This window comes from Leguminivora glycinivorella, chromosome 12, assembly GCF_023078275.1.
Source record: "Leguminivora glycinivorella isolate SPB_JAAS2020 chromosome 12, LegGlyc_1.1, whole genome shotgun sequence".
In the NCBI taxonomy this organism is placed as follows: domain Eukaryota; kingdom Metazoa; phylum Arthropoda; class Insecta; order Lepidoptera; family Tortricidae; genus Leguminivora; species Leguminivora glycinivorella.
Window position 1 is genome coordinate 12,694,099 of NC_062982.1, and position 144,179 is coordinate 12,838,277.

The following is a 144,179-nucleotide window of genomic DNA, read 5'->3' on the forward strand; positions in this document are numbered from 1 at the left end:
AATACTTCATTATGTTTTTAATTTAAGAGACAAAGCAAAGCCTCAAAAGTATTCCCCGCCGTAAAAATAAGTGTGTGTGAACAAAAGAACCATAATTAAAAAAACGAAACGTTAGTTAATAAATGAATTATTTACTTGTAATTGTAACAATAAAATAATACCTATAGATAACCTTTGATCCTGGCGATTGTAGTAGAGATTTGTGTCGCCGTGTTTTGTCCTATTACGTATTGGTAAGTAATAATATGCCTTGTGTGAAATGTACATACTTATGTAGGTGCATTTACAATAAATACCTACTAAGAATATACATAAATATTTAAATCCATGTCACCATAATACATAACACCTGTCATTCAATATATGTATAATATCAAGGAAGAATAAAGCAGGATGTAACAGAAATAGTGGGGATCCGTTTAGGGCGAGGACAACATTTTCAGGGTCAATAAACGTATCTTTCCTCATAATTGAATGCGATATCCGGTTCGAAGGACCACAATCCATGTATCAGAAATAAGACATGGAATTAACTTTTGATGAGTTATTTTATAGAAAAGACATATTTATTTTGCAAGTCGCGTCATGTGATGGCTATAAACGAACAACGAAGGAAAAAAGAGATGGATTTGACCATGTCGCTTTGTACCGAGACTTACCGAGTAAAGTGGCGTCCTCTTGTGTTGGAGGCTAAGACTCATTTTGGGTCATCGCGCCAACAAAGTAAGTAAATAAAATTTGAGCATTAGAGATATGATGCGTTTTAACGGATGTCGCTTCTTTTTGTTACACCTGTATAATCTCCAAGATCGTTGTGTAATTTCTTGCAAACTTTTACAAATAACATGAATAAAGTAATCGCGTAATACTTTGTAAATTTAAACCAACCAACCGTATGTTATATTAATCAATGTATACGCAAACATGTACATAAATGTAAATATGTACCTTTAATACTTTCTAAACATATCCTGTTTTTTCAAACATCACCAACACTATCAGCAAATATGTCAATATCGTCTGTCTCCAACATGATGCGGTTAAGAGCAGCTCGGGCTCGAGCGGTGCGCCGGCCGCCGCGAACAATAATTTGTAGTTTTAATGTTTCTCTCAGTGACCAGAAATTGTTTAACCCTGGTGCCTTGAAACCTTTGTAATATTTTTGGAACTTCACTTATCCGGATATCAATATTAGCACCAGGAGTTTCACACCTTGGCGCCTTGTAAAAAACAGACTATCCTATCTACTATTAGGAATATTTGTGTTTACGCTCATACATACGAATTAAACGGGATACCCCCATTTGCCAGAATTTCATTTGCCATAATTTTATTTGCCATCCTATTCAACAATCATAATATTGTTTCTCATAACAACTTATGCCATAATCATTGTTTACTATATTAATCTAGTGCCAGAAACTTTGTTTCCCATAAAGTCAGTTTCCATAATGTCATTTGTCAGAATCATCGAAATCCGTAATTACCACATTCCATACCATCATTTGTCATACAAATTAGCGTCCAGAAAAGTCAATTTCCATAATGTGCTTTGGCAGAATCGAAAACTACTATAATAGGTACTAGAAGGACTAGAGAATGAAACTGCTATCAGAAAGTAGGTTAGGTTAGGTTAGAACTGTGACCCCCTGGAAAATGAAACTGCTATCAGAAAGTAGGTTAGGTTAGGTTAGAACTGTGAACCTCTGGAAAAGGAAACTGCTTGAAAAGTAGGTTAGGTTAGGTTAGAACTGTGACCCCCTGGAAAATGAAACTGCTATCAGAAAGTAGGTTAGGTTAGGTTAGAACTGTGACCCCCTGGAGAATGAAACTGTTGGAAAAGTAGGTTAGGTTAGGTTAGAACTATGACCCCTGGAAAATGAAACTGCTATCAGAAAGTAGGTTAGGTTAGGTAATAATATGGGCAACAATTAATATGGCAATAATTGCTTATGGCGTTTGAATATTCTATGAAACCATATTATTGCACTTAATAATATGGCTAACAAATAGTATGGCATTGTATGATCATGGAAGGTAATATTCGGATAAACAACGAGCATGTCATATGATTTTTATGGTAAACAAATCATTCGGGCAAATGAAATTCAGGCAAGTTAGATTCGGGCAAATGAATATTATGTTAAATGACTGTCGGGCAAACAATAGACAACCCGAATTAAACATACCCAATAAGTATTTTTTCCAAGTATGAACTTCCCAGATTAAATAAGAAAGCGATAACCATAGCATGTAAGAACACTTTAAACGCAGCAAATAATACCATATTTATTTGCTAAATGCCCATTAGGCCGGCAACAGACAGTCTTAAAATTCATAATCTGAAAAATCAGATCGAGTGCACGGATTTCCATACAATTTCGCAACTGTCCACACACACTCTTTTTTAAGATTATGAATTGACCTGACAGATCGTATGTTACAACTCTTTCTTTTTCAGATTAGAAATTTTAAGGAAGGCAACAGACAGTCTTAAAATTCATAATCTTAAAAAAAGACTTGTATGCAATCTATCAGATCAATCTGAAAATTCATAATATCGTATGGAACTCTGTACACTCGATCAGATTTTTCAGATTATGAATTTTAAGACTGTCTGTTGCCGGCCTTAATCCTATATCTGAATCAAGAGTAGACGAAAGTGAACGCCCGTTTCTAAAGCGCCTCCCTTTTATTCTTTGAATATTAAAAAATCACATTGAATATTTTTTCACAATTTATATAATACCAACCACAATAGCTCTGTCAGGTTTTTTTTTAATTTTAATTATTATGAAAGTCGAGGTAGTCCAAATTCTACTATTAATTTAAAAAAATCAATCAAATAGTTATAGTACCTACCTAACCTATAAATACCACTGCAACTTCGTTCAAGAAAATCAGTTCAGTAAGTTGACGCTACGTAAACAGGATACCAAAGAAAAACCCCATACCCCCCATAACCCCAGTATAGGAATACTATAGAACTAAAACTAGTCTACCCTTCCTGGCTTTGCCGTAATAGGGTTAAAAAATATGATGTGTACATACCTACATAATATTTTAATAAGTAAGTGATATACTACGACGTGTCACTTTAGTTTAATGACCTTATTTTGTGATCATGAATAAAATAAATTGTTTAGAATTAAAGCTGTTCACATTCCGACTGCAACGTACTTGTGTTATTTCTATTTCCCTTTACTCAAGAATTGAAGGTGGCTCCCGGTTAAGGGACAAAGGATGAGGATAAAATAAAACTGCTCATATATTTATCATCAAAATTTAATTGCAATATTTTACAAATGACTAGCATCATCAATTCATCACACAGCAAATAAATTAATAGTTGCACTTTTACGACATTTTCACCGACAAGACCATACAGTGAAAGGTCATTTACGTACTTGAGGTTAAACACCCGTAGAGATCCATCCAAGATCTGACGCAATAACATCTATCTCTTGCGCCGACGTGTCCGAGATCGGGTCGAAGATCTGGAACTCCACTCCTGGCTGAGATCGCTGTAGGAGGGCGGGGTTTCAGGAAACTGTGCATCCGATGTCCACCGACAAGAGGAACAAGCGGCTTTGGGGACTTCTAGTGTCTTCACGGGTGCTCCGCTGCCGCTCCCGTATGACTCCAGGATATGCTTGTAAGCGCACTCTAATGGTCCCGGACTCCGACCGCGCGCCGTGCACAACCGTATACGCACGCACGCGCTGCAGTACCCGCAGGTCTCACCGTTTAGAACACTTTTAACCATCGTAGCACGTTATTATCTTGTGACAAACTTGGAAGACTGATGCGGTCGGTGTCCACTCGAAGTATTTATTGTCGATGCCGTGACGTCGCGCACGCGCCGTGCTGATAACCTCGCGAGTAGGTCCGGCGCCAGTTGCCGCGCCGACGACAATCTCGGCTTAAATGTGCGAGATATCTCATGATCACAATTTCGCGAGCGATATTGTCCGGGTCGTTACTATGACTGCGACAAGAGCATGTACTTCGCTCGTGTTTGTAAAAACCAACCCCATTTAAGATCGCGTAAAAAGGTACGAGTCATGCTTGCTTGCGAATCCTTATTATCACTTATGGATGAATTATAAAGTTCTCCTTTTTCTTTCCTTTTCGGGTAATTTTTTAAACACATTTTATATTTATAAAAATATATTAAAGAAGCCTTTTAGGGGACTCTCTTAACATTTGATATCATTCACATATTTGGAAATATTAGATAGGTACCCGTCATTCATACCATACGGAATAAGTAGAACCAGGACACTCGAATATTAGTGCCTCCCATCAGATAGCCAGCTTTAGGTACTTACACATATTATGTAGGACCAATAGTAGGACCGTAGGACTACGTTTTCTATTACCTATAGTCGGAGAGCCAGCACTATACAAATTACGTCACCGACCTAAGTCACTTAGGAACTGAAAACTTGACTTGATTAAATGTTAGCTTCAACAAAGACTATAAGTAAAAAAAATTGTGCCCCGCAGTCGATGTTGACAGTGGGCAGTTAAACATTTATTGTTTTAAAACAGGAGTAATCTCATATTGCGTGGAGCCGTTCAGCGCCATCTACATTAGCTGTCACACTGGAAGCGAGAATTCGTCTTCATCTAAGTTTCGAAATCGAACCAGTCACTACGCTTAGGTATGACTCCATTTTGGAATCTCACTTCCTCGGGTATCTCAGTTATAGGTGCCTATAATACAAGCACGAGAGGTAAACAACAACTTTGATCTCCAGAATATCAACAACTTTACCAATATCAATAACAAATACCTACCCAGTCCGAAGTCTAGTAATGTCGTGGCATAACCGGTAAAAACCCGTTGTTATCCTTGTTGTCACTCATTATTATTGTCCTTTTCCGATACATCGAGTTCTAGATCTTTACCAGAATAGACCAGCTTATCAGACCTCATTAATGATTGCATGCACTTGTTGCTCCTAATTCGACACCCAATTGCGACGTTTCCCAACTAACAAAAATAAAATTAGTCTTATAGTGGCTTATAATGCCAAAAATAGTACTCTTATAATAACCTTGTAAACCCTTTACAAGAGGGCATTTGGGCACACCTTATAAGGCCAAAAACCTTATATCCCCCTTGTAGTTGCTATATTATTAGCTTTCTTATCTTGTACGTGCTTTATTATGGCATGCAATAAGAAAGTTAACCTTATAATGGCAAGAAAAGTGCTTTTAAAAGGCTAATGTACTAATAAGAATCATATTTAAAGCTTTAATAAAGGCAATTATACTTGTAAGAATCATATTCAAAGCTTTTATAAGGGCAATAGCTCTTGTACACGTTTTGTGATCATCAGATATAAGGGAGTAAAACTCATAACGGCGAAACAGGATGCTGTTTTAAAAGTTTATTGTGCTTTTCGTAGTGATTTATGTGTACATCATCATAAAGTCATCCATTTTGCAAGTTAGTAAACGGTAAGTTAACTTTTACATATTACAATTATTTGCTTATTTATTATGAAAACTGTGTGGGAATCCAATTTCATGGTGAAATGTGATATAAAATGTGTTGTATTATTAATGCGCCCTTGTATTTCAACGGTTTTGTACTAAAAATGCGGTTAATTAATTTTGACATTTCTTAAGCAAGGCTGTTATAAGAGTAAAAGCAGTAAGCACATCATTTACAAATACTCTATAAGAGTAAACACTTTATAATAGCCACCGGTGTTACTTAAGATTCGCCATTTTATATATCTTTAGGGTTCCTTCTCACAATTAGTGAAATCCCGAACCTTACCATCTAGTTAAATATTTGTAACGGATACCAGTTAAAAATTCATAACGTTATCGTTAGAGAGCAGATTTCAGGTAGCGATTTAAATATTAATATGAATATGACTCGCATACAATATTTATTATTTTTTCTACACACGAAAAAATGTATGGGAACATAAAAGTAAAACCCTTTTTGGATGCTTTTGTGAATATTGGGCAAAAATTATAATGATAATAAATAAAAATAAAAAAAATATTTATTTATACTTATTTCTTTAATATTTCTTCTGCGCATTGCACAGTAAAAACTTCTATTATGGCTCACAGAAAATAAAAATGAAAATAATTCGCTTCTTATATATATTTAAATTGAAAGTCCATTATTTAGAATAAAATACTTTTTTTTAAATGTAGTTTGTTGAAAAAATAACATTAATTTAATCTAATTATTCAGTGAAATTTGTGGTGTGCGATGTAGGTAATAATAATAGATTATAAACCACATGACATGTATTTAAAAAATTGCACTAGTCATATCCATATTAATATTTAAATCGCTACCTGAAATCCGCTGTCTAGTTATCATGTATTTGGCGCAAAACTTTGAAATTGCATTTTTGTTCGAAAGACCGTTCTTTTTAAACCGGTATTTTGGGGAACGCTTTGATAAAGGTTTGGTTTGATTAACCGGCATAGAACAAAATAAAACCGTGTAGTCCGCAGCATGTCAGGTAATACTGATATTTTCAATATTTCATTAGGAAGTTATACCTAGAATTTTCAATTTAAAACAAACTTGTGCTTCGGAATATTTAATCTTCTGGTGCCTTATTTTATTACTTCCTATTGATTTATTGTAAATGCTGAGTCAAATACTCTATTTGATATTTATTATTATGGTTATTGTTACAGAATCTGTGGATGAGATACATAGTCAGCCGTTTTTAGTGACGTGAAGATGACAACTCTTCTCCTCCTCTTAATAAGTAAGTGCTACTGAAAACCACAGACGATTTCAGTACCGCCATCACAATGGAATTTGTGTCGATAACTATAAACAGCCTAGCCTAAGACTTCAAATATTTTTTATATTACAGATGAACTACAAAACGGCACATATTCTGATGGAGAAAATCAGTCACAATCATTACTTACACCCAAAAATAAGCCCGGAGTGGTGGATCAAAAAACATGCAAAATGGAAGAGGACGCAGGAAATAGTTTAGGTTGTAAGAAAATCACACCAAGCAAAGATGGCGCTGATAATTCAAAACAAGAAAACGAAAATCAATATATCTTTTGTGAATTTGATGAAGACCTCGATAAAGGAAACTACTTATTATTTTAGAAATATACTGATAGGTTAATGACAATTTCTACCACCGTGTAGGCGCTCTGAAGAATATATTAATATTTTGAAGTATGTAGACTCATTGAAACAGCAACATCGTGAGCAATAGAACTGAAAATATTAATCTTATAAAGTTACTTGTATCGGTTTGGTTTCGTTGCACATAAATAAATATCTTAAAAACAGTGAGTTTGTCTTTATTTGTCCTCAATTTTAATCTGTCTTAGTCCCAAAAGGACTACATATAAAATCGGTTTCTTTTTAAAATAGCCGAACATTGTATTCACTTATTCAGATCGTCCAACATTCACAATGATAATCCGCAATAAAAGATTTTTTTTATTTCAGACCAAAGTCCATAAAGTAAGGAATACACTTTTGGAACTTATTCTAATAAAGTTAATCTTAAAAATTAATATTAGTAGGTACTGATGGATAAAAAAACTGAGTGCCTTGGTAATAGTCTCTTATACGCTCAGTTATGTATAATTGGCCACCTCCGAGTGCATGCTAGTCTGATATAACCGGTGGACACTCTATTTAATAATGTAAACATTGTAAAACATGGAAACAATGGACCAGTTACATTTGCCCTCCAGTCGAGATCTGCCCCTACCTTATACCTTAACATTTTTCACCGCAGAGCTACAGACACCTTAAATAAGAACAAAAAAATATAATTATTAAGCTAAATCCAAACTCAATTCATCATTTAACGATATACCTGTATTACTGTCACTGCTGCTTGCCTGCATATTCTTATAATTATTCCATAATGGCATCCTCTACGGAACCACTAATCGATAAGTTGGGATCAGATTGTTCACATTCGCTGGATTTTCAAAATGACGAATCAAGTTTTATAAAAACTTTTAATACGACACTTTCAAGAATAATGCCTTTATAATTATTGTATATGAGAAAATGTATTGCTTTAATTCTTTTAAACACTTTATAAAATGCTATAATTTGTTTGCTGGATAGTCGTTTTATAATATGCTCCTATGAGGCATAAAGCATCATAGTTATCTTATGCATTACTTTTATAAGAATAATTGACCATAACAAAAGCTTTTATAGTGCTTTGAATATTATACAGCGAAAAGGCATTTTAAATGGCTTCTATAAGAATACATATTTTTAAACCCTTATTGCAGTCATATAAATTGGACTTATTAACGTGTACATGGCCAAGTTATAAGAGTAAATGTACTATTGGCCAAATCCTCTTATAATGAGCTACTATAAGAGTAAATATTTTTAAACCCTTATTGCAGTCATATAAATTGGACTTATTAACGTGTACATGGCCAAGTTATAAGAGTAAATGTACTATTGGCCAAATCCTCTTATAATGAGCTACTATAAGAGTAAATATTTTTAAACCCTTATTGCAGTCATATAAATTTGACTTATTAACATGTACATGGCCAAATTATAAGAGTAAATGTACTATTAGACCAAATTCTCTTATAATGAGCCGCTATAAGGAACTCTGGCATAATAAATGCTATTTTAAAACTACTATGAGTGTTTAGCCCTTATAGATTGATTTTATAAGGATATTTTGTTTGTTGGGTTGTAGAAGAAACTAGATGTACATTGTACGTTTATTTTGTCAGAGAACTTGATAATTCACCTACATTTTTCACTATAAAACTCCCGTGAGACTCATACATATTTAAAAATATTTTTTCCCCTCACTAGCTCGGAAACACGTGTTTTGTCCTTTAATACCAGCGGGTAAAAACGCATTTTATCCACTAGTGGGTAAAGTAATTTGACCTTGAATAAAGTCAAATTAACTGCTTTAAAATTGATAAAAGTAGGTGAATCTAGTAATAAAGATAATTTACCACCTGTGGAACTACTGGAAGCAGTGATAAACGCATTTTTGCGTTGTAGTTTCCTCGCTATAGTGAGGGGAAAAGTTTTGTGTTACACTCGGGTGCAAATGTATTTTACTTCTCATGTGTTAAAAAACTCGCAAGTTCAGGATTCTATTCTTGAACCACTCGCTTCGCTCGTGGTTCAACTATAGGATCCTTTCACTTGCTCGTTTTTCAATTCCACACTCGGCGTTAAAATACAACTTTGCCCTCTTGTATAACAAATAACTATAAGCGGGTTACTCACGTATTAAGTCGATATAGCGTTCGACATGTTTCGGTTCAATTTCGAGAACCTTTCTCTTTCTTTCTTTCTTTTTCTTTTTTTTTTCTTTTTTTCTTTTTTAAATTCACCTACATATTACAATAATTCTGTTAACCGAGTAGGTAGTACTACTATAGGTACTAGGTAGGTATAAGTCATTAGGTAGATACACTTAATTGAGCGCATCAGCGGGTGAAAGGATCTGCAGGTGAGATTATTTGTGCAAAATATAAATTAACTTATTTTGTTTAGATTAGGAATTTGAGAGTTCGGAACCCGAACATTGTTTTTAAAGATTAAGCCTCAAGTCATAATCATAAAACAAATATAGCTGCATAGCTATGCAGCTCAGTCACCTGACTGGTAGAGCCTTGCACCATTAAGTCCGCCTTTAGTACAATTTTATTTTATTTATGCAATAAAAAAATGTACTATTATTAAGATTTGCAATTATTATGAAAGTTAATTTTATTTTACGTATGGGGAGTAAATAGTTATTTGTTATACAAGGGGGCAAAGTTGTATTTTAACGCCGAGTGTGGAATTGAAAAACGAGCAAGTGAAAGGAGTCTATAGTTGAACCACGAGCGAAGCGAGTGGTTCGAGAATAGAATCCTGAACTTGCGAGTTTTTGAACACACGAGAAGTAAAATACATTTGCACCCGAGTGTAACACAAAACTTTTCCCCTCACTATAGCGAGGAAACTACAACGCAAAAAATGCGTTTGTCACTGCTTTGAGTAGTTCCACAGGCGGTAAATCATCTTTATTACTAGATTCACCTACTTTTATCAATTTTAAACCAATTAATTTGACTTTATTCAAGGTCAAATTACTTTACCCACTAGTGGATTAAATGCGTTTTTACCCGCTGGTATTAAAGGACAAAACACGTGTTTCCGAGCTAGTGAGGGGAAAAAGATTTGAATTTACCTCTGTTAAGTATTGGACAGGGGACACAGTCAAACGCAAGGCAGCCATTTATGAACTAATATATTTCTCAAAATGACGGTGGACGCAGCCACCGTTTGCATACACTTATAACTACCCACATAGTTATATACGTAACATCCCTCCCTTATAAAATCGAAACACATTGTGAATAAACATTAAAAGAAAACCTTATAATTAATTTTAGGACGATCCCTTTTTTGTTTGCCATTAGCATCGGGTCCCTGTACGTTTGATGGGTTAATCGAAGCCGCCGGTGGCGATGACGTCCCGGCTGCGGCGCTCTCGGCGGCCGCGAGCGCGGGGGGCGCGGGCGGCGCGGGCGGCGCCGCTGACTCTGCGGGCGCGGGCCAGTTTTTCCGTAAAGATTTCCGCGTAATCAGACATAATTTTTCGCGCGCACCGCACGCTTTCTGCCAACTCGATGGCATTCGCTAACGTGAGTTCACTGACGTCCTTGGAGAATAACTTCTCTCGCTCGCGACCTGGCGTCATACCCATGACGAACTTATCCAGAAGTGTGTCTTGAATGTGTTTGAAATCACAATGCGCTGCGAGCCCCCTAAGTCGCGCAGCCCATTGCGCGTGGGTCTCGCCTGTTTGCTGCGACGCCGAATAAAAGTGGAACCGCTCAGCAAACACGCACCGCTTTGGCGTAAAATGGCCATCCAGGGCCTTGACCACGTCATCGAAACTCTTTTCCTCTAACACACCCGGTAACACGAGATGAGTCGCTAACTGATACGTATTCTCACTCAATGCGCTTAACAATATTGCTCGTCGCTTGATTCCCGCTTTGTCCGATTCTACACTGATATTGTTCGCGATAAACCACTGGTTCAGTCTGTTTTTGTAAACTGTCCAATCTTGCTGTTGGTGATCAAAAATCGCGAACAATCCTACAGTATTGTTATTAGACAACATATTTCCTTCGAAAACACGCGTAGGTCACACGAATCGCCGCCACTGTTAAGTATTGGACAGGGGACACAGTCAAACGCAAGGCAGCCATTTATGAACTAATATATTTCTCAAAATGACGGTGGACGCAGCCACCGTTTGCATACACTTATAACTACCCACATAGTTATATACGTAACAACCTCTAACATATTTTTACTTTGATCTTGTTTCATAATGCGTCCTGCATGCATCCTCATACCATTCAGTGTGAAATTACCGGGTCAGAAATTTAATTTTGTTTTCCAGATTTAGAAATATGCTTAAGGTACCTATTATACTTAAGTTAATCCAAGTTTAACAACTCCTCGTCCCCAAACGGAAATCAGTATACGAACTCGAAGAATGTACATTTTTTTCATGTACATTGTCTCCATTATTTCTAGAAATTGCCCATAAATTCTGGAGTCGGCAAACCGCGCGTACCCTTATCGACGAGCGGAGTAAACAACCCAGTGCTATTTATAAAGTACTCGGCGATCATTCATCAACTCTTTCCCAAGCCTTCTAGTGCGTGCGTAAAGCATAATCTAATTGTATGTGTACGTTACTAGTACTTAGGTACCTACCTATTTATAGCGCGTAATCACTTCTGTAAGGTATTTATGTAAGGTTAACGTTAGAACTTAAACCCAGAGAATAAAAAATATGTCCTAGTATTTATTACATCTTGGCTTTGACCACAGCTCATTTGAAGTCCACTCGGCAATTTAGACCGTATTTAAGCTAATAGGTAAGGTTTTAGAATCATTTATCAATCTCTTAGAATCTAATATGGATAAGCAAAGGTCAGCCTTTGATAGAAGTCATTTGGGAAGTCATGGGGTCCAATTGGCAACTTAAACCCAATTTAAATTAAAGATATATGTAGATTATGGGTAAGGTGTAGGTACCTTGATTTGGAATGATTAACTTAATTTAACCAACTTCCTAGAATCCAATATTGTTTAAGCAAAGGTCAGCGTCATATCAAAGCACGTGCTGTGTACATTACATATGTCTACAGGTCAAAGATAAAATAGTAAATCAATAAAGTATTAGTTGAGAGTCGAGAAAAGTAAGCACGAGTATCTGCTGCAAATAGGATACGGATTACACGATGGTCAACTCATTTGAACCTAAAGTCGTGTCCACACGCCACAGTAAAGATGAATTGCCTAAGTTACTTTACTAGTAAGTAAACAAGCAAGTATGTACTGACTCTGATGTGCACAAATCAAAAAGTGTAAGGTTTAGGTCATATTGGGCGTGCAGCAGGGCGGGGCTTGCGGCGTGCATGTCAAACTATTGAAGCTCAAACAAGTGTTGATTCGACGTTGCGTAGGGTGGACACACACTCGCCCGGCCCGCTATACGCCCCGCCGAACTCTCCGCTCCGAGGCCTGGGCGTCCACTCAGTCCTTACACTTAATATGTATATTCATATTCATATTTATTTATTGCATCCATGGTGTTACAAGATGTTACAAAGTAGGTATACGTGCTCATGGACCCTATTAGGGCGTGGCAACATACGTACCTACTTACTTACTTTCAAGAGATCAGCTAATACGTTAATTAGCTACAATCAACATCAAAGATTTATTCCCTGTACTTAAATAAGATATTTGAAGCTCATTGGAGTTACAAGTCAAGAGTCAAGACTCGAACTTATGAACGTTAAAGCCAGTCGTCGATTATTCTCGATCTAGTTACTATAGATAAATAAGTTCTCAACAGAATAAACAAGCTGTGGTAGCAACTACCTATAAATTTATACTATTTAATTGCTGTTTTATTTATAATCAGTATAATCACAGTTGATACGAAAACATGTTTTGTTATGACGTAAATTTAGTTAAGTTCAATTAAACTGTTGCAGAGCGCTAAAAAACTATTAATATAATTTTTTATCTTAACCACCTCTGCACTAGTTATTTTTGTATCTCTGGGCAATAAAATACACGAATATTTAAAACAACTTGATTAGTGAACAATAACAATTTATACAATAGCTTACCAGAGTCTAAACAGGAAATATTCTGTACCACACCACCCTTACGTGATTGATAAAAAAACAGAAAAATGATATGATGGTGATTGTAGAATTAATTAATACGGATCTAACAAAACTTATTACATTTTCCGCGTTCTTCTATCACATTGTTTGGTTTCTAAACTTCGTTCTTTATCGTCATCATAATGAGACAGCAAGCTGACATTTTATCACACTAGGTGCCGCCTCATTATATTGCATTGTAGGCTTCCAAAAGTTGGTATACCATTTTGAATCCATGCAAACGTTAGAAATATTTAACGCGCGGACGCGGAAGGAGGTATCAAATCCAACACAAAACGAAATATCACGCGAGAGTCATAAAAATCCATTTGTGTGTAACATTTTGCGTGAAAGTTATCTCGAGATCCGTTTTGTGGTTCGAGACCTTATTTTTTTTAGCACATCAATTAGTTCAAGTCATTACCCTTTGCTGATAAGCCAAACTCAATAGCAATTTCTTATACCACTATTTCTTTTGTTTTTCAGTCACGGAGCATTTCGAAAGCACCAATTGTCCACGTTGTTGATAAAGAAAAACTCTTATTACGTGAACATAAAATCTACCAATGATCACTTAAAAGGGAAAGAAGAAGGGTAGGTACCTATTAGAAAAAAATCTCTTAAGAAATTGGAAAATAGACTAAAATAATAAAAGTCACGTTACATTATACACCTAGTTTAAGATATTTTCAGTACAAATCAGACAATCGATTTACTTATTTAAATACATATATTAATAATTTACTACCAAGAATAGCTTATTGTCAACATCAAAACATCAACATCATGCCGCACTTTGACATAACTGATAACATTTAATTGAGCTTCATGCTTACAAAAACTTTCTTAATTAAAACATCATCTCTAGGTATTATCTTCTTATTGAATTTGAGGTCAAAACTAATTAGGACTAATTACGCACGTCTTTACTACGCGCGTTCATGAATAACCGAAGTTCCTATTAATAACCTAAGTCCGTATTAATTCACCCGCATGCGGTAGTGCCTTTTAAGGAGCGCTATTGGTTTTTCGACATTAAGGACCAGTTGCATAAACCACAGTTAACAGACACATCAACGTCATGCAGCAGAAGTCTATGGGAATTGCCATACAATTTTTGCCAACGTTAATTTCGGGTCAGAGTTAATTGGGTTCAGAGTTATTACAATTAAAAAATAAATAAACAAAACAAAATACTTTTTTGATGCTCCCGATAACGACATTATGGGAATGGGATATCATTTATATATCCTTATTGATAGACGTCCAAAAGTGTCACACAACACACTGCAAAAAGTATGTTTCAATAAAAAAACAATATCAAAGTTCATTTTAGATGCTGCGTTTACGGATAACATTTACTTTTAAAGGGAAAATTTCATCTAAAAAAAAATTGGCATAATTTACTAAAACTCATGTAACATTTTTTCTTTCACACTGAGTATAGTGGTCGAGAATTGTTAGACGTTTTTGTGTAAAAATGGTTTTGACAATAGAGCTATGTGAGTCTGACTACAAACGCTACTGTCCCAACATGTCAAATAAGATTTATTACATTGCGCGATATCTTCGGTTTGTTAATAAGATGTAAATAATATTTATTACTGCCATAAAATTGGAATGACGATGATGAATGGAGATAAAGGTAATAAAATCAAAACGCAAGAATAGTATAAGTAGCGCGAAAATTTGATTGAAGATAGAAGTGACAAGGTTTAGAAAAGTAATGACTAAATAAAAAGAAACCAAAGAAAATTAAACAAAGTAAAATTAACCAGGTAAACATACAATGCTATGAATAAAAATCATGAATCAAATCAATCTTTCCTCAATTTATCTACAAAAAACATAAAAAAGTGACTATAAAGATAATTGTAACTAATAAAGTAATAACTGAAATAATATAATACACTACCCGTATCTACATACATACATGAAGCTAATAAAATTGGCATATAATTAACCGGGCAACTAAAATATTAAACGGGAAGTTAAGTCGGGCATACAATAATATAATTTGGCTGTGTTTTAATATTGTGGCGACAAAAAAAAATATTTGAGCCTCAAATATTAAGCATCATTATTATTGAAAAAACGGCAGCAAATTTCAAGCGACAAAAATATTGCCTAGGAACATTAAACAATACTTTGGCGACTAAAATAATAATTGGCACCTAGTATTGTAAAGCGTAAGATTTTTAATATTTGTAGTCATATAGATGTTAGCACCTAAATAATTATACTTAGCTCATCGTTTAAAGTAGTATTTAAATTGCGGAGGCAACTAAAAAAATTACTGGGAAGTAGGTTTTTTTAAAAAAAACATATAAAATCGTTTCTTTATGGAAACGATGGTCCCATCGGAAAATCAGCGCTGGAAGTCACCAGCAACACGCTGAGATGAGGCCATTTCGTGGCACTTCATTCCTTTCCGTCTTGTTGTTATTATGTGTATTTTGTCTTGCCTGTGTTCACAAATAAATGTTGATTCTATTCTATTCTATTCCATTCAAACATGGTATTTGCGACCCGTAAACCACGAGTAGTATTTAAATGAGTGTATAAGCTTCTAATGGGTCGGTAACGCGCATATGATACCCCTTGAGTAGCAGGCGTCCATAGGTTACGGTGACCACTTTCCATCAGGCCGATCGTATGCTTGTTTACCACCGACATGGCATTTAAAAAAAATTACCGTGATAATCGTATAGTATAATATTAGAGGTATAGGAGCAGAATTATTTTCTGCTAGCAGAATTATTTTCTGCTAGCAGAAAAGTGGGTTAGTGTTAGGTTATTTTTTTAGTAGAATATAAGTCCTACCAAATTCGCTATGGCATAATTCTTAGGTACTTTGTATGAACAAAACAACGATAGCAAAAAGGAAATGAAATACAGTCCCAGAGGCACCGTTAGGTACGACGACGAGCGAAGCGAGGAGGAGTGTTAGGTATCTTGCATCCCCAACACACAAGACTCGCTATCAAAACAGAAATAGGAAGAAGATGGACAACTTTTTACTGTCTAAATATTATGCAAACAAAAATCTACGGAAGTACTCTTAATTTAGAAGATTATTTTGCTCATTAACATTATGCCAGCATAAGATTGGATATTATAAAATCTGCGGAACGATTTATGCTAAGGCATATTCTGAGTAAGGTTTTCCTGCCAAAAAAATGAATCTTTCAGAGTGACGTTAAGACTACGTAAGACCGGCCTTAGATTCGATAGAGTAAACGTCATGAAAAGTTAAATTCATTGTATAGTGACGAAGTTGCCAGCACTCCCAAACACCTAATTTCTTACCCATAAGTACAATATTTTGTCGACCGTTATATTTTATAAGAATCCTTTTTTTTATTAAAATGACAGCTCACGTGATGAGTGCCGATGTATAAATTTTAAATGTACTTTTTATGTTAATTTGCTATATAAATATTTTAAAAGAACTGTATATATTATATTAATAGATAGCCGTTTTCCTATTAAACTGTCTCTCTTAAATTGTTTCCAATATAATAATTCAGTTGCCAAATAAATAGTTGGTACTCGCGTCTGAATAAACCGTAGCCGTAATGACATTAAAATGCTACCTCATATTGAAATAATTTGAGGCCCCATTTTAGTCGCCAAACTATTATATTTGATACCCATTTCTATGGTTATTTAGTCGCCCGGTTAAATACGTGCCAATAAAATTTATGTACCTACTATGACCACTTTCGAGTTATTACAGTACCTTTTAGTTTGTAAAGTACTCCTCATGGAAATAAATATATCTGTGCCCATAGCGGCGCACCACTGAGTGCATTGTTTACAATGCTGGATCCCCCTTTGACACTATGAAACAGGACCTACCAAAACCACGTTGTACGTCCAACGTCCGTACGACTTAAGAGTAAATACGTCAAACGTGGTTTGTGGTAGATCAGGCTTCACTTGCAGAAGCCCATTTCTCAAAACTCAAAGTTACAAGTTACAAGCGGAAGTCTCTTTCCAACTTGTCATATTAGACATTGACAACCGCATGTAAATGGTAACTTGTAGCTTCGAGAAATGGTCGTCAAATGATCAAATCTCAACATGTACCTTCGCCATATCGGAGATGTGGAGGTGCTCAAAAAAAATATGCTGAACACACTAAGAGATGTGCTACGCTACGTTGCTATGGATGCGTCTGATATCCACCAATCAGCTTAGTCGAACCCGTTCCCATTTGTGGAACAATGGGCATGATTGGTGGATAAAACACATCCACGCCACGCAGCGCATCTCTGGTGGAAAGGCACCCTTGACACTAGAGGCGTGTTCAGACATATATGATATTCTTGGCCACTCCGACGTATCTGATGGCTACTGTAGTCAGAAGAGGTAGTATGCTAAGCCAATAGATGAATACAAATGTGTATGAAGCTGAGAACCTAATCGTTTTACATAATACATCTATTTAAAAATACGCTTCAAAGATACTGTTCCTACCAGTCTACTTCGAATCATCTTCTTTCACATCTAAGCTTTCGCCGAGTTTATCGAACACGTCATTCTTGCACATAATTTTAAGAGATCTGAGGTAGTGACAAAACCGATTGTTTCTTTTAGAGTGAGTATCAGTTTTCTCTTTTTCAAACCTGCATATGGCCCGGCAGGACGGCCAGTAGTCTAATGCGAGGGCTCTCCTGTCCAATGTTGCACCTGGGCTGAGATGAGTTGATATACTGTCGTGCCGCTTAACTATTCTGTCTCTATCCCTGTAACAAAGAACATTTTTTTTTTACTTTTAAATATAGGACTGTTCACATTGTGCATAAGCGCTGATGGCCTAGCGGTAAATGCGTGCGACTTTCGATCCGGAGGTCGCGAGTTTGAACCCTGGCTCATACCAATGAGTTTTTCGGAACTTATAGGCGAAATCTCATTTGATGTTTGCCAGTTGCTTTTCGGTGAAGGAAAACATCGTGAGGAAACCGGACTAATTCCAGTAAGGCCTAGTTACCCTTCGGGTTGGAAGGTCAGTTGGCAGTCGCTTTCGTAAAACTAGTGCCTGCGCCAAACCTTGAGATTAGTTGTCAAAGCGGACCCTAGGCTCCCATGAGCCGTGGCAAAAGCCGGGATAACGCAAGGAGGATAGTGATAGGGATGTTCACATTGTGTTTCATGTATTCTAAATGCAATATGCTCAATGTAGGTTGCAGTAGTGTTTAGTGTTAACATTGTTATGATAATAAAATACAAGCTATTAAATATGAATAACGATAACCTCCTTACAAAGTTGCAATCGATTCAAATAAATTAAGAATTACTAGATGACGTCTCGAATAAGCGATAGGACAGAACTCTGCCCTGCGCTAACTAGCCCTGGAACGTGTGTCCTAACGCTTACTCGAGACGTCAACTAGTACAGTGCAAGTGCTACTGAAATTGTACAGCTCAGATTTACACTTAAAATAGCAGAACACGCTTTTATGCTCATAATATTTATTAGTGTGTAGTTGTAAATGAACACGACTGTACTCCCACGAATCCACGTAAAAGTAACGTGAGTCACGACTTCATTGAGTGTTTATTTGAACTACAGCTGCAAATTAAAGGACATATGCATACATCGGAAAAGTAACAATTATTTAGAGATAGATTATCACCTGAACTTGCATCGTGAATAAATGGAACATGCCATCAAATCGTGACTCGTGTTACTCTTGCCGCGGAATGACTCTATAAACGGTGAAATCAGAGTTAGTTGGCTAACCCTGGAACGCGCAAGAGACCCTTAGTGATAGCAACAGCAACATTGTTCAACAATCTCGTAACATCTTTAGTAATATTAAAAATACCAACCTTTGCACTGCCATACTAGTTGGTCTCACATACAACTCCTCATTGTATTGCAAGCACTTCTGGGTGTTGCAAATCGATCTGACTACAAGCGTTTTCGATATGTCATCAGCAACATCATAGCTTTTATTGTAATAGTTGAAATTTTCAAATTCTGAAGAACTATCACATTCAGACGAGTACCACGGTTGTGAACAAATATTCGTCTTTGCGTCTGGCCTTAGACGTCCAAAATAATCTGCTGCAGATATGTTGTCAATAATACTTGCTACTTCTTCTAGTTTACGGGTTTGTTCATGTTTATTATTTTCATCTGTTTCTTTTTGAGTAGTCATGAAAAAGCTTGGTATATTCCACCATACATGCCACAAGTCTGAAGGAAACCGGATGTGAAGCAATTGCGACTGTCTTTCCATAAAATATTTCCACAGTGTGTCTCCCAACTGTACACTTTCGCATGTCAAGTTACGTTCTTCTTGGTTTTCTGAGCCAGCCCAAGACATACTAGATGTTTCATCACATAAGGCTTCTATATTTTGCGAATTTTCTTCCATTTGGCTAGTCCCTTGTGTGTGGGTAGTGGCATAGAACTGAAGGCAATTTATAGTTTTCCTAATATCTCCTTTATACAAGTCTAATAAGACTGACCCTAGGCCTGGCCAACAAGTTCCACTATCTGCTAAGCACAGTATGTCCAACCATGTGCCAAGCATTCTAGGTAAGAGTGGCTTCATAGTCATAATTTTTGCAATCTGCAAAAATCTTTGTAGATGCGGACAAACTAAGGAACTTGTAACCAATATAACTGGTCGTTTTGAATATTGTACTAATTGACTAATAGCAGAGCAAAAGCCGTCGTCTTGATCGAACACAATGTCGGCATCATCAATCAAAATCAGTGACATCCCAGTTCTTGTATTCTCTTGGCTATTAGTTGATTGACTGCCTGGATCACTTTTTTGTTTAGCTAATACAACTTCTTTAGCTTTAGCTTTTGTAGGCCTTCCTCGTTTCTTTTTTATAGTCAAATCAACTTCAACTATCTCCTGCGATTTTTGAGAATTTTCGGCGCTAGTACTTTTTCCTCTGTTGACTTTGTGGGACTGGGTAGCCTCTTGCAAATCCTGTAACATTATTTTGCCGTTTCTCTTACTACTGGCATTCACTTCAATAACTTTGATGGCTAGATCTGCAGCAACCGCATAGACACAGGATGTTTTACCACAACCAGTTGGGCCATTCAAAATAAGAAGGTTATCAATGGGCTTTACACTATCTCTGCTGTCTGTATCCGAATGGTAGAAATCAGACGAGTCAGAGTCAGCACCATTCATTTTTCGTTTGTCGTCATTTGAAGACCAAGACTCAAGCCATTTTTTTAGCTCTTTTGTGGTTTCAAAGTTCCCAATTATTTGACTAGTTACCATTGGCTTATATTTGTCTGTCCAATTCAATTTATCCGCTTGAACTTTATTATTTTCAATAGTGTTATTCATTATTTCTACACTATTATCAAATTCGGGAAAGCTATTGCATTCCACAAACTCTCCTTTACTTTTTTCTTTCAAATATTGATATGTACGGTAAACTGGAAATTTGGGATATGATAGTTTTATATTCTGCAAAACTTTCCGCACATTATTGTCTGGTTGGGCAATTTGTGAATTTTTTGATTTTTTTTCAGGGCTCAATATTGCCTGAAATATTTTATCACAACATTTCACTGGGCTCACATCAGGTGACTCACATCTGAATGAATCAATAATTAGTTTGCTTGATACATCGTTCTCAGAGTCATCTATTTGCTGTACATGGACAACTGTGGGAAAACAATTACTGTCTGTCTCTACTTGTTTGAGTTGCTTAGCGATTTTCTTTAATTTTTCTGGCACCCCACTCTGAAGAAACTTCTGTTTTGCTTCTAAAGCAGCTGGATCTAACTGTGGTTTAGGTGCGAATATAGGAGCCAACTTAACATTGGTATTCTTATTAGCATCAATATTTTTAGCAGGTTTTTTATTGTCTTTATTGTTTGGCTTCATTTTTGTTACTTCATCATTAGTTTTCGATTTAGACTCTTTTATCGATTTCGGAGTATCAGATTTTTTATCACTATGCTTTTTCTTTTTTGGAGTAAATATATTATATTCTTCATCTGAGCTAGAAAGTATAAAATCATCTTTGTATTGTATGGGTTTTTTAACATTTCGCTTCGGCCTTCCATTTTTAGTTTCATTTTCTTCTAAAGATTGATTCAAACATTCAGTGTTTTTAACTATCTGACTATTTTCTTCTTTAGAAAGTTGCTCGCGCTTTCGTTTTCTAGACTCATTTTTACTTTCTTTAGGAGTATTAGTTACTACTGACTCGGTTTTATGTTCTTCAGGCATATCAGTTACAACTTCTCCATTTGTAGCTTTGGTGGGTGTACTACATTGCTCTACATCTGTGACTACAGTGATAGTATTCTTCTCTTCTATTTCAAGTGTTTTATCATTTAAACTTAACTTCTTCTTTTTTAGTTTTTTCTTGTTTCTGGCCCCAAACTTGACTTTTATTATAGGACTCATTTCATTGTTGTCAGTGACTTGTGGTGAAGAATCAGAGTCTTTTTCAATCTTTTTAAAATAACAAAGCATGTTTTCCTTCTTTTTAATTGATGGTGATAGCTTCTTGAAAAATTCCAAATCTTCTTTGGGTACAAGTTTTTCTTTTAAACCATTTGCAATATTTGACTCACTTGTTGGCTCGTCGAAAATATTAATTAAATGAAGTGCGCCATTTCCCTTCTTGGTTATTTCTTGTTTTTCAGTTATCACTTTTGTATTATCAACTTTAGGCAATTTAGTGTCTGTCACCTTTGTTACTAACTGTGAATGTACTTTTTTGGGTTTCGCCTTCTTACTGCCATTATTAACTATCATATTAGTCAATCTTTCTGCTCTCTTATCCATTTTTCTTTTGATAGCTTCTTCCAGCAGTTCTTCTTTTTCCTTTTTCTTGAGTGATCCTTTTTTTTCAGCCATTCTTTGTAATACTAAAAGTCTCTTAGCTTTAGTGCTTTTCTCTTCTATTTTTAATTGTTCTTCAGCTTCATCTATTGGTTTTTCTTTGCCAGGTGAATTACCTCCAATACTTTTATTTCTAGATTCCATCATCAGCTTGAAAGCATTGGTATGTTTTTTATCTTGACTGTTAGGAGACTGTTTTTCCTTTTCAGTAACGTCTGCAGATACATCTGGGATGACAATAGGTATATTTTTCTCTGGTAGCTCTTTAAATAGTGTTTTAATGGACTTGACATTGTCAACCTCTTTCTTTCGTCTCACCATTTTGAACAGGTAATTCTTTGGTCTCTCTAAATCATAGATATTTAGTTCTTCATTATTATTGATAGTAGGTGATTTTAGTTTTAAAGTAGTCTGAAATATGTGTGACACATTTATGACATCTGGATCTTCTTTGCCATCTCTTCTCAACTTATACTTTTTTAACTTATTTTTAAGTGCTTTATTGCACTTGTGTTTAAAAATATTTTCTTTATATCTTATTCCATGTCCTGTTTTATGCTTTATAGTTATATTTTCATTTATCTTGATACTTGCTGTTTCTTGCAGTTCCCAATCTCCGGCAATTGGCTTAAGCGCAGTGGACATTACTTAACCTGCAAATAGAAAGATATGAACATTTGTCAATAAATCAATAAGATACAGTAATAAATTCAACATTCCTAATCATATTTTAAACACCAAACTTTTACTGTCACACTTTTTGTTTCTGATCAAGTTATTTTCACATCTATGTTAATTGGAATTAGCAATTTATATGTATATTAGGCAATAGCAGGGGCGGCTCACTCCGCGATTTTTTCGCCGAGCTACAAGTACATGCCGGCGGCCGCGAATTCGCGGCCCATTCAGTGGTGATAACCTTAGCGCCGCGCATTAGAATTCAATGTCGGCTGCTCGCGTGCGGTCCGTTTGTTAATGTAGGTAAGAATTTAGAATGGCGGCATTTTGTGAACATCAAAGGAGTGAGCCTTCTGTACTTGTACTATTATATATTCTGTGGCAATAGATTGTATAAATGTGAGTGTGCATGGGAAAACATCCCACTTTGTTGATTGCTATAAAGATGCTTTGTCAGTTTATTCATATAGAGATACAAGTAAATCTGGCCTTAATGGTAACCAACAAAGTGGGATGTTTTACTTAACACACTCACAAATTATTTTCTAATTTAATAAATTATGTTCTTGATATGCAATAAAGAAAAAGCTTTCAATTTTCTTTGGTCTTGTTTATACTCAACTTTATCAGTGATTAACCACAATTTAACCGATGGAGTGTCCCATAGACCCACTGTGTCTATAAATTGTATTTGATTTAGGGGGGCGAGCGCTCCAAGGGTTAAGATTTAAATTGGAAAATAGTGGTTGATTGTGAATTATGACTTTAGATACCATACCAAAGCAGTTGCAGGGAGCAACTCAATGGTGGTCTATGTGTAGGTTGATATGCTGCTAAGAGTTAAAATTTCTCAAATCATGACTAAATAAAAACACAGTAAATAATGTACATATAAAAACTCTGCTTGACACAAATCCTGTCTGGATATAATCCCAGTAGCCACATTAAGGACAGCTATAGTTTTACTTTTCAGTACACATTACTATATGATACATTTAGTACTTGAAAATAAGTTGCAGTGTAGTCCTTAGACTAATGAAATAATCACTTGTTTGTCTTGCTGATTATTTTATTTGAAATTTGGTTTATATTTAATATGCAGTTTTATTTGCCTATATGTGACTCAATTTCAAAACAAAACAGTTTAAACGAAAGAAATAAATAAGGACTGAAATAGCAAAGAGAGGCTGAGATCTTGATTTCAACACAAAATTTATAACATATATAAAAGCTACACAAATATTATAAAATAGCGCATTGTCAGGGATGGTCTAGTTTTTTATTAAATGCCAAATTCTGCAAATATGCCTATATATTTACATGAAAGGAACTACCTAATATTTTTTTACTATTGCTTGAAAGTGGGAGAAGCATTAATTACAAATCCAAGCACTGAAAACACACAGAAATCTTGTCACATGAAAATAATTTGTTAAACTGCTTTTGCATAAGTAAGACAAATATTTTTGTGTAGCCACTTAGTGCCCTGTAACAATTTCTTTCAAGTTTCATACTGTACCTGACGTCTCATAGCTTTGAAATCTAATAAGATAAGAACAGGGTTGAAGTTGTTGCAAGATACAACAGTTAGAGGTTACACACAAAGATTAAAATGAGAACACTGATATTTTACATCTAACCACAAAAAAATAAAATAGGAGACAGTAGAATACGCTTCGTACTAATCTGTGAAGTTACACAGGTGCAGCAAATATCATCACACATTTAAAACCATTGCAATATCAAATAAGCCACGCATACTAAACAAATGAAAACGGTTTCAGCTTAGCTTAGACCAGTGTCAATGTGTTACCTAGTTACAACAGAATATACGAGTACAATCAATTATTTAACACGTACACAATTATCGGTGTCGTTTTCTTTCCGTCATCACATAAAATAAATTAATATTTCTCCTAAAACAACAACAACTAAAACAGCAAAATTGGCGGTAAGCAAAACTGTCAACTGGGTTGGAAATGTCAGTGACCGCGAAAACCCGATCACATGGTTTGTCAGATTTACTATTTAAGCTACTTTTAAACACGCTCAGTTGCATGTCCAAAACTATTCGATTTACACAAAGGCAAATCCCATTTTTCGATAATTTGGATGTTCTAGATATAATTTGATATAATATAGCACTTATAGTATTATTATGAATAAAGAAAAAATAGATTGATATTATAGATTTTATTATCCAGTTATAGGCAAGCCAAAATCATGCCAAAATCTCCGCATCCAAAGAACCCATCTTACACGAACTGTCAAAAAATTAAAAAAGTCGTATTTTTCGATCGATTTGGTAGTCGTGCCACTGCCAGTGTGAGTGCCCTAAAACCTTTAAATTTTGGCAAAATGGCATCAAACGCACTGAAAAACTCTATAATTCGTCACCCTGGGGTAAATATAATCATACGATTATAGCTTTAGATATAACTTGTAGCCTAATAATATTCACCTTAGTACCTAGCTGTCAAATGCCTGTTATGTAAAAGATTTACCTTTGATTACTTTAGTTAGACGGACACCAGCAAAAGTAATAGAAAAATGTGTTTCAGGTTAGGGGTTACGCTCAGGCCGCTCAGGCTGCTGTGAAACAGCAGGCTGCTTCTCTACAGTTTGGTACGACCCAGAACAACACCTTCATCGCTGCTTTGGACAACGGATCTCCAATCACAAGAGTGACTGTAGCCTTCAAGTACGGAATTTTCTTGGACTATGTTTTTCGGTGCTCGTTAAAAGAAAACTAATTTCTAGGTGGTCATGATAAACTTGTCTTATCTAATGTTAGGAAGTTTCAAGGTTAAGCATGTTAAACCTTAGTGAAATTCATAAACAGACAGTATACGGATGAACAAAGTATTGTTAAATTAAATTTATATCGTTTTATACAATGTAAACTTAATCTTAGCCAAATTCCACACTAAACATTAAACTCTAGCTAGGCTTTTTTTCCATTAGAAACACTAAGACTCAGTTTGGTGTAACTAACCTTACCATTAAGTAAGGAAAAATACCTTGGCTTAGCTCTAAATGCTCTAATGAAAAAGCAGTATCATCATATCCTTTCAAAATCATCATACCTTTTTGATGGCTAGTTAGAAAGTTATGAAACAATTGTATCAGCATGATTATTTAACATATTATTAATTTTATAGGGCTGGTGCTCGTTTTGAGGCTCCCACTGAGCTTGGTCTGACCCACGTCCTGCGCACAGCGGCCGGACAGAGCACCGGTTGCGCCAGCGGCTTCATCCTTGCTCGTAAACTGGCTCAGCATGGAGCCTCTGTCACTTGTTCTGGTGACCGCGAGTTCATCTATTACACACTTGAGGTGAGAGATTTTGAAATTAGTAATACAGTAAAAATATGCTTATAATTACATTAAGAGGAAATGACAAATGCACATTTTGAGCTTGAGATTTTGTGAGGTGATGGATAAGAGGGAGTCTGGTGTTTCAAACGGTGGTGAGTCAAAACTTACAACACTAGTTTTATTTTTAGTTTTGCATACATATAGTATGCCCTTGTATTCTTTTAGTGTAATATCTGGGCAACCGAGCTTCGCTCGGTTCTGTTTTGTATCCTTGACATGTGTCGCCATCTAGTTAAAAAATGAATAGTACCTACATCGAGCGAAAGAATTCTCAGCCTTAACAACACAACTACTCCACACGAGATGGCGCGCATTTCGCCACAAAAACTCAAATAGTGTATTTTCTATTCGTTTTAGCCTTGACCTGTGTCGCCATCTAGTGTTTGCAATAAATAGTACTTACATCGACCGAAAGAATTCTGTCTTAACAGTACAACTACTGCACACGAGATGGCGCGCGAAGAAAAACGCATGAAAACTCGAAAATTCGCGTTTTCCGGGACCTAAGGATAAGTTAGACCGATTTTTCACCCCCAAAAACCCCCACATAACAAACCGAGATCGTCAGTGTAAATAAATATATATATAAATAAATAAATAAATATACAAGAATTGCTCGTTTAAAAGTATAAGATTAGTTTTGAAAGTGTGATACTGTGTAAATATTAAATAAATGAAAAAAAAAGAAAAAGTTTTTTTCTTCACAGGCTGAATTTACAGCATATTGTTATTTTTTGGGGAAATTAATACTTCTACTCTTTAATGTACCAGTAGATAACAGGTATGTAGAACAATAATTTAATGCACAATTAGTGTGTTTTCACACTATCCTATCCGATATCGGATGTCGGAAGGATTTTAAAGGCAAAAATCAAAGATGGCGGCTTCAATGTATGGGAAAATGGTCCGACATCCGATATCGGATCGGATAATGTGAAAACGCACTTAGGGTGCAGATTGTTAAGGTCAGCTACACGCCTATAGCTCTTGAGTTTGCCACTGACATAGTATAAATAACATTTTAGTGTTAGTTCTGCTTACCTGTGAATGCACATTACTTAGGTCGTAACAATGTGTAAAATTTCAAGTCTAACAATGTTGATTTTTTCCCTAGGCTACAAAGGAAAACTTGAGCCCTGCCCTAGAGTGCCTGAACAACCTGATCTCCAATCAGGAGTTCAGGCCGTGGGAGCTCAGCGACAATGTGCCCCGCCTGAAGTACGACATTGCTGCCCTCGCTCCTCAGGTAAATCTTCACAGAGAGACATAACTAAGCAGCAAGCTTAGGGTAATTTAATATCTGCCTAAAAAATATTGTGTAGATCAATTAAATTAAAATGTCTGTGGAGGTAAATTATCATTCCATTAGGGCCGGTTGCATCAACCACATTTGACAGACACATCATCGTCACGGAGCAGACTATGGAACTTCCGATACAATAAAATTTTACGAACACTTTAACGGTGACAGACAGTTTGATGCAACTGGCCCTTAATGTTCTAAATAGGGCCTATCATATTGCACATTTTTAACGCGCTTTCGCAACAATAGTAAACAGCGCAGGACATTTTCCAGGAAAAGTTGAAAACAAAGTACCTATTTAACTTATTTTACAGCATAAATAGTTTTTTTTTTTTCGGAATACTTTTCAAAGTAATACATTAGTTACTTGCGATTTGAAAACTGCAAAAATAATGTTTAAAACATTGTACGATATACGTGGGAAAAGGGAATCCGTAACTCGTGCCGATTTAAAACCGATTCGATCGTGTTTTAATTTATCGCCACTCATTTCGAATTTACTTCTTTACCGCACTTGTATGGTAATTTACTAATACTATGTATTACCTGGAGGCGCTCGGTGGAAAAGGACGCCGCCTCAGTGGGCCTCGGCTGGGTGCGCCTGGAGGAGGCCGCGTCGGACCGGGAACAGTGGAAATCCTTCCTAAGAGCCCTTTGCCCCTGATGAGGGACAACAGGATATAATCATCATCATCATGTATTATATTACAGGTGCGAGCGGTAGACCTGCTCCATAAGGCAGCGTTCCGCAGAGGCCTGGGCAATTCCCTCTTCATCTCGCCCAAGAAGATCGGCAAGGTGTCTTCAGAGTCCCTGCAGCACTATGCCGCCTCAACCCTCACTCCTGCGCGTTGCGCTGTTGCTGTCATTGGCGAGTCCAAGGTGAGCAAATTAAGTATATAGGCACATAAAATATAATACAGAAACAAAATATAGTACAGAAGGTTCACTGCTTTGATGTTCACAAAATGCCGTCTTTCATAATGACACCACTGACTGAGCCGCGAATGGGCGGCCGCCGGCATGTACTTGTAGCTCGGTGAAAGAAACGCGGAGTGAGCCGTCCCTGATGTAGGTTACATCACTGTACGAAAGATTATGGGTTGGTTGCATCAAACCGTCTGTCACCGTTAAAGCTGAGTTTGTGTTTCCGCATCAGTACAATTCAGCACGGGAAGCATGGTCGCGCGATAGACGATAAAATAGCAGCGCTAATAAGATAGCGCGCATATTGTCGCTAACAACATTCTGGCTCCCGCTCAAAATGGGTGCAGGGTTGGGTCCCGTGGTACTAAAGAGCTCCTCCTCATAGACATGACCATTTGCCAACAAGTTCGGCGGAACAAGGGGGCCATCTCGGCCGCTTGGATTGACTATAAGAAGGCCTATGATTCGGTGCCTCACTCATGGCTGAGAAGGGTATTGGAGCTGTATAAACTTGATGCAGCTTTAATATCCTTCCTGGCTGCATATATGAGGCAGTGGACCACAGTCCTTCGTCAACCAGGAGGCAGAGATGACCCCACTGGCCCGCAGGAGTTCATAAGGATTGAGCGAGGAATATTCCAAGGTGACAGTCTGAGTCCATTATGGTTCTGCCTAGCTCTGAATCCCCTCAGCACCCTGCTGAAGGATTCTGGGCTATTTTATCGTCTATCGCGCGACCATGCTTCCCGTGCAAGTCTCTTTAAAGCAAGAGTAAATAGATATCTCATAGGTAAGCGTACGCCACCGTAGACCGCATCATCACTTACCATCAGGTTTGATCGTGGTCAAAGGTCTACCTATTCGTACAAAAAAAAAGCGTTCGTTAAATTTTATTGTATGAGAAGTTCCAAAGATGTCTGCTGCGTGACGATGATGTGTCTGTCAAATGTGGTTGATGCAACTAGCCCTATTGACGAGAAAAATAAAACTGGCCCAAATTTTACCTACGAGAATACTCGCTGACTCGTGAGGCCGTGAGCAAAATGCCGCCAGCAAGACACAGCTGCAGCAAAACTTTCTTCGTGCACCAGTTATTTGTCAAATTTCGAAAATGAAGAGGTGAAAAAATGTGGATCAAGCTACTAGGACGCATAGTCTTGAAAATAAAATTGTAAGGTATTTTAAGTAGTCACAGTTTTTGCACCGAGGGCGGCAAGTTGTTCATAGCAGGAGGACTGTATGGTTTATAAAGTATAATTAGCCAAAAAAAATTTTAAAGCATTGCCTACAGCATGTAGTCATCAATTACATCTGTGCTGGTGCCGTAGCTGAATGGCATTTCTGCGACGCTAAACGAAAACGAAACGCCGCGAAAGGTAGTCTGGCTCTGTCGCGCCAATACGCAAGAGCGATAGAGATAGATATCTACGAGCGTTTCGTTTCGTGAGTGGTGGTGCCATTTGGGTACGTACCCTGGTCTCTTTATCACCATTGACTTTATCACAAGTTCTCATGGAGTTCCAAGCTTTTATTAGAATTCGTAAAATAATATTTGACTAATACAAATATCTTGTTCTAGGAAACGGCCACCATGATCGCTCAAGCTCTGACACTGAACTCCGGTTCAGAAGCTAAAGGCGACGGTGGCAAGTACTTTGGCGGAGAACTAAGGTAACTCTTCTTGCTTATTAATCGAGTCATAGAACACAGAACTATTCTGAATAAATCAAAATAAACACATTCAACTACACTGTTGCTATATCTACAACTTGGGGTCACTCGGACCTACCAACCTACCATAACTTAACACTCAGCACCATATCCATACTAATATTATAAATGGGAAAGTGTGTGTGTCTGTTTGTTTGTCCGTCTTTCACGGCAAAACGGAGCGACGAATTGACGTGATTTTTTAAGTGGAGATAGTTGAAGGGATGGAGAGTGACATAGGCTATTACTTTTTGTCTCTTTCTAACGCGAGCGAAGCCGCGGGCAAAAGCTAGTAAATTATAAAATGTTTCATCCCCCGTGTGCTGATGGGATAAGAATTTCACCACCCCCTTTTCTCCTGTGGGTGTCCTAGAAATCGACTGTGTGTGGGAGCAACCTGTCATTGCAATATCACAATCTCAGTTTCTTAGTCACTAAGAGCATAAATTAAATATACCATACAAGATCATACCATCCCATACATTAAAATGCGACCGCCTAAGACCGCGCTTACACTCCACCACACATAGATGGCGCCACAAAACAAATGTCTTGTAGCTTTCGATTATACTTGTAGATGGCGTTAAGTGTCACTTTTGACATAGATTTACGGCTCGGAATTGACACTTAATGCCAATCTACAAATAATCGGTGGCAACAAGGCATTTTTTTTGGCGCCATCTATGTGTGGTGGAGTGTAAGCGCGTTCGTAGGCGGTCGCATTTTAATGTATGGGATGGTATGATCTTGTTATATTTAATTTATGCTACGAGTGAGACCGAAACCTCTTGGGAATACATGCATGAATTTATCTGTTTCAATAAAGCTAACGTAACATTGATACCTATATTTTTTGGTGCAACCAGTGCATACAGTCACCGGCATAAATAAGTGATCATTTCTGTACCTTGTCGCTTTAAATCGTTTGACAATTTCGCATGACATTTCAAACAAGACGTTAATGTGACAAGGTATAGAAAACATCACATATTTATGCCGGTGACTGTACCAACTATTTTATGAAATCCAATTCTGTTAATTTCAGGAAGGAGACCGGCGGAGAACTCGTGCACGTGGCCCTCGGGCTGCAGGGCGCCAAGGCCGGCACCCCGCAGTCTGTCGCTCTTGCCGTCGCTGCCAAAGGTAAATCAGTTTACAACACGTTGTCGACGTTAAGTCTAAGGAGAAACTTCGCCTCCTTATGTGTGTTTATCGCCTGTACAATGGGTTCTGTTCTGAGGAACTGTTCGACATGATGCCAACGTCCACTTTTGATCATCGCACCGCTCGCCATCGACTGGGCGCTCATCCACACACCTTGCAACCTAAATGGTCGCGTACCGTGCGGTTTCAGAGGAATTTCCTCCCGCGGACGCTCCGGCTGTGGAATGAGCTCCCTGCCGAGGTATTCTCGATGAACTACAGTATGGGGTTCTTCAAAAAAGGAGTGTACAAGTTTCTAATGGGTCGGCAACGCGCATGTGACACCCCTTGAGTTGCAGGCGTCCATAGATTACGGTGACCGCTTTCCATCAGGCGGACCGTATACCTGTTTGCCACCGACGTGGTATTAAAAATAAAAACAGTCAGCTTTCGGGAAACTTAGACACTCTCGTGACGTGGTTGGCAATGGCACATCCGTTTTTATTGCTTTAACTGAAATGATTTCGATACAAGCGCGGAAATGAGGGAATTCGAAACAAGCTACTGTAAATTTTAACCCCGACCGAAGGAAGTTTTTTAAAACTCGTTACGGATTCCCGCATTCCACGTGCATCATACGACGTTTTACAGAAGTTTCGACGACATAGGCACATAAGTATGTACCTACTGTAAGGCTCCCCCCACATCTAGCGTCTCGCGAGCGTCGCGTCGCGGCAACTGTATGGAAAAAGACGCCGCGTCGACGCGACGTCGACGCGGCGTCAGGCTTTGCCCATACAGTTGGCCCGACGCGACGCTCGCGAGACGCTAGATGTGGGGGGACCCTAAATTGGTATTTTTATATATGTGTTAAACATCAGACAATAGAAAAAGACAAGTATACTTCGACGTATTATAGTAGTTATTTTGATCAGCAGAGGGATCAATCGCTGTACATGTTTTTTTTTTGTTAGCCTATTTGAGTGTCCCACTGCTGGGCAAAGGCCTCTCCCCTGGCTCTCCATGACTCCCGATTCTCCGTTTCCTCCGGCCAGTTCCTCAGAAAGGCGTCAAGATCCCTGTACATTACGCACCATAATTTGTAGCCAGGTTTAGGCTTTTGATAAAGCTTGTAAATTTAATAAAATCTTGTTTTTAGCTCTTGGCAACGGTCCGGTCACCAAATGGGGAGCCGACAACTCCATTCTCGCGAAGGCCATCGGCAACATCGGGCCCTTCGCTGCGGCCGGCTTTAACGTGGCTTACTCTGACAACGGGCTGTATGGCGCCGTGCTGTCCGTGCCCAAGGATGAGGCTGCTCAGGTAACTAACCACCAGCAGCGGCTGGTCCATACGAGCCGATTCCCACCGGCTTGCCTAAAATTGATTACTAGTAAAGTACCTAATGTTAAAGAAGAAGCGCTGGTAGCCTAGCGGTAAGTGCGTGCGACTTTCGTTCCGGAGGTCGCGGATTCGAACCCCGGCTCGCACCAATGAGTTTTTCGGAACTTATGTGCGAAATGACATTTGATATTTGCCAATCGCTTTCGGTGAAGGAAAACATCGTCAGGAAACCGGACTAATTCCAATAAGGTCTAGTTTACCCTTCGGGTTGGAAGGTCAGATGGCAGTCGCTTTCGTAAAACTATTGCCTACGCCAAATCTTGGGATTAGTTGTCAAAGCGGACCCCAGGCTCCCATGAGCCGTGGCAAATGCCGGGATAACGCAAGGAGAATGATGACCTAAAGTTAAAGTAGGTTTCTTTTTGCTTAGGTGTTGCCTAGCAGAATTTTTTACCAGCCGCCATCTGCTAACCACAAAACAGGATAAGACATGAATAGGCTACTTGACCCTTTTTTAAAGTATGTCTTACATGATTAAGTATTGTCCAATTAACCGAAATAAAATATTACGATATTTTATTACGACCTAAAACAATCAAAAAATATTTATGAGTATACTTTTACGTAATCAGGCGAAAACAACACAGACATAGATTTTCTGTGCATCAGATCATTCTACTCGTAAACAACATTTTCTGACTTTTCAAGTATGAAGGCATAAAGTTCAATATGTCAGTGATTGTTTTGACATGCAGTAAGTTTCGAATTTGATGACGTCACTACATCGCTGACAGCGTTTTTGGTGGCCAAAATAAATGAAAAATTATACACATTTTAAATCGAAAATACGTGGTCATCATACACTTTTAATACCCAAAATCTAAAAATGTTGTTTTTTTTATGTCAAATACTACAGAAGACAATCATTTATTGTGCGAAATTCGATATGAGTCTAGTAGCCTATTTTACCTGTTACCACAGACAGATAGCTAGGGAAGGCCATTGGCAACATCGGCCCCCTTCGCGTTAGTTGTTGTTGTTAGACTATAACGGTTACCTTTACAACTACTAAAGTCGGCGACTGGTTTCGTACAATTCATTAATGTTCTTCAATAGCAACAGGTCACGAACTGGTGATTACGTACGCGGCCGAAGGTTCTGTGCCTAAGGATGAAATCCCACCTCGTCACTTACCATAGGACGAGATTTACTTGTATTTTTGTATGTAATTTTAAACTGACACATTTTGAGTTTTAGACTAAAACACAACAGTTTTATTCCAGGCCATCAAAGCAGTAGCCACCGCCCTCCGCTCGCCAGTATCCGCAGACGCCGTCGCGGCCGCCAAGGCCCAGCTGAAGGTGCAGCTGCTGAGCGAGGCTGATGAGGGCACCAACCTGGCCGAGACCATCGCCGCGCAGGGGCTGCAGACCGGCGCGGCCAGGAACCCCGCCGAGCTGGCCGGCGTTGTTGACAAAGTTACGGCTGCCGATGTGACACAGGTAATGCATTAGCTTGCTATCACGCAGTCACACCTCGGACACTGACGATCAAATATATGAAAGGGGCGCGTTCCTAGCACACAGTCTAAGCTCGTGTCAGGCGAACACGTACTATGCTTGTATGAGTGAAATATGACTGTTCGCGATTTTGACAGGCGGTAACTGTGAGATAATCAAGAGCGGGTTCAGCGGGGAGCGGGAGTGGCCATACTGTACGATAGTGCTCTTTATTATACTGTGACGCTGACGCAGTTGACAGAAATATTTGATCTCGAGTGTGATGCATCCTCAATGCTATTTTAATCAATCTCAGTACAAGTGGCGGCACGTAACTTTAGCGCTGAATGAAATGTGGAGGGGGGATAATTAGCTGCGCCTGGGGATGAATACCATACTCTTCGCCCCTGAGAGGGTATTTACTTCTGCGCAATGACGGTCAGCACTTGCATTACAAGTTTTTTCGTTTCCGTATAAATACGAAGGAAAAACATTTCGCACTACATTTGTATGTGCTTGGAAACATATATCAATCTACATACCGCATTTTTGGCATTTAGTCTTGATCAGTTTTGTATTGTTTCAGGCTGTTGCGGCTGCCGCCAAGAGCCCGCTCACGATGGCCTCCGTTGGTAACCTGGCCTGCACTCCATACGTTGACGAGCTATAAGATAGCGCTATACTACCATAGTAAATGTATGTTTTGAGATGATAATTTAATGAGAACATCTTAGTAATCATGGTGTTATTTATTGTTTACCTAAATAAATAAATGATTTGTTATAGGTATACTATTTTATTTCTGTATACCATGACCCAAATAATATGTTGTTGTTGTTGATCGTCCTAGGACACCCCATAGGTGCATAGGGCCTCCACAAGATCCTTCCACGCCTTTCTATCTTGAGCCACCACCTTGGCCTCGTTCCAACTCAGTCCGAACTCCCGCAACTCGTTCTCTACGCTCCGCCTCCATGTGTGTACGGGGCGTTTGCGGGCTCGCTTTCCTCCTTGAGGCCGCCACTCAAACGCGATACTGGCGCTGTTGGTAGCTCCTCTTCGAAGGGTATGACCGATCCATCTCCATTTCCGCTGAGTCACTTCCTGGGCGATCGGAGGTTGTCGGCAAACACTCCACAAATCCTCAATCAAATCCCTCAAATAATATACTCAAGTAGGTAATAGTAATATTAAAAAACAAGAATCAAAAAGATTACAAATCCTACATACAGCCACCCAATTCTACAAAGAACTATATAGCGACAGCCAAGTAACAATAGAAAATCATCATAACAGTAGTAAGAATGATAAAGTTCCAAACTTCTTAATGAGAGAAGTAGAGCATGCAGTAATTACACAAAAAAATTACAAATCCCCGGGAGAAGATAACATTAGCAATGAAATTTTAAAAGCAGCCCTCAGCAACATATTAAAACCATTAACCGATTTTTTCAACGAAATCTTGAAAAAAGAAACCATACCAGAACAATGGAGAAAAACTACAATCACTCTCCTTCATAAAAAAGGAGATAAAGGTGAAATAAACAATTATAGACCAATTAGCTTAATGAGTAATCTTTACAAGATATTTTCAAAACTAATTTTGGGACGAATGACGAAAACCTTGGAAGAAAACCAACCAAGAGAGCAAGCGGGATTCCGTAAAAATTTCTCAACAATTGATCATATACTAGTAATTAAACAAATAACAGAAAAATGTCAGGAATACCGATTGAAATACTACATAGCATTTGTCGACTATAATAAGGCATTCGACTCTTTAAAACATACGGAAATATGGAAAACACTCAAAGAACAAGGAATTTCACAAAAATATATTAGAATAATACAAGAAATGTACTCTAACAATACAGCAAAAATTAAACTGGAACGTTTAGGTGAAGAATTTCCATTAAGAAAGGGTGTCCGCCAAGGTGACCCGTTATCCCCAAAAATATTTATTGCCGTTCTTGAGAGTATTTTTAGAAGAATGAACTGGGATAACTACAGACTCAATATTCTAGGAAGAAAACTAAATCACTTAAGGTTCGCGGACGATCTTATATTAGTATCAGATAACCCAACAGACCTGAAATGTATGCTAGAAGAATTAGACAGACAGAGCAAAATAGTTGGCCTATCTATGAACATGACAAAAACAAAACTAATGACGAACAGTAATAAGGAACAAATAGATGTTAACGGAAGGGTAATAGAATATGTCAGTGAATACGTATACCTAGGACAAATAATATCACCGGAAGACCAGATGGACAAAGAGCTTCAGAGGAGAACCACAAATGCCTGGAAAAAGTTTTGGTCATTGAAAGACGTCCTGAAAGCAAAAGAAATACCTACAGAACAAAGATTTAAAGTTTACAAAAGCTGTATTATACCAGTATTATCATATGCCTGTCAAACATGGGGACTTACCAAACAACAGGGACAAAAACTAAATGTTTGCCAGAACAACATGGAAAGATCAATTTTAGACATAAAGCTAAGAGATAGGGTGAAAATAAGTACCATAAGAGCAAAAGCCAAGACCAAGGCCCTAACAGAAGTGATTAAGCAACAGAAATGGAGATGGGCTGGCCACATAATGAGAGAGGGCAGAGACAAGTGGACTCGAGAGCTTGTAGAGTGGTGCCCTAGGTACAGCACAAGAAAAAGCGGGCCTCAAAAATGTAGATGGTCCGGGGACCTGAGAGGGACGGGTGGAAGGGCTTGGATGACTGTGGCAAGAGACAGGAACCAGTGGAGGACTTTGGAGGAGGCCTTCGTCAAAGGACGAGTTGGAGTTGCCGATGTAAATGAGTAAAAAAAAAAAATGTAGTTAAATGAAACTTCAATAATAAAGGCTATTTTTATTTTTATTTTATTTATAGGTAATAGTAATAGCCGGGTCCACTGTGGCCACTTCTGGTAGTGACTATAACATAGATTTGTATGTTACTAATTTAGTCGTTTCAATCATCATCATTTACACGTTTATCCTTGATATAAAGTTCTGAGACGTACGTTGAAAGGTTCATTGCTTATTTACTCTTACAACAATCCGTGAGAGCCAGGTATGACACCATCGTTCGGACCAAGAGCCACCCTCGGTGGTAGGTTTCTCTTTCAAGTGATCCGACCAACTGTCATCCCAGTTTCTCTACTCTCACCTTATTCTGTGTGGGACCCGCAGGTCCCTGGAGGTCCTGCCACCTTCCCCAATAGACCTTCCCGTTCCACCATATTTAATCTTACTCTTACTTAACCTCTCAACGTATTTCTCTCGTTATAATTAAGCATAAGCACTCACCAGGGAAATCTTCTAGTTAAACGGGAGCACTCTGCTGTCTCGGCCTCTTTCGCCACCAGTCCCCTTCTTAATCGTCTCGTAAAAACCTCTCGCCACGCGTTCCTTTCTCACTGTTAACAGAAGGTACCCTCTTTTTCTCTCTCCCGCCAAAAACTATCTCATAAATGTTACCAACATCAAAAAGACGTAAATAAAGTTCTCACTAACCTTTTATCAGGAATCGCGTAAATTCGCGACATTCCCAACGACGAGGACGGTTTATAAAATAGCGAAGAGTTGACGAGTCCACTCTGCGATTCGTTCTCTTGCTCTTATCGCAGCGGCTCGTCTCACTACTTCCTCTCGTGGCTGAGCCTCATCTTGCTCTACTATCTCGGCCTCATTGATTCCCTCGTCTACAAGCCGCGTCTCGTCAGTTTCTGGGTGTACTGATCGTGGTGGTGTTGTGCGTACTCTCTCATCAGGAATGTCATCATTAGACTCTCTTCCTTCTGTACATTGGGTAAAAGGGTTTTCCTGTAATGTCTCTTGGTTTTCCTTAACAATCTCGACGTGATCATTCAACTTTGGTATTTCAATTGTTTGACTTGTCTCAAAATCATTTAATATAGGATTTTGAGCTCTTTCTTGAGATTCGCTCGTATCAGTGGGTTTAACGTCTCCTTGAACTGAAGGTGGACACTCCATTTCTAAAGGATACAGGTGTCCGATAGACCGAATGAAGATATTGTCTCCTACCTTAACATGTGCTACTCTACAGAATCCATCCGCACTTCTTATAAGTTGGACAATCTTGCCAACCCGCCAGTTGTTTCTGTTGTTGTTTTCACCTTTTATCTGGACTAAATCACCAACGCTTGGCTCCTGATGGGATTTCACTCTTGGCTGCTTGTGACTGTGTTGATACCTTTCTCTTAGGCTCATCAAATATTGGTGTATAAACATGTTCTTGAAGTGGTTCAGCATGTTCTGACCTCTTTTCCAACTTTCGAACAAGTTCTTTTTCACTTGAGTGTCATCTTGGTCCGGTCTATAATCCTCCGACATCTCCAAGTTTAAACAGCGTCCTAGTGATAGAAAGTCACATGGTCTAAGCACCGCTTCCATATCAGGGCCAACTCGTGTTAAAGGCCGACTGTTAATCACAGTCTCAATCTCCTTAATAATAGTATGGAGTTGAGTATCATTCAATAATCGTTTTTCCAAAGTCCTCTTCATACAGTGCTTCACTAAACCCACTAGTCTTTCATAGAATGCACCGTGCCAAGGCGCCAATTGGGGAATAAATTTCCACTTGATGTTATTCTTTACGCAGTGTTCACTTTTCAGGATCTCAGAGCTCAGTTTAAAGTATAGTGCGTTGTCTGAAACTATGGCTAATGGTATACCTCTTGTAGATATAAACCTCCTCAACGCCATAATACACTCATCTGCAGTCAAGTTCTTAATGACTTCTAGGTGTATAGCTCTCACTGCTAAGCACGTCATTAGACACACCCATCTCTTTTGTTGTCCATTTTCGGTATCTATGAAAACAGGTCCAAAATAATCAATTCCAGTGTAGGTGAACGGTGTGCTGTAATTTGCACGCTCTGCAGGTAACGCTGGTGTTGGTGGCAGTGGGTACGGGCCTCCACCGTACTTTACACATTGAGTACACTTTCTTAGTACTCTCTCCACCACTGGTCTTCCTTTTGGAATCCAGAACTGCTTACGAACCAGATCGAGAGTATGGGGTGCTCCTACATGATAGTTCTTCTCATGTATTTCTTTAACAACTTTCCTTGTGAATTCGCAGTCTCTGGGCAGAAGAATTGGATATTTCATGTCGTATGACCAATTAGCGTGCATCATTCGTCCTTTACATCGCAACAATCCATCTACATCTGTAAATAGACCAAGACTTCTACTGAGGTCTGTCAGTTTGCCTTTTGTTTCATCGGGAAAGAATCTTCTTTGCAGGTTTTTTACCTCTTGTACCTGAGATTTTACTTCACTCTGGTCAGGTTGTGGTTCGTCATCCTCGATAACTTCCATAGGTATCTGATTATCAGATAGTTCTACAGGCATGTTTATATCTGAAGGTTCTACAGTCATGTCATTGTCTAAATTCTGTTCCTTCAGACCCTCCACTACAGCTGAGAAAGATGCCAGGTTCTGGTGGCTAGTAAGGTGGATGTCTTTCGGCCAATCCTCTTTACTTCTGGCTAAAAAGGATGGTCCTTCCAACCATACCTGTTTTTTCTGTGACCACAATTCAGGCCGGGTCGCAATGTCAGCTGCATTTTCTCTTGTGTTCACGTAGTATGTTTCTAGGCCAACATTTCGCTTTATTTCCTCTATCCTGTTGCTTATGAAAGGTGGCAGAAGTTTATTGGAATGAATCCAATTAAGAACCACTAAACTGTCTGTCCATAAGTATTGTCTATCAATGGGTAATTCTATGGTTTCTTTCAGATATGTCAATAATCGGTTTCCGATCACACAGCCTAGTAATTCTAGTTGTGGAATAGTCAGTTTTCTTTCATTTTTCTTCCCTTTCTTGTTTTTCTTTTCTAAAGGTGCAACTCTACTCTTTGATAATAAAAATAATGTCTTTATTTCAGAGCCATTACATGATCTGAAATATACCACAGCTGCGTAGGAGTCTTTGGCAGCATCCGCAAAGCAATGTAATTCATTTACGGATCCTTTGTTGACATTGGTTCCCAAATAACGTGGTATCTCAACCTCGTGTATTTCTCTTAAGTTACTCTCTATCTTCTTCCATCTTCTGTATTGATCTTGCGATAGTGGAGCATCCCACTTATAGTCAAGTCTCCACAATTCTTGAAGAAACAGCTTGATGGGCATGAGTAACGGGGATACAATGCCGCAGGGATCATATACTGATGCCAATACTCTTAGGACTTCCCTTTTAGTAACTTCTGAGAATCCTTCCATGATAACTTCTTTATTTAGGTTTAGTTTAAGCATGTCTTGTCTCTTGTCCCATAACAGCCCTAAAACTTTTATTTCATTTGTCTCCTTTGCTCTATATGTCTCTGGTATTTCTTGGTTAAAGGCCTCATCATTTGATGTCCAGTCTCTTAGGTTCATGGAGAGTTCTTCAAATGTTTCCCTGGTCTCATCATATAATCGAACAGCCTCGTCTACAGCATTTGTGCCAGTCACTATATTATCAACATAACACTTGTTCGCTACCCTTTTTAGCAGATCACTATTCTTTTGAGATATGTGGTAGCGTATAGTAGCTGTCAGCAAGAAAGGACTGGAAATAATTCCAAAAGGCATTCTGCAGAATCTTAGGTGTAGTATGTTTTCATCGGACAATGGTTTATTGATATCCTTTAACCATATGAACCTTGTCACATCTCTATCTTCTTCTTGTAAGCCAATTTGCAAGAAAGCCTTTTCGACGTCAGCTACAATACCTATTTGATACACTCTAAAGTTCAAGAGCAGCGCTGTCAGATCTTGGAGCATGCAAGGTCCTCTATACAAGCACTCGTTAAGACTTTGCTCATTTTTCAGTCTTGCTGACCCATCATATACAATACGACCACGTTTGGCACTCTGTTTGATTATATGATGCGGAAGGTAGTGAATCGGAGGCACAGACTGACATTGGAGATTTGATCCTGCTTGAACAACTTCTATTATCTCATTCTTCAGTTGTTCCATAAGTATCTCATTATATTCTTGTAGTGTAGACTTATCCATCCTTTGTAATAATCCCTTGAGTCTGCCATACGCTAGACCATAGTTGGTTGGTACATCGGGCGGATATGTTGTCCATGGCCATTTCACATAATAACGGCCACCTTGATATACCACGGTATCATTAAAGTGTTGGACAGCATTCTCTTCCCTAGTAGCCTTTACTGAATCAGTTATTCCAATATTTTCCAGACTCCAAAGGAATTTCAGATCAGATTGCCTCAACGGTAGATCCGGTTCTGAGAAGCATTTACAACCTCTATTACTTTGATGGTAAGTGACAACTGTTAAAATATTGTCTTCTTCTTGATTTTCTAAGCGGAGACGACCAGATATAACCCATCCAAAATCTGTATCTATTAAGAATAGATTGTCGTCCAGTTGTATCATATTTTTCCTAATAAAGGAAAAATAGTAGTCATTACCAATGAGCATATTGATTTCTTTACTTCCTTGTGAGCCACTGTCTGCCATCATATCTACTCCACTTGGTTTTGAGATATGTTGTGTGGGAATCTTATTAGTAATGCGAGGGACAACGTTGACGTGGATACTCTTGTCTACTCCTCGTTTCGTTTTGATTACTACATCAGTGCAAGGGCTCAAAGTTTCAGTAGGTTTCTCTGCTCCAAAGGTAAAAATTAATAATGAATCCATGTTGTTCAAAGTCAAATCCAGGGTTTTGGCAAGTCCAGTGGTAATGTAACTTCTTTGACTTCCGCAGTCAAGAAGTAATCTACATTCTAGTTTTTTATTTTTGTGAATCACCTGCGCTGTTGCAGTCTGCAGGTTCTCGCTTTGGGCACAGAGCACGATTGTGCTGCCCTTTACAATGGTAACACGGTTTTCGCCTCTTACATTCATTCACACGATGGCCTAATTTCAAACAAATAAAGCAGCGGTCGCTTAACCTTTTCTTTCTACCCTCTATGGTCTTAATAGATGTGCACTCATCATTAAAGTGTGATCCCGAGCAGAAAATACAGCTTAATTTTGGTCGCTTAATTCCCTTTTCCTTGGTGAACGTAGCGTTTCGCTTCCTATTATTTCCTGACGGCATCTCCGATGATGGTTTAGTAAAAGGTGTGAAGCCTGAAATTCGTTTGCCCCTTTTGTATTTCGGTCTAGGTTTATTATCAATGGCAATTAATGCATCAGTAGTGGCGGTGCCAGGCGTCTCCCTTTGAATAGGTTCCTTCACCTTGGACTTCTCTAATGCCACTATGATAGCATCTAAAGTACTTCTAATACTGGTTATAGTCTGATTGTTAGGTAATAAGAGATTTAATTCATATATGACCCTTTCAGGAAACTTGTTCATGATGAGACTCCGCAAGAAGTTGCTTTCCACATTTTCATTTAAAGACGACAGTACCCTTAGATGAGTGTCTATTTTATTTAAATTCTTCCTGCATTCTTCTGCAGAGTATGCACAACAACTTATTTTCGTTAGCGCCTCATAATGAGAATCTATGACCTTTTGTTGGTTTCCGTACCTAGCATTTAGTGCTTCTATTGCTAGCTTGTAATTGGAATTTGTTATCGAGAGGCCTTGTACAGCGTCCTTCGCCTCGTCCTCCAAAAGACTCAACAGATATGCTAATTTCTCAGAGTCTGTCAAACTCTGTGAATGCACATTAGCCAGGAATCTGTCCCAAAACTCTGTCCATTTCAGTATATCTCCTTTAAACTTCATCAATTCAAGTTTAGGAAGTTTTACATGTTTTGTAATATTTTTCTGTTGGGAGTTTCCGCTGAGTAGCAGATTAAGCTCGACTAAAATAGCCTCTGCTTCCAGTTGTCTTTTAAAAGCTGAATGGAGTATACTTGTATCTTCAGATGCGGTTTGTATGTAGCTGTCTATGTCCTTTTGAAGGATTTCTAAACATTGTTTCAAACTAATCTGTATTTTTAATACATCATTATCTATAATGGCGGTCCCTTCTTTATAAAGATCCAGTATCGCTCTACCCCCTTGTATATCCTCTCCGAGCTTTTCTTGCCTCAAAGTAATTCGTTCTTTTAAAAACTGTTCCATCTTGGGACATCCGTAGGATTATCCTCAACTAACCCTATTTAACCTGTAAATAACGCAAGCATACAATATGGCGGTATTATTGTACAACTATTTTATAGGTACACTTAAAATCTCTTTAAAAGTTTGTGTTTTTCAAAGTAACTTGTAACAAATTTAAATATCTATCTACTAGTACAGAAAGCTCACACAGAAGGAGTGAACATAATTTCTTTCAAGTTAAAAATTAAAATATATCTAATACCCTAACAACTTTTTTCATCACGTACCTTCTAAAGGTTTCTTAGAAATCGGTATATGTACCGATGATATCTTCTTGATATCGTCCTTGGCAAAATCGACGATATTGACCTTCGTAAAATGTAGGATTCCACTTTTGTTTGCTCGCCGATTCTTCCTACACACTTTAAACACAACTTTCACACGAAAATGTATCTAAATTCACTTTAGCGTCGCCGGTAAAAACTTATTTTCTAGCCAAACAGCAAACTTGCAAACTATGCCAAAACATGAACGAAAACATCAAGTTGGTTTGCAATTAAATCCACGTACAACCATGTAACATCCAATAAGAAAATTCTCTGTTGTTCTCAACAATCATTTGTCCAATGGGAGAAGAGATACCAGTTTGACGTCTTCAAAAAGGTGTCCATAGACAACTAACCTATCAGTGTTGCCACTCCATAGTTCACGATCGATTCGTGAATCGATTATGGTCCGGCGCGTTATTTTTTCACTCATACTAAATCGATTATCGTCTGACAAATTATCGATAAGTACACAAAATAACTTAATTAATAATAAAGTTTACTCAAAACTTAACCATTAACATATATATATCTTTTATTTTTATGTTTCTACACTTTAACCACCACACAACTCCAGAAATAAATACGCAATACAATCCACGGTGGAAAATCCGTCTGAAAACGTACGAGGGAGAGAGAGAGAGACAGGTACAGCTCTAAATCTGTCATTTTACTTGAAATTATCAATACTACCTAATAATACAAGGTTCTTTCTCACTCATGATGCCTTCTAGATGACATCTATTCTTTGAGGACTCATGAATGCTGATCCTTCAGCCGTACCTAATACAAGGTTCTTTAAATAGTATGACCTCTACTCTTTGAGGACTCATAATTGCTGACACTTCAGCGGTACCTATTACAAGGTTCTTTAACTAGTATGACCTCTACTCTTTGAGGACATCATTGCTGACACTTCAGCGGTACCTATTACAAGGTTCTTTAACTAGTATGACCTCTACTCTTTGAGGACATCATTGCTGACACTTCAGCGGTACCTATTACAAGGTTCTTTAACTAGTATGACCTCTACTCTTTGAGGACATCATTGCTGACACTTCAGCGGTACCTATTACAAGGTTCTTTAACTAGTATGACCTCTACTCTTTGAGGACATCATTGCTGACACTTCAGCGGTACCTATTACAAGGTTCTTATTACTCAAGGGCTCTTCATGAGGGCATCTGGTTATCTGGTAGTAGCTGAAAGTCTGAGTTTTCATTGACAACACAGAATTCTAGCTTTGTAAAACAAATCCCAGCATCTCCACCATTTTGTGGCCACTTCTGGTAGTGACTATAACATAGATTTGTATGTTACTAATTTAGTCGTTTCAATCATCATCATTTACACGTTTATCCTTGATATAAAGTTCTGAGACGTACGTTGAAAGGTTCATTGCTTATTTACTCTTACAACAATCCGTGAGAGCCAGGTATGACACCATCGTTCGGACCAAGAGCCACCCTCGGTGGTAGGTTTCTCTTTCAAGTGATCCGACCAACTGTCATCCCAGTTTCTCTACTCTCACCTTATTCTGTGTGGGACCCGCAGGTCCCTGGAGGTCCTGCCACCTTCCCCAATAGACCTTCCCGTTCCACCATATTTAATCTTACTCTTACTTAACCTCTCAACGTATTTCTCTCGTTATAATTAAGCATAAGCACTCACCAGGGAAATCTTCTAGTTAAACGGGAGCACTCTGCTGTCTCGGCCTCTTTCGCCACCAGTCCCCTTCTTAATCGTCTCGTAAAAACCTCTCGCCACGCGTTCCTTTCTCACTGTTAACAGAAGGTACCCTCTTTTTCTCTCTCCCGCCAAAAACTATCTCATAAATGTTACCAACATCAAAAAGACGTAAATAAAGTTCTCACTAACCTTTTATCAGGAATCGCGTAAATTCGCGACAATTGTGTTGGTAGCAGTAACACACAGACCAACCCCTATAGACATCCATTACAAGACGACTCGCGGTCGCCAGCCTTCCTAGTATTTGCACTGATATAAGCGCGGGCGCTTGCCGTGCCCGATCAGTATCGACCAAGTAACAGACCCGAAAGCAGCGCGTGTTTTTCGCACAAAAAAATTGGAAAAGGGTATTTTGATGCCTTAAAGATCCACCTGTAGTGTGAAATGGTGTGGAAAGGTAACAAGAAGCTCAAATTTAAAAACAGACGGCATTACATTCCACAAATAAGTCATATTTATAATTTATTCAGAGCCGGCATAGGTCAACTTACATTGGCCACTTACGCGTCAGTAGAGGGACAGTCATACTTCTGTCCCACAGAGAACCTCCTATAGAGTGGCAGTCTTGTATATTTGGTTCGCGATACGAGTCACCAGTGTTTGGGGTGCGAGGAGCGGGCGGGGAATGTGTTAAGCGCGCTGTGATTGGCCGTTTCAAGGACGGCGGGCAGTCGCGCCAGATGAAAAGGGACAGAAGTATGACTGTCCCTCTACTGACGCGTAAGTGGCCAATGTAAGTTGACCTATGCCGGCTCTGAATAAATTATAAATATGACTTATTTGTGGAATGTAATGCCGTCTGTTTTTAAATTTGAGCTTCTTGTTACCTTTCCACACCATTTCACACTACAGGTGGACATCTTTAAGGCATCAAAATACCCTTTTCCAATTTTTTTGTGCGAAAAACACGCGCTGCTTTCGGGTCTGTTACTTGGTCGATACTGATCGGGCACGGCGAGCGCCCGCGCTTATATCAGTGCAAATACTAGGAAGGCTGGCGACCGCGAGTCGTCTTGTAATAGATGTCTATAGGGGTTGGTCTGTGTTCTGTCCCTTTTCATCTGGCGCGACTGCCCGCCGTCCTTGAAACGGCCAATCACAGCGTGCTTAACACATTCCCCGCCCGCTCCTCGCACCCCAAACACTGGTGACTCGTATCGCGAACAAAATATACAAGATTGCCACTCTATAGGAGGTTCTCTGTGCAGTAACATGACATCCCAAATGCTTGCATGAGTCAGTTTGGGGCTTGTTTGAGTGTGCCGACACTTTAAAACATAGTGATTCAATACTCTTTGGATAGATGATTAAGTCCTGATTTAAAAATCACTATATTCATTATTACAGGCCATTCATACAATGTTTGACTGAGTCCCATGATAAGCTCAAGAAGGCTTATGGTGTGAGTCAACAATATGGCCTTACCGGGATTCAAGGGACAGTTGTAAAATCTATTCATTCCACTTCAACAAAGGTGGGATAAAGAAACACACTGTAATATTAATATAATTTATTGTACTTCAGCTTCTGTCAACAGCATATTAGGGATACCTTTTGTGATTGGGAATTGTCTGCCTGATTCTGGACAAGTAAGGTGACCTTCTTCCACTTCAACCTCTAGTAAGACTCGATGAGCTTTCTTTAAAAATTCTTGGTCTCCTTCTGTATTTTCTAGTGTTTTTGGTAATCCTTCACTGTGCCCTATACTATCAGCTGCGTTCCATAACACTTGCCAATCCAATTTTGGTAATACACGCGACACGAACTCTGGATTAAAATCAACTTCTGTAATCTTAATATCTGTAGCGCTTATAGCGAGTGGATAGCCGGTTGTAACACCTTTCAAGCACTTCGACGTTAACATGTTGTGGGTTATAAGTTTCATTTTCTACTTCGCTGTTCTGATTAGTGATATTTTCATTTAGAAGAATACGGTAATTACGATGACAACTTCAACGGCATAAGTATTCTGATTATAACAAAATAATACAAGAAATCTGAATTAAAATCCACCTGTTCTTTTTGCCTCTGCCTCGCCAATTTAACCAATTTTGAGTTTTGTTTGACGTCCAACTGACATTGACAATCGTTATTGAATTTTATTTAGAGTACATTTAGAATTTAAAATAATGTTAACACTCATTTTGATTTCAAACTCTCTTTTTTGTATATTAACTTTAAACAAATAAACAATAGTCAATAATTTTAAATAGTCAAATAATATAACATCATATCTTTATGACTTTCGTAGTAAGAAAATAGAATTTACGCTAAACATTCCCCTATACTACATGGTTTCAGAACGATAAACGAGGTGATATTAGGGTCGTGCTGGACATACTACTCTTTGTGCTGGACCTTCATTATGGTGTAAAAAACTGTGTTTATTTGAAAAATGCATTTATGAGCCACTTACCAAATTAGGTATTTTATTTTCGTAGGACTCCATGTATTCATAGATTTATATAGTTTCTACTCTGTGCACGTTCTTCCTTATCTGTCATTTCATTTGTGTCAATGAGTTCAATGACATGACAGTTCAGTCTGAAAGGTAGCGACCAGAAATACCTACTACCTACGTGTCGTGCAGTTTTTTTGGTAATATTGTCCCAAAATTAACAGTTTCCTTTTTATTTGTGAATAAGCAGTACTGAACCTAACATCGTCATGGCAAGTAGTGATCATTCAGCAGGTCTCCAGCCAGAAATTAATACTCCTCGAGCATCTTCATCGTGTGGTACTGCATCTTCTGCCACTCAGCAACTTGGCGCAGGAGTTACTCAAAGTGAAAACATTCAAGAGCTCTGCAATCTCACAAAAGACTTAGCATTGCAACAATCAACCGTTAAGCCGATTCAGGGGGAAAATGCACCTACTACTTCTTCCGAGCCATTGTTTACAAATGCAGGCCAAAATAACGAAGAAGTTCTGAAAATATTAAGTCAAGTTGCTGATAAGGTAACAGAAAACACTACGCCAAAAACTACAAAGAAAAAGAATGCGAGAAAAAAGAAAGAAAGGCTGAAAAAGCTGCAAATTGCACAACAAAATGTTACACCACAGCAATCGCAGACAGCGCCACCAAGTAATGCTTCGGTCCAAGAACTGTTTTCTAGACACATCGCCCCTATGTATCAAGCCAGCCCATCACACTACCTGGAGAATTTAAGTTATCACCCTCACTTTCAGTACATGTACCAACAACAACCTCATAACGCTGCAAGCGTTCCTGGCTCTCCTCTGGCTCAGCTACCTACTCTCAATGCTCACCAACCTGACATGAGGCAGATAGATCCTAGTACTCCCAGATACTTGCAAAATGTCATGCAACACCCTTTGCTCAATAAATCATATTCAGTTGATAGTTACCAACAATACCAACAGCAGCAGCTACAAAGACAAAGCATTGGAAATGTCACTCCAAACTCCAATTCCAGACACACACCAAAGTCAGATAACAAACGCAGGAGTAGAACAAAAAGCAAAGAAAACAACCAAAACAATGATAAAAGGTTTGGACTGTACATGCCTCTTAGTGAAGTGGAACTAGGCCTTAAGAACAAACAATTGATCGAAGGAGTTGTGAGGATCAATCCCAAACAGTTCACACATGCCTATGTATCTAGTAAGGATAGAGATGAGCAAGATATTCTTATAGAGGGGATCAAAGATAGAAACAGGGCTTTGGAAGGTGATGTTGTGGTTGTAGAAATTATCACAGAGAGCAGCAGTGATGATACAGACACAGACAACAAAAAAAATGATGTTATTAATACAATTAATGAATCTGGAGATGTACCTGTGGATGACATCAGCAAAAATGCTGAAAAAGATGGCAATGATACTCAGACAAGTTTTGAGGATGTAAATGATGATGATGAGGATGCCAAAAATAATACTGAAGCACCCAAACCAGACAAAAAACAGAAGAGAGGAAGAGTAGTGTATTTAAAAGAAAAAGTGCACAACCGGACATGTATTGGAGTATTAAAACTGATGCCTGATAAAAATAGACAAAAAGCCTTATTTGTGCCTCGTGATCACAGAATACCACGACTGAATATTCCGTTCACATGTTGGCCAGATAATTTTTATAAAGATGCTAAGGCCTATGAGAATACTTTGTTCTTAGCTAAGATAATGGACTGGTTTGATTCAAGATTTGCTAATGGGAAGATTTTAAAAAACATAGGCCAATCCGGGGACATGGTGACCGAAACTACAGCTATCTTAGCACAAAATGACTTGGATGTGACTCCATTTGGGCAGAAATATAGCCACTTGTATCCAAGACTAGATTATGTTATACCAGAAGATGAAATCAAGTTGAGAGAGGACTGCCGAAAACTCTGCATTTTCAGCATAGATCCATCAAATTGCTGTGACATTGATGATGCTGTGTCTTGTAGAAAACTTAACAATGGGAATTATGAAATTGGTGTACACATATCTGATGTGTCTCACTTTTTGACTGAAGGTACAGAGCTGGATGAGAAAGTAGGAGAAAAAGCTACAACTATTTATTTAGTAGAAAAAGCTTATCACATGCTTCCAGATGAGCTATGCATGCTTTGCTCCCTGTTTCCAGGTGTTGACAAACTAGCTTTTTCAGTCTTCTGGGAAATAACTGACAATGCTGAAGTTCTGAGTCATAGATTTGCTAAAACTGTAATTCATTCCTGTAGTCAATTAGCTTATGAACATGCTCAAGCTATACTTGAAGGTAATGAGGATGAATCTGATTTTCCTGAGATATATAATGGCTTCCAGTATAAAGATATAAGAGATACAATTAAAATATTAGGAAAAATTGGTGCCAAATTTAGGCGTGGGCGTTTCGAGAATGGTGCTCTACGTATTGATCAACCCAAGGTTGCTTTTCATTTACACCCATTTAATGGGTTGCCAAAATCGTATTGGATTTATGAATCCAAAGAGAGTCATCAGCTAATTGAAGAGTTCATGTTACTTGCAAACATGACAGTTGCGGAGAGAATATACAAGGATCATCCACAGCTAGCATTTTTAAGGTGTCATCCTCCCCCAAGTGGATTCATGATGAAACAGTTAGCTAAAGCGTTGAAGCCGATGGGAATCGATTTGCAAATTGAGTCAGCAGGGAGTCTACAGCAATCTATCTTGCCGTATGTAGGTCTGGATAATGAAGACAGAGGCAGAGCTATGGTGCTGAGCATGCTTTGCGCCAAGCCTATGGCGAGAGCAAAGTACTTTTGCGCTGATGGGGTTGATGATGATGATTTTCACCACTATGCTCTAAATGTACCTTTGTATACACACTTTACTAGCCCTATTCGGCGATATGCGGACATCATGGTGCATAGGTAATTAAATTAAAAATATCTATATTATAATTATGTTTTTAGTCCCTCAATACAATACCATAATGTTTGGTAGTGACCCTGCCTGCTAAGCCACGGTGCCGGGTTCGAATCCCAGTAAGGGCATTTATTTGTATGATGAACAGAGATATTTGTTCCTGAGTCATGGATGTTTTCTATGTATATATGTATTTATCTACATTAAGTATGTAATGTATATTGTCGCCTAGCACCCATAGAGCTTTGCTTAGTTTGGGGCTAGGTTGATCTGTGTAAGGTGTCCCACAATATTTATTTATTATTCATTTCGATAAATGCCGATTCCTGATTGGCAGTATATGATTATACTTATCATTTTATTGACCGTTAGAAATTAATCAGCAAAGATTGTTTTATCAGTGTATTATTTATACACATGTATAAATTGTTTATGTTTGTCTGCAGAGATTATTGTGGACAATTTAGGCGTAAATAATTAACTAAAAGTCAAATTAGCTTAATGAGTGTAATAAATCTAATGATTACAAACAATTAAGCAATCACAATTGCCATTTACTAAGTATTGTTAAATAAACGTGTTCTTCAAACTTGACCTCAAAATTTTCCATTTCAGACTATTAACAGCCAGTCTCAAAAACAGTGGCTCTCCAGAATGGGAGGTAGACAAAGTCCGCATGATAGCAGCGCAGTGCAACAAACAGAAGTACAATGCCAAGAAGGCGGGAGAGATGTCCACTGAACTGTACACGCTCAAATACATTGAGATGCACTCGCCCATGGTTACAGAGGGGGTTGTTGTGGAGGTCCGGGAGAAGTACATTGATATCATCATTGTTGCTATGGGGCTTAATAGGAGAGTCTATTTCAATCCTGTAAGTATAACTAATAATAAAACTCAGTAAAATAATGTTTAATTATGTCTCAATATCATAACTATTTTTAAAAACCGGGACTTAATCGCGTATAACTACATAATTATTAAACTGACCTCCAACGTTTCAAGGACGGCGTTGTCCCCGTGGTCTCGGAGAAGACCACGTTGAGTCTTCTCCGAGACCACTGGGACAACGCCGTCCTTGAAACGTTGGAGGTCAGTTTAATATGTAGTTATACGCGATTAAGTCCCGGTTTTTAATAGTATTTTATGCAACAGGCGTTTAAAGGAGGTCAAAAAAGACGAGTGGCGTGGGTAACAATTTGAGGCGAAGCCGAAAATTGTTATTAAGACGCCTCGAGTATTTTTTGACTCAGTTAAACACCGTTGCATGCAATACTTTTTCTACGACCATGCACTTAGTTTTTAATAGTTTTCTTGAACAACTTTCGTGAAATTCACACTGTTTCCTGTATTTTGCCTTGTCGGCCTTCCCTCTGTTCCTGCCTCACCCTGTCGCTCGCACTCCCCCGCGCCGCCGCCCGCCCCCGGCCGGCGCCCCGCGGCCCGCTATATCCCTTAACGGCTACCTAACAATGCTTTAAGAGCTATATCGTATGCGTGGGTGCGCGGGGCGCCGGGCGGGGGCGGGCATCTTTTATGTAGGGTTTTAACGATCTATGCACGACACGGTAAATGACGAATAACAACACAGGAGTAGAAAAAATAGTTATGTGTAATAAATAATCGTGAAAGTTTAAATCAGTGTTATGTCTCAATATCGTCAGTACTTTTGAAAAAACTTGTATCTTCGTCTGTCAATGAAAATAAAATTGTAGTAAGTATGTATGGAATGCATATAGACTTACTGCGTTTTAACTTTGAGGGACAGCGTGAGATACGAGATTTTTTAAAAGTAGTGACGATATGTTACAAAAAGAGTTAAACATAACACCATGTTATAAGGTGCATTAGGGTGATTCCGAATCACAGAAATGCTCGGGTAATTTCGAAAGGGGAATCTTGATATCATGGAAATAATGGTGGTTTTTATACGACTTTCGAAATTACCCTAATGCACCTTATCTTATTAAAATAATTTTGAATAGAAATCATTCTAATAAGAATCATACAGGATGTTGAGATTACAGAAATTTGCCTAAATTATATATTTAGACAAACTGACAATGAGAAATCTAATAGGGGACTGAAACCTACAAAACAACATTTATAGAGTAAAACAAAGCTATAATTCCATTCCATAATAAAATGACGTGCCTAGTTTATTCTCGGAATTACCAAAATACTCCTAAAATCCTTCAATTACACTTAAATTACTTACGCTGTGGCTTGCGTGGGCGACGGTCGCGCGATGGTCGCGGGATGGCGATGCGACGCATACAAAATCAAACCTTACCGATATGGAAGTAGACGATGCAATAAGACGCGACAGCGACGCAAGGCACGGCGTTATACAAAATTGGTGAGTGCATAATTACATGGATTTTTCTTTTACACAGGACTTCCCTGGCGACTTCAAGTGCGTGAAAAACGACGCTGGCGCCAAACTATCCCGAATGGAAATCCTATGGAACAACGATAAAGACGCATCGCCAGACGCCCCGCGGATCAAACAGGTCATAGAAGTATTCTCCATCGTCCAGATTGAAATGCACAAAGGCAACGATATGGTTAAAGTCGAAACGAAACTTGTGAAACCGGAAGTTAGTGTCGACAACTGAATGTATCTTTCAGCAAAGCTGTCAAGATGCATGAGACTGCATTTTATGTCCCTTTCGCACAGTTAGCATGAGGGTGTTTTCATCGCACGCGACCGAAATGTTGAGTGACGGACAGACCTAGATTTCTAATATTTTAATGACATCTGAAATTTCATAAATAATTCTATCTGACTTGTAAAGTACAACTTTATGTGATCATATCTGTTGTAAACTAGTAACATTTTAAACCAACATTAAGTAGATGAAATTGGTTCAAATTGACTCTGATGTTTCCTCAACATCAGTTTTGACTTGACAGATAATAAAATTAGGTTTGACTTTTTATTTACTCTTAAGAGAATGAAATTTTAATGTGATGTAGATGCACAGCTAACTAAACTAAGATGTCAACTATTTTGTAACATTTATTGTATTATTTTTTAATTAAGTGTTTTAACGACATGAAATTTGGAGTCTCTTGTATGATAAAATAATTGCCCATGTGGCATGCCGGCATTTATATTTATTAACCGTCGCCTCATATCTCAAGAAGGACGGTTATCAAGTCGTCTGTATGTTTTTATTTTTTTTATTTTTTTTATTTTTTATGTTTGTTCCTCGATATCTCCGTCGTTACTGGACCGATTTTGAAATTTTTTTTTTGATTGAATGTATATGCATACAGATTGGTCCCATTTTTCTCAGAACCCAGTTCTGATGATGGGATCCTGGAGAAATCGAGGGAACTCCTCAAATCTGAAAGGCATACATATGGTTATTTTTGTGTTTTTAAAGGAACAGCATGCATTTAGGTACGGAACAGTGACATTTGGTGCAGTGGAACTGCTGATGATGGCCAGAACGGAACTCTTCAAATCTGAACGGCACGCTTATAGTGACTTTGGTATTTTTATACGAACAGCATGCACTTTCGTCCAGAACAGTGACATTTGGTGCAGTGGAATTTCTGATGATGGTCAGAACCGAACTCCTCAAATCTGAACGGCACGCTTATAGTGACTTTGGTATTTTTATAAGAACAGCATGCACTTTCATCCAGAACAGTGACATTTGGTGCAGTGGAACTGCTGATGATGGCCAGAACCAAACTCCTCAAATCTGAACGGCACGCTTATAGTGACTTTGCCATTTTTATAAGAACAGCATGCACTTTCGTCCAGAACAGTGACATTTGGTGCAGTGGAATTTCTGATGATGGTCAGAACCGAACTCCTCAAATCTGAACGGCACGCTTATAGTGACTGTGGTATTTTTATAAGAACAGCATGCACTTTCGTCCAGAACAGTGACATTTGGTGCAGTGGAACTGCTGATGATGGCCAGAACCAAACTCCTCAAACCTGAACGGCACACTCATAGTGACTTTGGTATTTTTGTAAGAAAAGCATGCATTTAAGTTCAGAACAGTGACATTTATTTAGTTATGTTTGTTAAGCATAAGTTTTGAAGTCAAAGTTTGTCAAGCTTCGATTTCTTATAATATAATAGGATTCATGAGGAATTGAGGAAACTCCTCAAACCTTAACGTTATACGTATATTCATTTGTGTTGCCATCTAATAATTAAAGCATTAAAAGCAGTTTAAAAAAATACTTACACATTTCTACATAATCCAACATTCGCAAGTAGCTTTCACCAGAACCCGAAAGGCGACGGTTTTTTTTTCTTAAAAATTATTGTAAATGTAATTGTGTTGACTTTTTATCAGATGTATTTGTTGTATCAGATGTAATTGTGTTGACTTTTTATCAGATGTATGCAGATGTTGTGTTGCACTATTTGTACGTGCGATAGGGACGGCCTGATATGTTATCGTCTATCGCGCGACCATGCTTCCCGTGCTGAGTGCACGCTCATATTGGGCGTGCAGCGGGACGGGGCATGCGGCGTGCATGTCAAACAATAGGCTAGTTTCCTACTAGTCAAATCAGCTTCTTTTTATGAACTGTCAAAACGATTTGCTAATATGGAATTACTATGAAATACTGAGGAGTGACGTCACGGTCAATTCATTTACTTTATCTCTTTTTCCTTGACTTATTAAATTAAATATAAATTATGTTTAACCCTCCTTAGAACTTGTACACTCCTTTTTACTGTGTACTTAACACAGCAAAAGGGAATGTACAAGTTTCTAATGGGGTGGCAACGCGCATGTGACACTGTTTGAGTTGCAGGCGTCCATAGGTTACGGTGACCGCTTTACATCAGGCGGGCCGTATACTTGTTTGCCACCGACGTAGTATTAAAAAAAAAACAACATAAATACTGTCCATATTTTTCTTCTAATTAGGCGGTGCTTTATTTCGTGCACTGCTTAAAATATTTTATTTTAAGTATAGGAAACTAGCCCATTGAAGCTTATGCAAGTATCCTGAGTCGACGCTCTGCATAGATTGTATGCACGCTCGCACGCCCCGCCAAACGCTCCGCACCTAATAGCGTCCACTCCGGCCCTTACACTAGTGTTGCCGTTGATGCCGTTCAATAAACGTAATTTTGAATTGAATTCTGACTGGGGACTATTCCTAAATCACCCCTCAACATAATAGAAGTTTGTGTCTATTAACATATTACTCGCATTTGCGATCGTTTTTGATTGTCTTCGATATTAACCGTTTTGAACTACAAACACCATAACAAAATGTGGCGATATCAATAAAATTGGGCTTAGGAAATATACGTTTTCTCATCACAGAGAAACCTATGGCAGGACGTAAAAATTACCCAAGGTCACAATTTCAATCATACCACGCGCTTAGTCAGTAGTCTTGCCTTTTTTAGACATTAACCATCTCTCGGTTAAGTTTAAATGCTCAAACCGTACTTTTGTAACTTATTTCATTGATGTGAGAAATCAATACATTTTTGAGAAATTTGGGTTATTTTATTTTCAACCTTTCGAGCATATTTGTTGTTAAATTTTCCAAGTAGATAGGTAACCTACTATTTAATATACTTAGCTACTTTAAAATACGATAGCATCAGGTACTTTTTAAATTTAGGAACTTAAGCGCGTTGATTAGCAGACATCTATAATTATACAGGGTGGAAAAATCGAATGCCACATGGATGGCAACTACCTTAAATATTGTAAATAGCACATTTTGTGTAATGAGACTTTCCTTTGTTTTTAAAAACAATAAATTCTGCATTTAAGGATTTATGAAAAATCGCTTGCCTCAGTCGGGACTCGAACCGGTCAAATGTGACAAAAAATAACGTGCCGTATTTTATGATGCAGATTGAAAGGGTTACTGATAAGGTTCATTTTTCTCTAAATAGCAAATACAATCAGAATAACGGAAGGCCATGAAAATTTGGCATGTTATTTTTTGTCACATTTGACCAGTTCGAGTCCCGACTGAGGCAAGCGATTTTTCATAAATCCTTAAATGCAGAATTTATTATTTTTAAAAACAAAGGAAGGTCTCCCTTACACAAAATGTGCTATTTACAATATTTAAGGTAGTTGCCATCCATGTGGCATTCGATTTTTCCACCCTGTATATCGTCACTACTTTTAAAAAAACTTTTATCTTCGTCTGTTAATGAAAAGAAAATTGTAGTAAGTATGTATGGAATGCATATAGACTTACTGCGTTTTGAGGAGCAGCGTGAGATACGAGATTTTTTCAAAGTAGTGACGATATGAAGATCATACTTAACAACATTTACAGTAAGTTAAGTACCCACTAAAGGGCCACTTTTAAGCACTGTAACAGTTATTTGTTTTACAAGGTGGCAAAGTTGTTGTTTTAATTTAACCGCAAATATTCCAATATTGAACCCTAACGAGTGGTTCAGAATGTGGAATCTTGAGCGTTGCGAGGGTTTCTAGGCATAGACATGTAGGTTAAACAAAATTTGCCTCCGAGTGAAACAAAAATTTTTCATCACATTTATTATTCAAAATCATGTCAATTCTGCCACCCATCAGCTTTGGGTATCAAGTTTCAAGCTGTATTAAGGTGAACAATTTTGCGTTTTACTCGGTGGCAAAGTTTGTTTAAATCCTTCGTGCCTAATAGTGTGAAACCCTCGCAACGCTCAAGATTCGACTATTTGAACCATTCGCTACGCTCGCGGTTCAATATTGGAATATTTCGCTTGCTCGGGTATCAATATTGGCCTTGTAAAACAAATAACCATTTTTCGTGCCAAGTCAAGCCTTTTAAGTTTACATTTTTTTAATTTTATTGCCTTATTCTGCTAAAGTGGGTGTACCAGAGTCATCGACCTACAATTAATTATTATAATAATAGTTTAATTATAATTCTGTGACCAGAGTATACAAGTTTTTTATAAGTTTTATAGTTTTGGAACGTACCGTTGTAGTTCTAGGTTGACATTGACATATGTCAAATCACTTACAAAAAAAATACCGCGCTTTTGTATTTGCTTGATTTTGTTTGCGTGTTTGTAATTAAAATAGAACATAACATTATTATTAAGATGGAAAATAAGCTAGTTATTGACAATATATTTCACTCTGAAAAATATGATAGTATAACAGCATTAGTGAGTCAATTGCACACTGTGTTGTACAAAAATTTACAAACATCAGATACAATTACTGCAGATCTCTTAGATACCGAGTTCATAGAAGAAATAAAGACTGTAACCAGACACACCGACGTGCTTTTAACTTTCGGGACCACATTGAGGGAGCTAAAATGTGTTATAACTGATGAATCAGCTTTTAGAGACCATACAGTTTTCATACGTTATGAAGGTCCAAAAAAGTTGTGTGTAATCGATGCATCTATACCACATTCGGAACTCCAAGATATAGAATATAAAAGTATTAAAGACATTGTGAAAGCTTTTGAGGAGCACATAAATGGGCTATCCGGTTATTTTTATGAATTGGAGCGCATTGACCGAATGTGCACTGTTATGGAACCTGCAAAGCCATCATTTAGAGATGATTTTAGAAGAATATTGTTAGGTGAATGATTTTTTGTTCATACAGTAAAATTTTTGAAATATTTTTTTTTTTTTGTTTTGTAAGAAAATATTAATTAATTTTCACAGACTAGTAAATTTATTTTTGTTGTTTCTATATCTGTCTACTTTAATAGCTTGCAGGATAAATATGTTTATTGTTACTAAACGCCTCTTGGAGTGGTAGGCCATTGGGTTTGACATATCTTATCAATGAAATTTAAAAAATTGTTTATTTGAGATAAAAACAATAGTACATTACATCAGAGGCCGGGAAAATGAGGATTTCCGGCCAAGCGGGTATATACCGGATAGGGATACGAGGCCGGGAATCCGTTTTCACGCCGAGGCATGTATAGTGCTTTTCTCAAACATACAATGAAATAAAAAAAAATGCTCTAAAGGACAATATTTTATAAAAAAAAAAGTTACTTTGCAGGCCTAGGCCTAAAAAATAATATGAAATCCCTTTACAGTCCTCTCGAGTTGTTGCGCCCAAAAAGCGATACTTCCCAGCCCATTTTAAGGAATGTAAAGACAATATTTCATTGCATGTTTGAGAAAAATACTATTACCTGACTGACTTTCATAATTACTCTTACCTGACTGTAACATAACTTATTTCTTTTGATTGTGTTGTTATTCATCTACTATATGTACTATCTCATATTTGGCAGATGATAGGACTTGGCTCCATGTTGAAGTGACTTCTAAAGGCTGTGCTGCAAACATTCACCTGCTGGGTCACTCGGAGCACTGGCATGACAAGTTACAAGCTGGCCTGCTTAACTGGGATCATGACAAGGATATTGTGGAAAATATTACATCTATGTTTGGTAAGAACAAACATAGAGCCATTGAGTTCACAAATATCTTTACAAACCAACATTTCACAAATTATTGTCACTGTCATATGTGAAAGTTAACCGTAAATGTTATTTTGAATACATGGCTGAAATATTAATATTGCTATTCTAATAGGGTATATTATGCAAAACTTTGCTGGACAGTACCATTTCCAGATTGAGGAGGGCCTAACGCAAACCAAGTTTGAAACATTGCTCTTAGAAATTCGAACCACAATGGAGTTAAAAAAATAAGGTTCCATATTCAACACAGCAGTATAAACACACTAGCTTTTGCCCGCGGATTCGCTCGCGTTAGAAAGAGACAAAATATAGCCTATGTCACCTTCCATCCCTTCAACTATCTCCACTTAAAAAATCACGTTAATTCGTCGCTCCATTTTGCCGTGAAATAGCACGCCTAACGAAGACATTTAACTGTCCGTCGGCGGAAATAATTCGTGTATAGGCGAATTTTGGCATAGTTGTAGGGAATGGTGTTCTAATCCACATACTCAAAGTACTGATGGGTAGGGGAGGAGCTAACGGGTGGAGGGGGTGTAAAGGTCCCTTTTTTTAGTTTTTCGCGAATAACTCTTAAACTGTGGCACATAGCAAAAAATGTTCTGAAACACAAGTAATCTTCATAAAATTCTCTACAAAAAAGTCTTATACACTTTTTATCTGGGACCAATCGTTCATGAGATATGGAAGGGAAAAGATGGACAATAAAGGAATAAACTCATTTGTTTATGAACAATACGTTTATTCTTATAGAGACGCGGTAGCGTGTCAAGCCAGGTTCAAGTAACAAAAGTAGCAAGCAGCACCGTGTGTAATATTACACGAACCGTTTGGAGCCACATTTGACCCCCTTCTAACTCAAAAACTATTTCACATAAACGTGTTATAATGCAACGTAAAAAGAAACCAACGCGCGTAGTAAAAGTATGAGCTATAAGCGCTCCTCAATAAGCCCGGTACTAGCAGCCCGCCTTAGTGCGTTTTCACATTATCCGATCCGATATCGGATGTCGGAAGGATTTCAAAGGCAAAAATCCAAGACGGCGCCTTAAATGTACGGGATATCGGTCCTACTTCCGATATCGGATCGGATAATGTGAAAACGCACTTAACCCGCGCGCGCGCGCAGCCCTTTATAAGCCACCGCGCGGCCGACGCTCGCTCATCCCAGTCGTCCTCAAAACGTCGACGTAAGACCGCCCAAGTTTAGCCTTTTTTTCGGATTCAATAAGTAAAATTTTTCTAAAATAGAGGTAAGTTTAGCACGTGCATTCAATATTCAAGCAGGCGTACAAATATTTTGTATTTAACGTACAATTTATTTACCACCTACTGAATGGGGATGAACTAGAAGAGGCGATGGCATATTAAAGCCAGTGACAACCAACGACCCAGTGGCACCTGACTCCATTCTCAAAACTATATTTTGCCGATGCAAGACTGGGTGTGGGGTGCGATGCGGCTGCCGAAAAGCAGGAATTGCCTGCTCCAGTGTCTGTGGTGTATGCTCGGGAGCATGCACTAACGGAGCTCCCATCGAAGTAGAGACGGAAGATAGTTAGGAATTTTATTTATGAATTTATCCCATCAAAGCAATACCGGGCGGTCGTGATGCTTTGCTCGTCAAGTCAGCTACAATGTGATCGGATCGCTGCGCGAGACAAACTGAGCGAGCGCTGCTGTAATGTCGTTCAACACCCCTGCTGGGGTGTGAGTAGCCCCTTCCGCGCTGGGCGCTGTGAGGGCTGTATCTGGTCGCGCCCCATCCTTGTGGGGCGGTCTTACGTCGACGTTTTGAGGACGACTGGGATGAGCGAGCGCCGGCCGCGCGGTGGCTTATAAAGGGCTGCGCGCGCGCGCGGGGTAAGTGCGTTTTCACATTATCCGATCCGATATCGGAAGTAGGACCGATATCCCGTACATTTAAGGCGCCGTCTTGGATTTTTGCCTTTGAAATCCTTCCGACATCCGATATCGGATCGGATAATGTGAAAACGCACTAAGGCGGGCTGCTAGTACCGGGCTTATTGAGGAGCGCTTATAGCTCATACTTTTACTACGCGCGTTGGTTTCTTTTTACGTTGCATTATAACACGTTTATGTGAAATAGTTTTTGAGTTAGAAGGGGGTCAAATGTGGCTCCAAACGGTTCGTGTAATATTACACACGGTGCTGCTTGCTACTTTTGTTACTTGAACCTGGCTTGACACGCTACCGCGTCTCTATAAGAATAAACGTATTGTTCATAAACAAATGAGTTTATTCCTTTATTGTCCATCTTTTCCCTTCCATATCTCATGAACGATTGGTCCCAGATAAAAAGTGTATAAGACTTTTTTGTAGAGAATTTTATGAAGATTACTTGTGTTTCAGAACATTTTTTGCTATGTGCCACAGTTTAAGAGTTATTCGCGAAAAACTAAAAAAAGGGACCTTTACACCCCCTCCACCCGTTAGCTCCTCCCCTACCCATCAGTACTTTGAGTATGTGGATTAGAACACCATTCCCTACAACTATGCCAAAATTCGCCTATACACGAATTATTTCCCGCGAGATAGGCTTCATTGAGTGTGCTATATAAAACATTATTTATTACACAGCTCTGGTAGCCTAGCGGTAAGTACGTGCGACTTTCGCTCCGGAGGTCGCGGGTTCGAACCCCGGCTTGCACCGAGTTGAGTTTTTTGGAATTTATGTGCGAAATGTCATTTGATATTTGCCAGTCGCTTTTCGGTGAAAGAAAACATCGTAAGGAGACCGGACTAATTCCAATAAGGTCTAGTTTACCCTTCGGGTTGGAAGGTCAGATGGCAGTCGCTTTCGTAAAAACTAGTGCATACGCCAAATCTTGGGATTAGTTGTCAAAGCGGACCCCAGGCTCCCATGAGCCGTGGCAAATGCCGGGATAACGCAAGGAGGATGATGATGAAAACATTATTACACAGATTGACTAGTCCCACGGTAAGCTCAAGGCTTATGATGTGGGTAACTCAGACAACGATATATACATATAATATACAAATACATAGAAGACATCCATGACTCAGGAACAAATACCTGTGCTCATCACACAAATAAATGCCATTACCAGGATTCGAACCCGGGACCGCGGCTTAGCAGGCAACCACTACCCACTAGGCCAGGCCGGTCGTCGGTTTTGTTTTAAACCCATGCACTAAACGGACAATTTGTGAGTGTGTTTAGTAAAATGGCCCACTTTTTGATTGCTACATCGCATTGTCAGTTTATTCATATAAAGATACCAGCAAATCTCGTTTCTATGGTAAGAGACAACGTGAGACGTTTTACTAAACGTTTTTATTGTAAGGTATAATTGTCTTATAATTATTTCCTTTTTCCCAGTGGTTGGTTGCCTCTTCTGGCGGGCGCCCTCCGGTATTTGGAGTAGCTTCAGGCAGCTGTCCCACATGCTTACATCCTACAACTTGCAATGAAAACGATAACTAAAGTAATATAACTATCGGTTTGGAAAAGTCATAGCTATATTAAAGTACCTGTAAATAGTATCTATATAAATATATTGTTCAACACATGTTCCTGTTTTCTTTACCTACTCACTTAGGAAGCAAGTACCAGGGGCGGCTCACTCCGCGATTCTATCGCCGCGCTACAAGCACATGCCGGCGGCCGCGAGTTCGCGGCCCATTCAGTGGTGACGACCTTCGCGCGGCGCAATAAAATTCAATGTTGCTGCTCGCGTGCGGTCCGTTTGTAGGTAAGAATTTAGAATGGAGGCATTTTGTGAACATCAAGGAGTGAGCCTTCTGTACTTGTACTATTATACATATATTCTGTGCAAGTACACAGCTAACAGCCACTTGTTAATTTTGGAGCAGCAGTAGGTATCTTATACGTGTTATCAGCCACAATTTTATTCCAACATCCAATTTCTGTCATTGCAGAAAACTTTCCAAAAAGTAAATTTATTTACGTTCAAGTAGGCCTTTTAGTCTTTTTGTTGTTTTTGTGTTGCATATAGCAACATATAGACAAGTAAATACGTGTTGTTTGATCAGCTACTTTTGATGCTGACTGTACCTACTAACAACATGCCATACCCTTACATCTTTGTATTAAAGTTCAAGAAAGGTCAGTTCACGGTCACAGGCACACAGCATTATCTCTTGAGGTCATTATGTTATCTAAGTACTCCTTACTCTCAAATAGAAATTTTTATATTGATCCTGATACCAAGTTCGAAAGTCATTGTAAAATGAGTAACGAAAGTGAAAGTTTTTGCAGTATACTACTCGTTTGAGTGCACGGAAAATAATGTAAGTCCAAAATTTCATTACAATTTTTTTTTAAATTAATATTTGATAATTCTGTTATTTTAAAGATGTTTGAAATAGAATAATCCTTTTTGAAGGGTTATTTTTATCAGCAAGTTCTGTTTTTCTTCAGGCAATGGACATCAATAAAAACCCGATAAATTACTTTTTAATTATATTAAAAATTACGTAGACATAATATTTTGTGGTTACATAGAATTATTCAGTATAAACAATGTTGAGAAATGCACCAGCCGTTAGGTTTTGTGATCGCCGATAAAACGTTTTACTTACATATAGCAATTTGCGGTGGCATTATTGCTTTAACCACAGAGCCTACTTCATCTCAATAAACAAAAAAAAACATAAGCAGGTATTTTAGTATACAAAAGGTGTTTTTTTTCAAACAAATTAGGTTTCACATGACAATACAGTTACAAACTCAAGATCAGAAGGGGCAAGTACGCGTACCTGGAAATATTGTAGAGGTTTAGAAGCACTTCTGCTGCCACATTATAATGTTGGTACAGAGACTGAACATACAGGGTAACAGATTCAAACGATGCTCTCTAAAGGTCGCGGCTGTTATTTGCGATCAACGGAACATAGGAAAAATGATATAATGGTGTTGTAAGCGCATAGGAAAAACTGATATCATTGTGTTGTAGTCAATTTTTGTACATTCCGTGATCGCATGCGTTCTACGCTGCTTGTATTGCATGTGCAACCGTGGGCTAAATTTCAGTCTTATGTGGTGTGAGTGCTTCTAAACCATATAATATTTACTATCCCCCTTGTTCATAAACATTCACTAAAGTTATCAAGCCGTTCGTTTGTCCCTTTCGGACTTATTGGTGTGATAGAGACAAACAACTTTATCGGTTTGATAACTTTAAGGAATGTTTATGAATAAGGGGGTATGAATTTCTTTATTAGTCAAATGTGACAACTTTAATAGCTTGTCCTGACTGATTATACTTAGAATTATATCTATATAATCCTCAAAGCGAATTCTGCACTTATCTTCTGATCTTTCATTTTGCACTTTATGAGAGTGTAATGTGTAATTGCGATTGTCATGTGAAAGCTTTCAAAACTATCATCTTACGAGTAAGTTCATGACAAGGGCACAGTGTCAACCGTGCGGTGAGTCAAGCTGGTACTGGAGCCTGGTGCTTCTCCGCTTTGAGGTCCTGTCTCACGGCAAATGTTCTGAAAATAAAATATTTTTAGTTATTAAATGATTTATATATCTCGACGACCGGTCTGGCGCAGACGGTAGTGACCCTGCCTGCTGCGCCGCGGTCCCGGGTTCGAATCCCGGTAAGGGCGTTTGTGTGATGAGCACATATATTTTTTCCTGAGTCATGGATGTTTTCTATGTATATAAGTATTTATATATTATATATATCGTTGTCTGAGTATTATATATATTTATATATCGTTCTTGAGCTTACCGTGGGCCTCAGTCAATCTGTGTAAGAATGTCCTATAATATTTATTTATTATTTATATATTTGTTGTGCGTGTTATCTGTCATGGCATCACCAAATAGGCCTCACGGAAGACCAGTGCTGGCTCTTAGCTAACAATGTGCTGAGTTGGGTCCATTTCGTGATGCACACTTAATGCTGTTCTCTGTTTCTTGTTGCTTGTACCATGTATGTACGTGTTGTGAATATCACAAATAAATGTCTTTTATCTTTATCATATTTTATATATATATATATATATATATATTTATATTTTTTTTTCCGCCTGTGTGGTGACGGGTTAAGAATTTCACCACCCCCTTTCTTCCCGTGGGTGTCGTAGAAGGCGACTGTGGGATATGGGTTAAATTGTGGCGTAGGCGAGAGGCTGGCAACCTGTCACTGCAATGTCACAGTTTCGTTTTCTTTCAACCCCTTATTTGCCAAAGGTGGCACTGAAACTTGAGTAGTTTCATGTGCTCTGTCTACCCCTTCATGGGATACAAACGTGATTGTATGTATATTTTATTATCAGTATGTATGTATATTGTTTACCTGCGGTCATGAAGATAGTTTAAATAGGAGTATCTCTAATTCTTTACTCAATCTCTCTGTAATCAATTCTACGCTACTAACTTAGTCTCTTCACAAGGTGCAATTGATAACCAGTGATGTAACCTGTGTCAATTTTATTGAATTGTGAAGAGGACAGTCATAATTCAAGAATTATGAACAGTTTCATTGGTGTTATGTTCAGTTTTAAGTATTTGAATGAGAATTGTAGAGAAGTATAAAATTAGATAAAAATACTTATTAAGTTATACAATTAACTAGCTTTTGCCCGCGGCTTCGCTCGCGTTAGAAAGAGACAAAAAGTAGCCTAGGTCACTCTCCATCCCTTCAACTATCTCCGCTTAAAAAATGACGTAAATTCGTCGCTCCGTTTTGCCGTGAAAGACGGACAAACAAACAGACACACACACTTTCCCATTTACAATATTAGTATGGATAAAATAATGATTACAAGAAAATCGGATTTCTAGAATATGTAGTAGGCCATAGAAGTCCAAAGTATTTGTGTTGGACATTAAGTGGAAAATTGGTTACAAATCATCCTAAGATTTCAAAGATTGTATGATAATGAATTACCTTCACATGTATTTGATTCTTGAGCATTGCAGCACGGAGGATTAACATAGAAGTTCTTCTTTGATATTCTTTACCCATGGTGAGACTTCTCTCAAAAGTTGTGCTCCTCTGATCAACATCCTTTGCATACAAAATTTTGTTGTGGGAATCTATGCGAGCTTGAATCTGGCCATCGAGGATAAGCTGCATCAGTTCATCTTCGAGCGCAGTCACGGTGCGGTTGAAGGCGGCGGCCATCAAGTGCATGTCAGCTGACAAATATGGACTGAAGTACTGGATCAGAGCTCGGTTGCGTATTTGCATGTACAATGAATTCAAATGTGGTGCTAAATACATATCTAACAACAGATTATCCCTTATCTCATCAAGTAACCTTAAGCATGAAGCGTACTTGGATTCATAAAATTTAAATATTATGTCACGTAACTGCGGTTCTAGCTCTAAAAATAATTTAAAAGAACTGCTAACTATGACTTGCTTCTGAAGCTCAGAGCGGTCAAATGTAGCCAGAGCACATAGTCCTCCGTAGATGGCAACATTGTTGCTACTAAGTAGCTCTGGATAGTCACAATGGTCAATGCTGGCCGCTAGAAAGTGCTTTGCAGCAGACTTGTACTTTTTCGTAGCCAATTCTGCAAGTCCAGCAGCACATTTTAAACGAGTCAGAATGGTTTGGTTTGTATCTTTACCAGGTACTTCACTGAAGTCAGGTGTGCTCTCAGCCTTTGATACATAATTAAGAACATGAGCCCAATTCTGCAAGTATACAGACACCTTAACTACATTGAGACACATCATAATAATGTGTTTTCCACTTGTGCAGTAGTCCCTGGCTCGGGAATAGCACTTCAGTGCACTTGTCAAATCTCCACAATCCAAATAATGGTCCCCCAGGTCATCATGCCCTCTTCGAATGCTTTCTTTAATAGAATTTGTTTTATAGTTTTTAAGATCGGTGTCTAATTTCTCCAGTTTTATCGCCGCCTTTTTAGTCTTTGATTCAACCCATATGGTATCTAGAACTGGGATGTCCTGAGAGCCCATTTGCACAGCTATGTCTGGCAGGCCTGCACTAGCTATTGCGTCTGCTAGCTTCTTGTGTAAAGACTGATAAAGACTTACATTATATGTTGTCATGACGTAGGATATTGCCATTTTGAGAGCTTCTAATCTCAGTGAGGGACAATGATCTGCTACAAACATTAATCTGTACAATTTTGCAAAACCTGTGTAAGCTGAAGCGTATGTTTCGAGGTCTAAGGTGGGATTTTCAACAACATAGCACTCTGATTCATTGTTTTCATTGTCTTCCAGCGGAACATCTACCTGCATAGGCTCTGCGGCGTTCTGTAATTACAACATTTAAATTTAGTACAAATGATTAACGATATTTACCAAGTAAAAGGAGTAAATTAGGTAAAATATCAAATCCACTTACCATTTCGAACATTTTATAATGAGAGTTATTTACGATAATACGCGAATTCCACTGTCAACGCAGGAAACCAACCTAAAACACAAGGTATTGCTTTGAGTCCTTATCTTCACAGTTCAACGATGGATGCTAAATAAAACTATAGAACCGCACTCACTATTTATAAAACAGTTATTAAAACTATTTAACAGCAACAATTAAATACGAAAATACCTTTATCATTACGTTTCTTATTGGCAGCGGCATTTTTCTTTTAATTGAACAGTGAAAAGAATCCGTAACGACGCGCATACACGTTCACTATGATAGAACGAGCAGACGATATTTCAATTATAACTGATTTATACAAAACCAAGCGAATGGTTTGAAATATTTTCGATTCATTTACTTAATTATAAATGTTTAACATTTATTATACATTAATTTCCTCAAATTTACATCCTCATTGTAGGTGTATATACACCTTAAAAAAAAGTTTGCCCACAGATAACACTCGCACAGGCTTCAACTGAGGTCTCAATGTTCTCAATGAAAACCAGCCATTTTTTTTGACACCATGTTGGCATTAAGTTAATACGTGCAGCTTCTGACGTTTCCCATACATTGGAACGGCAACAATTTTACTAGCGCCATCTAGCGGTACGAGTTGATCAAAGTAGTTGTTCAGACTTTTATTTTAGTAAATTAAAATAGAAAATGCTATTACTTGATCTACTTTAACATTTTTAGACGGAATAAAACAAAAAAATAAGAATATGTGACTTATTTTAATTTTATACTGTATGAAACTAAACTATTTCGATCAACTCATGCCGCTAGGAGCGCTAGTGTGCATGTTGCCAACTTTGGCACCAAGCTGCACGTATTAACTCGTAGAGTTTACATAGTATTTGGCATTATTGAGCAGCAAACAAAATTATTTGGGCCCCCACAGACGGGAGACAAAACTGTTTTGTCTCCGTCGCTCGGTCTATGGGCTAGTATGAAGGTGCGCACACGAGGCGACGCAACTTTTCATACAAATACGAAAGTCGCCGAGCAACTGTTGCCTCCGTGTGCGCGGGGCCTAATAAAGTACCTGACACACGACTACTGCACCGCGCCTATCACAGCCTTGCTTGAAACGCTTGAAACTTATTAAAAAATACTCTTTCTCGTTCTCACCAAGTTCTCACTTGGTGGATGATGTTGCCGATGTTGGTGCGATTACCAAATCTTGGCACTAAAAATGGAGCGAAATTCGAATTTCCTATGAGAATTAAACCTTCGGCCCATGGACCTAATTACTTCTCTATGCTTCGGCCCTACAATTTCAATGAATTTTTAAGTTTTATGGCTTGTCTGTGATTCAAATCAGTAATTGCTTGGTTTCCACGGGACAGGCTTCGCCTTGTGTGGGACCATTGAAATAATAGGCTACTTGCCTCCTAGTCAAATCAGCTTCTTTTTAAGAACTGTTAAAACGAATTTGAACGACTTGCTAATATGAAATTGAATTGAGTGACGTCACGGTCAACTCAGCTACTTTATATATTTCTATACCTGACTTATTAAATAGAAATTCGATTTAAAAATAACTTCTGTCCATATTTTTTTTTATAATTATCTGATGCTTTATTTCGTGCATGGTATAAAATATTTTATTTTAACTACAGTCAAGTTCCCTATTGTCTGTAAATCGTTATGTTAAATAAATATTTCAGTTCATTTCAAATATTTCATTTCATTAAATATAAATTGAATTAAAAATAACTTCTATCCGTATTTTTCTTATATTTATCTGATGTTTCATTTCGCGCATGATATAAAATATTTTATTTGAAGTACAGTCAAGTTCCCTATTGGCCGGTGAGCCCTAACTACATTTTTCAAAAATGCCGCCATTCTATTCTATTCTTTTTTTTTAGTGCCAAGGGTGACTGAGGAAAAATTACAATGTGCAAAAGCTACCCACATATATGATATAAGAAACTAGCTTTTGCCCACGGCTTCGCTCGCATAAATTCGAAAATTACGGAATGTTCCATGCAAACATCCAGTGCCCATTTTAGGGAAGTGGGGGGGTTAGAAAGAGACCAAAAGTAGCCTATATCACTCCCCATACCTTCAGATGTCTCCACTTAAAAAATCACGTCAATTCGTCGCTCCGTTTTGCCGTGAAAGACGGACAAACAAACAGGCACACCGCACACACACTTTCCCATTTATAATATTAGTATGGATATTAATGAACCATGGTCATAAAGTCATAAATAATATAGATTTTTAAGGCAAGTTCACACACTGTTTTTTTTTTATTTATTTGTAAAGGACCTTTATAAAAGTTACATATATCGGCCCTGTCAGTCTGCTTTTCATGGCCTCAAACCTCAAATTACATTAAGAATAGCGTCCGCCAACCTCTGTGGCCAACCTACAGGTATACACCATTTTCGTTGTGTCTGATGTTGGTTTACTCAAAATGTGTATAAAGGCGCCAACGTCATATGGGTTTAGGTTGGCTGAGGCTAAGAGCGCCTCCCTGAGAGATCGATTTTTATTGCACTGTTAATAAAGCCAGTGTGTTAATAAATATACAATTTTCAAAAAAACTACAATTACTATGTTAAAAAACAATTAATTAATTAATTAATCTACACAAAATGGACAAAACAAACTGCGAAAAGTCGGGATGAATTGTAAATTCATTATACGCGATATAATCCGTTTCCATAGTTTTATTTCATGAGTAACCATCGCAGTAACGGAAGACAAAACACGTATCAAATCATGATCAAGTCTTTAGAGTTATATGATTAACATTTGATTATTCAACTATTGAAAGTTTGTGCGGAACCCTCGGTGGGCGAGTCCGACTCGCACTTGGCTGTTTTTTTTGAAATTGTGTAGGTACCTAGGTACCTACCTACTCAATACTCATATGTTAAAAGTGACCTTGAATATTCGAAAACGGATACCTAGTAGGTAAAATTGCATTTTATCCACAAGATGTGAAAAGTATTTCATACAAATTTTAACCGGACGTCTGAAGCTAGTTGTTAGATTTTACATATGTACTTACATTTATTAAATATTTCTGAATCAAAATCATCATTTACTTATTGCTTATAGGTAAGGAAGTAATACTTACTTAATTGATGGATTTTAGTTAATTTGATGGTTTCAAGTTAGTATGTATTTCAAACTTCGACCTTGTCGTCACTTTCTATCAGGTGCGACTAGGCTCAATCACTGGCCAGTTTATAATTTAAAAAAAAACCCGGCCAAGAGCGTGTCGAGCCACGCTAAGTGTAGGGTTCCGTAGTTTTCCGTATTTTTCTCAAAAACTACTGAACCTATCAAGTTCAAAACAATTTTCCTAGAAAGTCTTTATAAAGTTCTACTTTTGTGATTTTTTTCATATTTTTTAAACATATGGTTCAAAAGTTAGAGGGGGGGGGACGCACTTTTTTTTCCTTTAAGAGCGATTATTTCCGAAAATATTAATATTATCAAAAAACGATCTCAGTAAACCCTTATTTATTTTTAAATACCTATCCAACAATATATCACAAGTTGGGGTTGGAATGAAAAAAAATATCAGCCCCCACTTTACATGTAGGGGGGGGGGAGGGGGTACCCTAATAAAACATTTTTTTCCATTTTTTATTTTTGCACTTTGTTGGCGTGATTGATATACATATTGGTACCAAATTTCAGCTTTCTAGTGCTAACGGTTACTGAGATTATCCGCGGACGCACGGACAGACAGACATGGCGAAACTATAAGGGTTCCTAGTTGACTTCGGAACCCTAAAAATCGTGTTGGTGTGGTGAAAAAAATGGTGTTTCACTCGGTGGCAAAGTTTGGTTGTCCTGTAATCGTAATCGATTGTAGTATTTGTAGTCCTCGCAACGCTCAAGATTCCATTTATCGAACCACTACGCTCGCGGGTCAATATTGGAATCTTTCGCTTGCTCGGGTATCAATATTGGCACGTGTGATTAAACAACAACTTTTTCCCATTGTAAAAAAATACCTATTGCAGTTTTATGATATATTTGTTGAACAATTAGTTTTTCAAACATCGTGCACTCCACAGTCCACTCTTACCTACGTCCAAACTTCAGGGTAGTAACATTATTACCAAAATTAACTATACCTACCTTAAATTTCAAACCTTCTCATCGCACATGTAGATATTTTTGTCCCCGAATGTACCTATTTCCATCAAACCAAAGCAACGTGTTCAGAACGTGTAAGGTCTCCTAAGTTAGAAAACTTAAAAATCTTGTCGTTGTTCCAAAATAATAGGCGCGCCATTATGAGCTTAAAAGCCGTAAGAGCCTACTAAGCACATATGAAAAATGATTTACGAAAACTCTTATCCGAGCTTAACAAACCGAGCAAAATTGAACTGAAATTCAGATATCATATAGCTCAAATTAGCAGAGATTTTGGGAGTTATATACAAGGTGTTCAAATAATACTGTAGATATGGAGGTTAGGTTGTTTCAGTTCAATCAAAACAGAGACTGGAGCGTGCTGGCCACCACGTGAGTAACACGTAATAGTTGTTGACGAGTATTTTCGCTAGTCTATTGTTTGTCACTACAATAGATTACGAAGGGTTAAGCTAGAATGGAGTGTTATGGATCACCTTTGTTACGAGTAGACGGAATATACTTTAAAAGACTTAGAAGTACCTACGTCATACCTAATATTATAATGAAAGTCATCAAAGCCTTACTAAGGGCCACTTGCACCAACGAAAAGGGTTAACCCACCATTTTATATGGAATTTGACAGTTGACGGCCCACGAACCCTGAGTTAAATGGTTGGTGCAAGTGGGCCTAAGCGTATTAATATCTAAAACCCATATTAAGACATTTCAAAGCAGCCAGTTAGAATGCGGTTTAGAAGAGTTCTAACTGGACTGCTAAAAATCGGGAGGAATAGAAAAAGCGGGCTAGCCCGGCAGTGAGATTTTACAGCATCTCAAAAATAATAATTCCTGCCTGAGTCTGTGTTTCCACATGAGTACAATCCAGGTCTTTTTAAAGCAAGAGTAAATAGGTATTTCATAGGTAAGCGTGCTCCACCGTAGACCGCATCATCACTTACCATCAGGTGTGATCGTGGTCAAACGTCTACCTATTTATACTTTAAAAAAAAAGACAGGGCTACATAAAGTTCCTCGCTTCACATAACATTCTAAGAGAGAGATAACATTTTAACAATCTATTATTTAGGTACAGATAGATTATTAACTTAATGACAGAACCAAAGAAGAAAACTTTTCTTTTTATATGTTTTTTTTTTTTTTTTTTTTTATTATGGACTGATCGGCGATTGACCCTAGTCACACCTGATGGGAAGTGAAGACAGAGTCTAAGATGGAGCTCACCGATTCAGTAATAGCCTGTTCACTCTACGTTTAAAGAGACCGAGGTCGTATTTCTCTGGGAACACCGATGCTGGGAGCGCATTCCACTCCTTTGCAGTCCGCATTACAAAGGATGAGGCAAATCGCTTTGTGCGGATAAATGGAACACTAACCACATACGGGTGCATTCGTTCCCCTCGCCTGGACGTCCGAAGATGGAAAGGAGAAGGAGGAATTAGGTCGTGCAGTTCTTGAGCGCACTCCCCAGAATGTATCCGGTAGAATATCGACAGACAAGCGACTCGACGGCGATGTTCTAGGGTCTGCAATTTTGCCTTAATAGTAGGGTCATCGCCGAAGAGCCTATGTGCCCGACGCTCTATCGCATCCAGGGCCGCCAGCTGATACTTGGCGGAACCGTCCCAAAGGTGACAGCAGTATTCCACGCACGATCGGACCTGTGCTTGGTACAGGGAGATAAGCTGATTCGGCGTAAAATACCGCTTCACCTTAAATAGGACACCAAGTTTTTTGGCAGCATTTTTAGCCCTGGACTCTATGGTCGACCCAAAGTTCAGGTTGGACTTCAAGCTTACACCGAGAAGTTCTAAGTGGTCGGTCAGCGGAAGGGACACATTCTGGAAAGTGGGAGCCAAGGTAAATTGGCTCCGCTTCGCGGTGAATAAACACGCCTGGGTTTTGGTGGCGTTAAATCCAACCAAATTGGCCTCGCCCCAGCTGGATACGGCGTCCAGGGACAAGTTCAGGCGTTCCACCATCGCCTCCCTGAGGGATCTGGTGTCATTCACACTGGCCCTCGCATCGGAAAGATATCTTTCCGTGACCGTGCTGTCATCCGCATACCCAACGATACCGGGCTTAAGCAGGTCATTGATGTGCAGCAAAAAGAGGGTCGCGGAGAGAACTGAGCCCTGAGGGACCCCGGCGTTTATAGCCAACAGATCAGATGAGCACCCGTCTAGGACAACTCGAATAGATCGGTCCCTCAGGAAGTCAGTGATCCAGGAGCGCAGGCCAGGCGAAATTCCGTAGGCGCTCAGCTTGCATATTAGGCTGTCGTGCCACACTCTGTCGAAGGCCTTGGAAATGTCAAGGGACACGGCTACAGCCTCTCCGTGTCTCTCGATGGCCTCGCCCCATAGGTGGGTGACATAGATCAGAAGGTCCCCAGTTGATCGGTTCCGACGAAATCCATATTGCCGATCACTGAGGAGATCGTTACCTTCAAGATATGCCAGGAGCTTAGAGTTCAATACACGCTCCATAACCTTGCATAGTATGGAGGTGATCGCGATGGGGCGGTAATTTGACGGGTCAGCACGACTACCCTTTTTGGGTACAGGCTGTACGTTCGCTAGTTTCCACGATTTTGGAACTAGACCTGTCCTCAGGGAGAGACGATACAGACGTGTCAGTACCGGAGACAATTCAGGCGCACAGGTTTTCAAAACAATCGCTGGAACTCCGTCGGGACCACTAGTTTTATTCACGTCTAGATTGCGCAGGGCTTTCAGTACCTCCTTTTGATGGATTTTAACTTCGGGCATTGAAGTTCCAAAGGCTGGTAAGGAGGTAGGCTTTGCGACGCCAACATCCAGACGCGAATTATCGGCAAATAGAGCGGCAAACAGGTTAGCCTTCTCTTTTGCAGTATGTGCCAACGATCCGTCCGGTCTTAGCAATGGAGGTAAGGAGGAGCGGCAGAAATTTGACTCCACTGACTTTGCTAGGGACCAAAACGCTCTACTACCTGCCGGATATGAGGCTAACTTGGCGCCTATGCGACTGACATGGAGAAAACGAGCCTTCCGTATAACTTTCTTGCAGAACTTAGCAGCTCTGTTGAAAGACTGTTTCTTTGCGTGTATATCCGGATCTCTACGACTACGGGCGCTCGCCCACGACAAATAAGCCGCTTGCTTAAGGGCCTCCGCCCGGTCGCAGTCGGCATTGAACCAGGGACGAGCCGCACCCCCGGTTGCTACGTCAGAGTAGGGAATATAGTATTTCATACCCCGACGCAACACGTCAGTGACAGCATTCGCACAGATCGACGGATCACCACTAGTGAAACAACTTTGCTGCCAGGGAAAGGACGCGAAGAAGTGCCGCATTTCGTCCCAGTCTGCCGATTTGTATCGCCAAATACGACGAGAGCTTCTTGGGCTGTGATCCTGCGGGGAAAGGAAGGATACAGCTTTTACCAAGCAGTGGTCAGAGGTTCCCAGGGGGGAAGACACAGATACACTGTACCTGTCTGGATCTGTCGTCATTAGAAGGTCCAAGCAGTTGGGTGTGTGACCAGCAACGTCCGGAACCCGAGTTGGCTGATCAACCAGCTGGGTGAGATCGAGTGATAATGCAAACTTGCGGGTCTCTCTCCCAGCATGGTCCGTAAACTGGAATGGACATAACCACTCTTCGTGATGAGCATTGAAGTCGCCCAGAAAAACCAACTGTGCAGCGGGGTATCGTTGCTGCGCAACTTCCGCCGATTCAGTGAGGTGTTCAAAAAGCCTGGATGTCTCCGGGTCACCACTGTGTGAACGATAAACAAGGGCGTATACAATTTGTTGGGCGCCCAGATCCACCAGAAGCCACAAGGTAGAGAAATTGGTTGCCTCGAGATTACGAAGACGTCGACAGCAGATGTTATCGCGAGCGAATATACACACACCGGCGCGTGGTTTAAAAGAGTGCTCCAGGGTGTACCCTGGGTAATGTAGGTACGCTGCGTCTACAGGGCTCCTGATTTGGGTCTCAGTTAGGCAGAGTAGGTGAGGCTTTTCCGTCTCGAGATGGTGGTGGACTGCAGCGAGATTAGAGTGCAAGCCTCGAATGTTAGAGAGGTGCACTTTTAGTGAGAGGAGGTGCATTCCGTTGTGTTTACTTGCTCTTTTTCTAACTTTGGATTTCATTTTATGTTTTTGAGTGTGAATAGGCTGGGGAAGACGGCAGTTGAAAAGGTGCGATTCCACTCACCCAGCAGTGCACTAGGGTCGCCAACACTAATTAGAGATTACCTGGTCTGGAGACTGCGGGGACGCCCGAACCCCCCCATAGACGTCTGTCGGGTCCTCTCTCCGGTCGCCAACCGGCACAACAGCGCATCTACGGGATTTTTTGCGAGTTGGCGGGGCAGCCTTTCAAGATTGGCGAAACCTCTACTTGGGCCCCCAACTACCTGCGGTCGGCCAACGGAAAACCGTGCTTCGGATCCCGCTACCCTCCGCGAACAGGTGTCTAGTGTAGCAAACCCTAGGCACTGAAACCGGCAAGCAAACAAGGCGGTCCAATTCAGACCCGTAATTACTATACGCAATTATAATAATTGCTTACAGTAAAAAATAACATATGACGGAACATATTCTTTCTAACGTATCCCATACTATCAGTCTTTTAAAAATAAAAACAATGCCAGCTGCGCTTTTGCATTGCGCATGCGTCGTAAATGTCATTGATTCAGTTCGTGTCTCATGAAAATGTTATTTCAGAATTCACTCGATACAAAAATAGATTACGAGCAGTAATGTATAATGATAAGTCAGGAGAATACTGGATTTTGTGAACCCCATATACGTCTACAATTTCCTGAAAGCAGAGATGGAGATATTACGAGATGTGCAACACAAGAGACTGAGCTTGAAGATGAAGACGGCTGTAATGGCAGTAAGTTATTCTTATAAGATCTTTTCAGTTGCTACCTTAGCTTTAGTTCTCATTCTCGTAGGTATTTATTATTCTATGCGGCTTTCCATCTAAGAAAGGTTTTTTTATGTTTCATGTGAAGGATGTTTTCATATAAAATTCCAACAGAAATTCGTCCTTATTGCAGATAAAGCATAAGGGCTCTTTTGGCAAGGATACGCCATAATATTTTACCTATGGGACCATATCGGTACCTAGCATCAAGCTAGGGTGAGCTAGGGCTAAGTGATCTAAGTACGAGTAGTTGGCGGAACGACCGACCATAAATTATTCCGTTACTTTTTTACGTTAGGTATCATACAGGTACTTATTAGGTAGGTACATACCTATTCGTCGAACATTTTCCTATCCCGGTAGTTGTTGGTAACCTAATCTCAAGAGTTGATTCAGTCGTTAGGACTTACCGAAAGATACTTTTCACACTATATCTCTTTAAAAAAAAATCCATACAATTTGTATGAAAAAAATGAAAGTTTTTATTTTTCATATGATATTTTTTAAGTTAATTGATACGATTCCAATCTAGACTAGATCTGATAGGTGTGCTTATTGACTCAACAATATACTCTGTATACGAGTAACTAAGTATAGTATGAATTACTAGCCAGACTAGTTAGACCGACCGTCTTTTTGAAAGAATGGCGATTTCTATGGCATAGTTTGGCGGCGAAGATTTTTTTGGCAAATAAACAATTGAGGCTCGTTTTGGTCATACTGAAAGTTGTTATAGTCAAAATCCATAGTAAAACATAAATATATCTTTATTGATAAAATCTTAATGTTAGTCTAACGCACTACAGTTTAAATTCAGTTAGATACTCGTACAGCCGATAGCAACGGCGATTCATGCAATCTCACTTCAGTTCAGAGATAACTCTAACGCAGATCAGCTGTTATAGATAAACAAACAAACAGTCTCATCCTTCCATCCCAAACTATTGCATAAACTGACACCACACCAACACATTCTAATGAGGTAACTATGTCAAACTGTTCACTCTTATCATCGTTTTGTTCGTGTAACCAAGGGTTTCAAATAATAATTCCAAAAACTAGAGCTAATTGTAACACTTCAACATGAGTGGGGATATTTATAGCAACTTCTAGTAGGGACACAACATGTGTTCGTGCTTATCGAGTTTGTACGGAAATAACTCTGTTTTGTGATGATATTAGTCCGCTCCATTGGAGTCGATATAAGTACGTACAGTGACAGACTATTGTGCAGTAGTCATTTGTTTGTGTTGTGACTGTTATAGTGTAAATATTTTCTAAAAGCAGCAATCATATTAGTTGTTTACGTTTCTTAAATTCTATGCCCTGATTAATTCGCGCTCGGATTCGGTAAGACTTCTCGTGTACCTAAACAATTTAGTGGGTTGATATTTCAAATATTGTGAACAAACCAAAGATAACTTGATATTGTTGTAGAGATTGTTTTGTGCTTGGACTAGCAATGTGAACATTATGAAGATAACAAACTTATATTTTTTCAAAGCCGCGATATGTAAAATCTAAACGCCGGCCGGTCAGGTCAGGCACATTAGAGCATACCTAGGTCATTTCTATAGGTAAATTTTTGATTACGTCACTGTAAAATATTTCCATTAATATCAGTTAATCTTCAAGATGAAGAGTATAAAATAATGATCATGGATTCCCCAAGTCTGAAAATACAAAAATAGGTATCATCAACATCATCACATTAATTCCACATTATAAATAAATTGCCGACAGAATTTTGAAGGAAGTGAAGTTTATTATTAAAGCGTTTCTTCCGTGTTGTATTTAGGTATACAATTTTGTAAGTGTCCTTTTTTATGCGCGTTCAGTCACCGGTATAAAGAAGTGATGATTTCTGTTCCTTTGTCATATTAACGTCTTGTTTGAAATGTCATACGAAATTGTCAAACGATTAAAACGATTGAAATTATCACTTCTTTATGCCGGTGACTCTACTCTCAATACTCTCATAGACCTCATAGTACCCATCCATAAAATTATAGGTCGCTGAATTCCGAGATCCGAGCAATGTGTTCGAGCACGATGGGTGCGTTGCTGACGTTGGCGTATTTTTTGCACTGCGAAGGTGCGCCGGCGCCGGCGCTCAACGACCGGCCCATCATCGGCGTGCTAGCCCAGGAGCAACACTACAAGTTCTGGGACAAGTATCCTGAGAACTACACTAGTTACATCGCGGCGTCGTATGTGAAAGCTTTGGAGGCGTCCGGGGCAAGAGTTGTACCGATAATGTACGTTAACCTTTTCATTACCTTTACCTTTATTATTTACCTTTTTATAGATGTTTCCTATGTATATAAGTATGTATTGATCTATTTAATAATGTATATCGTCGCTTAGCACCCATAGTACAAGCCATGCTTCGTTTGGGGCTAAGTTGATCTGTGTAAGGTGTCCCCAATATTTATTTATTTTTTATTTATATTTATTATAGGTACTTATAGGTAAGTGACCATTCCTTTATACAAGCTGCAAACGCGGGGCGGGAGGTCAGTTATCTCGGCAGTTCAATGCAACGCAGATAGAAGGGAATTTAATAAAGCAATAAACACTTTTTAAGATTTTTCTGTAAAATAATAGAGGATACCTACCTGTAAATTGGATTTTCAACATAATAATTTTCCGAAATTGATTTATTTTGTTTCAGGATCGGGAAAGACCGTGCATATTACAAAGATATTATTGGAAAATTAAACGGGTAAGTATCCTTAGCTAGTACTTAGTAGTCCTTAGCTACTTAAATGTAGTTTACACAATAGAATCTTCAGTGTGACTCTCGTTCCTCTCGTCTCGGAGCTCCCTCTGCTAACTAAATGGAGAGAAGTAGAATATCCACTAAGAACTACATCTCCGAATAATTTTTAAGAAAAAAACCGCCGTTTTTGGGGTTCTGGTGAAAGGTACTTGCGAATGTTGGATTATGTACTTTGTCCTCGAACTAGACTTATTACCTGTGTAAAGCCAGAATTTCTCCTTAATTGATAATTCTACTTTTTATTCTAGCGTCCTGTTCCCCGGCGGAGCAACATACTTCAACCAGTCCAACGGTTTCGCAGACGCAGGGCAACATATCTACGAGTCAGCCATCGAGATCAACGAGGCCGGGGACTATTTCCCTATCTTCGGCACCTGTCTTGGCTTCGAGCTGATCATCATACTGGCCTCGGGCCGGGGGCCGGTCGAGAACAGAGTCCATTGCCACTCTTTTGGGAATAGTCCTCTTAATTTTACTAGTGGTAAGTCGGATCTTTGTACCTTCGATAGCTGTCTATTTCTTTATTATTATATATTTATTTTGTCAGAAAGCGTTAAGCTACTAGGGCTTCCAATACCGGGATCCCGGTATCTCGGGATCCCGGGATCCCGCCTTTTTTTGGGCCCATTTCAATACCGGTATTTAATTTAGCAATACCGGGATCCCGGTATTTTTAAAAACTAACAAATTATGCCAAATTAACGTAAATTACTCATCAAAAACGTAAAATTTCTGCATCATGATGGTCACTACACGCGTAAATCTTGCTTGTTGCTCTCTTTTCTCGATTTGACACATTCTCTGTTTGGTGTTTTTGCAAGATTTGTATGAAAATGATAGTTTTTTCGATGATTACCCAGATAAAGAATTAAAGTTACGCGTCAAAAGCATTCATTGAGGAGGGTCTGCCGCGAACAGTTTTTGACACATTTGTCGCACTTGTGACTTCGCACGTAAGTGTGACAGAAAAGCAACACGTCAAACGTAGTTGTAATAGGCCATAGATCCTCTGTAAACAAATCGCCTTGATGCATCTATATTGGTTAATGCAAACGAACTATCGTATACCGTAGCTACTCTAATTTCACTGTTGTACGTGTGCGTTAGTGTGTTGAACTCACAGACCAACCCCTATAGACATCCATTACAAGACGACTCGCGGTCGCCAGCCTTCCTAGTATTTGCACTGATATAAGCGCGGGCGCTCGCCGTGCCCGATCAGTATCGACCAAGTAACAGACCCGAAAGCAGCGCGTGTTTTTCGCACTAAAAAATTGGAAAAGGGTATTTTGATGCCTTAAAGATGTCCACCTGTAGTGTGAAATGGTGTGGAAAGGTAACAAGAAGCTCAAATTTAAAAACAGACGGCATTACATTCCACAAATAAGTCATATTTATAATTTATTCAGAGCCGGCATAGGTCAACTTACATTGGCCACTTATCTTATCTTAAATCTGCGGGGGCCCTTACGGATACACTTCGACCCATCGGGATCTTTTGTGCAATTACCCCCTACGATCCTAAGATCCTTCAGCTATTCAGGAGCTTCTCGACCATCTCCACGTATCGGATGATGAGGCTCATGGGTAGCTCTCTGAAGTCCTTCGGTGCCAGGTAGCCTGCTCCAAAGTTCTTCATTCTTTGTCTGGCGAGGGCGTGACATTCACACATTAAATGTCTGACGGTCTCTTCCTCTTCGCCACACATGCGACAATCAGTGTTGTCGGCGTGTCCCATCTTGGCCAAAATTCCTTTGACCCCGTAATGGCCTGTGAACACCCCCGTTATAATTTGGAGTTGTCTTTTGCCTAGCTTCCCTAGCTTTTTGCTCCATCCAGAGTCTACCCTCTGCATGAAGAGCTTTGAATGCTTCAGACCAACCAGGGCATCCCACTCTTTTTGGTGACTAGCCTTTGTTTGGTCTTTCATAGCCATTCTGATGGTTCCTTGTGAAAGGCCCACATAAGGTTCCGGACCTATGAAGTTGTCTTCAGATCCGGCCTTGGCAAGTTCATCAGCGTTTTCATTGCCAATGAAGCCTTCGTGCCCCGGTATCCATACCAGTTGCACCTTGTTTTGCCTTCCAAGCTTGTTAAGAGCTTGGATGCCGTTTAATACCAGTCTAGAGGTAACTCTGGGCGATGTGAAGGCTTTGAGTGCCGCTTGACTGTCGCTGAGTATATAGATAGTCTTACCTTGGATTTGTCTAACTATATTCTCATGTACACAGGCAATTATTGCATATGTCTCGGCTTGGAAGACCGTGGCATAATTGCCCATGCTGATACTACCACTGTAGTCATTTGCATAAATGCCTGCGCCCGTACCAGATGCCATCTTGGACCCGTCTGTATACCAGATGATGGTGTTGTCATCAGGGGTGGGTGTCTCCAGACCCTCCTTCCATTCGGCTCTAGTATGGACTTTGGTTTTGAAGTTTTTGTGGAAGATGAATTTCGGTTGCATTTTGTCGCAGCCCATACTCATCAGCCTTCCCATAGAATTGTTGTATTCCATGCTTGTGTGTTTAGCCCAAGTAACATTTTAGTGCTATAATTTTGGTTTTCGACGCCAAAAGCTACTATAGATGTCGTATAAAGGTTTTCGGCGTGACCGCTTGTCGTATAAAAGCCTCCAGTAACACCTTTTAGCTCTATAAGCTTATACCGCTAAAAGGTGTTATTAGGAAGTGATGTAAACGTTTATATCACCATTTTATAGAGCCGCTATAGGCCTGGTCTATAACAGGATCAAATATGCCTACTATAGATCTATATTATTGTATAATAGTGTTAGGAATCACTGCTATGCAATAAATTTGCGCTATTAAGGTTCCCGACAAGCCGCTATAGTTGTTGCGTTATACAGCTAAAAGGTGTTATTAGGAAGTGATGTAAACGTTTATATCACCATTTTATAGAGCCGCTATAGGCCTGGTCTATAACAGGATCAAAAATGACTACTATAGAACAATATTATTATATAATGGTGTTAGAAATCACTGTTATGCAATCAATTTACGCTATTAAGGTTCCTGACAAGCCGCTATAGTTGTTGTGTTATACAGCTAAAAGGTGTTATTAGGAAGTGATGTAAACGTTTATATCACCATTTTATAGAGCCGCTATAGGCCTGGTCTATAACAGGATCAAATAACCTACTAAAGAACAATATTATTGTATAATAGTGTTAGGAATCACTGTTATGCTATCAATTTGCGCTATTAAGGTTCCCAACAAGCCGCTTATAGTATTTTTAGTAGTCGTATTTTAACAGAAATTAAAACCTAACTATACCACTATTTTGGGATATAGTGGCTTTGGAAAACACTGCTACAGTATTTAACACTGTAGTAGTGATATGAATACCATTATAGAGCTATTTTGCTGTATAATGAAGTTTTCAGGATACGTTTATATAGCTTTGAAAAGCGTTAATAGTCGTTTTCTAATGCCTTTTATATCTCATCGCCGTATACGTCACAATTACTCTTTTATATCACAGAACTGTGGAATAATGGTTTCGGTATCTCTTTTAAAACACAATAGCGTTATAGCTGAGTTTACTATATGTTTTATAAAAAAAAAAAACTGTTTAGAAGATCTTTCTATAGTAAAACATTGAAAACAAGTATTGTTTTCTATATAAAGAACTTATAAGTTAAACTGGATCATAGTTAAAGTCTCATGCAACCCTAATTGAATCCACAATGGCGGGCTTATGGCAGTGAATGCGTATGATAAGTGACATAGTCGAACTATAAAAGCGTATGTTTTACTTCTTGGATCCATATTAGAAACTATGGTGCCAATAATTTTATTGTATTAAATTATATTTATTTATTTTATTCAAAACAGGTATAAATCGAGGGCGCACTTAAAATACTCCATTAAACTAATATTATTTAAACGGTAAAATTTCCATCGCATACCTTTTTGCAGTAATGATGGAATTATACGAAATCCAAATTATTTTGATTGACACTAAACTTCACAAGTTCACACGCCACTTTTCATAAAGTTCCTCGTTTAGAACAGTTTTTGTTAAATATTACACACATTAAATTATTTTAGAAATTTCATTCATTCATTCGCATTAAAAGGGACGGCAACTGCTATTACAGAACAAAAAACCTGTATAACGGAATCTCAAATGCTACTATAGCATGAATTGATACTATAATAGCGTTACTGTGTCCTCTATGTCAACAAATTAGCACAATAGTCATCATCACATCACCATTATAGACCTTAAACGTCACGGATGATACTGCTATAGCCCTATTATATCACTAAATGGCTGCATAATTGCGCCAAATCGGCTCTACAGTACCAATATAGACTATTTATAGGACCATTTAATGTGATTTAATTTGGTGCTCTCGACCACTATAGGACCAGAAATTGTTACTTGGGAGTCTTCGGCATGCTATCGCTCCAGAGGCCTGTTAAAGCCAGCCGGTGTAGCGATTTCAGTGCCTCAGACTGTATCACTAGATGTAGCGGCGGGAGATCCAATAGTACCTCCAATGCTGCTGTTGGCGTCGTTCTGAACGCACCCGTTATAGCCATGCATGCTGTCCTTTGTACCTTCATGAGGACATCCTTGCATGTGCTCAGTAATGTCCTTGGCCACCAGGCCAGGCTTCCGTACAGGATTATAGGTCTCACCATCATGGTGTAGATCCACCTTAGTACCTTTGGGTTTAAACCCCATGTTTTGCCGTAAGCTGACCTACACATTCCAAACACTCTAAGTGCCTTGGCTGTGGTCAGTTCGACGTGTCTTTTCCAGTTCAGTTCTTTGTCTAGTGTTACCCCTAGATATTTCACTTCATTGGAAAGTTCAAGTACCCTTCCATAGAGCCTTAGTTGCTCCATGCCAGTAAGGGCCCTTTTCCTGGTAAACGGTACTACCACTGTTTTGCCTGGATTGATGGAGAGTTGTTGGTGGTTACACCACCTCTCCACTTGCCTCAGTGCTGTATTCATGATTTCTGACACCGTTCCCGGGAATTTCCCGTTTATGAGTATCACTAAATCATCTGCATAACCCACTGTATATACTGGGCCCCTATTTAGTTCTTCCAAAAGTGAGTTCACTACCAGGCTCCATAGAGTCGGAGAGAGAACCCCACCTTGTGGACAACCTTTTGTTGCTGTGGCTAGTAATTCTTCCCCCATGAGGGAGGACTTAATTAGCCGGCTGTTCAACATATTACCTATCCAGCGGCAGATGGTAGGTTCTATGCCATGTTTGAGTGCAGCATTATTGATTGCACCATATGTGGTGCGATCAAAGGCACCTTCGACTCGACATACAGAAATGCAGCAAGACATAGTTCTTTGTTTTCTATGGCCTGCTCCGCTCTAGTTGTCACCAGGTGTAGTGCTGTCTCCGTGGACTTGCCCGGCTGGTATGCACATTGCAAGCGGTGTAGTGGATGTCTCTTGAGCGGACCATCCCTGATGTGTCTGTCCACCAGTTTCTCCAAAGTTTTAAGGAGAAATGATGATAGACTTATGGGCCTATATGATTTGGCTTCTGTGTAATCCTCTTTGCCTGGTTTGGGCAAGTATGTTACCTTTACTAACCTCCATGCACGTGGTACATGTCCGAAGGCAATACACGCTTTGTACAGTCTACTCAAGTGGGGTATAAGTACGTTAGCGCCTTCTCGTAGTAGTATGGGGTAGATTCCATCTGGCCCCGGGGCTTTATATGGCTGAAATGTCGATAATGCCCATTGTATTTTGTTGTGGTCTACTACCTTTTTCGACGTGTCCCAATTATGCCTGGTCGTGCGAGTGCACTGTTCCGTAACACTAATTGGTTCATCGTCTGGTACACTCTGATTTATTATCGAGCCTGGAAAATGTGTGGCACACATCACCTTGAGGGTCTCTAGCCCCGTTTCAGTCATTCCACCATCACTCCTTCTAATAGAGGTGAGTGGGACTGACTTCGTTGTGGCTAGTGCCTTCGTGAGTCTCATGCCTTCCGGAATGGAACCGATTTGATCGCAGTGGTTTTTCCACGCTTTCCTTTTCGCTTTCCTCACTGCCTTGCTATACTCTGTGAGTTTTCGCGCGTAGAGCTCAAAATCATTACTTCTTTTGGCATCGTTGAAGACAGCCCTAGTTTCTTTCCTGAGTTTTGCTATCTCCGGATTCCACCAGGGTACCTTCTTCGCCAGGATTTTCTTTTCCGGGCAGTTATTTGTCCAAGCCGTATGGACGGCTTGCCCTATTTTGTCAGCTTCAAGTTCTATGTCAATAATAGAGTTTAGCTTACCATTGGGGTTTCCCAGGTCCGCCTTAAGGTCATCCTTGAACGATAACCAGTTGGTATTCCTGGGATTCCGTTTTAGTATAACTTCTACTTTGATTTTAGTGGTATACCTAAAGCATATATATCTATGGTCCGATAAAGAAATCTCCCCAGAGACATGCCATGAACTAACTTTATTACTTGCGTTGTTGGACGCTAGCGTTATATCAATGACCTCACCTCGCCTAGCATTGACGAATGTCGGCTCATTGCCTTTATTTAAGAGTTGTAGTGAAGAGCTTACCAGGAATTCCAGTACCTTCTCTCCTCTTCTGTTGACATCCGAGCTTCCCCAGATGACGTGGTGTGCGTTCGCATCGCAGCCGATGATCAGGTCAGTGTTCGCCCGGCTGCCGTAGTCAGCAAGATCCCGCAGTTGTGTGGTGATGGGATCCGCCGCCTCGTAGGGAAGGTAGGCTGATGAGATGACTAGTGCCTTACCCCCCTTTATTCAGGATCTTGACCGTGGTCAGATCCCTGGAACAGAAAGCATTTAGAAGCATAGCATCAATGCCGGTTTTAACATAAATACATGTCCTCATATTACTCTCGGGGCAGATATACAGTATCGTCCCGCCAGTACCATTTAAGCCTCTTATCTCTCCCTTGTAAATATATGGTTCTTGAATAAGAGCAATGTCGAACTTGTCGCTTTTTAGCTGCCTAGCCAGAAGGGCAGTGGCGGCCTTATTGTGTTGTAAGTTTATTTGTACACACCTTAGCCCCTCCATTACGGCGGTTAGTGTTTGGCGGTGCTGAGATCAGCGGCCGCCTCCTGGACCGTGTTGTCGCAGGACATGGGCGAAGTGGTGCCCTCCAGGTAGAGTTCCTCCAGACCGCGCAGGTCCTCCGAGCCCGCCACCGATAGGATCGGTGACGACTCTCGGGTCCAGCGCAGCCCGGCGAAACTCTCCCCGACTAGCACCACTTCCCCCGCCTCTGACCGGTCCCGAGCCACCTCCGCAGGAGCGCCAGGCGGCGCGTCCCGCTCCGGGGCCTCCCCCGTCGCCGCCCCCGCGGCGCCCGAAGCCTCATTGGCCACCGAGTCCCCCTCCCCCCCGTCCGCGCCGGGCTCCACCCCAGCCTCTTCATGCTCACGCTCCTTCCCCGTCTCCAGGAGCTTGAAGTGGCTGGTGTCGAGCCCCGAGTGAAGAACGTAGCCGGCCTCCCTGATGACGTCAGCTGACACCTGGTCCATCAGAACGATGCGCCTGGTGTTCAGCTCCGACATCACGGTGTCGACCACCTTCCACTCGTCGGTGCGGAGTTTAGGGTTGCGCCTCTGCATCACCCGCAGAGCCAGCGACACGTCCTGGCTGCCATCGATCGCCGTACGCCAGGCCATCTTGACCGGCTTCGGCAGATCTTTAGCAGCCACGACTTTCAGGCGCCGCCCGCCGATCTCTCCTCTTCCGATCACCGAGCGGAGCCATCCCACTGCGTCGCTTCCTCCGCAGGTGATGTGAAGCGCACCCCCGTGACAGCACCTAGTGTGATGTCGGGCATAGGATCGGCCGCCTCGTCCAAAGCTACGAGCAGGACGCTCACTATGGCCGACCTATGCTCCAACATCACCTTTTCCCCAGGAAAGGCCACTGGGACGATAGCCATCTTCTCGCTCGCCGCTACCTCAGCAAACGTCCCCCCCACCCTCGTTCGCTTGTGGTCGCCAGCGAGCAGAGAAGAGTCGCCACTGGCCCCCAGTGACCTCTTGTTAGGCTGCCTCCCCGCCCCACTAGTGGAGGGTCCGGCCCCCACTTGCGCGTCCCTATTCTCCCGCGCCTTCGCACGCCTCTTCTGCCTCCTGGTTGGGGCTACTCCTCCACCCGACTGCGCATCCGCACCCTGGGGTGCAGTAGCGTCGTCTATGGCGCCCGGAGCCGCCCCACCAGAATTTGGAAGCGGTGCGTCCCTCCCGCAGTTGGCCGTTGCTCCGCGGCCAATCCCCCCAGCACCAGCGCTAGTCGGCTCCCCGAGGGGTGCTTGCTTTGCGCCCCCACTCTTCAACCCTAAGGGAAGAGACGGGTTGGTGCTGTTGGGATGGCCTACATTGGCCACTTACGCGTCAGTAGAGGGACATAAGGTCCGACCGAGAACGATATTTTTGTCTCGGCCGAGAACGAGACCGAGACCGAGATTCAATTTGATTCTCGGCCGAGACCGAGACCGAGACCGAGAATTTATAAAACAGCGAAAAACATACAATTTTTGCAAAAAATGTTTTCATAACCGAAATTCGCCTATTAATCAGGAATCTAGGAGCATGTCGGGCCGTGTTTAGTGTTTGGTTCCGTAACTACCCAAACCTACCGCACCCCTTACCCATCTACCGTAGCAAAATAGACTACATCAGTGATAAACAAGTATACGGCTCGCCTGATGGTAAGCAGGCGCCATAGCTTATAGAGAAATATCGATACCTACCAAAATCACTAAAATCGGGATACCAAACGGGCGATGTAACAAAGGGTAGCTAAAAACCGATTGGACGCGAGTGCGCAATAAATTCAAAAATCTGAGTCTCGGTTTCACCGAGAATCTCGGCCCATTTTGGCCGAGAGCCGAGACCGAGTTCTCGGCCCGATTTTCGGCCGAGAATGCCGAGACCGAGACCGAGACCGAGATCTCGGTCGGACCTTAGAGGGACAGTCATACTTCTGTCCCTTTTCATCTGGCGCGACTGCCCGCCGTCCTTGAAACGGCCAATCACAGCGCGCTTAACACATTCCCCGCCCGCTCCTCGCACCCCAAACACTGGTGACTCGTATCGCGAACAAAATATACAAGATTTCTACTCTATAGGAGGTTCTCTGTGGTTGAACTCTAGCTGAAAACTTTGCCGTAACATTCCCGATAGTAACGAAATAGGGAACTCACTACTCAACTATCAAAATGAGGAAAATTACTTTTCTTATAGGTAAATGAAGTGTTCCTATTCCGCGAAGTAATCTTTTTGATTTTGATTATCATGGATTTCCGCAAAGTAATGTGTGATTCCATAGATTATTTCTTAATGTGATTTTTAATAATCTATGTCGGACAATTTAGCTTTTTTTTATAAATGGGCTTACTCTTGGCCACAGACTAGCCAAAGCAGAGTCAAAGACGTGGCCTACAATGGAGTGAGCTCGCCCAGAAGATGCCTGTTCACTCTTGATTTGAAGGTTGCCGGGTTATATGAGCTCGGAAATATAGCCGCCGGCAAGGAATTCCACTCCTTGGCAGTGCGCATAAGAAAAGAAGAAGCAAAGCGCTTCGTGCGGATTCTTGGCTAATTATTGAATGATTTGGTGGATTTATTTTATTAGTGCTTTAGCGCCTCTAGCGCCACGAAAAACAAAAATACCACTAAATTGTACCATAGATATTGATTACAATGTGTTTAAAAAAAATCATCTCATGTTCTAATTTCAAAAGTCAATGATGAAACTATAGAGTGTGTGTAATCGAGAAATGCTCTTAATGCTTATTATTTAATAAAGTGATACTGATATTATAGTTAAATCTACAGTACAATTATACCATTAACACCGACTATAAAATGTAACACTGCATGAATGAGACACAGCTTCCTAGTATCATAGCCATATATTAAAGAAGAGGCGACTGAGGTGGCTCGGGCATGTGTATCGAATGGAGCGGACTCGTTTGCCGCGTCAAATCCTGCTGGAAGAGGTTGCAGATGCAAAGAGACCGGTCGGACGGCCAATGCTGCGCTTTAAAGATTGCGTGAAGCGTGACATAGTCACATTTGATATTCCATGCAACCAGTGGCAACGACTGGCCGAGAACCGACCCACGTGGCGCCGTGTTATCCATGACGGTCAATCCAAGCACGCCAATGCCTGGTTTTTCTCCTTGAATGATAAACGCATGAGGCGTCACGAGCAGGCCTCTAACCCCCACCCATCTGGGGGAGCATACACCTGCTGTGTGTGCGGACGAGGGATCCTCTCTTGAATTGGGCTATACGGCCAGTCGCAAGGATGCTGCTTGAATCGTCTGTTATAGATGCAAAGGCCTGTTATTATTAAAATGTAAAAGGTTCTATTCCGCACGAGCTTAAAGAGAACGATTTGGCAAAAAACATGGTTTGCTATGGCCGCGTCTTCTTGCAAAATGTCCGATCTGGAGGCGATATCTAACTTACAGAATCACCTGAGTATAGATCTGGCGCTCTTTCCCGCTTGATTTTATACTGCGTCCTCAGTCCCACTCACAACAAAAATAAAGAGCACAGGGCGTAGCCGTTTGAACTATGTAGGTATACTTAAAAACAATAAAATTTGAGCCGACTTGGCCACATAAGTTTGAAAAACCGTTTTGGGTCAAAATCGAAACTTTTTAAGTTGGAAATGTAATCGATTTGACCCATTTGTAAGAATTGTAAGTCGGATTAGCAAGATTCTGCTGTAGTATAACACGCATGAAAATTAACAAACGAGATTTTGAATAAAATTTGTTATTTTAAGCAAATTACTTGGTTTTTATATTTTCCTGATTTCAATACCGGGATCCCGTGATCCCGGTATTGAAATCGCCAATACCGGAATGAATACCGGTATAGGAGAATGTCCGGTATTTGGAAGCCCTAGCTACATAGTTATCCTTATTTTTAACCGTCGCCTCATATCTCAAGAAGGACGGTTATCAAGTCGTCTGTATGTTTTTTTTTTTTTATTTTTTTATGTTTGTTCCTCGATATCTCCGATACGTAGATTGATAAATAATGCATCGGAAAAAGCGGGGCTAATGTCGTATTTTGGTTATGTTCAGTCTACCCTCACATACGGTATAATATTCTGGGGAAATTCTACGGACTGGCTAAAAGTTTTTAAGATGCAGAAACGTTGTATAAGAGCGCTCTGTGGTGCATCCCAGAGAGATTCCTGTAGGCCTCTTTTTACCAAATTTAAGATTTTGCCGATGCCTTGTTTGTACATTAAAGAAGTGGCTATGTTTGTAAAAAAGAACCTTAACCTATATCAAAGGAATGATAGATTCCATCGTAATTTGAGAAATGTGTACAAATTGGTAAATACGCATCAAACCAAGTCAAGTTTTTACAAAAATAGCATTTTCTCCATGTCAATCAAAATTTATAATAATATTCCAGACGTATTTAAGGACTATGACAATACAAAATTTAAGAAAGTGCTTCACGAATGGCTTTTGGATAAAATGTTCTATTCCCCACTTGACTTTTTAAATAATAATGGACAATTATAAATAAATATTTAAGTAATTATTGCACATTTACGATTTGACATAATAATAACAATAACTTTGACATATTCTGAAGTAGGTACCTATTTTTCATATTGTTGCTTAGCTTTTTGTGACTGTGTAAATATTGTAAATAGTTTTTATTGCATGCTTTGCATGCCCCAAAATATTGTACACCAGAAATGGTAGACTGCGGAAAAGATACGATTATTATTATTTTTGACATCTTTTATATTTTTTACCTGTGGTCTGACAATAAATCATTTCATTTCATTTCATTTCATTTCATTTCATTTCATTTCATTTCATTTCATTTCATTTCATTTCATTTCATTTCATTTCATTTCATTTCATTTCATTTCATTTCATTTCTCCGTCGTTACTGGACCGATTTTGAAAATTTTTTTTTTGATTGAATGTATATGCATACAGATTGGTCCCATTTTTCTCAGAACCCAGTTCTGATGATGGGATCCTGGAGAAATCGAGGGAACTCCTCAAATCTGAAAGGCATACATATGGTGATTTTTGTGTTTTTAAAGGAACAGCATGCATTTAGGTACGGAACAGTGACATTTGGTGCAGTGGAACTGCTGATGATGGCCAGAACGGAACTCTTCAAATCTGAACGGCACGCTTATAGTGACTTTGGTATTTTTATACGAACAGCATGCACTTTCGTCCAGAACAGTGACATTTGGTGCAGTGGAATTTCTGATGATGGTCAGAACCGAACTCCTCAAATCTGAACGGCACGCTTATAGTGACTTTGGTATTTTTATAAGAACAGCATGCACTTTCGTCCAGAACAGTGACATTTGGTGCAGTGGAACTGCTGATGATGGCCAGAACCAAACTCCTCAAATCTGAACGGCACGCTTATAGTGACTTTGCCATTTTTATAAGAACAGCATGCACTTTCGTCCAGAACAGTGACATTTGGTGCAGTGGAATTTCTGATGATGGTCAGAACCGAACTCCTCAAATCTGAACGGCACGCTTATAGTGACTTTGGTATTTTTATAAGAACAGCATGCACTTTCGTCCAGAACAGTGACATTTGGTGCAGTGGAACTGCTGATGATGGCCAGAACCAAACTCCTCAAACCTGAACGGCACAGTGGCACACTCATAGTGACTTTGGTATTTTTGTAAGAAAAGCATGCATTGAAGTTCAGAACAGTGACATTTATTTAGTTATGTTTGTTAAGCATAAGTTTTGAAGTCAAAGTTTGTCAAGCTTCGATTTCTTATAATATAATCAATCGGATTCATGAGGAATTAAGGAAACTCCTCAAACCTTAACGTTATACGTATATTTCGTGTGTCATTTGTGTTGCCATCTAATAATTAAAGCATTAAAAGCAGTTTTAAAAAATACTTACACATTTCTACATAATCCAACATTCGCTAGTAGCTTTCACCAGAACCCGAAAGGCGACGGTTTTTTTTTCTTAAAAATTATACTTAAATGATTTCAAAGATCTGATACAGACAATTCCGATCCATATCGTATATATAGAGCCACTAACATTTCTTTTTAAGGAGGTATGTTTCTCGATTTCTTGAAACCTACTTTTAATTGCACCTAAATTATTGTTTATACCAAAAACATATGTAAACTCCGTATAGACAGATAGTCTACGAAAAAAACGTACCTCAAAACCATAAAGAAAAAGGTACGGTAACCAAGATGGCGATACATCTTTGGGGAACGCTCGGCTAGATGGCGCTAATAAAAATATTTGACATTTTAACACATAAGTATCAAGCTAAGAATATGGGCCAAATTGTCAAAACTGAGGTTCAAAAATTTTTCCCCTCACTAGCTCGGAAACACGTGTTTTGTCCTTTAATACCAGCGGGTAAAAACGCATTTTATCCACTAGTGGGTAAAGTAATTTGACCTTGAATAAAGTCAAATTAACTGCTTTAAAATTGATAAAAGTAGGTGAATCTAGTAATAAAGATGATTTACCACCTGTGGAACTACTGGTAGCAGTGATAAACGCACTTTTTGCGTTGTAGTTTCCTCGCTATAGTGAGGGGAAAAGTTTTGTGTTACACTCGGGTGCAAATGTATTTTACTTCTCGTGTGTTAAAAAACTCGCAAGTTCAGGATTCTATTCTCGAATCACTCGCTTCGCTCGTGGTTCAACTATAGAATCCTTTCACTTGCTCGTTTTTCCATTCCACACTCGGCGTTAAAATACAACTTTGCCCCCTTGTATAACAAATAACTATTATGCCTGTGTCGAGAGATGGCAGTCTTTGCACTGTGATTACACATTTTACTTTGACAGTATCTCTCTATAATACTCGATTATCTTTGTTTATACTAAACCCTTACCTTTCTACTATTTTAATGAAAATAATATTTTCCTAATAACAGTAAATTGTATAATACCTATCACTTCTTTATAGATTTCCGCAAGAGCAAGATGTACAAGAGCGCTGGTGAAGACATTATCAATATATTGTCCCGTGAAGACATCACAGCCAACCATCATCAATTTTGTATTGTGGATGAGGTACCTTTTTTTTTACCTTTCCTCGTATTTATCGGTTGTCTGATGGGTAATGAAGATCGTGTTTTACGCGATTCTACACATATCGCGTATAATTTGGGTCCATCTGATAGGTATTTTTTCTAAAAGAACCTATTGAACAGTAACCTATTGAATAAAATTTCGCCGGTTGCTACTCGGTCTGATTGCTATCTGATACTTTCCTGTATCATGATCATTTGAGGCCCAAACTTTATATCAAAGTTAGGCTTTTTTAACCCCCGACGCAAAAACGACGGGGTGTTATAAGTTTGACGTGTCTGTCTGTCTGTCTGTGGCATCGTAGCTCCCAAACGGATGAACCGATTTAGATTTAGTTTTTTTTGTCTGAAAGCTGAGTTAGTCGGGAGTGTTCTTGAAAATCCCATGGAGCCATGTTTCATGAAAATCGGTCTACTATTTCGCGGTCGGAGGTTTTTAAAATTTTTTAGTTTTGTGGTTAGGTTATTTACACCAATAATAAGATATTATCATATGTATTTGAACCGTATGTACGTCGTATTCAGGCTTTAAAGATCTGATTTGTAGATAAAGATTTGACTTGATTTGATTTGTTTGATTTACATTTATCTACTTATTAATTACCTACAAATTACACTTGTATATATTTGTAGATTATGAACTGATTATGGTTTAAATATGCTTTCAGAACCTGAAGTCTCACAACTTGACTAAAGAGTGGCGAGTAACGGCACACAGCAACGACGCCAACGGACTGGAATTCATAGCTAGTGTGGAACATAATAGGTAAGTATCAAAAGGAATCAGCAAAGTACAGTCAATATAAATTATAGTATTTTCAAACACGGCACCCTACCAACTGCTCAATATACCTATTCTTAAAAAATCTAAGGTAAAATACCCCATAATGGACGGTGATGCCATTATGGACAAATAAAACACAAATCCTTAAAAATAAGTATCTAAAATAAGTTTCTAAAAACTGACAGCTATGTACCATAAACTAGAGTTGTAGAGCTGTTTAATTTTGAAGTTTCAATTAATTCGGTTATTTCTGAAGGATTTGGAGACAAGATAAAATTCACCAGTGTACTGAAAAAAATATCAATACGAATTCTTAGTAATGTTGCTAAGAGAGATGAGTTCATGTATAAAATAATAAAAAAATAACGCACAGTGTAATCTTGAATGCGTTTTACTTACTGCATTAAGCATGAGATAAGGTATAAAACATACTAGTTTGTTGCTCCAAAGATATAAAGAAATGACGTTATTTTGCGAGTGTCCATTACTGGACCCGAAAAACTGCCTACCTCCTATGATGGACAAGGAACAATTTACAAAACCAAAATTTACAAGAAACAATCCTATGTTAAAATAATCCAAACTAATTGTATTTATGGTGTATAAAATTGACTCATTGCGTATCAGTTGGCTTTAAAAGTAAAATTTTAAACTTATTTCACTGTCCATAATGGGGGATCCATTACTTAACTGCCGTCCATAATTGGAGAAAAAACACCTAGTTTTAATTTGTTAACTATGAAGAAACCAATAGGAGTATCTATTCTGCAATACTCTTGAAATGTAGAAGAAGGATAGGACATTCAAGATTTAACACGCTTGGCGGTAGAATTTTTACATTTATCAGTGAAATATCAAAAACAGGCGAATTTTTTTCTTAAACTGTCCATGATTGGGTCCGTCACCTTAAATTCTCAAAGTACGGTTAATTGTATGTTTGAAAAATACTGATAAAAGTGCGGTGTATTTGTTGTGCAATTCCCGAAAAGTTTGTACATTTAGATCACGTCTCCGATTTTGATAAAAATTGCTGGATTACGTATGTAATGTACCTTACCTACTTTTGCTGAAGTGCACATGCACAAGCTATACGATTTATCCCGATGCATAACTCTATCGTGATGAAAATGTGATTAGCGATACCTAATAGGTTTGTCATATACATAAGTCTAAATTTGCATGAAGTGACAGCTATCTCAATCCCAAACTAATCGCAGTTCAGTAATATTAGTCTTCCATTCGTCCACGGAAATTACAAGACAATGACATAATCAGACAATTATTTCTGTAATTCTGACACTCACTGCAAGGGTTCTCAGTTTGTACCGTAGCACGCCCTGGCCCCGTAGCCGAATGGCATTTCTCCGACGCCAAACGAAAGCGATACGCCGCTGGCTCTGTCGCGCCAATACGCAAGCGCGATAGAGATAGATATCTACTAGCGCTTCGTTTCGTGAGCGTTTCGTGAGCGATTGTGCCATTCGGCTAGCCACCCTGGAACTGAATATGCTATTTATGTTATATTATATATGTGTTAAGGGCTCTGTGTGTGCGCGCGAAATCGGATGAGTCAAGAAAAAAATATCTGTGCTCATCACATCACACAAATAAATGTCCGTACCAAGATACTAGCCCTGCCAATCGAATGGCAATCGTCGACCCTAGACGCCGACAGAAATGCAGTCTAGATCTGTCGCGTGAATACGCAAGAGCGATAGAGATAGATAGCTATGAAACAGATATTATCGTGAGCGTTTGTGCATTTGTCTACAGTATGCCCAGGACCGTCGGCATAGCAGGCAGGGTCACTATGTGCTTCGCACAGTGTTCTGAAAACGAGTTTTAATGGTAGCATATCCATATAATCCATGTACCATTTATTAATTTTCTATTGATTAAAACGATTGTTTTCAGGTATCCGTTTTACGGCGTCCAGTTTCATCCAGAAAAGATCTACGAGTGGAAACAAACCAAGTCTTACCCTCACAGTTATACTGCGATCAAAGCGAATCGTCACTTCATGGATTTCTTCGTGAACGAGTGTAGAATGAACAATCATAAGTTTTCTGATGAAGAAGAAGAGAATAAGTGCCTTATTTATAATTATAATACACATTTTACTGGCGCTGAAGGTAGTGAATATCTGCAGTGTTATTTCTTTGAGCCTAGGAATGTTGGGAAAGGTAAAGAAAATTATTCCAATGTTGCCATTTAAGATTATATTACCATTTAAGTACATAACATTATTGTTGATTAGGTATTGTTTAGTATTAATAGACGTAATTCATGAGTTTTTAAAGATGAAGTTTTATTTTTCTTACACATCGTAAGTTCCTACATAACTAGTAGCAATTATAAAGGAGTAGCTGGAGTTTCTCTAACACGTTAGTGCGGGTAGCATTATTTTCATTCTAGTTTATCTTCACATTTTTTTTAATGAATACTTAGTAGATTCAACTACTGTTGAATGCACTCATCGATCTAAACTTAGATGAACGTACTTCGTTAGCATGAATATGAATCTATTCTTATTTAATTCTAAGACGAATTACCGTATGTACTTATACTAATGATTTCCATAGAATAATAGTAAACAAAGCGCCTGAAGTCCCGACTCGGATATTTGAACAAGCTTTTACGAGTATGCTCATAATATCAGAAACGTGTTCATGTTTTTGTTGACGTGTAACTGAGTAGATGTAACTAAACGAGACGGTACGGTATATAGGGGCCCACTGACTAACAGTTTGCCGAACAATATCATCTTGTCAGTCGCCGCCGTCACATTTTACTTCTGACAATTCTGACAAGCAGATAATACCTATTATCATGGGCCGCTTAACTTGAGTCTTGTCTTGACTTACATGTTTTTCTTTTATTGCGTTCATGATAATCATGATTACAAAATTATACAAGACTAGCTTTTGCTCGCGGCTTAGCTCGCGTTAGAAAGAGACAAAAAGTAGGCTATGGCACTCTCCATACCTTCAAATATCACCACTTAAAAAATCACGTCAATTAGTCGCTCCGTTTTGCCGTGAAAGACGGACAAACAAACAGACACACACACTTTCCCATTTATAATATTAGTACGGATATGGATTACCTAAGCATTCGCTAATGATTATAACTTATACTCTGTCAAACAAGTCTGTTAGTAAATAAGAACAAAAAAAACTATATATGCATCCCTTTTTCTTTAGGGTGTTAGAGAAAAGGATATCTATAGTTTTCTTTGTCCTTATTTACTGACAGACTTGTTTGACAGAGTATATCTAAATGTAATCAAAATAATTGCTTATTCGAGTTCTCTACAATTAACCACTAGTGACACACTAATGTTTGTAGTTACTACCGGATTTGCAAAGTTTGGGGATCAAACATTATGTAGGCTTGCAGAGTAACCTATTACATAAGCGTATTATGTGTCTCAGCTACACAGTAATAAAGTGTATTCGCAGTAAAATCAAATACAGTACAGTACCTTATGTTACAAAAGAGTGATAGGTAGGTACAGTATTAAGTAATTTCATGAGTTTATTAGGTCGCCGTAGCAAAATGGCAACGCGGAAACCTTATTCTTTTGTCATGTTTGTCCGCTTATGCGTCTTTTTGTCTATGTGGAATAGTTACTTATATCACAGAATATATAATAGTACAAGTACAGAAGGCCCACTGCTTTGATGTTCACGACATGCCGCCTTTTTAAATGCCTACAAAATTCTAACAAAGAAACGAGCCGCACGTGCGCGGCGCCCGGCGATAGGGTTGCCTTTGGACTAAAACGAATTAATACCACAGAATATATAATAGTAATACTCAGATAAAATGTTATACTATTATATTCAAGTCTTGGGTACTTTCTAGGTATATATATAGTATTTATATATTTTTGTTTGAGTTCCAACATCACAAGCCTCATTGAATCTTTTTGGGGGAGTTAATCAGTAGTAGATCTGTTTAAAAATGTCCTATGGTATTTATTTTATTCATGATATCTATTTAACTATGCATTATTAGCCATTCCACACGCGGGCATCGCATATGAACCTTAAAAAAAACTCGCGATGTAATGTAACATTAGAAGGTGCGAGCGTGCATTCCGTGCACAGAGAACCTCCTATAGAGTAGCAGTCTTGTATATTTTGTTCGCGATACGAGTCACCAGTGCCAGGGGTGCGAGGAGCGGGCGGGGAATGTGTTAAGCGCGCTGTGATTGGCCGTTTCAAGGACGGCGGGCAGTCGCGCCAGATGAAAGGGACTGTCCCTTTACTGACGCGTAGTGGCCAATGTAAGTTGACCTATGCCGGCTCTGAATAAATTATAAATATGACTTTTATGTGGAATGTAATGACGTCTGTTTTTAAATTTGAGCTTCTTGTTACCTTTCTACACCATTTCACACTACAGGTGGACATCTTTAAGACATCAAAATACCCTTTTTAAATTTTTTTACTGCGAAAAACACGCGCTGCTTTCGGGTCTGTTACTTGGTCGCTACTGATCGGGCACGGCGAGCGCCCGCGCTTATATCAGTGCAAATACTAGGAAGGCTGGCGACCGCGAGTCGTCTTGTAATGGATGTCTATAGGGGTTGGTCTGTGATTCCGTGAGAACGCGCGCCACCCCTGATTAGGCCGCGAACTCGCGGCCGCCGGCATGTACTTGTAGCGCGGCGATAGAATCGCGGAGTGAGCCGCCCCTGCTTATATTAGATAATTGTATTATTTGTCAGACTCACTTCTGCATCTATGTATACTAATATTATAAAGGCGAAAGCATATGTTTGATTGTGTGAATCCATTAATAAATGGACACTATAGTTGGGTCAGAAATAGTCTGAGTCCCGGGAAAGGACATACGAGTAGAGTAGTTTTTATCCCGAAACCCATCCCAAGAAATTTCCTCACTTCCACCTGAATAATTGATGAGTAAGTAATATTAATTTATTATATTGATTTTCCCCTCACTAGCTCGGAAACACGTGTTTTGTCCTTTAATACCAGCAGGTAAAAACGCATTTTATCCACTAGTGGGTAAAGTAATTTGACCTTGAACAAAGTCAAATTAACTGCTTTAAAATTGATAAACGTAGGGGAATCTAGTAATAAAGATGATTTACCACCTGTGGAACTACTGGAAGCAGTGATAAACGCATTTTTTGCGTTGTAGTTTCCTCGCTATAGTGAGGGGAAAAGTTTTGTGTTACACTCGGGTGCAAATGTATTTTACTTCTCGTGTGTTAAAAAACTCGCAAGTTCAAGATTCTATTCTCGAACCACTCGCTTCGCTCGTGGTTCAACTATAGAATCCTTTCACTTGCTCGTTTTTCAATTCCACACTCGGCGTTAAAATACAACTTTGCCCCCTTGTATAACAAATAACTATTAAGTATTTCCTCATATTTAGCTTTAATTTTTATCAGGCGCTACCAAAATTATTAATTCACACTAAAGCTAATTAATAATATTAGGAACTCATAGGAAGTACTGGAAGTATCATATATTTATTACAAATATTAATGTTATAAACAATGATTCTATAAACACTTATTTAAGCGTTTCTTTTTTTTAATTTATTTATTTCTATAGTTTTAGGGAAATTTAGGTTAGTTGTACCAGGGGCGGCTCACTCCGCGATTCTATCGCCGCGCTACAAGTACATGCCGGCGGCCGCGAGTTCGCGGCCTACTCAGGGGTGGCGCGCGTTCTCACGGAATGCACGCTCGCACCTTCTAATGTTACATTACATCGCGAGTTTTTTTTAGATATTCTATAGATTAATATAGCTGATGTTGTTTTTGCCTGATGAAGTAAAAGTAAACTTTAAATATTTTTTTTGCGGGTTTTTAAGTCGTAATAAAATATGGTACTATTTTTTTTTGTTTAATTAGACAGTAATTAATAATATAAGACATACTTTGAAAAAGAGTCAAGTAGCCTATTATTTTTTTGTTAAATGATATTTGACCTCATTTTTGCAACAAACTTTAGTAGTACATTATTTTGTTATTTTTATTTACAAATAATAAAATGATGATCAACTAAAGTTTGTTGCAAAAATGCTTGCCTTATCAACAAAATTTTTTTTAATTCACTCGCACCAAATATGTTTATTTGTTTTCTAGTTTTCCTGGAGATGAACTTGTCAGACACAAAAGGCGTATTGTAGTGCGTAAACAACGACAAGAGCCAGACTGGACGCCTCGACTTTTCTCGCTATAGTGAGGGGAAAAGTTTTGTAAATAACTATTATTCTAAGTATAGGAAAATACCCTATCGTAAGCAATTTTAATAAAGTTTGTCTTAAAGAAAAAAATATGAGGTCACTATTTTAGTTCCATCAATTTCTGCCATCTATTCTATTTTCAAAAAGCAATAGTGTGTTGTGAGTTGTAATAGTGTGATTAGGGTTGCAAATAGAAAAAAAACCAAATGTTTTTTTTTTTCAGAATTATGAAAAAAAAAACCGAGCATTATGATATTCTTTCTAAATATGTTTTTAGGGTTCCGTAGTCAACTAGGAACCCTTATAGTTTCGCCATGTCTGTCTGTCCGTCCGTCCGTCCGTCCGCGGATAATCTCAGTAACCGTTAGCATTAGAAAGCTGATTTTTGGTACCAATATGTATATCAATCACGCCAACAAAGTGCAAAAATAAAAAATGGAAAAAAATGTTTTATTAGGGTACCCCCCCTACATGTAAAGTGGGGGATGATATTTTTTTTCAGTCTAACCCCAACGTGTGATATATTGTTGGATAGGTATTTAAAAATGAATGAGGGTTTACAAAGACTGTTTTTTGATAATATTAATATTTTCGGAAATAATCGCTTCTAAAGGAAAAAAAAGTGCGTCCCCCCCTCTAACTTTTGAACCATATGTTTAAAAAATATGAAAAAAATCACAAAAGTAGAACTTTATAAAGACTTTCTAGGAAAATTGTTTTGAACTTGATAGGTTCAGTAGTTTTTGAGAAAAATACGGAAAACTACGGAACCCTACACTGAGCGTGGCCCGACACGCTCTTGGCCGGTTTTTCACATGAACAAATAATTCGACAATAACGGTTTTTCGTGACTTGTAACGTGTTTCAATAACAATAACGTACATTTTAATACGATTAACATTCAGTATACAAACGTTTATTGGGGAATCCCCTGATGCTACGTGCAGCGTGGAGAGGCGGTCGTGTTGCCAACAGTAAATAGTGATAACTACCAACTACAGATTTCGTAAATGTTACTTTTATAAGACCAGAACTTAAAGTAATTTGATTAAATTCGTTTAATAGTTAACATTAAGTCTAAAAAAACGTATAAAAGTACGATTAACATTCAGTATACAAACGTTTATTGGGGAATCCCCTGATGCTACGTGCAGCGTGGAGAGGCGGTCGTGTTGCCAACAGTAAATAGTGATAACTACCAACTACAGATTTCGTAAATGTTACTTTTATAAGACCAGAACTTAAAGTAATTTGATTAAATTCGTTTAATAGTTAACATTAAGTCTAAAAAAACGTATAAAAGTATTAACTGCTTTGCAAATTTTGAGATTTCGTACTTTAGAAAAAAAATACTCCAGAAAAAAAACTTTTTTTTTTTTCACGGTTTTTTTTCATGTTTGTTTTAAGCCAGAAAAAACCGTATTTTTTGCAACCCTAAGTGAGATACATGTCATCAAGCTCTTATATTTTCATTTCAATTTTACGAAATTTCATTTCTTTCACGCGGAGGAACTCCACGCGCTTTTTTCTAATGTCTGTATCAAATAAGATATTGTTGACAGTTGTGGCAAAAAGTGACTCATCTAAATTTTGGTGAATAAGTTCATAATTTAGTTTAAAAATAAGACGTAATAAATATTAAAAAATATACTTGCAATTATGTTTTTTTTTGGTAACCCTACTTACACCAAACCAAACATCGCTCCACAGTGCAAAATAGTAAAGTAATAAATAATAAGTAATTTATTTTGTTTTCATAAAAAATATGTTGCATAATTCTTATACTCCAATTTGTCTGCTGACGCTTCTTGATTATTTGCAATGACATTTCTTTTTTTTTAATCTTTATTAAAGAGCTTTGACATGACACTAGGAAAGAGGCTCTTCTCGATGCGCGCGTTTGTCTCGTTCGCACTACCGTCGGAATAAATCGGTGTGTCTCTGTCGTTCAATAGCGTAAATTTACATAGCTGTGTGTGTCTGCTTGTATGTAGTAGTGTGTAGTGCCATTTATTAGCTGACAATTAGTATGACGTGCCGTATCTTCCGCTATTTTACTTTAATCAAAGTTACCAACTGAGTCCCTTCTTAATGTCTGAAAATTTTTGCTAAATTTACTTATCTCCGTATAGACGGAAGTGGTTCGTAAAATTAGAAAATCTAGGTTTCGTTATCCATATTCCCCTCTTCGTAAACTTTGGAAAACGATATTACGAAAACGTTCTAGGATATTGTTGGAGATTTTGTACGCTATCGTGATTAAAAAACTTATGCTCTAAATAAAACATATTTTAAATGTGGATTTTTTTTTAAATTTTGGTCGGTATTGGTAACTACACTATAACACAAGACACATAACACAACACACCGGTACAACTGTTGTGCCAAATTACAATAAACAGTCACTTCATCGCGACACTCATGACAAACGAGGTCAAACAAAATCTTAGTATGATTGATTTATATCTGAAGATTCAGAGTTTAGAAGTTCACAGACAATAAGGACCTAAAACTTGGTAATCAAATTTGGGGTTAGTTTCGAGGAAAAATCCCAGCGCCTTCGAAGATTGGTCTTTGACCTCCAAGTGAGTGCGGAGTAGGGCACGAAAATATTGAATGTTGTCTGTCTCAAGGCAAATGACAACAGATGATTGTGATCGCTTATAGATTGGAAGCGAGTATTTGCTACTGGTAAACCAAGATAAATTATGCAGGGATAACACACTACAGTTTAAAAGATGTTTTTTCTGTGTTAGCAAAACTCATTTCGAAAAGTTATGTTGTTTTACGAGTAGGTATGTTCGTTGTCCAAGGCGATTGGGCGATTCATACCACAAACAGTGACCAATGCGATTCAAATAACACTGTTTTAAGCGAGATTTCCGTAAGTATTGTTTTTTATTTTATTTTATAAAGTACTTACTCGTTATCAGATATCATACAACGATTATCGACGTTATGTGCAGTATGGGAACTTCATACTCACTGCAGAATTTCCATAAAAATATCATTCAAGGTGCGGCCCTCAAAATGGGTAGTTATATCTTTGTAAACGCAATATATAGATTTTATGTTTTTTTTTTTCACGAGAAGTATGTTCGACATATTAATTTTCGCAGCTCCCCGTTAAGCAAGCAGAACTTGCGGTAACATTGCTCAATGCTACACCTGGGAGCTTGAAACTTACAATTGCAAGCTTGTAACGTTAGAGCAATGTTTGAGCTATATTGATGTTAAACGCTTTCGGCCGCGCTGTAGATAAACCCTGTAAGTTTCCCAGATCGGAATTTTACAACTTTCTATAACTTTGAATAGCAATGTTGCTGATACATTGAAATATAAACTTACTAGAAAGTTATGACGAAAACTTTTAAGAAGTTCATTTTTGTACATTGCAACAATAGCACATATGCAACTTGTGCGTAACTTACACGCTATTCATTACGGCAAGGTTACATTTGTAATAAACCAAAAAGTTTGAAATTGTATGTTATATAAATTTTTCACTGGCACCTTTTAATAAGTTACAAATGTAACATTGCTTTAACAACTCTAGTGAAGTTCCTTGCAAGTTACACTTGTAATGTACCTAAAAGTAGCGCTCATAATGTTTCTGGTATATAACCATTTGGTATGTTGTGTCAATAAATCACTGGCAACTTACTAGTTTAGTCAAAAAATAATATTGCTAGAACTTGCTAATTGCACGTCATGAGAAAGTAACTCGTGAATCGTTCGCACAACATTTCATAGGGATATTGCAGGGAAATTAATTTTTGTGGTTGATAGGACGTCGCAAATACAAATGCACGCAAGGTGCTCTGCGAGCTGCGTGCGGACCGCAGCGAGCCTGGGCGGGCGGGCGGGCTCGCCCAGGCTCGCTGCTGTTCGTGTGCAGCTTAATAACTAGAAACAAATAAAGTCAAACTTTAAAAATACCACACACAAAAATCATTGATGTTTATAAAACAAAAACATGGATATACAGCCAACATAATTTATTTCATTTTTTTCTTTTAACCCTTCAGACCAAACCAGCACCATACTAATGTACAATGATAATACTTATTTATACTAATGGTGTTACATATTTGAATTGACAATGACATATCTATTATAATACACACAAACACATTTTAAAACAGTGTGCGTGAATACTACTACTATTATTTAGTGCCTAAAAAATCGAAAAAATCAAGGTTTTGTTCTCCACTGTTTCGTTCTCCAAAACCTAACCAATCGTAATCAAATGTTTAAATCTGGATGATAATGATTGTCTGTGTCGGACTGTTTAGTTTTTTGGACAGTCGATGTCAGATTTGAATAGGTACCACGCCTATCTTTGCAGCTGTGTCAAAATAAAATCAAAAGAAGCAAAACAGTCAGACACAATATGAAGTATTGGTAAAAGGGGCATTCCACGAGAATGTCCTGTACAAAATACAATTATTCTAATACTTCTGACAACGCTAAGAAAGCGATTTTGTGCCTGACCATCTTTCATGACTTAAGAGTATTTTCTCGAGCTTCACTGACTTGATTGGAATAGCTGCCTTATATACGTATTTCGTAAAGGATATTCTCGTGGAATGCACTAAAAACCAAGCTCTAACTTAAAAAAAACCAATGAAAGATACAGTCGAGAATATTTGTATGAAGAAATTACTATTCCTGTTTCCTCTTAACTAATACGCACATAAGTTTTCATGAAAACATGTTTTTTAAATCATAAATACAAAATACAAACATTTATTCAGCAAGTAGGCCACAAGGGCTCTTATACACGTCACTAGCCACAGCACATGAAATATACATAACAATATGTTTAAACTTTCAGACTGAAATACATGATAAACATTTACATTACATAACATGAAAAACATTCAGATATAAATAAATACAACAGCCAATACCTGGGTACACTTTAAATTGAAGTCTAGTCTCGATGGAGTTTTAATAAGCTTTATAGTCAGTGATCGGAATAGGCAGAGTACATTTACCTACACTTGGTAGAACATATAAAAAGTAGATTTCCTTACGACATTTTTTTTTGCGTAACTAACGTCCCGGGAACCTACCGTAATAGGCTAGTTTCCTATAGTTAAAATAAAATATTTTATGCAGTGCACGAAATAAAGCACCACATAATTAGAAGAAAAATATGGACAGTAGTTATTTTTAAACACAATTTTTATTTAATAAGTCAAAGAGAAAGATATAAAGTAAATGAATTGACCGTGACGTCACTCCTCAGTATTTCATAGTAATTCCATATTAGCAAATCGTTTTGACAGTTCATAAAAAGAAGCTGATTTGACTAGTAGGAAACTAGCCTATTAATATAGTTCTAAATAGGTCAAAATACACTGCAAACTGACCTAACTCGAAAATAAAATATTAAAAAAAAAACGTTAAACTAATGTCCACTAACTTTTTAACAGATAAATAGTTAATTAAAGAAATTTAAAAACCGTGACGAGTGGCGGAAAACAGGGTAGCACGCCCAACTTTTAACTGCCTGTCGGGGGAAATAATTCGTGTATAAGCGAATTTTGGCATAGTTGTAGAGAATGGTGTCTTAATTCACGTACTCAAAGTACTCTTGGGTCGGGGTGGTAATGGTAGTATGGAGGGGAAAAGACGGACAATAATAGTAAATTGTACTAACGAGAGTAAGTTGGCTTGCTGGAGCGATTTAAAGAGTCGAGTTAGTAATATTCATACTTCCCGAGTAACGCACAATGTTTTTCATCACACTTGCATTATAAAAAAAAATCTTCCCTGTCCATCTTTTCCTATCCATATTTCATGATCCCAGATAAAAAGTGAACATATTTTTCTTTGTAGAGAATTTTCTGAAGATTACTTGTGTCTTGAAACATTTTTTGCTACGTGGCACAGTTTAAGAAGTATTCACGAAAAACTAAAAAAAGGGACTTTTCCACTCCCCCTCTACCCGTTATCTCCACCCAAACCCCCGAGTACTTTGAGAATGTGGATTAAGACACCATTCCCTACAATTATACCAAAATTCGCTTATACACGAATTAATTCCGATGAGGTAGGCTTCGTTGAGTGTGCTAGGGAGGCCTTTGCTCAGCTGTGGGACACAATATAGGCTGTTAAAATAGTATCTTACGACGTTTTTCAGTACAGATGAGCCTCCGAACGAGACTTCGGAGTCCGAAGTTTCGACCTGGCATATAATGAACCACTTCTCGCACTAGTGCGTAAAAAAACCACCATCTGTACTGAAAAAATAGTTAATTGTTTTACAAGGGGGCAAAGTTATTGTTTAACTGCACGTGCCAATATTGATACTCGAGCAAGCGAAAGATTCCAATATGGCAAAATAGTACATTACGATACAAGTGCGTAAAAAAGGAAGTTCGAAACGAGTAGCGATAAATTAAAACACGACCGAAGGGAGTGTTTTAAATCGACACGAGTTACGAATTTCCTTTTCGCACGTGTATCGTACGACGTTTTTCAGTACAGATGAGCCTCCGAAGTTTAGACCTGGCGTATAATGAACCACTTCTCGCACTAGTGCGTAAAAAAAAACACCATCTGTACTGAAAAAATACTATCGCAAGGAAGTCATTTCGTTTAAAAATAAATATATCTACTCTGCCTATTCCGATTGCTTATAGTACAAGAACTTATTTAGTTAAAAATAGAATAACTAAGGAACTTATAAATTTGGTCTTCTAGTAAAATTTACCGTGTAACAACATGCACTGTCGTCTGTCTAACACAGTCCGTTCTCTATTGGGAAAAGGTGAATTTTTGAGTAGGGCATTGGCGTTTGGTATGGGTATTATACACGTCCTCCCGAGTCAAACAAGACCGGTAGCCACTTTGAACTCCGTGTCCGAAGGGGGAGAGGGGGTCAAAGTATGGAGCTCCTGCTGCTCAGAAAAAAATTCTGGCCGATTAGTTTGAGCTTTTGAGTCAATTTTAGTGTCAGTTTTATGTAACTACTTTTTTAGGGTTCCATAGCAAAATATAGCACAATATTTAATATAATGAATTTTTAGTAGCCACGAAATGCAAACAAATCCTCATATTTCCATATTTTTATACTAATCATGATTTTTAAAAATATTTTTAAAAAGCCTATTTTATTAGTAATCTTTGATGATTCTAATATTTGATGTAAAAAAAATATTGAAAGTACTGCAACGATCGCCATCGCAGCATAGGGGACAGCATAAAGATTTTTAATAATCATTATACTGCGCCCCGAGTGTTACCCACGATCAAGAAGAAGCGACGTGTTAACTTAGGGTATATCTTACTTCCTCCATACTTAATTTTATAAATAATATTTGTTAAGGCACTTGGGCGTGGCGTGAGGAAGTAACAAACACAGTATGCTCACAAACTTTTGCCTTAATAATATTACTGTGATTTTTAATCTTCTTCAATTTAAAAATGAAGCGAACAGTTTACATAAAAATGACACCAAACTTGACTCGAAAGTTCAAAACTAATAGGCCAGAATTTTTTTTCTGAGTACCGGGAGCTCCATACTTTGACCCTTTCGGACACGGAGTTCAAAGTGGCTACCGGTCCTCTTTGACTCAAGAGGATGTATATAATACTCATACCAAACACCATGTCTGTACTCCAATATATATACCTCTCCATACAAGCATGCCCAATGAGAATGGACAAAACAGTACAAACTGACGTCTCTTGAGTTGGGTCTCAGCAGCATGTTGAAACCATTACATGTCTCGAAACTTTCCTCCGTTACATTTGGAAATGTCTGCCTTACAGCACCTGTAAAATTTATAAAATGTTAGGAAACCTTTAGATATATTATTTTAAATCAATTTGGACTAAACGCATATGAATAAGTCTTTTGCAAAAACGTCTTTTTTGGCACAAGCTTTTTTTATTGCCGACTGTACCTTTCTTTCAACAGTTGTCTACTGCTCTCCGAGATGTTTCTAAAAACCCCTTTTACTCAATGGGGATACGACGTTTCATAACAAAGTTCCTATGACCACCTTTCTGCTCCATCATCAGATCAGCTCCATGATACCATAATATTGCATTGTCACATGATTTACATATGCATGCAAAATTTCAGCTCAATCGGAAACCGGGAAGTGGGTCAAATTTAGCTTCTACGTTTTGACCCAAACTAACACACTAACAAGGCAAGTTGAATAAAAGCTTGTAATAAAAGATGGACATTGCCCTTTATGAAGGGTTCATAAGTACTTACGTTTTAGAACATTCGTCAGTATTAGGGTAGATGATGAAATTGTTTTTTCCCTGTCCAGAAGTCATCCCACAAGATTGGTTCCAAACAGCAATTGATGCAGTCCCGTTCCTTGCCTCCTTCTGTTTGCCTTAGCATATCCTAAAAAGAGAAAAGAGAGTCAGTGTTATTCAATCCATAATTACTTCAGCAGAAACGGGCGATTTACTACAGCAGGGGTCAATTCTCCATACAAAAGCTCTCGACTATTTCCTCCCTGGTTTTTTCAACACAGATTATTATATTTATTATCGTTTATATATGTGTCGGACTGTCGTAGGATAGTCAAAATGGGTCAACAATTAGCCAAAAAAAAAACAAACGGTACGACACAGATTATTTCATTATCATTCAAATCCTCAAATTTCATCCTGATTGATTAAGTTTTAGAGGAGGAAACAGTTGAGAGTGGAACCTCAATTTTTATACTATAAATCTAGTTAATAACACAAACTAGTAAGAGATTTTTGCTATACCCTTTTCAGGGTCCAAATATGTACATATTGTAAAAATTATATGGTATGCAAATAAAGAACAATAGTATATTACCTAAGATTCTCTAATTGAAAGGGGAGCTCCTTTCCATTTTCGCTCCTGTTGCCCTTCAATGCAGCCCGTGGAGCAGCTGTGACATACTCCATGTTATTATGAGCAAAAGTAACAAACTCATACCTAAAGCTGAAAACATAAAATTAGTTGAATAAATCAGCATCATTAATATATTTACACAAGTAGAAGTAGTTAGTTTCAATTAGATTTGAATGGTTTTCTCCTCATACCATAAAATTTATTCTATATCTAATCTATCTCATATAATCTAATTAACAGGATAACGTTAGATTCTTCACTCCTACGGTTGCGCCTAGATCAGCATACCTAGGGCATTTTATTTCTTAAATAACTAAAAACTAAACCAAACAAACAAACTCGACCTAAATCAATAAATAACCAGAACTGGCAGGCAAGCATGGTCGTGCGATAAATGATAAAACATTAGGCCATCCCATGCTTGCCTGCCTGGCGCTAAGAATAAAACACATGGACGCCTAACTCAAAGTGCAGTTAACTCGATAGAACTCATTTCATTCAAAGAATCCATACAAAACTTAAGAAACAAAATACTTACTATATGATCCTGGTCTGCATTCCGTGGGTTTCCACTCCGTTCTATATGTGGCGGTTCTGTGCCAGTGCCAGGTGGGCCCTGCCGTTTTTTGATGTCATCCGACCATCTGCTCGTGGTTTCCCGCCACCTCGGCCACCCAGGCTAGGTCTCCACAGCAATACTAGGCGACCCCATTGATCGTCATCTCTGCGAAAAATATAGCCGGTCCATTCCCACTTGAGTTAATCCTTTTTGCAATGTCGGTAACTTTATTGCGTTGGCGAATATCCTCATTTCGAATTCTGTCTCGCAATGAAATTCCTGGCATCGCGCCCTGATAGCTCTTTGCGCCAGTCTGAATTGACGAATTCTTCCAACAGTCAGCGTCTATGTCTCCACGTGTCCACTAAAGTAACACAATTTGTAAAATACCAAAAATTACTTAAAAAACGGCACGGTGGACGTCGGCAAAAACTAATTACAAAATTTACAAGAAAACAATCAAAAAGGTAAGAAAGATGGCGGACTGGTGGCGCACTCGCAGCTCGCTTGTCGTGGCGTCACAAGGGGCGTCAGGGTTACCAACTTAAATGTTTTACCGCTACTTTTTCGTTTTCGCTACAATCCTTACAAAATTTTATAAAAGCAATACTTTGAGAACGAGGTATTTATTTCATTTATTTGTGTGGTATTTAATATGTATTTAATACGAAATTGTCTATTTTGATTTGATTTCCTAGTAATTAGTCTCATTTATTAGTAAGTATATTTAAAGAAGTACGTTACGTAAAATATGCATGCAATGCAATTAAGAAATAACTGACAAATAGTTTTGATACTTATAATTTTTCCATATTTATTCTTTATTCAATTTTTTTTTTAACACGGAGTTTGTACTAACGGTATCTCGAATAAAAGATAACATATTAAATGATAATGAAAGTTGGAATGCACTGCACTGCAAATATTATGTGCTGAGCTGTGCAACAATAATAATTATATCAAATTCAAGCACATCTTATAAGACTGGGGCGCTTGGTATGAGCAACTGATGGGAAGGCTATACGAGTACATTACGTTTAGTTAGAAATTGAAACTTTCTGCCCGTACATGGAATATAATACAATCTTATACTTTTAAACGAACAATTCTTGTATATTTATTTATACTGACGATCTCGGAAACCGCTCTAAAGATTTCGCTGAAATTTGTTATGTGGGGGTTTTTGGGGTGAAAAATCGGTCTAACTTATCCTTAGGTCCGGAAAACGCGAATTTTCGAGTTTTCATGCGTTTTCTTCGCGCGCCATCTCATGTGCAGTAGTTGTACTGTTAAGACAGAATTCTTTCGGTCGATGTAAGTACTATTTATTGCAAACACTAGATGGCGACACAGGTCAAGGCTAAAATGAATAGAAAAATACACTATTTGAGTTTTAATGGCGAAACGCGCGCCATCTCGTGTGGAGTAGTTGTGTTGTTAAGGCTGAGAATTCTTTCGCTCGATGTAGGTACTATTCATTTTTGAACTAGATGGCGACACATGTCAATGATACGAAACAGAACCAAGCGAAGCTCGGTCACCTAGATATTTATATTAATAAGTGACACATTTACACTTTGCTACACCCGTATCAGGGTCCATGTATGTACATATGTATGTGGGCCTATGGGTGTACAGAATGAATGAGGTATGCAAATAAATTCTCTATTCTCTATAATATTTTCAAGTTCCTATGGGTACAAAATATCGTGAGTGTTTTTTTTTATGTGAACACTTAATGTTATTCTTCACATAATAAAAAATTGTAACCGGTTATGAAATTTGGTCGGTTATTGCATTCCCTAGTCTTAGGCACGCCATAGACACTCTGAGAAATTCATAATCTTAAAAAAGATTTGCATCCAACCTGTCAGTTCATACTGACAGAATTTTCAGATTGAACTGACAGGTTGCATACAAAAAAAAAAGGTTGCATATAAACCTTTTTTTTCCACACTGTGGCGTGGTGTGCCTTAATTTATACATGCAGCTGAATAGGCAGATTTCTAGCAAGTAGTTTTTTTAAGCTGTCACTGTAGTATCTAAGTCATAAAAATAATGAGTTCAAGTTTAATTGGTTTTACATGAAAACTAGTGCCTGTGCTATGAATGCGTCACCTACAGAGCTGAATTTTTTTATTTTTATTTACAACATATCTGTTAAGGGTGCGCGGCTCGCCCACGGTCGTCGAAGTTGCTCGGCAACTTACGTATTTGTATGAAAAGTTGCGTTGCTTCGTGAGCGATCTCTCATATGCATTTCTTATTAAACAGCGTCCATCAGCGACGCGTCGAATCGCATATGAGAACTCGATTCGACACAGTTCGATTCCGCCTTAAGCCTGGCATCCACTAAGGGCACTAAGAACGGCAACAGAGTCTGAAAGAGACAGTCTGAAAAAATCATAATCTGAAAAAAGATTTGTATGCTGACACTGACAAATCTGTCAGTGTACGTTTGAACTGTCAGTTATGCATACAGTCTTCATTTCATAATCTTAAAAAATCATAATATTAGCGCTAGGAGGTAGGGCATAGCGAATGATATTCGGCTTTCTGTGGTAGGGCACACGGATATCGTTTCGCTCGAAGCTAGAGCAGAGCCCAACTGGGGAAGTACCTCCGCCTAACAGAAGACCGCAGCCAAATAGCACTAGACCCTACTCATAGTGTTGTGTTCCTGCCGGTGAGTAAGGCTCCCAGAGCTCAACGAGGGTGCGGGGTGCTGACCACGGGAGGACTTAAGGAAATAATTTGTTCCGTCTATTGTCTTTTGAGTCGTTGGCAACCCAAACCCTCCTTTGAACTTGTGCACTCCTTTTTGCTGTGTACTTATACTTAACACAGCAAAGGGGAGTGTACAAAAGTTTCTAATGGGGTGGCAACGCGCATGTGACACTCTTTGAGTTGCAGGCGTCCATAGGTTACGGTAACCACTTTCCATCAGGCGGACCGTATGCTTGTTTGCCACCGACGTAGTATAAAAAATGAAATCAGATCGAGTGCAATGAAAATTCATATTATTCGCAATCTGTCAGATCGATCTGAAAAAAAAAACATAATATTAAAAAATAACACGGACAGTTGCGAATTGTATGGAAATCCTTGCACTAGATCTGTCATACAAATCCAAATTCAGATTATGAATTTTTCAGACGGTGGACGCCAGCAGGCTTTCGAGACGGTCAATTTAAGTGTTATGGCTCCTCGATGATTCCGTTCATCCAACTTCAATGTTTAGGATACATTTTTCTAATTTGCCGGCTTTTTTACTGCCGAGATTTGGTTGACCGTCTTTAAACAAAAAAAAAATGTTTATAGTGAATTAATACTTTTAATTACTTAACGCTTTTATATCAGAAATGCACAGAACATTGAGAATATTTTGATATCTTTAATTCATGCATTCAGGTTTACCGAGCGGTTTAACTTCAAAAAATTAGAGACCTTTTCATAATCTCCGAAATTTTCCGATTGTATCTGATCTCCGCTAGAGGCTCAAATTCTCAGCAAATCGGAGAAAAATCTCTGAACTGACAACACTGGTCGTGCTATAATTACGTTACAGTGCTGTCGGTGCTGTCAGCATAACAAAAACTCCTTGACGTTTCGTTTCGATTGACGGAATATGTGAAACCATGTAACTCATTTTCAGATTTTACACTCTAGAAAGTTAAAAAGTATTTAAAGTGCATATTTTACCATCACATTGTATTTAGTATCGATTCACTTTAAATGTATATTCTTTCTACAACAATTATTAATGACACAAAAATACTTTTTAAAATATATTATGAAATTTTATGTGGATCAAAACGTAACTCAAAATGTAGTGATTATACAGATCTGTCAGTGTCAGTTTGAATTGTCAGTTTGCATACAAATCTTTTCTAAGATTATGCATTTTTATGACTGTTGCCGGCCTATAAATTCTCTTTGATGTCCTGAGAGGAAAACCTGCCCGACCCGACAACCCAGAACAGAGCGTCCTGGCGCCGTAGAATTAGGATAGCCGACCCTAGCCCTACATGAAGTGGAAAGAATGAAAGAACAAGAAGAAGACTTGTTTCAGTATTGGTAAATTCACCATTCTGGAAAGCTAAAGAAACACCTGTTGTTTGTCCACCAAAGAAAACCGTACGTAAGTATAAACCATATTCTTTCTTTTAGTATGAATTGTTTATATTGCTAAATACCAGTGCCCTGTTTATCAAAACTTACAAGCCTTGTATTACAAGCATTTTGCCTATAAAAATATTCATTATTACAAGAATGTGTTTATCAAAACTTCACTTGTAGACTACAAGTTACAAGTGACGTTTTTAATTTTACAAGTATATTTTTACACGTGTATTCGTGATTTTGTTTATCAAAATATTACTTGTAAGTTACAACTTGTAAAAAATGACTCAAAAACCTTAGAGTGTCCGGAGACTCTCTATTCTGTATTACAAGTTCACAAGTGTCGGTTGGTTGGTGTTTTTAATTAGATTTTCTTTCAAATTGTGGCTAAATCATTCGAGTGGCCACGGAACTTAGATTTATAAGAGTCATGTTCATACTAATAAATATAGTGGATAATGTTAGAAGGGAGCAAAATTACATATTCACAGCGAGAGCGTAAATTGAATCCTGAGCATAGCGAGGGATTCAAGAGTTAACACAAGGTGGAAATAATTTTGCTACCATGTGCAGATTTCCACATCACTTATGAGTGATGGTTGACTGGTAGAGCCGTTAGGCATTAAGTCCGCCATTTGTACATTTTTGTTTTGTTTGTGCAAGAAAGTTTAAATAAATAAATAAATGTATAATAAATGTAATAAATACGCACCTAACCGACACTTTTTTATACTTTATATTATGTACAAACTTTTTTCGTTTTGTTAATATTTTATACTGACAACATGAAGTCCTTGAAGGAAAAGTTCAACTTTCCTTAGAGTGATGTGAAAACCTCATTAAAAAAATCCGCTTGTAACGAATAGAATTTGTCGAATTATATCAATTAAGCTCATACGTGACTATGTCAAAAATGTAAATGGCCATGTGCAGGAAAATTTCGTACGATACACGTTCTTTCGTTTTGTTTCGTTCTCTTCACACAAGGGAATTCGTATTTTTTTTGATATGTCAGGCACAGACGTTATATATACTATTCAGCCATGTATTTAACTAGACTACAACCACTTAAAAACAAAAAAAAGTGACATGACGGGGAAAGAATATGGTAGCGGTACGAGTACATGAATTTGATTTTAGAATTTACAATTAAAAATTTACAAGTGTGTAATTTTACAAATCTTGTAATTTTTTTTGATAAACGCAATTTACACGTACTTGTGAAAATTTGCTTGTAATGTGTAACTTGTGAACTTGTAGACTTGTAAGTTTTGATAAACAGGGCACAGGGGCCCGTTTCTCGAAAGACGGGCCACAGGTCTAATAATATAATAATTATTTATTGTTACTTAATCTACCTCTTCTATTTTGCAGTGGATCCTCCCATCATTTGAAGGAAGCAAGTTCTGAGACAGAAGCAAGAGCACATAATTATAAAAGTACAAGTACAGAAGGCTCTGCACTGTCATCAACCTGTCAACGGACTGCATGCAACTTTGAGTTCTATTGTGCAGGGAGACGGTCATTAGGGTGGAGCGAAAAAACACTTTTCTGGAATTAGCAAACCTAATGGTTATCATTTAATGCCCCTTAGTCTATGAAACCTATGTGCAAAATTTCAGCTTTTTAAATCAACATCTTCAGCCTCCGCATTAGGTTTGAAATTTTTAAAATCTCATACAAACCTGAAAATTCAACTTCCAGATAAAAATTTTTTTTCGGCAACATTATGTTCAGTATACATTATTGATACATATTATTACAAGAAACTACCAAAAGTTGCGAAAATAGCGTTAAAAATCGCCAATTTTCAGTATTTTAGCGGCTATTTTGGCCAATGTACTGAAACTAGGCAAACTTTGGCGATTTTTGACGCTATTTTCGCAACTTTTGGTAATTTCTTGTAATAATATGTATCAATAATGTATACTGAACATAATACTGTCGAAAAAATTTTTTTATCTGAAAGTTGAATTTTCAGGTTTGTATGAGTTTTTCAAAATTTCAAACCTAATGCGGAGACTGAAGATGTTGATTTAAAAAGCTGAAAATTTGCACAAAGGCTTCATAGACTGAGGAGCATTGATTGATAACTATTAGATTTGCTAATTCCAGAAAAGTGTTTTTTCGCTCCATCCTAACGGTCATCAAACTCTAAGCCAGGACTTGCGGCTGCCGGAATGTATGAAAGAAAAGTTGAGTGAGCCTCCCCTGGCAAGAGTATATTTGTAATAATCAGGTAGAACCATCACAAACAGAAGACTTCAAATTCAGTACCATCATTGTTCAACCACAGGATCTATATAAATTTATAAGGGCATGTGGGCCTTAGAGAAAGAGTTGTTAATGTGAAGACTAAATAAATTCAACAAATAAAATCTCAACTATAATACTGTCTTTGGTACACCCGCTACCATCACGTCCAATAGTGAAAGTGCAGTTCAGTGTAAGCAAAGACAGTGTACAAGATATACCACTCACCTATGGCATTAGTGTTACTAGACTACATTAATACATAAAGACTATTTTTCTAAAGTTGTCCAAAAATTTTATTAAAAAGGTGTCGGAACGCCTTATTGGTGTCTCGGGGGACCAAAGAGCCGGTTCCTTCTTTGCTCAGAGGTTGAGTCTGGCGGTGCAAAGGGGAAACGCCGCAAGCATTCTTGGGTCTATGCCAGAGGCAGGGGATCTGAGGGGGGTTTTTTATATTTAGTTATAACCTGCTTGTGTTAGTTTTAGTCTTTAGGGTTTTAAGATTTAATTATAAGATTAGATATATTGTTCGTAGTTGTTCTTGAATAAGCAGTGTTTGTGTGTCTGACTAACGAAAATATAAATTCATATTCTAAACGTCTAAACTTGTGTATAGCTCTGTGTTGTCTTAATAAATCCTATTGGAAACACTGTTGTTGTTCTGATTAGCCAGGCCTGAACATTACACTTCACCATCTTATAAGAGTGCCGACTATTGGGAACCTGAACCTAAATGACAGTAAGGGTCACTTGCACCACCGAAAATCCGAGGTTAACCTTAACCCACCATTTTATATGGAATTTGACAGTCCACTAACCTTGACTTAAGCAGGGCCGTATTTTATAAAGTTACAAGTTACAGGTTACAAGTGTACAGGCTACAGGTACCTGTAATGCACTGTGCACGATTACAGGTGTTTTATAAATACACACAAAAGTTTACAATTGTAATGGACCACGGTAAATTTCGATTACAAGTGACATCTACAGGTGTGGCGGACATCACTATTTAAAAAAAAAAAAACATCTGTCATAAAAACTCGTTCTACTGTCGGGACTTTGAAGCTTTGTCTGTTTATTTAAAAAGTTTAATTTCATTTATTGCATCCCAACATGCAGCGGGTTAGTATGACTATAAGCTTTATAAGTCCCCTTTATTAAACAATTTAATTTACATATTGAATCATACATAGTTCTTATTGTCACCTCAATTCTCAAATCAATTGAACAGTTTAATATTAGCAGATTTCTAAATATACTCAAAAAACTAGCAGCAACTTACCTCATTAATATCCTCTGGCCAGGCGACTACTTTGTTGAATAATTTATTATTTATAGCCTTAACAACGCCATGGACAGCTTTGCACACACTTGACTTGGAGACGCCGTGCATGTCACCCACAGCATGGTATTGGCAGCCAGTTCCGAGCCAGTGCAAGGCAACGCAGAGCTGCAACTTCGAGCTCATTGCGTGATTGGTGTTGGTCGGGGACTCCAAGGAATCTCCAATCTCGGCATTCGGCATTCTCCATTTGCGTGGAGTTCATTCTAAATCGTTCGTTGAACTCGTACGGCGTCCGAAAGTCCAAATTTGTTCGAGACCGAACTGTCGCGGTATCTCGTCATCTGAAGAATCGGATGAAGAATCTCTCAAGAGACGGATCATTTTATTAACACTGTTGAATGAAATAACCGAGAAAACTGAACTACTTAGATGCCGTTACAGGACTCAAGACCCCTGTAAGTTTTTGTTACAAGTGTACCAACCTACACTTGTAATTTACAATATTTTTATAAAACGCCTATTCGATTATGAGTTTAAAACTATTAAACTCCCATATTTTTGTCTTTGGTTAAGCTACAGGCACTTGTTCCTGTAACCTGTAAAATTGTAACACAGTACTTTTATAAAACGCAAATTGTAAAAAACGGGGCAAGTGTTGCCAGAAAACGCCTGTAAACTTGTAACTTGTAAGTTTATAAAACAGGGCCCAGGTGGTACAAGTGGCCCTAAGGGAACGCCATCACACAATGAAGCTAGGAATATATTGCGCTGACGTCCGCGATCGCACGTGCACGACCGACAACCGATAGTTTGCACAATTCAATCTAGGAACATACTACGCGGACGTCCGTCGTAAATCGACCGCGGACTCTCTCTCTCTGGGCCCTGTTTTATAAACTTACAAGTTACAAGTTTACAGGCGTTTTCTGGCAACACTTGCCCCGTTTTTTACAATTTGCGTTTTATAAAAGTACTGTGTTACAATTTTACAGGTTACAGGAACAAGTGCCTGTAGCTTAACCAAAGACAAAAATATGGGAGTTTAATAGTTTTAAACTCATAATCGAATAGGCGTTTTATAAAAATATTGTAAATTACAAGTGTAGGTTGGTACACTTGTAACAAAAACTTACAGGGGTCTTGAGTCCTGTAACGGCATCTAAGTAGTTCAGTTTTCTCGGTTATTTCATTCAACAGTGTTAATAAAATGATCCGTCTCTTGAGAGATTCTTCATCCGATTCTTCAGATGACGAGATACCGCGACAGTTCGGTCTCGAACAAATTTGGACTTTCGGACGCCGTACGAGTTCAACGAACGATTTAGAATGAACTCCACGCAAATGGAGAATGCCGAATGCCGAGATTGGAGATTCCTTGGAGTCCCCGACCAACACCAATCACGCAATGAGCTCGAAGTTGCAGCTCTGCGTTGCCTTGCACTGGCTCGGAACTGGCTGCCAATACCATGCTGTGGGTGACATGCACGGCGTCTCCAAGTCAAGTGTGTGCAAAGCTGTCCATGGCGTTGTTAAGGCTATAAATAATAAATTATTCAACAAAGTAGTCGCCTGGCCAGAGGATATTAATGAGGTAAGTTGCTGCTAGTTTTTTGAGTATATTTAGAAATCTGCTAATATTAAACTGTTCAATTGATTTGAGAATTGAGGTGACAATAAGAACTATGTATGATTCAATATGTAAATTAAATTGTTTAATAAAGGGGACTTATAAAGCTTATAGTCATACTAACCCGCTGCATGTTGGGATGCAATAAATGAAATTAAACTTTTTAAATAAACAGACAAAGCTTCAAAGTCCCGACAGTAGAACGAGTTTTTATGACAGATGTTTTTTTTTTTGACGTGATAACGTCTAATAACTCGTTACTACGGGCAGCATGCACGAAAAAGATGACGTCATTGTCCCGTTTCGCAATATAGCTTTTGCGCCATCTATTGGCGCGCGTTGGAACTAAGCGGCTGATCGATGCGCTCGGTATGGTTATAGCGTGTGGCCTGAGTAAAGCACCACAGCTGGGACAGATGGCGCGCCCGTGTGTTGTTCTCGACAAAATTAATTATTTTAATTTATACGACTTTTTATATATATAAATACTACTATTATGGCTCATTAACATTGGCCACACGTGCGAGAGGGACACCAGCCCAAACAATGCCCTCTCATGTGGACCGTTTTCGATAGTTCAGAATAGCGAAAACGGTCACCTTTTTGTCTCAGTAATAAGGTAGTAGTAGTAGTAGTAGTAACTCTTTATTGTACAAAAACACATTAAAAAAAAAAGCATACGTTAAGATGTGAAGTACAAGGGCGAACTTATCCCTTTGAGGGATCTCTTCCAGTTAACCTTTGAGTAAATGAGAGAGAAAACTTGAAGAAGGTAACAAATTCCGCAATTTGTACAACATGGTACCATAAAGACAATGGGCAAATAATATATAAATAATTAATAAATAAATAAATACACATACAGTAATAGGATAAACCTAACTATATCACACAAAAAGGAATGTGAAAGATACACTAAAGAGTTGACAAGGAACACAAAATATATACAAAGCAACAAGGCAAATTAGTCAGATAACCATAGCTTCTTTAACCTCTCCTTGAGCGACGCGACCGATTGTGCCTGCCTAAACGAGACGGGCAGTTCATTCCATAGTTTCACTGCACGGACAGCAAAAGACTTGTGGTATCCACGAGATTTGTGAGGGGGAATGGCAAGAGATAAATTCGCGCTAGAACGCAGACGGTGGCCACTGCCATCAGCCAGAAAAGTAAATTTTTCAGAGAGGTATAAAGGAGAAGAAGGTGTAAAAAGAGCATTAAAGAGAAGAGAAACAGCGTGGAGATCCCTACGGCGGCGGATAGGAAGCCAGTTAAGTTTTTGACGGTAGTAAGACACATGGTCGTACTTCGGCAGACCGAAAATGTACCGTATGCAAACATTTTGCAAGCGCTCTAACTTATTTAAAAGATCTTCCGACATGTCGAGGTTCACAGCATCGCCATAGTCGAGTAACGGCAGTAACAGTGAGCGAGCTAACATAGTTTTGGTATCGAGAGGCAGGAAATTCTGTAGGCGCCTCAGTGAGTGGAGAGAACCAAAGAGCTTTTTGCTGATCTCAGATACATGAGGGGCCCAGGAAAGTGTTTGGTCCATGGTGACCCCTAGATTTTTGACGGTTGGTGAGAAAGGAATTGGAACACCATCAAAGAAAATACTAGGTGACACCAGCTCCGACAGTCTTGAGACGTAGTAGGGACTACCGAAAACGATCGCCTGCGATTTCATGGCATTAACTTTAAGTCCGAAAGGTTCAATTTAGTATGGCAAAAAATGTGATTCCGCTGTCCCCTGTCTTTGGAACTCACTGACAATGACATTTGGGCCGCTAAACATGGTACAATAGGGACTGAGCTCACACTTTTTTGCCATACTAAATTGAACTTTATCACCGGCGCAGAAAGGCGTTCTTGTCAGACTAGTAAAAGTTTTTGGCTTAACAACTCAATCTAGCTTAATATATATAAATCTATGGCATAGAACAACATGTCGGGTCCCTATATATAGGTCTAAGGTTTTATTTGAAAATTGAAATGGTCATACAATGCCAAAAATTGTAAGTATTTGCAATATTACTTTCTATTATAGTAAAACATATATTTTTTAAGGATTATAATATATATACGTATGTTTTTTCATAGCCAAATCTCTGCTTTGGCAAACATTGCCATCATTGCGGTAAATGGATGGAGCGAAGAGCTTTGAGGAAAGATTGTAAGTATTCACTTCTGATAATTGTGTTAAAGGCTTTTTATCTATCTACTCACACCAGTATTCCCAAAAGTTATTGGCAAATCACTAGAAAGAGTGCAGAGGAAGTTATGTAGGCACATTTACAAACGACTGTACGGGTATTACCCATATATGTATCCATCTCTATTCGTAACAGGCCCCGTAGCCGAATGGCATTTCTCCGACGCCAAACGAAAGCGATACGCCGCTGGCTCTGTCGCGCCAATACGCAAGCGCGATAGAGATAGATATCTACTAGCGCTTCGTTTCGTGAGCGTTTCGTGAGCGATTGTGCCATTCGGCTAGCCACCCAGGAATGGTTGGTCTTCAAACTCTAGAAACCAGACGGAAACTGCTGCATATTATGCATTACCGCCAACTGTTTCACCATAGAGTATATAGATGACGCATCCGTGCTTGAGAGAATGGGGCTGCAAGTACCAAGAGCGAATGTGGTGGTTGGCATGCCGGGCGCGGTGCCGGCGCGGCGGCGGCGGCGCCTGTTCGCGGCGGCCGGCGCACCGCTCGAGCCCGAGCTGCTCTTAACCGCATCATGTTGGAGACAGACGATATTGACATATTTGCTGATAGTGTTGGTGTGTTTTACAGAAAACTCTTAAGGTTCATAGACCCTACACTCCTTAGGTGATTAATGTAATAACCATAGTTTAACTTTTAAGTGTGTTTGCTTTTATTTATGTCAATTTAACATGTACATAATTATATTACCACATAAGTGCTTTGGTGAAATACTGTTAACTTTTGTGTATTTTTAATAAATAAATAAAAAATCGTGAAAAAAGTCCCAGAACGGGCCCCTTTTGCTATACTCTGACCGCCCCTGTCTATACTACTGTAATGTTTGACGTTATCACGTTAAACTGCCGTCCGTAAACCGACTTTACAGACAACCAATTTTTTTAAATAGTGATGTCCGCCACACCTGTAGATGTCACTTGTAATCGAAATTTACCGTGGTCCATTACAATTGTAAACTTTTGTGTGTATTTATAAAACACCTGTAATCGTGCACAGTGCATTACAGGTACCTGTAGCCTGTACACTTGTAACCTGTAACTTGTAACTTTATAAAATACGGCCCTGGACTGCACAATGAATATACACTTAACCGTGCAAACTATCGGTCGACGGACGTGGACATGGCATTGAGCGCATGGACGTCCGATCGAAATCTGGCTCGCTGGATGTTTTGGTGACCGTGCACACTGATCGGTCGCGGTCGCGGTCGATTTACGACGGACGTCCGCGTAGTATGCTCCTAGCTTCAGTGTATATTCATGAAGCTAGGAACACACTACGCGGACGTCCGTCGTAAATCGACCGCGGACGAGGATCTGGACAATGAATATACACCTCACCCAGCAAACTATCGGTCGACGGACGTGGACGTGGCCTTGAGCGCATGGACGTCCGATCGAAATCTGGATGTTTTGTTCCGTGCACACTGATCGGTCGCGGTCGCGGTCGATTTACGACGGACGTCCGCGTAGTATGTTCCTAGCTTTATCCAGATCGCGTCCGCGGTAGAGAGCCATAATATGTTCCTAGCTTTACCAGTTCCACAATATAATATATAATATTATGTGGTCTGTACGTGGCTTGGCCCGAACCCCACTGATGTACACGCCGCTATGGTGGGGAGGCAAGTATGGTCGCGCGATAAATGATAAAAAACATCATCGTTTATCGCTCGACTATACTTAATGCCTGCCAGGGAGCACACGTAAGGCCGTTTTCACATTATCCGATCCGAATATCGGATGTCGGAAGGATTTTAATGGAAAAAATCCAAGATGTCGCCAGTAATGAATGGAATAGCGGTTCAATACATCCGATATCGGAATGGATAATGTGAAAACGCACTAACGTCGTTATACTCGTACCTACAGCGTCAAGCTAGGAACATACTACGCGGACGTCCGTCGTAAATCGACCGCGACCGCGACCGATCAGTGTGCACGGAACAAAACATCCAGCGAGCCAGATTTCGATCGGACGTCCATGCGCTCAAGGCCACGTCCACGTCCGTCGACCGATAGTTTGCACGGTTATGTGTAATTTCATTGTCCAGATTCCCGTCCGCGGTCGATTTACGACGGACGTCCGCGTAGTATGTTCCTAGCTTCACCCTCGGATTAGGCTGGTTTTACGTCACGCGGGCCGACCGCGCGGAGCGATCCGCACTGGATTTATGTGTTAAGTTAACACTGTTAACTTCAGGGAGCGGTTTAGACTTAAGCTAGGAACATACTACGCGGACGTCCGTCGTAAAACGACCGCGACCGCGACCTATCAGTGTGCACGGAACAAAACATCCAGAGAGCCAGATTTCGATCGGACGTCCGTGCGCTCAAGGCCACGTCCGCGTCCGTCGACCGATAGTTTGCACGGTTATGTGTATTTCCATTGTCCACATTCCCGTCCGCGGTCGTTTTACGACGGACGTCCGCGTAGTATGTTCCTAGCTTTAGAGTGGCATGGACCGGGTCCGCGCGGACGACAACATCATCATATAAATTGGTCGCGATCCGCGCGGACGGGCCGCGTGAGACTAGTAAACTGCATGCTGGGGATGAATCACAGAACTAAATTCTGTGGGATGAATCTATTGAGTGGTTCGTGATGGAGTCGTTGGATATCCAACATAGGTCTTTCAAAACGTATAGGGGTTTCGAAATGAAATTCGTCCTTGATGTAACTTACCCTTAATACCTACCCACCGAGCAGTAAAAAAACAATCTGAAAAATCTAATATACTTAGCTTAAAACATCTATTGTGTTTATAATTTGCCCTGATGTTATGCTATTTTGATACGGGTAATATTTATAGATTCTAAAATAGATTCATTAAAGGAAATATCAATTTGTGATAACGCAGCAAAATTATAAAAAATATATTTAAAACGGTCAATGACTGTAATATTGATGTTAAATGTTTAATAAACGTTATTATTTAAAATTGGTGCAACATTGAGAAATTAATTCTTAAAAAAAAACAATTGCTGTGACATTGTATTTATAATTACCTGTAATGTTACAAAATAAATATACCGGTTATATCAAAAGGTTTTATTGAAGTAATCTTAATTTGTGATATTGCAGCAACTGCATAAAACCAATATTTCAAGTGGTCAATTGCAGTAATATTGATTTTGAACATTTGGGAAACTTTAAGTTTAGACATTTAAGTAACATTGAAAACTTGATGTTTAAAAGTTAATGTTGCTGTAACGTTGCATATGTAATATAGCTAATACCTTGTTGCAGCAATGTAATAAATGAACATTTAAATAACTTGTGATCAAAACATCCTTGCAATATTATAATATTAGTTTTCATTTGTCATGTTACAATAATATAGCACTACTAATTTTCTGAAAGTTTCAAATTACCAATAAGTTGAATGTTGTTGTCATATTTCTCCGACCTTACATTCTAAACTTACAAATGTGAGGTATGTAAACTTACTGCAAGTTATTGTAAGTTTCATGCTCAGTGGGTCACCAACTGCCTTACTATTCGCATAGGCTCCTTAAGCTATAGGAATATAAGCTAGGCTGGGGTTAAATTACGTGGCAATTGTGTTTAATTTTAGGTCGGTACACCCAGATTGTCGAGAGGACGACTGTAAATAGCTGGGGGGCTGAATGCTCTCATTAGGGTTGTTGGGACCGGTAACAGCGGGGCGCCGGCTGGGTCAGGTCGGGAAAATGCTTGTTATGATGTGGGCCAAGTTACCTAATTCTTATACTACTTTTCAGCACGGCGCGGGGATGAATCACACAAATGGTGATAGTAAGTTATCCGTAAAAGAAATATAACATTGCGGACTTATTTGTAGACCAATATAAGAGATACAATTCCACCATACATCATTTTGTTATATCTCAATCGGTATGGGAAGCGTATTATATTAAAGCCTTTGATCTGCACCATTTTTATTACCTTACTTACCATACCATAGTCATATTTCAATCAATTTAAAACCTTAAAAAATCATTACTCAACAGCAACATTAGTGAAAAGCGCATGAAAATGAATTCAGTAGTTTTTGAGTTTATCGCGAACACAAACACATACACAGGCAGAGGAAGAGGTCGACTTTTTTTTATAAGGCGTAGTGATAATGATTTAAAAGTTGGACTATACATAATTAAATGTGATAGCAAGCAATGCCATCTGATATTTGCCAGTGGCTTTTTGGTAAAGGAAAACATTGTGAGGAAACCGGACTTATTCCAATAAGGCCTAGTTACCCTTCGGGTTGAAAGGTCAGATCAGATGGCAGTCGCTTCCGTAAAAACTATTGCCTACGCCAAATCTTGGGATTAGTTGTCAAAGCCGACCCCAGACTCCCATGAGCCATGGCAAATGCCGGGATAACGCAAGGAGGAGGATGATAAGCAAGTGAACTTGGCCTTGTAACTTACCAACCTACCAGCAAAACAACTTTTTATAAGCAACTAGCTTTTACCCGCGGCTTCGCCCGCGTAATAAAAATATTCTTATTGAAACGTTTACAAAAAATAAGATTTTCATTTGGATCCGTAGGTTTCTTTGTAGGTACATCTGTCCGCGATTATTTCGATTCAGGTAAAGCGGGGCAATTCTCGACTGGGGGGCCATTGTAACTGATCTATTTGCTGTACGGTCCGGTTTTGGCTGACCTTACACATATTACTATCGTTTTTAAAGAAATTCTTGCAATGATTGTAGAATTGTTACACAGCGACCACAGCGTAGGTATTAGGTACGAATATGTATGAATTTTACCTATATAAATATTTATACTGGGGAAACTTCATACAACCCACATAGCCAGTATCTCGACGCTGTGGTCGGTAGGGTAAAAAGTACTTCCTTGCATTATCGCTTACAATTTTTTCCATTTTGCTTATACTTATTGCAAACGTAAACATATAAAAGGCAAGCAAACAACGATCTTCTTACAGCACATAGAATGTAATAGTTATTACGGATGCAGGATACTCGCCGATGCCTACTTACTAATCCCTTCCCACTGAGCTACCTGCATTTTACACTGCCTAGATATCGATTGCCAACCGATTATTCCGACCCCAATCCCTATTCTTATCCCCGTCCCTATCTCTATCTTTGTCCCCGTCCCCGTCCCCGTCCCTGTCCCCGTCCCTCCCCTATCCCTATCCCCGTCCCTTATTTTTATCCCTATTTCTACCCCTATCCCTATCCCTATCCCTATCCCTATCCCTATCCCTATCCCTGTCCCTGTCCCTGTCCCTGTCCCTGTCCCTGTCCCTGTCCCTGTCCCTGTCCCTGTCCCTGTCCCTGTCCCTGTCCCTGTCCCTGTCCCTGTCCCTGTCCCTGTCCCTGTCCCTGTCCCTGTCCCTGTCCCTGTCCCTGTCCCTGTCCCTGTCCCTGTCCCTGTCCCTGTCCCTGTCCCTGTCCCTGTCCCTGTCCCTGTCCCTGTCCCTGTCCCTGTCCCTGTCCCTGTCCCTGTCCCTGTCCCTGTCCCTGTCCCTGTCCCTGTCCCTGTCCCTGTCCCTGTCCCTGTCCCCTGTCCCTGTCCCTGTCCCTGTCCCTGTCCCTGTCCCTGTCCCTGTCCCTGTCCCTGTCCCTGTCCCTGTCCCTGTCCCTGTCCCTGTCCCTGTCCCTGTCCCTGTCCCTGTCCCTGTCCCTGTCCCTGTCCCTGTCCCTGTCCCTGTCCCTGTCCCTGTCCCTGTCCCTATCCCTGTCCCTATCCCTATCCCTATCCCTATCCCTATCCCTATCCCTATCCCTATCCCTATCCCTATCCCTATCCCTATCCCTATCCCTATCCCTATCCCTATCCCTATCCCTATCCCTATCCCTATCCCTATCCCTATCCCTATCCCTATCCCTATCCCTATCCCTATCCCTATCCCTATCCCTATCCCTATCCCTATCCCTATCCCTATCCCTATCCCTATCCCTATCCCTATCCCTATCCCTATCCCTATCCCTATCCCTATCCCTATCCCTATCCCTATCCCTATCCCTATCCCTATCCCTATCCCTATCCCTATCCCTATCCCTATCCCTATCCCTATCCCTATCCCTATCCCTATCCCTATCCCTATCCCTATCCCTATCCCTATCCCTATCCCTATCCCTATCCCTATCCCTATCCCTATCCCTATCCCTATCCCTATCCCTATCCCTATCCCTATTCCTAACCCTGTCGCTGTCCCTGTCCCTGTCCCTGTCCTTGTCCCTGTCCCTGGCCCAGTCCCTGTCCTTGCCCCTGTAAAATTATCATGCTAGGAGGTGAACTTTGAAAAATCCTTTCTTAGTGCTCCTCTAAGGAACTTCCGTGTCAATTTGAAATCTCTTGAACCAGAAGTAAAGATAAAAACTAAAGCTATACTTATTATGGCTATTTTGGATATTTTAACCCCATTGCACAACAACAGGGGAGAAAATTTCTTTTCCACCTCATTAGATTTTAAAATCGTTGTATTTATCGTGATCAGCGACCCGATAAACCATAAAAACGATACCCATATTGTGTTTTTGACTTTAGCCCCTTTGCACCCCTTTAGGGGTCAAATTTTCAAAGAACCTGAAACATGTATTTAGTCATATGTCTTTAGGAATCCTCCTGTGAAGTTTCGAATAAAATAGTCAAACTAATCTTGTTTCCCCATACAAACTTTGAACCCCCATTTCACCCTTTTAAGAGGAGAATTTTGAAAAATCCTTTCTTAGTGCTCCTCTACGCCATATAAGGAACCTATGTGCCAAATTTGATATCTCTAGGACCAGCGGTTTCGGCTGTGTGTTGATATATCAATCAGTCAGTCAATATCTTCTTTTATATATTTAAACCCCATTGCACCACAACAGGGGAGAAGGTATTTCACTTCCGCCTCGTTAGATTTTAAAAACGTTGTATTTATCGTGATCAGCGACCCGATAAACCATAAAAACGATACCCATATTGATTTTTTGACTTTATCACCCCCTTTTCACCCTTTTAGGGGTTAAATTTTCAAAAAACCTGAAACACGTATTCAGTCATATGTCTTAAGGAATCTTCCTGTGAAGTTTCGAATAAAATAGTCAAACTAATCTTGTTTCCCCATACAAACTTTGAACCCCCATTTGACCCCCTTAGGAGGTGAATTTTGGAAAATCCTTTCTTAGTGCTCCTCTACACTATATAAGGAACCTACGTGCCAAATTTGAAATCTCTAGGATGAGCGGTTTCGGCTGTGCGTTGATATGTCAGTCAGTCAGTCAGTCAGTCAGTCAGCTTCTTCTTTTATATATTTAGATAACATTTTAACACTCACATCACAATACATTTTTAACATCGCCAAACACGTACACACACACAGACACACATTTAATACAAGCAAGCTAACACGAACCCGTCTAGGAAGCAAAGAACGCCTGCTCCTCCCCAGTTGTCGTCTGACTAAGTCCTCCAAGACTATGCAGGCACAAGGTCCCAAGATTTTTAACAAACTTCCCAAAGACATTACCTGTACAGAATCTTCGAACCAATTCACACGAGCGTTAAAAAATGACTTATCGCCCACGCTTTTTATGACATGAATGAATTCTACATCTTTTAAATTATTTAATTAATTGTCTAATTAACATTCACAAAACATTGTATCCTAGTCATACTTGTTATGGAGAATTTTTGGCCAAAAGCTGCACTTTTGGATGGAAGCAAGCAGCTTTGCATGGTGATAGTAGACATCATAGTAAACGATTTTTTCCGAGGATATCGAAATTTCATCCCTTAGGAAGCCGAGCGTAGCGAGGTGTTTTATGAAAATGAAAAAAAAATCTATCTTTTTATTGTATCGTCCGATTTTGACAAAACGTATCTCAAATGAAAGGTATTGATTTGTGTAATTAAAAAAAAATACAAAGAAAAAAAATTTGAAAGAAAAGTAAGAAAAAAATAAAAAATGTAAATTTACGTCTCGCACTGAATAACTTCAAAGAATGACAGACAAAATGTACAATGTCGATATACGAGTTTTTTTTAATCGAAGACAGATAAATTTTTAGTCGAAAACTGAAGACCGCATCGAAATCAGATTAGCATTTTTTAAGATACAAGTTGCCAAAGTTGGGAAAGATCGCTTTATATGGCCACTTTGAAATTCCTTTGCCAGAAAGTCAGAAATAATATGTTTTTCTGACACAGAAAAATACATAGTAACAGTACACATCAAAATAAAATTAAAAATTCCGAGGATATTATACTTTCATCCCTTAGAACGACGAGCGTAGCGAGGTCGGTTACGAAAACCGAAAAAAAAATCTCATTTTTTTGTACGTCGTCCGATTTTGACAAAACATATTTCATTTGAAAGGTATTGCTTTATGTAACTTAAAAAAAAATATTGAAAAAAATTGGAAAAAAAATGTAAGATTTTTTTAAAAAAAACCTTAATTTTCGTATCACACTGAATAACCGCAAAAAATGGTAGACACGGTGTATAATTTCGATATATGATTTTTTAAAATTAATGACAAATAAATGCATGATTATAAACTAAAAACCGAATTGAAATAGAATCAGCAGTTTTTAAGATGCAAGTTGTCAAAGTTGGCTTAGTTTGTTTATATGGTCGCTTATAAATTCCTTAGGCAGAAAGTCAGTAACATTATATTTTTCTTACAGTTAAAAGTATGCATAGGTAATAGACATCATTATAAACATTTTTTTACAAGGATATAAAAATTTCTTTCCTTAGAAACCCTTAGAAAGACGATCCAATAAAAAAAAACTGCCTTTTTTTTGTTTTTCGTAACAGACATCGCTACGCTCGGCTTTCCAAGGGATGAATTTTTTATATCCTCGTAAAAAATTGTTTATTATGATGTCTATTACCTATGCATACTTTTAACTGTAAGAAAAATATAATGTTTCTGACTTTCTGGCTAAGGAATTTATAAGCGACCATATAAACAAACTAAGCCAACTTTGACAACTTGCATCTGAAAAACTACTGATTCGATTTCGATTCGGTTTTTAGTTTATAATCATGCATTTATTTGTCTTTAATTTTTTAAAAATCATATATCGAAATTATACACCGTGTCTACCGTTTTTTGCGGTTATTCAGTGTGATACGAAAATTAAGGTTTTTTTTAAAAAAATCTTACATTTTTTTTCCAATTTTTTTCAATATTTTTTTTTAAGTTACATAAAGCAATACCTTTCAAATGAAACATGTTTTGTCAAAATCGGACGACGTACAAAAAAATGAGATTTTTTTTTCGGTTTTCGTAACCGACCTCGCTACGCTTGTCGTTCTAAGGGATGAAATTATAATATCCTCGGAATTTTTAATTCTATTTTGATGTGTACTGTTACTATGTATTTTTCTGTGTCAGAAAAACATATTATTTCTGACTTTCTGGCAAAGGAATTTCAAAGTGGCCATATAAAGCGATCTTTCCCAACTTTGGCAACTTGTATCTTAAAAAATGCTAATCCGATTTCAATGCGGTCTTCAGTTTTCAACTACAAATTTATCTATATTCGATTAAAAAAAACTCGTATATCGACATTGTACATTTTGTCTGTCATTCTTTGAAGTTATTCAGTGCGAGACGTAAATTTACTTTTTTTAATTTTTTTCTTACTTTTATTTCAAATTTTTTTTCTTTGTATTTTTTTTTAATTACAAAAATTAATACCCTTCATTTGAGATACGTTTTGTCAAAATCGGACTACACAATAAAAAGATAGAATTTTTTTAATTTTCATAAAAACACTCGCTACGCTCGGCTTCCTAAGGGATGAAATTTCGATATCCTCGGAAAAAATCGTTTACTATGATGTCTACTATCACCATGCAAAGCGGCTTGCTTCCATCCAAAAGTGCAGCTTTTTTTTCATAACTAGTATGACTATCCATTCTATTCTAATATTATATAATGCTCAATGGTCCTTAATGTAATTTAAAAATGTATTACCGTGTATTTACCGTACCGTGTATTTACCGTACCGTGTATTTGACGTGTAATATGTAACAATATTATAAATAAATGAGTATGAGTATGAGTATGAGTTAAACAAGCATCACTATATTTGCCTATATTAACCAATAGCAGTAATGATGTTACGAATAAGTAGCTAAACGAGCTTATATAACATACTTAAAATATGCTTTTAATTACTACCCAGGGATTACTCGGGCAGTACATGGTAGCGCTCGATGATGACATTTCCATATCATCATGCAACCATTATGGTAAATTCACTTTCCTTAATACATTTAATGTTAATAATTTTACATAATAAAGGAAATGAAAAACAGACTTGTCTCTATGTGGTATCTAGGTTTAATTAAAATTATATAAAAAATAAATATTTTAGGACATTTTTTACACACATTGACTGAGCCCCACCCTATATAATATACAAATACATATATACATAGAAAACATCCATGACTCAGGAACAAATATCTGTGCTCATCACACAAATTAAAACCGGCCAAGTGCGAGTCGGACTCGCCCACCGAGGGTTCCGTACAAACTTTCAATGGTTAAAATAATCATACTACTCATACTCATATTCATTTATTTGTAACGCCATTTTACACGTCAAGATTTGATTAAAAAAAATAATATTCATACAAGAATAATACTTAGAGAATAAATAGACAAAAGATTGAAATTACAAAAAGTTAGGCAATATTCACATAAAAAATGCACAAATATTTTTTTCTAATTAGGTAATAAAAAATTGTCATATTTAAGTGTAGAACGGGTGCTCGACCAGCCAATTTTTTAAGCGATACTTAAAGTTCGACACACTAGGCGCTTCAACCACATATTGCGGCAATTTATTGTAGACGGCAGGGTCCATCACATGTGTCAATTTGTTGGATTTCGCCAATTTACGGTCGATACCTACTAACTTTCCGGCATTTCGAGTGTTGTACTTGGAATACTTGTTGTTAGTTTTGTCACAGAATATATAATAGTACAGTTTTGTATGCTGCCAAGTTCTGTCTTACATAAATGGCTACCTGCATGATAACTATTGCAGGCAGTGTAAGGATTCTTATTTTTAAAAGAGTTCTTTGGGCGGAGTGTGTACAGGTCGTTTCTGACAGCTCGTTTCTGAATGCGAAATTCGTCTCACACCTTACTACTGTCAACTCTGCAATTCTCTATTATAACCTTGTGTGTTACTGTGTTTGTTGTCCCAAATAAATTAAACAAATTGAAACTGTTTCTTCCATGTCATCTGGATGAGATGTGACAACTGTATCTTAGACAATATCCTCCCCGCCGTTATCATCGGTGTCTTCCTTTATCCTGGGAGTGTCGTTGACTTTCGGTCCGGAGGTAGCGGGTTCAAACCCGGCTCTTACCATTGACTTTTTTCTGAACTTATGTGCGAAATGTCATTTGATATTTGCCAGTCGCTGTTCGGTGAAGGAAAACATCGTGAGGAAACCGGACTAATTCCAATAAGTCCTAGTTTCGGGTTGGAAAGTCAGAAGGCAGTCGCTTTCGTAAAACTAGTGCCTACGCCAAATCTTGGGATTAGTTGTCAAAGTGGACCCCAGGCTCCCATGAGCCGTGGCAAATGCCGGGATAACGCAAGGAGGATGATGAATGGGGATGGGCACGGAACGAAAGCAACTTACTGATTCCTGTGCAAACCAAAGTAGGTACCAGCTGCTTCGGAAGAAATACTGAAGTTAATATTTTGCCGGTGGACTACAGATTGTAGTAGTGGTAGATGTGGGTGTGAGAAGGCCTTTATGGACAGCTAATTGTATCGTTACCTGTTGTGTGAATGCATTTATACAGCATCGTAATACAATCATGTTCATGAAATACATATTTTACACGTTTATCACATACATTTGTTGTTTAATTTCGTTTTAAAGTCGTATAATTATTCAACAGTACATGACACAGAAGCATATGTCTACATATTATGAAAGGTATTTGAATGATCTACAAGATTTTTTAAGAAAACATTTGTCTAAGATAAATATTTTTCAAGATATGGAGCAATGTATGAAGCAAAAAGTGGGGGGAAAACTATTTTTAAAAAATTAACAGTTTTTAGGAGCTCATACCTAGATAATGGTTAACACTTTCGCTACCAAGAACCCGACTGTCGGGCACACCGCTCGTAGAAGCGTAGCCGATTACATGGGTTTCCCCGTATGTAGCGAAAATGTCGTAGCGCCGCGTAGAGCCCGGTTTCGAAAGTGTTAAGAATAGAAAAAAAGTTTCCAGAACAAAGTTATAGAGAATTTTATAAGCTTTCGAAATGTAGTAAACCAAAATTTCGTATGACGCATATGAGCAAAAAACCAAAAAATGGGACCTTTTTCATCCCCCCCTCTTCGAGCTCACGTCCAAAGTCCGAGGACTTTTAGTATGACATAGTTGAAAAAAAATCTACACTCTCAAGGAAGTCAAAATTAATAGGGTACTTCCGGTTGACCTAAACTATAAAATTTGGAAAATAAATCGTATTACACCATACATCAGTACATGATTATTAATATATAGTTGTGAGAAAAAAATAGTAAAATGTACACGTAACCTTCGGTGTTCGAGCCAGACTAGCATTATCCGGTTTTTTCAAGTTAAACATGCATAATGAAAACTTATTCAATGCGTAAATGTTTACATAATACCACATTGAGCAACTTTGTAACTGAAATAACCTCCATTCATAAAAATTAATGGAATAAATATATTATTATAGTTGTAATATATTGGTAGTAAAGTAATATATTAATTAAATCGAGTTTTTTATTATAGTATTGTGTATTAAGCTTATAGTATTAAATCGTGGTTTTTCTGAAATAATTTATTCGAAAATGAATTGATAAATTACAAATAAACAACAACATAGTTAATTCAAATCATATGATTAAATAACTATGTGACGATAAAGTGCACAAATTGTATTTTGTTCCTTAAGAATAAAATCTAGTTATGTGATTGTAAGACACATACCGGTTATTTACGACTCAAATTATAATCGCTATGTAACATATTTATGAAAAAATATTTTTTTAACCTTATAATAACTAAAATATAATTTCAAGTAATTTCTTAATGTATGCAAAAGTGAAAATACTTATGCCATAAAAATATTGATTTATTTATGTTAAATAATTGCCGAAATAAACAGTTTTTTGTGTCTCCTGTAAAGTAGGTTAAAAACACATAGCGAAATTTGCACGCGCAGCGACGATGTATGTCTCCTGACTACCCCTAACAACATCCCGTAGTGAAACTTTCTGCTTTCGGCCATTCCACCTAGACCCCCCTTTTGAGCATTCATTGACTGATCTAATAATAAAGAGTACTATTGTACAGTATGGCCACCCCGCTCCCCGCTGAAAATGCCGCCAACCCCCTCTCGGTTACCTCACAGTTACCGCCTGTCAATAACACGAACATTCGACCTGTCATATTTCACTCATACAGGCATAGTACGTTCACCTACACGAGCTAAGACTGTGTGCTAGGAATGCGCCTCTTTCAATATATTTGATCGCATGCATTTGAATTTCTTGACTGATAACTCTAATATTAAATTGAATATACTCTAAGGTAGAGCAGAGTCTAACTGGGGAAGTACCTCCGCTTCACAAAATACCGCAGTCAAGTAGCACTAGACCTTACTCAATGTTGTGTTCCTGCCGGTAAGTAAGGCAGCCAGAGCTCAACGAGGGTGCGGTATGCAGACGACGGGAGGACCTACGGAAGTAATTAGGACAATAGATTGACCTTTGAGTCGTCGGCACCTAGGCCCCTTCTAACTACAGGTTTGTACAAGTTTCTAATGAGTCGGCAACGCACATGTGCCACTCCTTGAGTGGCAGGCGTCTATAGGTTACAGTGACCGCTTTCCATCAGGTGGACCGTATGCCTGTTTGCCACCTACGTGTTACAAAAAAAACTCTCGACGAATTCACCTTAAACATTAAAAACTAAATCAAAATCAATTGATTCGTTCGGGAGCTATGATGCCACAGACAGACAGACATGTCAAGCGTCAAACCTATTATTATTATAACACTCCGTCGTTTTTGCGTTGGTGGTTAAAAACAAGAAACCTCCTTCAAAACTATAATAAAACACAACTTTCTATGAAAATTGGTCAAGTGCGAGTCGGATTTCGACATTTCCATACAAACAGGTCATGAGCGCCTGACGAAATGTGATAGCAACGTACACTAAATTTCGTATTTTCAATTTCGTATATTTCGGAAACGATAAGAGATAGAGCAAAATGGACTTCAGATTTTGGTTGTCGGTGGCACAATTTTTTTGTTTTCGTATATATACACCTTTTTTTGGACCTATGTGGGCAATATTATGGTCAGTGAAGTTCTAAACGATCTTAAGCGCCTCCTTTTTAGTAGGAACTTAAGTCATTTTTGAAAATGATTTTTTTTTTAACAATTTCTGAAACAAAACGAAACAGAAATTAATTTCTTTTGTACCTGTCCAACACTTGCAGCGGCAGTGAGTGAAATTCGTAATCTGAGTTTTTTCTCTTAAGTTCGACTTACGCTTGACTGTAGATTTTTAATAGGTTTTCCTGTAATCTACAGGTAGAGGGCTATGTCACGTATTTTTTTGAAAATTTTACGCTAAGTAGTTTCGGAGATAAGGGGGGGGGGGGAATGGTCATTTTTTGCTTATTTTCCTAAATTACTTCTAAAAAAATATAAAAAAAATATATTTCAGATGCTGGTAAAATGCTCTTTCATTTGATATGTAACACAATATAGTTTTAATAACTTTGATTTTTAATTTTCAATTTTACCCCCCAAAAGTGACCCCTGTGATTAAATTTCATTTAATTAAATTACATGTCCGTCTTTGGGCCTCAGGTTTACATACGTGTGCCAAATTTCAAGTAAATCGGTCAAGTAGTTTCGGAGAAATCGGCTGTGACAGAGGGACAGACAGACACGCGAGTGATCCTATAAGGGTTCCGTTTTTCCTCTTTGAGGTACGGAACCCTAAAAATGCCCTTACCGGGATTCGAACCCGGGACCGCGGCTTAGCAGGCAGGGTCACTACCCACTAGGCCAGACCGGTCGTCAAATTAAATACTAATAACCACTAATGTCAGTATCATCATCACTGCATCTTATAAATTAAAGACCCGCCACATCTGTCTGTCTCATCCTTTGCCTCTCGCAATCCAAATCAGTGGAGGGCAAATTTATTCTTTGCGGGCCAAAATTTGAAGGATTTTTAGAGGAAGCCAGATTAACACCAACACAATCATAATTTATTCTGTGCCGACCATATTACACTCTACATAATTTTGAAGGACCTTGGCGGACCGAAAATAGATATTTGTTATACAAGGGGGCAAAGTAGTATTTTAACGCCGAGTGTGGAATTGAAAAACGAGCAAGTGAAAGGATTCTATAGTTGAACCACGAGCGAAGCGAGAGGTTCGAGAATAGAATCCTGAACTTGCGAGTTTTTTAACACACGAGAAGTAAAATACATTTGCACCCGAGTGTAACACAAAACTTTTCCCCTCATATAGCGAGGAAACTACAACGCAAAAAATGCGTTTTCCCCTCACTAGCTCGGAAACACGCGTTTTGTCCTTTAATACCAGCGGGTAAAAACGCATTTTATCCACTAGTGGGTAAAGTAATTTGACCTTGAATAAAGTCAAATTAACTGCTTCAAAATTGATAAAAGTAGGTGAATCTAGTAATTAAGATGATTTACCACCTGTGGAACTACTGGAAGTAGTGATAAACGCATTTTTTTGCGTTGTAGTTTCCTCGCTATAGTGAGGGGAAAAGTTTTGTGTTACACTCGGGTGCAAATGTATTTTACTTCTCGTGTGTTAAAAAACTCGCAAGTTCAGGATTCTATTCTCGAACCACTCGCTTCGCTCGTGGTTCAACTATAGAATCCTTTCACTTGCTCGTTTTTCAATTCCACACTCGGCGTTAAAATACAACTTTGCCCCCTTGTATAACAAATAACTATTATCACTGCTTCCAGTAGTTCCACAGGTGGTAAATCATCTTTATTACTAGATTCACCTACTTTTATCAATTTTAAAGCAGTTAATTTGACTTTATTCAAGGTCAAATTACTTTACCCACTAGTGGATAAAATGCGTTTTTACCCGCTGGTATTAAAGGAAAAAACACGTGTTTCCGAGCTAGTGAGGGGAAACAATCCTTTCGCGGGCCGTACTTTGCCTACCGCTGATCTAAATAATAGTCACTAGTACCAAAGACATATGTAACTCCGTATAGACAGCTACAGTCTAAGAAAAAAACGTACCTCAGAACCATATAGAAATAGGTACGGTGGCCTAGATGGGGTTACACCTTTGGGGAACGCTCGGCTAGATGGCGCTAATATTAATATTTGACATTTTAATACTTATCAGGAATATGGGCCAAATTGTCAAAACTGAGGTTTAAAAGTTTTAAGCTTGTGTCGAGAGATAGCAGTTCATTTTACTTTGACAATAACTCTCTATAATACTTGATCCTCTTTGCTAGTACGATGCGGTTAAACGTAGGCCGCCTTACTGAAGATTGTATCCCAATGACAATCCGGCTAATCATTGAACCGCCGCATAATAAAACGGACCGGTTTTTTAATACGGCTAGCCGTAATGTAATACGGCGGATTATACAATCCGACTGTAATATATAATCCGGCTGCTAGTAGAGAGATGAGTATGATGAGTTTCGACAGCTAGGTGCATTAGGGTAATTCCGAAAGTCGCATAAAAATCACCATTATTTCCATCATATCAGGATTCCCCTTTCGGAATTACCAGAGCATTTCTGTCATTCTGAATTACCCTAATGCACCTTAATAAAATTGATAAAATGGTGAATACACATCAATTGACACAAATTAACTAACTATTCATTTATTAGGCATCGTTAAGACTGTATTATTATATTATAATATCACAAAGATGAAACAACGCAATATGGTCGTTAGAAACTTTGCCAATAAAAAGTTTAACTCTAAATTTTAATTGAGTGTCGCCGAATTCGCCTACCGCTAGGACTCGAGAGTACGGTCGAGTTCAAAAATACCTTTACAACCAACCTCCCAAATAATTGTATACACGACCTTATTGCCATTGTTTTAGAGACGTGGATATATATTTTTGGCATGTTGGCTTGTTAAGATGTTTGTGAACTAGACTGAACCAAACTGCCAATCGTCGGACGTTGAACTGCAATACAATTTGACTAAAACAGTAATCACAAATGGGGAAGTTTTAATTGGCAGAATTTCCGTACGAATTTGGCGTCTGAATGTTTTAAAACTATAGTCAGTATAATTGCTATGTAAATAAATAAAAAAAACGGGAAAATATTTATTTTCATTTAGAAGATTGTTAACGACATTTTATAGTCACGTAGACCTTCCTGAAAAGAAGTTTGTAAATATGCAAAAGCGATAGGCAAATAGTATTGCTGATTGTACATTTTCCCAGCCTTGTACAAGGTTCAGTTTTTGAGTCAAGGCGACTACAGATGTAAAAATATGATGGTACAGTCACCTGCGATAATATATTTTTGAAGTCGCAAAAATATGTGGCAAGCTCATATCTATACTAATATTATAAACACAAACATTTGTTCCTGAGTCAGGGATGTATTATGTAAATATTTGTATATTATATTTATCGTTGTCTGAGTACCCACAACACAAGCCTTCTTAAGCTTACCGTGGGGCTCAGTCCATCTGTGAATGTACTATAATATTTTGTGTGACTACTTTTTATTCTATTCTAAAATATTGTATTACACTAAGTACACTAAAACATAATAAATATTAAACTAAAACTAACTTAAACTATAAATATATCAAAAAAACTTATACAATAAAAAAAATACAACAACTCAATCATAAAAAAAACACCCCCTCCAGCTGTTCCGCCTGCGGCATGGTGCCAATTACACTGGCAGCGTTTCCTCGCTGTATTGCTAGGGCAATGCGTTGCGAGAAATACGCGCCAGCCCTCGGGTCCCTTGTGGTGTCCACCAGCCGTCGACAGAGCTCTTACAAAGGCCTTCATGTTGGCCGACCAAGGGCCCAGCGTCTCCACCGCGAGCGCCGCAAACTCGTAGTCCTTATGCAAGGACGAGTATTTGCGGCGCTTAAGGACCTGAGCCTGGTCAGCCGCACCACCGGCCTGAATACGGGTTGCCCCAATGTGGGACCCTGCAAGGGTGTCAACGCATGTAGCGTCCCACACCAGGGCTCTCCCTAACTTCCACGGCACCAATGTAACTCCATCGGGACGCTTGCCGTCATCTCTCGCCATACCCACTGGTTCCAAAATTGAAGGCACAGAGACGGTAGCAAGCGCGCGACGAACTAAATCGTTGATGGTGCCGTGGCGGTATATACGGCCGGCGCTTTTGACGCAAGAGAGGCCATGGCGACCCAGCTGATCCACACCTTTGCCGCAGGCACACGTGTGTGGAACACATATTGTGCACCCAAGCCTCAAACCAATGGCTATTCTTAGGCTGCTCGAGTCCAAAACAGTGCCTATTGTTTTGGAAGAGAGAGCCTGTAACCAATGGCCCGACTCGGGGGCCGAAACCGCCAGGATGCGGGCGCGCTCGAAATCGTCCAGACTGTTTTCAAGGAGCGAGGAATGAACAGCTTCCAAACGAGGGACGTCCCAAGCACGCTGAACGTGCCTAGCGTCTGGGATGTCCGCACTCGGGCACGACTGGCACCATGTTTCTCTGGCCTCCGTAAGGCCCGCTACGCTACCTCATCATCGAGTATCTGTGGAAGGTTTAGAATGACACCGATGAGAGACAGGGAGCCGTATACATACGGAAGACAGAAACGCAGGTAAAGCGGTACTAGCCGAAGTGCGAATTCCAAGACCACCAAATTTAATCGGGAGAACCGCCTGGGTCTAATTTTATTTATTTTATACAGTAGGTATTTTAAGACTACCCAAGCAAAAGCTTGATCGCATTACGTAGTCACCTACAAGTTTACTAGATGATGTTTACTGGCACGCCTATCTACTGGGATTTATTGCCGTCAAGATATAAATAACTTGACACTGGCCACAAGGGATTACCCGCTTGTGTCCGAGTGAGATTGAAAACATTCCGTGACCTCACTTAAAAAGGGTGGAATAATACCGAGAACCCGCATGATCAGCGTAGCCAGATCTACGGAAAAGTCTGTAGATCTACGGATTTCGGGGCTTCAACACAGACCTACGGATTTTTTTGAAATTTCTACGGAATTCAAACACAATTTATTGAAACACAATTTTTTACTAAATTATACATGTAAGCAATAAAGATATTGTGAGTTATTGCTAATAACGAAACGTGATTACCGTCTGTCACGCTTCGGATGTGCTTCGGACTCACTTCGGACTCAATTCGGACTATAGCGACTATTTATACTTTTGCGTTTCGTTACACGCCGCTCACGCTGTACAAGATGTAACTTTCTAAGGCTACACTAATGTAGTAAAAGGGAACGGAATTGAAGCGTACCAATAGTGTAGGTACGCACTGTAATAATATGGCGAAAAAGTAGAAGTGCTACATACACTTCTACTTTTCATTACTCATTATTTATGCTTCAATATAGTCTGTCAAACAGAGGTGTGTCACAGTAAAAAGGCGCGAAATTTTAATTCTTCGTGTCTTTTAATTATCCTATTTTCATAGATTTAGAATTATTAAACTAGATTGTTTAGTTAGGTCAAAAAGTGTGTCCACATGAGAGGTAATTGTTTGGGCTGGTGTCCCTCTCGCACTTACTGACAATGTCAACATTATTCAGTGACGTCATCACTGTCATAAATTGGGGATACCAGTCAATTTTCAAAGTTACTACTAAATCTACTAACACCCAATTGAAAGTATTTTTTAATTATACAAATCTTTGATTTACTGGCATCAAAATAATTACATTATAATTATTTTCAAATTTATTGAAATATATGGAAACCCTAGTTTGAATATAACATTAAAATAAAATAAGAAGTTATAAAGTCAGGTAATATACAGATAAAAATACTACTAATATGGGAACCTCATTAACACTGGCAACACGTGCGAGAGGGACACCAGCCCAAACAATGCCCTCTCATGTGGACCGTTTTCGCTAGTCTGATACGATCGACTTTCTGTTTCAGTAATAAGGTTTGATTTCGTATGGCAAAAAATGTGATTGAGCTGTCCCCTGTAAAGGTCTTTGCCTATTTTATTTTAATTTTCCGCTTTTTCTAGAGACGGAATCGGCCATAAAAACTTAAAAGAAAAGTCTGTAGAACTACGGATTTTTTAAATTGCAATCTACGGAATTCTACGGATATTTTGGCCGCAGCCTACAGATTTACAGAATTATAATCTGGCAACACTGCGCATGATACACTTGTTAGTAGTGGCAACTTTATTTGTAGGGATAACAAAGGTCGTTCTGAGAAATATACCGATTATTTTGTGATAGTGAGCTTTACAGTGAAAGTTTTTTTTCATTCACCTGCAATAATCGGCTAGTTTCCTAGACATAAAATAAATTATTTTATGCAGTGCACCAAATAAAACACCACATAATTAAAAGAAAAAATATGGACAGTAGGTACTTATGTTTAAACATAATTTCCTGCAGACCACTAGCAACTTGGGCCTGGGTTGCACTCTAGGATATGTTTTTTTATGTGTTTGTATGTTTTATACTGTTTTTTATATTATCATAAATAACCTACCTTAAGAAGTAAAATCAATAAAAGAGATTAATACAAACATTATACACATGCCAACTTTTGAACATTGCTTCCTTTGAAGAAGTTGTTTGTCTAGGACGTTTATTTATATCGCATCGCATCTAAAATAGATTCCGGAATTCATTATTAATAAAAAAAATGGCCAAGTGCGTGTTGGACCACGCACAAGATATATGACTGGGACTAGCATATACTAGATCAATGCTAGTATTATGCTAGTCCCAAAACCATCAAAAATAAAAGTTCAAAGAAACAATAAGCGAACCTTTGAAGCTCTGCCAATTGTCTTCTAATTAATTTTCTCCTGACGAAAATTACGTATTTATCAAGTAGGTTCGGTTCAAAATATAGGGGAGAGGATACATTTTTTTTTCGATTTTGAGATCAATTATCTCCTAAGTATTTACTGTTACAAAAAGATTTTAGCAAGCTTTATTATTTTAAACACATTTCGATTGGTAGGTATGCCAAATGTTCATTTTATTTTAATAAGTATTTTGTACCACACTAAAGGCACATCTCGGACACTGGCGATCAAATATATGAAAGAGGCGCGTTCCTGGCACACATTCTAAGCTCGTGTAGTTGACTGTTCGTGTTTTTGACAGGCGGTAACTGTGAGGTAACCGAGAGGGGGTGGGCGGTGCTTTCAGCGGGGAGCGGAAGTGGCCATACTGTACGATAGTACTGTTTATTATACTGTGCTAAAGGCTCTCTTGATTTTTCGAAAACGGATGACAAAGTTGCCATAAAAGTATGTACAAAGTAATTGCGGAATTTAATTAGAACTATTTCTTCATACTATACTGAACTGTCACCCACCCCATACATTAGAGTAACAGCGCCCTCTTGACAAAAATCATATATTTCTGGGCAGGCTTCATGAAGAGAAGCGTGGTTGTATTATCATTGGCTGATACGGTGTAAATAGTTATTTATCACTGCTTCCAGTAGTTCCACAGGTGGTAAATCATCTTCATTACTAGATTCACCTACTTTTATCAATTTTAAAGCAGTTTATTTGACTATATTCAAGGTCAAATTACTTTACCCACTAGTGGATAAAATGCGTTTTTACCCGCTGGTATTAAAGGATAAAACACGTGTTTCCGAGCTAGTGAGGGGAAAAATAATATAATCATTCAAAAAGCTTATGTATCCATTCCCTGAACCCTCACCGATAGGCCGTCCCTTCTCACAGTACCTACTAGTAAAAAGGTTTCTCTTGTCTCATATTTTATAAGATTTCGCTTATAAGACTAGCAACTATAGGCCCCAAAATACTAAAATAAAGCAAGAGATAAAGACTAACAGGAAAACAGATCTGAAAAATACTTCGACCCATTATCTCATTTTACGAGTAGGTATTTTCATAAATAAGAGAAAATTTTCCTCTTATTTATCAAGGGAAATTTTACAGGTAAATCTCAATATAAGCGATGATGGATTAGCATTTTGATTAATGCAAGACGCAACACGACTCTTGAGCGGCGTAAAAAACGGGGTGAAGAACCTTTTAACTGGCCTTCACTACAGGAACTGAATATTGGCCTCGTGTAATATGTCCCGGGTGACAATATTGGATTAGGTACCTATAGTAAATTGGATGGACGTGCCATGACTGACTAGCAGGGGGCCGTGGGCTTGTAAAGTTTGTTGGTACACTGAGATTGGATGATTGGATAAAGGTAGGGTATTTAGCAGTTAAATCTTGTAACTAAGTAGCTTGTGATACATGATTTAGGTTTTCTTAGTTAGAAAGAACTCTTAACTACTTATTTGTTAGCTATTTTGTTTCTTGCCAGTGAATGTCATGTCAATAAGTATATTTTTTTTATATTATTATTTGTCTGCCGGCGTATCATGCTGCCAATTTTATCACTTACCTATCCACGTGGATAAGACATCTGTCACTCTCACACTGACATACTTGCTAAAGCGTGACGGATGCTTTATCCACGTGGATAAGTGATAAAATTGGCAGCATGATACGCCGGCTGGACATTGTACATTCAGTACAGATAAAACAAAAGTAAACCGGTATAAAATACCTAAGTGATGATTTCACTAAACAACAAGTCCAAGTTGAATACCTAATGTTAAGATATATGACCGATGATCCGTGATCATGATGCATGTAACTACCTAACTACGACGAATCGGAACAAATATCGGGAGCTCGATAGAAAACTGAAAGGTAATCAATCA

The 144,179-nt window shown here is 38.7% G+C and overlaps 9 protein-coding genes and 1 long non-coding RNA gene across 20 annotated transcripts; 4 read left to right on the forward strand and 6 right to left on the reverse strand.

The window, feature by feature from the left end:
* Positions 1-16,818: 16,818 nt before the first annotated feature.
* LOC125232081 (ATPase family AAA domain-containing protein 5) lies at positions 16,819-22,718 on the reverse strand. Its single transcript, XM_048137695.1, has 2 exons — positions 19,066-22,718; positions 16,819-17,978 (listed from the first exon to the last, which is right to left on the reverse strand). Exons 1-2 carry the CDS (start codon positions 22,716-22,718, stop codon positions 17,714-17,716), a joined length of 3,918 nt encoding a protein of 1,305 aa, XP_047993652.1. The 3' UTR covers positions 16,819-17,713.
* Positions 22,719-25,021: 2,303 nt separating this feature from the next.
* LOC125231749 (cytochrome b-c1 complex subunit 2, mitochondrial) lies at positions 25,022-34,842 on the forward strand. The gene is made up of 10 exons (XM_048137315.1): positions 25,022-25,154; positions 25,313-25,452; positions 25,913-26,087; positions 27,244-27,375; positions 28,144-28,314; positions 29,939-30,030; positions 31,115-31,212; positions 32,372-32,535; positions 33,840-34,058; positions 34,642-34,842. The coding sequence occupies exons 1-10, from the start codon at positions 25,110-25,112 to the stop codon at positions 34,723-34,725; spliced, it is 1,320 nt and encodes a 439-aa protein (XP_047993272.1). The 5' UTR covers positions 25,022-25,109; the 3' UTR covers positions 34,726-34,842.
* Positions 34,843-36,966: 2,124 nt separating this feature from the next.
* LOC125231928 lies at positions 36,967-44,708 on the reverse strand. Of its 4 annotated transcripts, none has more exons than XR_007177687.1 (3): positions 43,387-44,702; positions 37,363-43,163; positions 36,967-36,987 (listed from the first exon to the last, which is right to left on the reverse strand). XR_007177687.1 is itself a non-coding variant. In XM_048137530.1 (2 exons), the coding sequence occupies exon 2, from the start codon at positions 43,118-43,120 to the stop codon at positions 41,834-41,836; it is 1,287 nt and encodes a 428-aa protein (XP_047993487.1). In that variant the 5' UTR covers positions 43,121-43,163; positions 43,469-44,708; the 3' UTR covers positions 36,994-41,833. The 4 variants fall into 4 exon arrangements, 2 of the variants coding, with proteins under 2 accessions (XP_047993487.1, XP_047993486.1); XR_007177686.1 differs by lacking the exon at positions 36,967-36,987 and having other exon boundaries at positions 36,994-37,472; positions 37,570-43,163; XM_048137530.1 differs by lacking the exon at positions 36,967-36,987 and having other exon boundaries at positions 36,994-43,163; positions 43,469-44,708.
* Positions 44,709-46,669: 1,961 nt separating this feature from the next.
* LOC125231875 (multifunctional methyltransferase subunit TRM112-like protein) lies at positions 46,670-47,216 on the reverse strand. Its single transcript, XM_048137466.1, has one exon. The coding sequence runs from the start codon at positions 47,057-47,059 to the stop codon at positions 46,685-46,687; it is 375 nt and encodes a 124-aa protein (XP_047993423.1). The 5' UTR covers positions 47,060-47,216; the 3' UTR covers positions 46,670-46,684.
* Positions 47,217-47,364: 148 nt separating this feature from the next.
* LOC125231874 (DIS3-like exonuclease 2) lies at positions 47,365-53,708 on the forward strand. Its single transcript, XM_048137465.1, has 3 exons — positions 47,365-50,516; positions 51,127-51,385; positions 52,908-53,708. Exons 1-3 carry the CDS (start codon positions 47,842-47,844, stop codon positions 53,127-53,129), a joined length of 3,156 nt encoding a protein of 1,051 aa, XP_047993422.1. The 5' UTR covers positions 47,365-47,841; the 3' UTR covers positions 53,130-53,708.
* A 3,753-nt stretch (positions 53,709-57,461) lies between these two features.
* On the forward strand, positions 57,462-62,500 carry LOC125232086. Its single transcript, XM_048137701.1, has 3 exons — positions 57,462-58,080; positions 58,754-58,912; positions 62,310-62,500. The coding sequence occupies exons 1-3, from the start codon at positions 57,585-57,587 to the stop codon at positions 62,399-62,401; spliced, it is 747 nt and encodes a 248-aa protein (XP_047993658.1). The 5' UTR covers positions 57,462-57,584; the 3' UTR covers positions 62,402-62,500.
* A 900-nt stretch (positions 62,501-63,400) lies between these two features.
* LOC125232059 (COP9 signalosome complex subunit 1) lies at positions 63,401-67,630 on the reverse strand. Of its 2 annotated transcripts, none has more exons than XM_048137673.1 (4): positions 67,508-67,630; positions 67,298-67,369; positions 65,860-67,206; positions 63,401-64,450 (listed from the first exon to the last, which is right to left on the reverse strand). In XM_048137673.1, exons 2-4 carry the CDS (start codon positions 67,307-67,309, stop codon positions 64,355-64,357), a joined length of 1,455 nt encoding a protein of 484 aa, XP_047993630.1. In that variant the 5' UTR covers positions 67,310-67,369; positions 67,508-67,630; the 3' UTR covers positions 63,401-64,354. The 2 variants fall into 2 exon arrangements, with proteins under 2 accessions (XP_047993630.1, XP_047993631.1); XM_048137674.1 differs by having other exon boundaries at positions 67,452-67,521.
* Positions 67,631-76,168: 8,538 nt separating this feature from the next.
* On the forward strand, positions 76,169-96,354 carry LOC125231930 (gamma-glutamyl hydrolase A-like). 7 transcript variants are annotated; one of them, XM_048137532.1, is made up of 7 exons: positions 76,169-76,351; positions 78,480-78,642; positions 79,059-79,109; positions 79,415-79,647; positions 93,148-93,254; positions 93,940-94,037; positions 95,970-96,354. In XM_048137532.1, exons 1-7 carry the CDS (start codon positions 76,219-76,221, stop codon positions 96,268-96,270), a joined length of 1,086 nt encoding a protein of 361 aa, XP_047993489.1. In that variant the 5' UTR covers positions 76,169-76,218; the 3' UTR covers positions 96,271-96,354. The 7 variants fall into 7 exon arrangements, with proteins under 7 accessions (XP_047993489.1, XP_047993490.1, XP_047993495.1 ...); XM_048137533.1 differs by having other exon boundaries at positions 76,169-76,342; XM_048137538.1 differs by having other exon boundaries at positions 76,216-76,342; positions 78,397-78,642.
* LOC125231932 lies at positions 85,938-87,536 on the reverse strand. Its single transcript, XM_048137539.1, has 2 exons — positions 86,215-87,536; positions 85,938-85,974 (listed from the first exon to the last, which is right to left on the reverse strand). Exon 1 carries the CDS (start codon positions 86,840-86,842, stop codon positions 86,237-86,239), a length of 606 nt encoding a protein of 201 aa, XP_047993496.1. The 5' UTR covers positions 86,843-87,536; the 3' UTR covers positions 85,938-85,974; positions 86,215-86,236.
* A 10,433-nt stretch (positions 96,355-106,787) lies between the features above and the next one.
* On the reverse strand, positions 106,788-109,131 carry LOC125231824. Its single transcript, XR_007177673.1, has 3 exons — positions 109,108-109,131; positions 108,523-108,660; positions 106,788-108,071 (listed from the first exon to the last, which is right to left on the reverse strand). It is a non-coding gene; the product is annotated as an uncharacterized LOC125231824 (long non-coding RNA).
* Between the last annotated feature and the right edge of the window lie 35,048 nt (positions 109,132-144,179).

Coding starts and splice junctions, on each gene's coding strand:
- LOC125231930 (XM_048137532.1), top strand. CDS start 76,219: ATGATAAGTCAGGAGAATACTGGATTTTGTGAACCCCATATACGTCTA. Junction 79,110..79,414: donor ATTATTGGAAAATTAAACGG/GTAAGTATCCTT, acceptor TTTTTATTCTAG/CGTCCTGTTCCCCGGCGGAG. Junction 94,038..95,969: donor GCTAGTGTGGAACATAATAG/GTAAGTATCAAA, acceptor GATTGTTTTCAG/GTATCCGTTTTACGGCGTCC.
- LOC125231932 (XM_048137539.1), bottom strand. CDS start 86,842: ATGGCCTGGCGTACGGCGATCGATGGCAGCCAGGACGTGTCGCTGGCT.
- LOC125231928 (XM_048137530.1), bottom strand. CDS start 43,120: ATGGAACAGTTTTTAAAAGAACGAATTACTTTGAGGCAAGAAAAGCTC.
- LOC125231749 (XM_048137315.1), top strand. CDS start 25,110: ATGGCATCAAACGCACTGAAAAACTCTATAATTCGTCACCCTGGG. Junction 25,155..25,312: donor CTATAATTCGTCACCCTGGG/GTAAATATAATC, acceptor AATGTGTTTCAG/GTTAGGGGTTACGCTCAGGC. Junction 30,031..31,114: donor TACTTTGGCGGAGAACTAAG/GTAACTCTTCTT, acceptor TGTTAATTTCAG/GAAGGAGACCGGCGGAGAAC.
- LOC125232059 (XM_048137673.1), bottom strand. Junction 64,451..65,859: donor AGAATCAAATACATGTGAAG/GTAATTCATTAT, acceptor TTTTATTTTCAG/AACATTTGCCGTGAGACAGG.
- LOC125231875 (XM_048137466.1), bottom strand. CDS start 47,059: ATGAAACTTATAACCCACAACATGTTAACGTCGAAGTGCTTGAAAGGT.
- LOC125232081 (XM_048137695.1), bottom strand. CDS start 22,718: ATGTCCACTGCGCTTAAGCCAATTGCCGGAGATTGGGAACTGCAAGAA. Junction 17,979..19,065: donor ACTAGTATGGCAGTGCAAAG/GTTGGTATTTTT, acceptor TCTTTGTTACAG/GGATAGAGACAGAATAGTTA.
- LOC125232086 (XM_048137701.1), top strand. CDS start 57,585: ATGGAAAATAAGCTAGTTATTGACAATATATTTCACTCTGAAAAATAT. Junction 58,081..58,753: donor TTTTAGAAGAATATTGTTAG/GTGAATGATTTT, acceptor CATATTTGGCAG/ATGATAGGACTTGGCTCCAT. Junction 58,913..62,309: donor AAATATTACATCTATGTTTG/GTAAGAACAAAC, acceptor CCTTTTTCCCAG/TGGTTGGTTGCCTCTTCTGG.
- LOC125231874 (XM_048137465.1), top strand. CDS start 47,842: ATGGCAAGTAGTGATCATTCAGCAGGTCTCCAGCCAGAAATTAATACT. Junction 50,517..51,126: donor GCGGACATCATGGTGCATAG/GTAATTAAATTA, acceptor TTTCCATTTCAG/ACTATTAACAGCCAGTCTCA. Junction 51,386..52,907: donor GGAGAGTCTATTTCAATCCT/GTAAGTATAACT, acceptor TCTTTTACACAG/GACTTCCCTGGCGACTTCAA.